The sequence below is a fragment of the Protopterus annectens genome, chromosome 17.part0, assembly GCF_019279795.1.
Source record: "Protopterus annectens isolate FY-2018-M chromosome 17.part0, PAN1.0, whole genome shotgun sequence".
Lineage (NCBI taxonomy): Eukaryota > Metazoa > Chordata > Ceratodontiformes > Protopteridae > Protopterus > Protopterus annectens.
In genome coordinates, this window is record NC_056751.1 from 198555053 (window position 1) to 198699231 (window position 144179).

The window sequence follows — 144179 nt, forward strand, 5'->3', positions numbered from 1 at the left end:
TGTGTGTGTGTGTGTGTGTGAGTATGTTTGCGTGTGTTTGTTTGTTTTCTGCAGTAAAGTGTTTTCATAATAAGTCCCATGCCTTACACATATTGATTCCCACATGAGGTTCTGGATATCTTGCTACCCTATACTGAAAGTCGATGAATAATTGAGTGCTCAAATGAATTGAAATGTTAAGATCTCTTTTCACTTTTTTTCTTTCCACCCTTGGATCTTGCTGACTGTGCTGTCATCCATATTTGAGAAATCAAAAAAAACAAATGTCTTTATCCTTTTTTCAAACTATCCTATTCATAATTTGAAACATATGGTTTCATTGTAAGAGTCAATGAGAGAATGCCAGTTTTCATCAGTGGTGAACAAGGGGCTGATGCTTGTTAATGTGAGTTTGAACATTTTACTTGACCTTGCTAATATTTAGCATTTTGCTCTTAATTTAGTGTATTGCTTAAGATTTAAATATGTGTGCTTTTTTAAAACATTATCTGTTTGATACTAGTGGTGTGAGTTGAGACACCATACCCCTAGTGGCCAAAAGATTTTTAGATGTTTAGATTAAAAGATTAAATGTAGTGATGGACAGTAAAGCAGACCCAGAAAATGATGACCTTTGTCCTCCATCTTACTTTCACTGTATGGTAGGGAGATTAAGCAGATTCAAGGATGATAGGATCATAGGAGATTTCCAGGCTATCAACCCAGAGTTCATTTGAAGGTTAGCTGTTTTAGCCCAATGTAATACCATAGAAATGCTTGCCAATACCCATGATTGCATTTAGTGATGACTGCCCATGTCCAGGAAGGTTGTGGGCTCTATCCTCAGTAAGAATTTACAGTGCCCCATCTACTCATCCAGGTTCCTGTTGAACAGTGTCATAAAGGTGCTCTGTTTCACATCAATTGATAGCCTGTTCCAAACATGCAGTAGTCACTGGGAGATAAATATGTCCCTCCAACATGTTCTCTTTAAGTCGTAGGCCATATTTAAGTGCCTGGAATGGGTAGCCCTAGTCCTGTTTGATTTACAGATATGCAGCAAGTTCATTAGGTTTAAGTCTTGGATTGCTGTTTAGGCCAGGCATAAGTCTCCCCTAAGAAGTTTATAAGATATGGAGTATAGTGACAGGGACTTTAGTCAGTCTATCTAAGGCACATGCTGTAGCCCCTTGATCTTCTATGTTAGAAACCACTGACGTCTCTCTAATTGCTGCAGGTGCTTAGTACGGTACATGCCAAAAGGGGCATTATACTCGATAATGGGCTGGATAAATGCCGAGTGTGGGCGGGTAATAACATCTTTTGCACTCAAGGCGATGCCTTTACTAATCAAATGTGCTATGTCGAAAGGTTTACTTAGTACAGTAGACACATGGTGGTTAAAGGTTAAGGTCACAGTCAACTTGTGATCCCAGGTCCCTTACCACTTCATGGGTACTTAGGGTATTGTTGTTGATTTAATAATGTGAGGGGACATTGTTTGTGCCAAAGGGAATGATGATGCATTTCTTTGCATTCAGTTTGCGACTGTGACTAATACACGAGTCCTCGGTCTGCATGAGACCCTTCTGGAGTATACTAACATCATTTGGGGATTCAATGATTGCACCTAGTTTACAGTCATCTGCAAACTTGGTCAGCCAAAACCCCTTAGTTTTGACCTGAACTTCTGAGGAATATATATCAAAGAGTAGGGGACCTAGCACTGAACCCTGTGATTCCCCACTGGTAACAGGTCTGCTGGTTGATGTAGAGTTGCCCACTTTGATAGTATTTGTCCGGTTTGTGAGATAGGTGACAACTGATCTTACAACGAAGGGGTTTACATTCTGTTTGCTAAGTTTATCGGTAATGCCTGAATATGGGATTTTGTCATAAGCCTTTGCCAGGTCGAGGTATACTGCATGCACAGATTTGCCATCATCAAAGGCCTTGGTCACATTTTCAAAGAAACCCTTCATGAAGCCGAATTGAGTAGGATCCAGGGTTTGGAGGTCACCTCTGTCTTTATTTATGAAGTCCATAATGATACATTCAATGGCCTTACAGATGAGGCTGGTCAGGATTATGGGTCTGTAATTCCCCTGGTCTGTTGCTAGGCCACCTTTGTGGAGAGGAATAACTGCTGCTGTTCTCCATTCTGCAGGAACAAAGCCTGTGGTTAGGTTATTATTGAAAAGGGTACTTAGTGGTGATGTTAGTTCATGTTTTAGCCTGTTTAGAAGACAGCTTGGGATGTCAACTGGTCCCATAGATGCTGTGTTTTTTGCCTTGAACAAGGCTTTGAGGACCTGCTCTTCAGATATGTAGGGTGTGGGGTGTGGGGTTGGTGAAAGTTTGTTGTAAGTTAGTAGGGTATAAGGGAGAGAAATTTTTGCCAAAACATTCTGCTAGCAGGTTTGCAAGCCACTATTCCTCATATTTTGCATATAAGACATTTACAAAGGCATGGTGGGGTATGCTTCATGGTCAAGGTACAATGCCTTTGGCACAATCAACATTGAAGATTATTATCACAGCATATCCCATTTTATGAAGCAGTGAAGCTGTGAGACTGCTAATCAATGCCTATACCTACTATGAGTTCTGTTGTTCATTATAGTCTTCCAGGTTTCTGAGGTGTTCTGCTTCTGGCACATCCCTATTTACCGGAATGTAGCCTGCATGTTTTTCATTGCATACATGCCACATGATGTTACACATTCTTATTTGTAGCTGAGTGCACAATATGTACTTACCTAAGGCAATCAGATATACGATCAGTGTGGTACTTACTGCTATTAGTGGCTATGTCATCTATGTTGTGGTAGCTGCACTTCTTGTTGCCATGTAGCTGCTGAATGTTGTGACATTAGTAATGCCATTGTAGTTTCTATTGTTTGAAGGGCCAAGTTAAAAGAAGTCAGTGTCAGATATCAAGGGTGTGAATAATTGTTATCAGTGTTGTATTACAATTTTCCATTAGAGTCATCCAGACACTAAATCACATCTTCAGGTGTTTGAAAACACACTTCTGTTATATTGTGCACTGAAGAGCACTAACGTAGGCATATTCCCTGTCTCGTAATCGTAGTGAGATTAATTACCATAGCTACTTTTAATATCTGGTGTCATAAGTGAGGTCTCATAAGCTTATTTTTCTAGTTCCAAATGCAAATAAATGCCAGATATGGGAGCCTTTACTGGTGTGCTGACGTGTTGCTCAGACATCCTGTGTTTACAAGTGTGATTGCACACTACTTGCACAGTCACAGAGTGATAGTCATGCATATACGGATAAATGCTAGCATCCTGTTAAACCTGCATACACAATGAGCTATATGTATGGCTTTAGTGGTAAATGTTTATATTGCTTGTCCATCCAAGTTGTGATGCATTGTAAGGGCACAAGCACACCATCAATTCTTGAAATCCCACAGAGGAGTGCTCTTGTTAATGGTAGGAAAACTCTGAAGTGCTTGGCTCTCAAACCTTTTTTTAGGCAGCTCAGTTAATTCGTGTAATGGTTTCAGTATGTGGAAGGTGCCATGAAGTTTTGGAAGCTGGTTCGCTGTTATGTTCTTGACAGGATATAACCCATATAGCTAAGACCACTGCAGCAGTGATCATTCAAACATATAATTTTAAGGTAGCTTTACTTACACAACTGCGCCTTCTTCCCCGCATTCTTATGTATTTATGATTATGCAGGCTTTGCTGTGTAGCTGGCTCAGGATCTGACAGACAGGTGCCTGCAATATATCATTGATGTGTCGCTGATGAGTCAAAGAAAAATCCCTATGCAAAGATCTTGTCAGTTGTGTTTATCCTTCTTTGTGGTGGGAATGATGGATTGTGTCTATCCTGTGCCATCATTCCTATATAGAATTTACACAGCTGGAGTACAGTGTGGGTATCTGTCTGGTAGTATTAGCTTTGATCCTTCCTTACTTTAGAGCCTGATTTGCAGTTATTCGTATGTTCATAGGTGTGTCCTTGGCTAATGATACTGGAGCCTTTTTAAGCCTAGCCATACATCCCAAATTTCTCACAAGTTCTGGTATCCTTGGTGGTATATGCAGGGGCTTGCGAGATGAAACATTTACAAGCAGGGGCAAAGAAAATGTCTGTGCCCATTGCAGACATAGCTGCCAAACCTGAGGGGAATTTCTGGTTCCGCACCCAGTTGTCCAAGTTGCATATGAATTGGGTTAGGGAGGAACTCTGATCCATATGGACAGGGAAAATGTTGCAGAGAAGCAGTAGTCTCTGGGATACATACCTGTCTCTCCAGCAGCTTCTATTTATATCACAAGAAGGTTTAAATATTTAGAATGGGTAATTCTCTTGATGCTTGTTTTAGGATATGCAGTAGGCCCATCAGAGTGGGGTCCAAAGATGCCTTGTATGCCAGTCATAAGTTATCCCTCAACAGCCGGTAGGAGATAGAATACAGAGATAGAGGTTTTCTCTAATCTGCAAAGGATATGCTATTTATGCTTTGCATTCATTTAGTGAGAAATCTCTGTGGACATTACAGTTGTTGTATTTGCTTGGTTAGGTACGTACCAAAAGGAGAATTTGTACTCAATGACAGGTCTGATGAGTGCCGAATAGAGTGGAACAATGACTTCCTTGGACCTTGATGCCATACCCTTTATTTATAACGTGTGCAGTATAGAATTAATTCCTCACTGCCATAGACACATGATGGTCAAAGGCTAGATTACTGTCTGAGTGTGTGAGACCAAGTACCTGACTACTGAGATGACTTTTAGAGGTGTGTTGTCAGTATTGTAGTTATTAGGGGTGGCCGACTTCCTGAAGATACTTTTATGCATTTATTGGCATTTACTTTTAGTCCATGGCTCTGACACCAGTTATTCTTCTGTGTCATCCCTTCTTGGAGAACATTAGTATCAATGGAAGATTCTGTGACTGCACTTAATTAGCAATTGGCTGCAAATTTGGGCAGCCACAGACCTTTGACGTGGTTATCACTGGTACACTGTCACCACTGGTGAAGGGTATTAAGCTGTTGTTGCAATGAGCATGTTGACAATAATGGTTGGCTTGCAGTTCATGACTGCCATTAGCTGATGTCTTTATTACATTGTCTGTAACGTCTCTTGTACTGTAGATGACAATGCGATGATTCACATAATATATTGTTCCTGGCTCACATTCCTGAAATTTATGTGTGCATTTTCTGGGTTTCATTAGCATATTTCATATGCAGACTAGTGTGAACTATACAAATGCATTTCATCCAAGTGCATATTTGTGTTTTGAGTCAACATTAAATTGCTGAGATCTATTCAACATTAAAATTTTCAGAACCTGAGTACAATTAGAATTGAATAAACCCTGTATTCATCAAATATCACATTTATTTGCAGTTCTCTGAGCTTGACTCAAAATCTTTTTAGGTGGAATATTTACCCTAACAGAAACTATCCTCTAATCAGCATCTTTCTAAAATGCTAGTATTTTTATTGTATTTGTGTCAGATGCATATGACATATTCAGACCTTCAGGGGCTAATCCATGAGCATTATCATTCACTATTAATCTGTAGGAAGAAGGCTTGTGTTATACTTTAAAATGGAAATAGGTAATAGCTAACATCTGAACATCATGATAAAATATCAAAGCATAAATCAAGAGTCTTTATGCTTTGACTGTTGACATAAAAATGAAATTCTTGCATTCCATTTCCATTTCTGAACGATGGGATTTTCTACAGCTGGTTCATGCATCATATCTTGTGTAATGCAGCATTGTAATACAGGCTGTTCAATTCAGTGATTATCCTTTACAAGGCAGGTTAATTCAAATATCTTACAACTAATGACATGGCTCAGGGCAAAAGTAACTTAGCCTTCTAGATGAAAAGAAGCAAATAGCTACATGCTCATAAAATCTGTCACATGCTGCCTGGTAAAACTTTTAAAACCACATTATCAGGAGAATTACCTTCCTGATATCCAGCAGATGAATATACAGCAGAATCCACAGTTAGTCTCCTGTAAAAAAAAAAAACGATAATCAATAAAATGAATTATTTGTGACAAATATACCTGTAGGTTTTACCATTAGTTTTTTTCTTATCACAATTATCATTACCTTTTTTTATTTCTTATACTGTAATGAATTCAGTTTAGTTCATTTGTAAATAAATAATGTATTACTTCGCACTGTAGATTATTTGCTGCACTTTCAACCCAAACAGTTGCCTGTCAATGAATGGCTCACAAACCATTATACAGATGTGAAAATGCACGTAAAACATAATGACAAAAATATTTAAATGGTAATTATGGCAAAAAAATGAATACATGTAAAGATATGAATATTTATATGCAATATATTGTACATTGGTGCACATTTGTTCAGTGGCTATCATTGTTATATTGTAGCACTTTGCTTTCAAGCTGGAGAAGCTTCTCTACAGTGTTTTTTTTCCTCCCTTTGGCTTTTTTTCTTTTTTTTTTAAACCTAGGGTATCTTTCCTTCTACTTTGCAAGTCAAGTGTGTAGGTGAAATGGCAATACTCTAAATCCTCCTCAGTATACATTTAGGTTTGTGCTGCTGGTGTGTGTGTGTGTGTGTGTGTGTGTGTGTGTGTGTGTGTGTGTGTGTGTGTGTGTGTGTGTGTGTGTGTGTGTGTGTCTGTCTGTCTGCGTGCGTGCGTGTGTCTGCATCTTTGCTTGTGCATTTGTGTGTATCCTGCGATCAATTACTGTCTCATCCAGGGCTGTTTCCTACCTTATTCTAAATGCTTGCCTGGATTACTTTTGAATATTCAAGACTCTAAAGCTGATAAAGCTGTGATTGAAAATGAACAATTGAATGAAAGCTTTCTGCTACTAAGAATTTTTTTTTTGCTTATATGTAATTGTAGGTTTCCAGAATGAACTGAGATAGTCCTTGGGGTTCAATAACAATTGTGTAGGCTTTGAACTAATTCTGCAAGATTTAAGAGTATTACTGCAATGAGCAGCAACACTAATCGAATATACATGCTCCTCATCTCACCTACACATTTGCGAGCACCTTTTTACGGCCAGCAAAAGTGCTCATGACCATGGAAAGATGCTTGCAAACACAAGTACAGAATGTAAACAAAATGGTTGCCTGTAAGTAAACATAAGTGCTGTAACCCTGAAATATTATAGGCAAGGGCAGTGAAAACATTCTGAAGGAGGAGAAGTGAAATGGGAGACTTGCACACAAATAATAATGGTTTATACTACAAAAATAAATCATAGGGAGAAGGAAATGGGTAAAGTGTAATCATATAACTGCAGTGAAACATTTCTATAATAAAATCTTGCAATGTTGCTGTAATGATAATTAATGTCAATGGAAATACTGAAGTTATGCACATAAATAAAAACAGACATGCTAATAAAGGATGTGATAGGGGTATAAAGCTGCAGTCTAACAAAGGGTAGTTAAAACATGATATACATGTTAACAGTTAGCAAAGACAGGAGATACACTACTGGACGAATGCATCGACTGCAGCTATTACATATGAGATGTACATACAGGGAATTTATGTATGCAAGCTAGCACCACTGCTGTATTCTCCACTTCAGCCTGTATACAGAAGAAACAAATGAGCTTTACAACTGCAGTGCCATACATATCAGAAAGGGACATGTTTTAGCAAATAACTGTTATTTGCACCAATAGAAAAGGGTTTATCACCTGTAAAAATGTAATTAACAAGCAAGTGTTGTACAGTCATGTAAATGTTAAATGGTAATATAATAGCACACAACACATATACATGACAAATGACAACACAGATCAGATGGCATTACATGATTTCTAGTTTCCATTAGTAAACTTGCAAACATCCCAGACATCATTCTGGGTACACTGACATGGATGCATAGGGGACAGTAACATAACATTGGATGGCACAATGGTGCTGCGGTGGCATTGTCGCCTCGTAGCAAGAGGCTCTCTGGTTTTATTCTCGGCTGGGGTGCTTTCTGTATGGAATCTGCATGTCCTCCCTGTGTTTGTTTGGGTTTCCTTTGGGTGCTCTGGTTTCCTCCCATATCAAAAAGGCATACATCTGGAGCATTTCTCCCCAGGACTCCACTGAAAATTGGCTTTGTTCCAAGTTGGACTTTCCTGGAAAACAGATGTTTAAATAAAAAAAAGAAATAACAGCACCAACACAGAAGAAATGTTATAACAGAGGTTCAGTCATAGTTTCTGATGGTCTGGCAGTATGTCATACAGGAAGACACATTTATGGAAGTGGCCATCTGCAATTAAACTGAAGAGTGTGATTAAAAATGAAAGAAGACATGCAATACAGAGTGTAATTATTTTGGAAATAGATAATGCCTGTGAACAATGAATGATATCATAAACATTTGCATCATGTATTTTTTAACACATGCCAGGACAGCTATCAGAGTGATGCATACCATTCAATGACACAACAGAAATACATATACCAGCTATGTCATGAAGAAGACCATTGAAGGGCTTACAGCACTTTCCTAACATAAGGGGTATGGACAAGGCTTGAAAAGGTGGCCCTCTGACTGTGTTATAACAATTGTCTGTGTGTAAACCACTGCTGTCTGACAGAGAGATGTTACCAGATTCAAAACCCTGCCTATACCTACAGACTCTATATTGACTAAATGTGCCACAGCAGATATCAAAGAAAGCTGTCAAAAATAACTGAAATCAATGTGTGCAGTAAGAAAAGCATTATAAATATAACAGGAACAATTGGCTTAAAAAGAGCTACACATGTTACTGTCCACACGACACTGAGCAGTACAATATTAATGCTTCTTTGTCAAGGAAGCTGCTTCCATTGTGTAGTACACAAGCTGCTCAGGTCTGAACCAAATTCTATCTTTGTAGGTATGCTATACAAGCTAGTAATCAATGCATGTGCCACAGGAGCACTCACAACATTACATGCCCTCAATAACCATTTCCCTGCCATGAAATCACAACCTGTGATGATATATCATTGCCCAACAGTAAAATGGATAAGAATAACTATATACAATGATGTTTGTGTAACATCAGTACATTTGTATAATGTTGATGTTTCAGGAGTTGAGCAGCAAGCTCTGTAACTCTACTGACTAATGACACATGGAAGAACCACAAGTGCCACAGTGGATGTTTTAACACAAGTGTGACACTCCACCCATGCTAGCTTATTACATGAGATGTATGAATCGTAAACAATCTCTCTGAGATAAAAGGGACAGTGGAGGCCTCTCCCACTGTAAATGTACTCATTATAAACTGTGGTGGAGGCCATTCGTGCATTACACCATAGGCCACACAATGCTAACAGTCACTGAATGTAGATTTTGAACACCTGAACATTTGACTATAGAAAATACATGATGTTGTACACAGTGAATGTACCACAATTGTAAGATATGTTGATTTGTCAAGACCTTACATCATGTTATTGCTGCAAAGGATATGTGTGCCTTTAATAGCTTACTAAGGCAACAACAAACGGGATGTTGTCTCTTTCTCTCCTGACAAAGGATAATGCTTATTTATTTATTTCTGGATACATGTCCATTCTCCACTATAAAACTATACTTATACAATTTAAAATGATACAATAGTACAAATAACAATAGCAATCAATCAAACAGATGTTATGTAAGAAAATGTAATAACACATCATCATTACTTTGAATAAAAGCATTGATATGTGAGAAATCATCACACCTTTTTGTAAGAGGAATCATCATATATGTGTATACATCCCACATGTTTTGACAACAGTGCTAGTGACATGTACCGTCAAAATAAGACTGTTACAACGTAGTCTGGGCAGTAATGGCTAGATTTGAACTAACTACCTAAGGTCACATGCTGCAGATTAGTAACTGAATCACAAGCACTGCGCAACATGTTGTGGTACAACTGGGACAGTGCATAGTTGAATGGGTGATATTAAAAATGTTTATTAGCTGGATATTTTTGCTAAAAAGTGGCAGAAATCTACAATAACATTGTACAGCTACACAGCATATATATATTTGAAGAGTAATCTTCACAGTATGAGAGTGAAGAATACAGTCAAAGCTGGCCTCAAACATCCTACATTTGGAGTTATACAATGTAAACAGCTTAGTATAACATTAAAGTCATGCAACACAGGAAAATTTGCACTCCAGCTGTGAGATACTGCAATTATAATTGCATTATGTCATTATTATGTGGCCAAAAAGTTATTTTCCCTGCAATGTCAGACTTTGCTGGTGCACCACTGTAAATCTGTATCTTAAGTGGAAGTATATATAAAGTGACTTCCGCGGTGGTGAAGCGGTAGCATTGCTGCCTCACAGCAAGAGGTTTTCCTGTTCGATTCTCGGCCTGGGTGGGGAGTGCCTTCTGTGTGGAGTCTGCATGTCCTCCCCGTGGTTGAGTGGGCGTTCGAAAGACATGTGTTGAATGGGCATGCCTTCGGTGAAGGTTGGGTGTCAGGCTGGCAATTTGACACCATAAAAAAAAAAAACAACTGCCAATCATTAGTGGACCAGAGTTCCGCTGTGGCAACCCCTAACCGGGAAAAGCCAAAAGAGAAACAAAGTGGAAGTATATATAAAGGTGGTTGCAATGTTGCCAGTGGTATATGACAATAATCATAGTCACACTATTTAAACAGGGATAGACTCAAACCACATACTTCTCTAAATACACAATCTGTACAACACATTATTAGCAACCAGTGCACAGGGAAATACTGAGCACAATTAAGGCATACAGATCTATGAAGGTGTGATATTAGCGGTGCATTCCCAAGGAGATGTTTCTGGTAAAATTACTTTTATAGCCAGATGGATTTGTAAACGTTGCCACTGCAAATGGTGTAGACCAGTCCTGAATTCATTTACAGTCATACACGTGCACTTGAACCTCATACCTATCTATTTACACATTCTGGAGACTAGTGTAAGAAATGTAAGCACAAAAGGAGAACCCTGACATTTAAAGTGCAAGAGTGTACTTTAGAAAGAATGACCTCATTAGTGTGTTGCACCAGGTGTGTAGCCACGGAATATAATTTCACAGTCATGTGCTCTTTATTGCTGTCCCCAACCCACCTGCCATTTAAAAATCTGAAAAGCTCCTCCAATACTTAACAAATGGTTGCATCACTTAAATAAATATTTTTTTAATTTATGAAACTCTTAGATGCATTCACATAGACAGTTGTGGACATAGTATGGCCTAGAAAAGCCATGGCTTCTCTAAGTAGTAGATAGACAGTTGTACTCAGTAGAGTGTAAAGGGTATGCGTAGCAACACCCTTAAGTTGCAAAGAAGTTGTGGTTGTGAATGGTGTAATAAAGGGGATGGTGGAGTCATCTAGCAGTTACAAATTAGTCAACTGACTGAAAGTTGATTGAGCACAGCTTTGTTGGAAGACATGTTCACCTAACCCTAATCCCCCGCCACACACACACACACACACACACACACACACACACACACACACACACACACACACACACACACACACACACACACACACACACACGAGCTCCTCATATTTAGCCTTGGACCTCCAACCTAATTTACGCAATCTAGAAAATGCAATAAATGTCACAAATGTCACATGAGAAGCTTCACACTTAAGAGGAGAAAGGGTACTTTTGTCAGGATACCCTCATCAGTGTGTTGCAGAGAGGATGTTTCTGTAAAAAGTGGGATAAGGAAATTGTGTGAAAATTTAAATGCATTCTCCTAAGGGGAAGAGTATGTGGCACCAAGTTTTACACACACACATACACACAAGTTTTCCATGTTGAGTATCAAACCACCTATCTAATTACACAATATATAGAGAACAGCATTAGTTATAAGCATCACAGGAGATGTCCAAGTCCTAAAGGGAGAGACCACACTTTGTCAGGATGACCTCATCAGTGTGTTGAAGAAATAATGTTCCTGTAGAAAGTGAGATAAGGGAGCTGTGTGCATTCTGCTCTAGGGAACTGGATAAAGCACCAATCCTTACACACACGCACACGCTCACACACACACACACACACACACACACACACACACACACACACACACACACACACACACATTTCCCACGTTAAGCATTAGACTACCTATCTAGTTACATAATCTACAGAGTACAGTATTAGTCATAAGCCACACAGGAGAAGACTTACTTTAAGGATGTGAAAAAGCACATTTTTACTTCTTGAAAACATAGTGTTTGAAACAGATGGTACTGTACATGACAAGTTGTGCAGCAAATGCATATGTGTGCACAGGACAATATAACATCACTAGTATTGTCCCATCTAATTACACACATGTATACTACATGAAGGACATTGACATGTTTCACAGTATGGGATGTCAAAGAAATTCAGAGTTGTACACCAATGGGTTATCAATCAAACATTCCGGCTACTTTATGGTGGGATGATTGCACATTTTTATTGTCTCATACTTGCACTATGTGCACTGACAAGACAAACATGTAACTCATACATAGGACCATACACTGCAGAATAACATTGATAAATTATGTGACAACATGTTAACCAAACTTGAAACACAGTTGCAAGTATAAACATTGTAGAGCAGATGTATATTAACCATCTGAATTACTTGAGTCAACATCAGTCTGAAATCAAGACAACCTGTTTACAAAATTAATACAGACATACAAACATTGTGCAACCTAAAACAATTATTTTCTTTTCTTTTTTATTTAACTCTCTGAACACAGTACTGCCATGCAGTGCTGATGTCAAAGTATTACAGCCTGCATAATTATATTTTAAAGTGTTGAAGTTAGAATGTGAAATAGAATGGGAAATAGATGTACTCTGTGCTGACTTTCACAAAGATCAATATAAGACAGACTTCACAACAGGAAGCAGGTACATTAATATCGCAGTAGGATTGTTATTTTTTTAAGGAAATGTATAGCCAACATTTTCCACCACAGGTGTCAGGCAAAACATTCTGAAACATTTTTTCACCCATCTAGATTCACACTTTTAGAGCATTCCAAAAAAAATTTATACCTGAGTATTATCTAAGTATACAATGTAGGAAGTCATACTTCTGATAGTTAATATTTGACAGCAGATTTCAAGACTGTGAATGTACGTATCCATCTTCATTATTTTAAAGACCTCTGTAATCTGTACATCCAACTCTTCAGCTTGATGAAAAGTACATTAAACTGAATAAACTTAGCTAAGCACAGCAGCACAAATCACAACAGAGTAATGTGGCAGAAGGCAATAAATTCACAAGCTACTGCTATAGTCTGTGTACTTCCATTAAGTTAATTTCTATTGCCAGGTATGTTTGCACTACATAAGACATTACAAAATAAAATTTCCATTTTTTGTTTAGGTAGTGAGCTATGTTTTCACATTACGAAGCAAAGGGCATATGCAGATTAAAAAATAATTAAAAAATAAAATTACATGTTGAGAATAATTAAAATGTGATCTCTAAACAGGACTGACACAATGCATCATGTGCCTTATTTTTCACAATTCACTTAATTTATACCTTGTTCCACAGGGAAAATTACATGACAAGTGTATTTTCTTCATGGACTACTTTCCAGAGTCCTGCCAACTGTGCAGTGCAGCAAGGGATATTTGAGCTACATAAGGTAGCCTAAACTAAAATATTCACTTTTTCAATAGGTAGGGAATGCGTTTGTGTGCTGCCATGCAATTAAAAAATATATATATATATATTTATTTATATTACTTATTGTGAATAGTTGCAATGTGATCTCTAAACAAGATTCAGGAAAGGCATCATGTGGCATATTTCACTCATTTCACTTCATTTGCACCTTATGCCACAGATACAGATATTTGTCAAGTCTGTTCTTTGCAATCATTACTATCCTTGGTGCTAAGGAATGTGCACCATTGAGAAAACAAAATTGCAAGCTTGTAGTTACGAACCCAAACTGAGTGATATAAAATCCGTTTTATTAGCAAACGCTTTCGAAGAAACCAATGCCCCTCCTTCCTCAGACAAAAAAATTACAACATTTCTTGCTATCCTTATATAGGGTAGCAATCAAACAATTACTGTATGCTTAATTAACCAATTATGACAAAATTATTGTAAAATGTCCTCAAACATGCTAAATCTGTCCGTTATTAAAATACAAAAGCCAAGTGTAACTACAAGCTTGCAATTTTGTTTTCTCAGTTTGTTCAGTCCTTGCTCATGGTATTTGGAATGTGCATCATTGCCAGCCATATTTGCACTCCATAAGACAGCCTAAAGTAAATTTTTACTTTTTTCCTACCTAGTGAATTGTTTTTACATGCCACTAAGTGGAAAGCAAAGAGAAAAGGTATCAGAAAAATATATGGCAGAGAAATAAACTGATAGTAAATTAAATGCAATCAATTGGTATGTGTAGCAATGATCAGATCAAGAAGTGCATTCAAATTAACCATTCTTCCTTCATACACCTCATTGCAACATCAGAAATGTGCTTTGTGGAGAACATTATCAGACTTGCAGTTAATGACAAATAATGTCAAAGTGGATACACAACAGCTCATATGTTTCTTTACAGTAATGACAATATTTATTTTTTAAACAACACAATGGTATCACAAAAGGTAATTAAATATGTATTCAGGCCACCTAATGTAAAATTATCATTTAAGTGGAATAAAACTTTGCATCAACTTGTCATTTTTCTCTAAGCTCATTGCACTTATGCCTTGTGCCCTGGAGAAAGTTACATAAAAGATATTTTTCTTCACTGAATTTTATCCACAGTGCTGACAGCTGCACAATGCCACTTCACTGATCTGTGCTTCAAAAGGCAGCCTAAACTAAGGGCTGGATTCACAAAGGCTTGCACGGAGTCTAAGAGTACAGTAAGACTCCAGCAAGCCAACATGTCTGCCGAGCGATCCAGGAACAGCCAGCAGGTGCGTGCAACTGAGCTCCCTAAACTAGTCCTACATGGACAGGGCTGGGATATGCAAATTACCTCAATTGCAGGTGAAAGCCATGCAAATGAGGTAAATTTGTGATCCAGGAAACCCGAACCTGTCTGAGTAGGAGTAGTGTTATCTGCCGAAATGTACTCAGTTGATAACTGAGTACGGTTCTTCAAATAGCAAAATAAAGCCATGTCAGCAGTAAAAAAAGCATGCATTCACAGGAGGAAGCATGCCAATGGACAAAAATACATCCATTGCCAATGGGAAGTGATGCAAAATAAAAAAAAAAACTTTTTTTTTAATCCCAATCTCCTGGGTTTAACTGTAGCGCAGCACTGCGCAAATGCGCATTTACCCTAAAAAGCAGAAAATGAATACTTAAGATCCACAAATGTGGATTTCATAACTAAAATGAATTTACAATGCAAGTGAATGGCAGGCTGAAGACAACATGGCCACCGAGTAGAGGCTGCTAAGGGGGGACGCTCAGTCTAAGAGATGTAACTAAGCAGTAGTAGGCAATCCCATGCAAATGAGAGTTATGATAGTGAATCGCAAGTTCACATAGCAAATGAGCACAGTCAGTGGAGTGTAGGAGTAGTATAAGGGGAGTAACAGAGTAGAAGATAGATGACATTACCAAGGGGGTATGTATGAAAGGAGTGCATCTCATTGGAGCAGAGTGACATGTGGCAGCTTACATTTACATAATAGTGAAAGAGGTGTGTCAACAGGTCGGCCAGGTAAAGTTAAGAAACTGAAGGTGTATGCTGTGGATAACACCAAAGTTTCCTGCTGAGCGTGCATGCGTGTACCAGTAAACCAGAGAAAGACAGTGTGCATGCGTGTAAGCGTGTGTGCGTGCGTGTAGTCCTGAGTAAGCATATGTAAGGCTGTGTAAACAGTTGTAAGCGTGTTTGCACCAGTGTGCATGCGTTGTAACAAGAATAAGCAAGTTTTAGTCCATGTAAGCAAGTATGCACGTGTGTGAGCTGGTGTGCGCGTGTTTGCGCTTGTTTGCACGGAACTGCCCCCTGAGGAAACAGAAAGGGAAAAGGAAGCACAACAAATAGTAGGAAGTTAACTAGGGATTTCTAGCAGAGCTAGCAGGTGAAAACAATCAGAATCAGCCAATTACACAGGCATTACACTAGCCCAGCCCTTAAAACTCAGCAAAAAACATTCCAGTATGTTTTTCTCAGACACACTGCAACACTGCAGTAAGCTAATAGAAGTGAAAACTGAAAAAGCTTTACTGAGACAAAGAAATGTTAGGGGCTGCCATTGCTGTCATAAGGCGACATATGCAACATGCTGAGGGTGGTGACAATGCAAATGCTGCTGAGCAACACACAGTGAGGAGACGGAGAAGAGTGTACAGACCCAGGGTAACCTACCAGGGGCTACATGAGCTGGAGATAGTGGAGTGCTATAGAGTGGACAGAGAGCTCCTGCAGCAAATTGTTGAGCTGTGCAGGCCATGCCTCACACACAGAACCAACGGAGGGGAACCCATCCCAGTGGAAACCAAGGTATGTGTTGGCCAAAGAATATTAGCAACAGGTACCTTCCAGAGACCAACTGGCGATATGATGGGGATTTCACAGGCATCAGCATCTAGGGTACTGCACCAGTTCCTGAATGCCATGTCAGCACATGTTGGTGATCGTGTATATTTCCCCAATTCCCATGAGGTATTGGCCAGCAATATGCGTCTCTTCCAGCAAATAGTGGAATACCCTGAGGTAGTGGGTACAATAGACTGCACGCACATTCACATCAAAGCACCAGCTGTTGAGCGAGGCAGGGTCTACTATAACCACAAGGGTTACCCCTCCATCAACTGCCAGGTCGTGTGTGATGCCCAAGGCATAATAATGAATCTGTGTGCAGGCTGCCCTGGAAGCTACCATGACTTCCATATCTGGCATTTGACACAGCTGTACCAGACATTTGCCAATGGGGACATCTCTCATGGTCACCTAGTGGGGGATGCTGGATATGCACTCGAGCCGTGGCTGATGACATCCATCAGAAATGCACACACACCTGAACAGGAATGCCATAATGAGGCACGCGCACAAACACAAAATGTAATCGAGCGTGTGTTTGGGCTGCTCAAGTCACGGTTCCTGTGCCTGGACACATCTGGTGGAGCCTTGCAGTACTCACCAACTACATGTATCCAAATAGTCATGGTATGTGCTATGCTACACAATATGATCCTGCAAAAACAGCTGCAGCAGGAGCAGCATAGGGCCGGGCACAACAGCCCACCACCATTGCCAAGGCCATCACAGGCAGAGCATGACTTGGAGGTGGAACAACCTGAGCCTGCCCCAGTAGGCAGAAGGAGGCATGCCCAGTATGCTTTGGCCTTGGCAAAGAGGCAACGCATAGCATATACACTGGCTCAGTAGGAACCCTGGAAATGATAACTCTCTCTGACTCGCACATACAGTAGAAGCGATGCCTAACTTAACACTACCTGTTAACAAACATGTATAGGGAGTGTAAAATGTGCATCTGACATAGGCAGCCCTGCAGCACCACCTGAGGCATGAATGCTATGTGTTAAGCAATATAAAGCGCTGCTAAACAGCTCTCACCACTATTTAGTATATGTGATCAAAATTGCACACACTAAGTAGAACAACTACAGGCAATGTTCAGCAATATTGTGCACTGTCCAGCAATGTTGGGCAACATTGAGCAGTGTTGTGCAAGTCTGGTCAAATGTGGATATAGTTCATCAAAAGTAGGTTAACAAGTTCATATTTGCTTCACTTTTGTTGAAGCAGTGTGTTCTGCCTTGTATGAAAATATGAAGCAGTGACAGTCCTCGAACCCAGGATATAATGCACTATAGTCAGAGTACAGAACCACTAAACCATGACATTATGTCAATGGTCACCTTGCATGAAAACATGTTGATAAGTCAATGCTAAGTATCTAATGGACACCTTGCATGCATTGCATAATCCCTGTCGAGTCAAGACACAAAGGTGAGGTCTGCAGTAATAATAGAACCTGATATTCAACACACATATAGTATAAATGTTAATATTGGTAATGTTCACATACATCATCAAACATAGTGGACCACAGACAGCAACATACTGCAAGGTCACACTGGGCATGCTCACACACTTGAAACTATGAGACAAATGTCAGGCAACAAAACACTGAAAGTCTGAACTGGGCATGCTCACACACTTAGGTAAAGTTTTAGTACAGCAGTGGGCCACACATATCCCACAGTTGCAAGTGTCAACCCAGGAACCTCGCACTATTCACCAATCCACCATGTGCACACAGTGATATGACAACAGACACAATATAAAATAGTGAAACACTGTCACAATCAAATATGCAGAAACCAGGGCTGTTCATAATTTAAAAATAAAATTACATGTTGAGAATAATTTAAATGTGATCTCTAAACAGGACTGACACAATGCATCATGTGCCTTATTTTTCACAATTCACTTAATTTATACCTTGTGCCACAGGGAAAATTACATGACAAGTGTATTTTCTTCATGGACTACTTTCCAGAGTCCTGCCAACTGTGCAGTGCAGCAAGGGATATTTGAGCTACATAAGGTAGCCTAAACTAAAATATTCACTTTTTCAATAGGTAGGGAATGCGTTTGTGTGCTGCCATGCAATTAAAAAAAAAAATAAATATATATATATATATATATATATATATATATATATATTACATATTGTGAATAGTTGCAATGTGATCTCTAAACAAGATTCAGGAAAGGCATTATGTGGCATATTTCACTCATTTCACTTCATTTGCACCTTATGCCACAGATACAGATATTTTTCAAGTCTGTTCTTTGCAATCATTACTATCCTTGGTGCTAAGGAATGTGCACCATTGAGAAAACAAAATTGCAAGCTTGTGATTCACGAACCCAAACTGAGTGATATAAAATCCGTTTTATTAGCAAACGCTTTCGGAGAAACCAATGCCCCTCCTTCCTCAGACAAAAAATGACAACATTTCTTGCTATCCTTATATAGGATAGCAATCAAACAATTACTGTATGCTTAATTAACCAATTATGACAAAATTATTGTAAAATGTCCTCAAACATGCTAAATCTGTCCGTTATTAAAATACAAAAGCCAAGTGTAACTACAAGCTTGCAATTTTGTTTTCTCAGTTTGTTCAGTCCTTGCTCATAGTATTTGGAATGTGCACCATTGCCAGCCATATTTGCACTCCATAAGACAGCCTAAAGTAAATTTTTACTTTTTTCCTACCTAGTGAATTGTTTTTACATGCCACCAAGTGGAAAGCAAAGGGAAAAGGTATCAGAAAAATATATGGCAGAGAAATAAACTGATAGTAAATTAAATGCAATCAATTGGTATGTGTAGCTATCTGCCCTAGGGTATGTAGAAGCCTAGCCACAGTGTGTTTGTAGTCTGCAATCACACTAGATCAGTAGACTGTGCCTGTCAATAGTAGGTCACACAAGATATCTCACATATGTTCATGTCATTCTGCCTCTGTCTAGCAAGGACCCATAACATATCCCAGGGCTAAACATACGATCGCCCGTCCACCTGTGAAGATGTTACCTGTAGGTGTTCAGTGTGGGTCTGTGCATGTGTGGTACTGTGATCACATTCCCGAGTGAGTGGAGCCTCTGTGATGGTAATATGCCCCCCCAGCATGTCCTATTAATATCATTGCTCATATACCTGTCCCTGGAGCATGTAGCTGTAAGGGACTGTGATATCCTCACGTGGAGCCTATCCATCAATTCTGTGATGGATATGGCATCAAAGAAAAGTCACAGACTGCATCCAAGTAGGCAGTAAGCAACTGGGGATATCTGGGGCCAGCATAGCCAAGCTGTGCATACCATCAGTGTGAGTCCCCAAATCCACTTGGTATGTAAATCAGTGTACATTCCAGTTGCTGCAGGTGTTGGGTAAGGTACATCTGAAATGGGCCATTGTATCCAAGCATGTGCCAGATAACCACAGGGTCACAATGACCCCAGCTGATCTGGATGTAAAACTGTATGGGATAAGGTTGCCTAAATAAAAGGTGTGTCCAACAACATTGGCAACGTGAATGTCAAGGCCAAGAGTACTAAGTATTCATGTCCACAAATCACAAACCACACACACTGTACATGATGTATCATCACCTATGTGGTAATGTGTGTGCACGATGTTACTACCAAAAGTGATGACTATGCATCTAAAGTAAGGTAGCTGCAGGCCATGGCTCTGGCACCAGTCTGTGAGACCCTTTCTGAGGATGCCTGTGCCAGCTGTGTAGTCGAATATGGCACACAGTTTGCAGCCATCTGCAAACATGGTCATCCATATTCCCCCTGTGTTAGCCAGTATGTATCAGAAATATATACAGAACAAGAAAGGTCCCAGGACTGAGCCCTGTGGGATGCCACGTGTAACTGGTGTATAGTCAGACATGGCACCTGCAATACTGACCATGTGTGTGCTATCCATAGAAATCCAGATTGTGACATATGTGTAGATATTGAATCCAGTGGTCTAATGTGTAAAGGCCAAGTGGGGTATTGTGTAGAAGTGGTGTGTGGACAACCCTGTGTATGTCTATGGACCTGTGAACTGTTTAAAGACATCAAACATCTGTAAGAGGCAAGATATGCCCACAACAACACCAAATTGTGTAGGATCCAGTGTCTTTAGGTTCACAATGTGAATGTGTATGTGTTCCATGATGATACACTCCATAGCATAGCAGACCAGGATAGTTAGGCATATATTGTGATAATGTGCAGGGTCCCTTGTGGCACCAGCAGTGTGGAGTGGGTACACCGTAGCTGTATGCCATTCCATGGGTACACATCCTGTGGTAATTGTGATATTGAACAATGACATAATTTGAGTGTGACATTTGTCATGAATCTCGTGTATGCCACAGTCTGGGACACTATCTGGTCCCACCGATGCTGTGTTGTCTGCTATGGAGAGGGCAGCACACACATGTTCATCTGTGATGTTAGGGAGGCTACACCCTGTTGTGATGGACATGTGCACGGCAGGGGGGATGTTGGGGAAACATTCCCACTCAACCTGTTGTCCAGGATGTTCGCAATGTCAGTGGGTTCTCTGTATCATTTGTAATTATGCAGTAACTTACAGCATATCTGTGAGTACCCACACAGGTCCCTGACATAACTAAATAAGGCCTTGTGATTGTCCACAGTGTCTGTTGCAAGTGTCTGTTAGAAGTGGGCCTTAGATGAATCAACAACTGATCGTGGCTATACCATAGTACTGATCAGAGATGCCTTCCAGATTGTGATTGTGCTCCATAATGTAGTGGCCTCCTCCTGTCCATGTACAGCTCAGTAATGGCCGTGGTCCAGTAGACTGGTTCCCTGCCTTTGGAGGAGTGAGTCTTGTAGTTATCTGGGATAGCATGATCCATGAATTCCAGTAGTTGTCCATAGAATGTGCTTGTAAAGTATGTAGTTGTCTGAGCCGTAATTAACACTGTCCCAGGGTCATTGAGGGATACCACCTCAGTTTGTACATGTGTGATGTTTCCCCATGAGAAGTATGTCACTGAGATCACATAGGATGTGTGTCTGTATGGGATATGTATGTCTAGTGAGATGAATGTATGTTCCGACCTTAACAATTACAGGTATACCTCTGTTGTGGAACATAGTCCCCATGTTTGCGATGATCAGGTACCACATGTATAACCCCCTGTGGGTGTGGTGACCAGGTTTGCCCTAGCATTTGAGTGTAACAATCTTAGCAACTGTTGTGCGAGGGTGTCACTGCTTGAGTAGTATACCCAGTCAATGTGTGTGTATTTGAAGTCACACAATATAATGGTGTTTGGTGAGACCTTCACATTCCCCAGTGTTCCCAGGAATAACAACTGTTGTGCCCATGTTTGGGAGTATGGTCTGTAACAGTCTACAAACTGAAATGCAGTTTTGACCACTCTCAGTTGCACATGTACGTTCCCCAATGCTTTGTGTACTGCTACCAACCTGGAGGTGTGTGTATGAATGATGTATATGGAATCCCCCCTATTGTTGTTGTCCAGACAGAGTCCTGTGTCCGAAAACCATGGTATGACATAAAACATGTTAGTGCTGCTGTGCTTTTGTGAGCCTGAACCAGGTGTTTGTTACTGCACATATATCGACAGATTCCATACTGATGTGAGTTCTGAGTGCATGCATTCTGAGAGTTTGACATTAGTTGTTGAGCACCATCACTTTCCATTTCCTGTAGACTGTAATGTCTATGGCTGTGGTTATGTCATCTGACCCTTGCTTCAAACAGCCACTATGTGCGTGTCAAGAGCCTAAGGCAGTCTGTGAAAGCCTAGGAGGGACAGCTGCATGGCATCCATAGTGAATGTACACGGCATGTTGAGCACGTAATCCCAGGCTGACAGACACTGGATCCCCTGTGAATGACAATATGTTAGGCAATTGTTAAAACTGAGCATGTCATCTGTATACTGTGACATAGTACTTGTTGAGGGTAAGATGCTACACAAGGTCAGGGTCAAACTGTCCTGGCCTACATGATCAGAGAGACCCTCTATGTCTCTTGTCATGTAGTCCAGGGAGGAACGTCTGAGGGTCTACACACTGGAATGCACAATGATGGAGCCATAGTTGTACTTGCAGTGGACTGACAACAGTGCATATGTCATGTGGTATATCCTGGCACCCGATACACATCACAAAGTGACCTTCACCTTGTGCAGCCTGGTGAGTGGGATGTCAGTGTGACCGACAATTACACTCACCTAATACAGTTGTATGAGGTGTGTTGTGTAGGCCTAAGGGCAGTGACTGTGTGGCACAATGACTTTGTGAACTATGTGATGATATGTGTGTATGGTTGTGCGTTAGCAGTTGTTTGTGTGTCTGCTTAGTATGTCTTGGCTGCTTAGGCAGAGTACATTTAGATGCTCCAAATATGTCATTGTGTGTCAATGTATATGGTTTGCTGTTGTCATAGGTGCAATGTGTGACTGTATTTATGGTGTGTGTGGTTACCTTCACCACCCGATAGAATGCCAGTCATGGCTAGGGAGAGCTCAGCCTCCTGTCCTTCTATACAGTTGCACCTCTCACAGATATCTGAGTTAGTTGGTAGGAGGACAGTGTTACCTGTGTACATAAGGCAGTTGTAACAATGCGTCAGAATTCCAATATGCACTAGCTGGACTGGAGAGTACACATAAAACCGACCTTTGTACATGCCAGGATATGATGATGACATACACTGTTGACTGATCACAAAGGATCAGTAGTGTGTCAAGTGTGTAAAAGAGTATAACAGGGTTTTAGTGTTCAGGTTTGCTGTTGCTGTGGAAAGATAATCTGCAAAGGAGTACAGACAGAAACATTACACCTCCTTTAGCTAGGTGAGAAATATCGATGTACAGTCATATATGTCCTGAGTCAGGGTCAACCGTACCTGACTGACAATGTCAACATCCTGTCAGACAGGCCCATACATACATACCCAGCTCCCAGTGACAAAAAGTCCTAACATCATACCAGGAGATATCACATGTAGAATGTGTAAACTGGTCCCCAGAATGCCAAATGAATCCCATCACGTGGATAACAATGTTTCCCCAATGTGTCATAAGTGAACGACAGGACAAACAGACACTGCACCCGAACAGTCTGTTGAGCCTCACACTCTCTACAGGATCTTCCACCATTGAATGTGTTACAGCAACATGTGGCACACCCCACAGGTGTTGGTGCACAACACATCATGGGAACTATATTCCTATAAGCCTCCGAAGTCCAAAATGCTAGTCCATGGAGTCCATCATGACTGCAGTCAGGAACAGAGATATTGTAAATGGACAAACACACAACACAAACGTCTGTGGTATGTTCATGAGCACATCATGTTCCCCCAACCTGCTAGATATCTTGCAAGGCAGCCACCCAGGACAAATATCACTGACAGGAGCAACACAGGTCCCACATAGAGCTTGAATAGCCCTGTACCAACATCACAGACACATGTGGTATCCACAAAACCTACAATCCGTACATGAATATGTATTGTCATATGAATGATGGTAATATGTCCACAGATAGATCACACCAGGTATGAATTGTGTATTCCTGTTCAAGATGTTCACACCTGCTGACCCACAAGGTTCATTTGTGGGATTGCATAACACTTACGTGCACACACACAACCATGTCCAGTCTGATGTCAGCAACCTACAAACAGCATGTGAATAGAGACCACACAGTAAAGCATGTAGCGTGTCGTGTTAATGCGTATCTCACTAGTGTCATAACATAGTCAGGTAGGGGTTTTGACTCCTGCAAACGCCAAGTGTGTGTGTGTGATTTCCTTTGAAAGGAGTGGCTTTTATGGAGACTGTGGAAATACATTAGGAGTGGTGAATCTCTCTTTGCCAAGTGTGATGATGTCAGCATCCTACAAATAGAGCTTTTGAAGTGAATTCACCCAGTAAAGCAAATAGCGTGCATGTTAATGCGTATCTCACTAGTGTCATAACGTAGTCAGGTAGGGGTTTGAGTCCTGCAAACGCCAAGTGTGTGTGTGCGGGGGGGGTATGTGTGTTATTTCCTTTGAGAGGAGTGGCCTTTTTGGAGACTGTGGAAACACATTTTAAAAGAGGTACATCCCTCTTTGGAAAGTCTGATGATGTTAGCATCCTATAAATAGTCAAGGAGAACAGAAACCACCCAGTAATGCATAAAGCATGCCGTGTTAATGCGTATCTCTCCAGTAACATAACATAGTTAGGTAGGGGTTTGAATCCTGCAAATGCTGAGTGAAAATGTATGTGTGTGAGACTGCCTTTGCGAGTAGTGGCCTTTTTGGAGACTTTGGAAATACATTAGGAGTGGTGAATCCCTCTTTGCCAAGTGTGATGATGTCAGCATCCTACAAATAGAGCTTTGGAAAAGAAAGCTCACAGTAAAGCAAATAGCGTGTCGTGTTAATGCATATTTCACTAGTGTCATAACATAGTCAGTAGGGTTTGAGTACTGCAAACGCTGAGTGTGTGTGTATGCCACAGATGGTCAATGCCGTGTGGGTTTTGCTTTTACTACGGTATGACACATGTTTCAAACAGTATGTGCATTGCACATATCGGGTATCTGCATGTCAAATAGATTTGTGTACATGTGACCTCAATCAGTACATAGGTGTGAAGCCTGCATACTAAATGAATACATCTGTAACCTTTGACAGATTGTGCTGCTGCTTCACAGATCATAGGCCACATATGTATGTCTGCATCAAGACCAGCCAATATAGTGACCCGTGGCCAAGGACACCCCTGCCACACACATACATGACACGTACTGTAGAGTACTTTGAGTGAGGGTAATTGCTGGGGTATATGTTAGACATGTTCATACACAACAACGACTGGCAATAATGGACAGTCATGATAGATGTGCACCAGCCCTGTGGATATGCATGCAGGCCCCTAATGTGTTATGTGAAACACCGAGGGACCTCACAATACCTATGGATATGTGGATACCAAGGGACAGATTACACAACACATGTCTGTCTGTACACATTGGTACCCAACATACGTGTTCAGGGCTACCACCTATGTGGTACTGTTGGGATAGTATGTATAGTAAATGTGGATGACCATGCCATAGACGGCGTACTGCTATACAGCATGTATTGGACAACAGGTATCTGTCTGTATGATACCCTTGTGTAAGATATGCATCCCATCCGGGGAATGCAGTGTAGGCCAATGCATGCATTACCAGATGTGGATGGACATATCCCTAGTATGTTTGCATGTACTGAACAGGGCTTTATGCCATACAGGTTTGGTCCCAGGAATGTGTGGCGGACAATATCACTGGTTACTGTCATAGTATAGTACTGGAAGGAACCAACTGTTACTGAGTTCCCTACAACTGTGAGTCATGTGTCAGGACATCATGCAATGACTGGTCATAGTCATGCTGTTGAGGTGGTGTATACTGCCAGACTGCAGATCATTGACAGATATCAATGGTATCACCCACAGCATAGTGCCAACCCATGTCACACACACCTGTACCCATGTTAGTACATATCTGTAGTAGAATGCATACTGGCCATCGAAAGATACCATGAGATGTTAACAATGTGTAGAACAGGGTATGTCGCACATCCCATGTGTCCACTATGCACGTACATGCAGACAGTGCACACACACCATGTTCACAGATGTACATCTGCTAATTTGTAATGCACACATCATACACGTACTGTCCACTGACTAACACATGCTGTCAACACTGTACACTTCATTCAAGTGGCACAAAGGTGGGCAATACATACTTAGACCTAACACTGGTGTAAACAATGCTACAATGACTATCAGAGCTGTGATGCATAAAGGCTGCTCAGACATACCTACAAGGATATCAGTACACCTTCCTGTTGGCAACTTGCTACTATTGCTACACTGATATTATGTCACCCTGTGTATCAGAACCATGTTAGCCTATTCCTGCATCAATGTGACAGATGACAGGAGGTGGCACAGGTGTCATCATATGCACAGGGTATGTTGTAGGTTTGCCAGAGTCCGACACTGACCCATCCAATCGGCATGTCTGTGTGTGTGTGTGTGTGTGTGTGTGTGTGTGTGTGTGTGTGTGTGTGTGTGTGTGTGTGTGTGTGTGTGTGAGGGACAACATTACTACATGGCCCAATGTTGATGTAATGTGTGCGTGTATGTGTGAGCCCTAGTTGTCTGGTAAATGTGTGTGTGTCTGCATGCACACAACTCCACCGTATGGCTGCCATATATGAGTGGTTGTGGGACAGCCACAGACTGTACCTGCTAGGCCATACAGATCACTGTCTCCGGCCAAGGACACCTGTGCCTAGCAGGGGTGCTATGGGCAGTATCGGGTACCGACCCTGACTGGGTGCTATCATCAGAGGCAGAGGCTTGATGTCTGGACCCATGTCCCTGTTGGGACTGGCCAGCGCCACATGCACGTGGTCTAGTAGGATGGTCAATGGACAGGCCTGCCACTATGGGAGCGGCTGTGATCTGGGGTCCGTCCGCGACGAACGGCAGCTGATGCTGTTGCTGGCATGCGTCCGCGTCAGCCTCTCATCCTTCCTGCATGGTCCTGGCTCATGGCTAACACACTGTGGAGGACATCTAATGTCTCCCTCCAATGGCTATCAATGACCTTGGTGTAATTCCGGATGGCATCGGCAAGGTCACGGATGCTGTCATTGATAGCAGTGTAATGGGCCCTCTGTGCCCTTACTCCCTGTCAGGTGTACCGTTCCATACGTGCCTGTGCCTGCATTACAACCCGGAACATACTTGAGGTTGTAATACCTCCGGGGGCAAGTCTGCCAGGGGCAGTACGACCGGTGGTGCTCACCCGAGAACACCTGGACATCTGCCTATGTGGTACCATTCCAGTAATCCAGCTAGGGCTGCTGTGAGGGGATGCACGTGAAATAGGTACCACACTCTCCTGGTCAATGCCAACTGTATGCTGTCCGTCAGCTACGGCCATTGGTGACAGGGGATGTATTGGCAGAATGACTGTGCATATAGATGGGGTTGACTGCTGTGTACTGTTGATTGGTGGACCAACGACAGACTCTGTCAGACCTTCCTGTGCCACAATACATGTCTCATCATCTCCACTATTAGTGCCGGTGACATCAGGTTCCCTGCTACACTCATCCACGCCTAACACAGCACCTGTGGAAGGAAGACAGGAAATGCACTTTACAATCTGTACATGATGTTAGCACACATGAACACATAAACACATAAACACATGCACAGAAATACACTGCTCACCACAGCACATGCACACACACACACCAGCAATCCAACACATACACAATAGTGGTTGATGGTGGGTGACAGTATCTCAAGGCAAACAGTCACCACACACGTGTCAGCAGGCAGACCATGTGTTGCTCAACACCATGCAGTGCAAGTGTAGACAGCCCTTTCTAATGACATTATACATGGCTTTGATGCATGTGTGTAGTTGTGCAGTGATTGACTACACCCTGGAACACAATGTGTACATGGACACTACATTGCTGTGCAAGTATAATCTGCTCTGCTATGTCATGTGCACCATCACTCAATGGTATACATACCATGGCTACATGTGTCATCTGTGTGACACATAGATTGACATGTGTGATGACAGTGTCTGTGTCCATATCACATAATAGTGGGCACAGGTGTAGCAAATGCATGCAATGTACAGACATGGGATGAGTGGTGCATGTAGACGTGAAGGAATCCCAATGCACAACATGGACATTGCAGAGTAGTTATGGTGCATGTGGGTCATCATGCAGATATGTTGTTTCCAGCCTTGACATGGCATGCTACACGACTTCAAAATTTAACACCACACATACCCAATGTTTCTCATGTGACCTATACACCCAATAGCATTCCAGGACATATATGTGACACTTTGTACAGATGGTGTCTGTTGTGCAAAATGTGTATACTACCATATGTAAGCACACACACAACATGCTATGCATGGTGTGTATAGGTGCATATGTTTGCACACACAGAACAATGAGGTGCACAGCAATGACTGCTATGTGTAGTACTGTGGTCACTGTAACTGAATGGGGAGTAGTACCATGTGCCATCATCATCATCATCATGCATCCTGTGGTCACTCATGGCTACTACTGTGTGACAGACCACCGCCTAGCATGCTGTACCTGAACTGCAGTGCCATGGATACGTTCACTATTACACAGCCACTTTGTACATGAGTGTATGAGGTGCCCAGTAGGGAGCATTGCCTACCATGACTGTGTTATGTATTGAAGACTGTTGCACAACCCCATGATAGGCCTCTACCCCTGAGGTACATCACGTGTGTGTGGATGACATGTGAGATACTGACATGTGACCTTACAGCAGGTGTGTGGTGATGCCATATGTAGCATGACTTTGAGTACTGCATGTGATAAATGTCTTCTGTTGTGTACAGGTGTTACAACTATGCCTATCCAATGTGCACTACGGGGTTGCCACAACTGTGTGTCATGCTCTGTGTATTGCATGTCATTGAGGAAGCTACTGACATTACTGAGCTGTGCAACGTCTCACAGCAAACATGCAAGGCATGCATTATGCGTAGGTGTGTTACGTGTACATGGCCTACACCTCACCTATGACATGCATATTTCATTACCAACATTGCAGGTATAACACACTCACCAGCATGAATTGGCTGCCCTGCCGTCACACCAGAGTGACCTACGAGAATATGAGAGGGTTCATCCGTGGCCACAACTGTGGCATTGCTACAGTGGGTATGCTAAACTGCAGTACAACAACAGTCAACAGTCACAGGTGTAGGGATATTATACAAACTATACGTATTGCACAACAGTAGGCAGCGGAACTGCTAAACACACAGTACACATCTCACGTATTCTAACAATACAGTTAACTGTAGTCTACAGATGGAGCGTATTACCTGCTTGCTCCAGGTGGATGTGCTGGGTGGCTCCGGCCTCCATTACAACACATGTCAGAGGTTGCCGTAGCTGTTGTCCAGGAGCCACCATGCTTAGGAACAGCTCCTCTCCTCTGGTGAGGGGGGGGATGTATGGCCACCCCACCACCTGTGGCAAGCTGCTGTCTTTGGATATGAGACGCACGCCGCCAGACTTGTCTAATTACATCACTGCAGTGATGGCGTACCTGCTCATATGTCCAGTTATGCATGCCTATGTCATTTACCCAACTAACAAACTCCTGCCACACTGGAGTCCGCTCCTGCTGGCTGGTTCTGGAGAACAGCATGATGTACTACTGCAAAAGGCTGTTGACTATCACCTCTTCCTCTTCTGCAGTGTAAGCTGGATTATGTTGGTGGGCCATCTGGCTGAAAAAGATATGAACAATTTGTGTGAGAGTGTCCTGTGGCACACTTTACACCTTTACCCACAGATATCCCTTTACTGACATATATACCATCCTATTGTCTGTCAGTGGTTACACACATTCACTAACACTTATTGGTTCTCAGGCCGCAACTAACGTACACTGCCTGACAGACTCTATATATCACACCACTATACAACAGTACCCGACACGCTGTTTGTGACACATTGCACATCCTCAAGACAGGGGTGTATATCACACCAATGCACAAACAGAGATGTCATCCATTGCAATGGATGTGAAGTACAGGTACAGTAGTACCACTCAAATACCCTATTCATTGATGCCATAGCCCTGCCTAACAGATGTGTCCATTTGTTACTATAGGTGGTATACTGCTGTAACAGACTATAGATGGTGGTGGATACACTCATCAACCCTGTAACACACATATGATTGCAGCCATTGTACAGGCATAATCACACACACATCAGGCAAACATACAACGCACCACTGTATGCCAACACAGATGAGCATTACCTGTGTACCATACAGTGCTGTATACCACTACCTACAAACCCTTATGCCTGCAGTCTGTCCTCTGTGCAGACTACAGGAAACACACATGACAGTGTTTCCAAGCAATGTGAATGCACACCATACTGTGCTGTTTAGGTCTACAGCTTCAGGTAGTACTATTGTTCATTCTGGTGATGGATTCACCTGCAGTACCAGTCACTAAGCATACATGTATTGCTTTAGCCTACAATGAGACACCACATTCATCAACGGAGAACTACATCACATCATATGCCGTACTACTATGTCTGCCTAACAGTACATTACACATCAGTTGCTGTCCTCACAGCTAGGTTAGGCACTACCATGTCAGATACAACATCACAATAAGCTATCACACATTTACACACCTTGCACACGTTCAGCTTTACACTCATTCAACCTCACATAGCAGCTATTGCATTAAGTACATGTGTGAGTGCATAGTTTCATAGGTAGGTGATATGCTATTGGCCCTAGGGCCTACGGCAGCCTAGCCATATGCCACCCTGGCCTCTGACACACATGTACTTTGATTTCACTTGCCCCTGCCAACCTGAACTACAGAGGTGTTTCCTGGGGTGTATAAACAATCTCCCACACAATCTTCAGGGGTATTTATAACAACTGCTAAGCAGGAGCCTTGTTTGCTATTGCTATGTGGTCTATTCAGGTGTATGGCATATGTCTGGATGGGAACCTATCCCTCCAACATGTGCTGTTTAGTGTGCTGACAAGGTTTAGGGCCCTAGAGCGTGTAACCCCGAGGGGTTGTGATATGTTGCCATGGTGGTTGTCACCCAGCTATGGGTGTGACATACCTCTGTATGTCCGGCAGAGGTCACCTCTGTGTGACCAGTATGCAATACAGTGTAGTTGTGGTTTTGTGAGTCAGTCTGCATAGGGCATCTGTTTGCAGACAGTATTACTCATTGGGAGGTCTGTCTGTGGCCTGTTCACCTGGTGTAGTTGTCATGTGAAGTACATACCACACAGGGCATTGTGACGAGTAGAGGGGAACCGTGCCCTATACTTCCATAGATGACACACCTATTGTCATGACACATACCACACAGACAGATTACAGGTGTAGTGTGGCACTGTCTTCATCACAGTGGAGTCTACTGTCCACCTGTGTCCCATGTTCCCTTATCACACCTTCACTGTTAGGTAGATCTCTGCCTATGTGTTAGTTGATGGGTACACTGTTTTGGGAAGGTGGAATGGCACTGCAGTAGCAACACTTGTCTACAGTCGATGCCTTGTTCACCACACACCTGTTGCGGTACATATGACCCCATGTCTCTGTGTGTCTCTCTCTCTCACTCAATATATATATATATATATATATATATATATATATATATATATATATATATATATATATATATATACATATATATATCTGTATATCTATATATATATATATATATATATATATATATATATATATATATATATATATGTATATATATATGCCTATCTATACACATACATGTACACATCCATTGCTGTACACATGGATGTACATATAGGCACATGTGCAGTCCACATTTCATAGTGGGGATCTCACTTATGCGACAGTTGTGGGATGTACAGGTATGTGATTTCATTGCACAGTGTTGTGCAGAATGCATGTGGGTGTCCTCAGCCCTTGTAGCATTAGCAGGCCTCACTGTCTGTAACACATCAGATCTGATGAATCTGTCCCACAGCATTTAACCACCACATGACATATATCAACACTAACATAGCTGGCCTGAGGTATAGGCCGACTGGGAAGCCACCTAGGTCACCACTCTAGCAGGGGTGCTTTTCCACTATTTATGTGTACACAAGGATGGGGGCACCAGGAAGTGTGGTGGGGGGTGTCATGGGGCCCTTTTGCCTAGGGCACCAGTTGACCTAAGGCCACTCCACCGCACTGCATGCTGTCTTCTAGGCCACAAACCGCAACCTACATGGATATATGCACATATCAACAGTCACTGACAGATAGCTGTCCACCCTTCACTAACAGTTGCAGTATGTCCCTTGCCCTATGCACATTTGCAGATACAGATAGATACAGACTGCTGCCACACATGGATGATTTGCAGTGTGTGGAGTACTCTTCGGGAACATCTATGACATGCCAACACATACATTTGAGTTACATACCTTACATTTGTATTTACCTGCTCCGTGTGTTACGGTTTTGAATTTTATTTGTCTGGTTTCTTTTGGGTATTTGCCCTCTATTTCACCTTCGGTCTTCTTTCTTTTTTGGCTGGTTTGATTTGGGTATTTGCCCCCTATTTCACCTTCAGTTCTTTTTTTTTTTTGGCTGGTTTGATTTGGGTATTTGCCCTCTTATTTCACCTTCGGTTTATTTTTTTTTTGCTGGTTTGATTTGGGTTTTTGCCCTCTATTTCAGCTTCGGTCTCTGTTTCTGTCTATCTTTCTCTCTCACTCTCTGTCTCACGACACCTGCAATGATATGATTACATGTGTGGACTGCAGGTACAGCCTGCTTTTCTAGGTATCTGCACTTGTGCATGTGACAGCCTCTGCACCAATTGCTGTCCACCATTCTGTAATTGCATGCAGCCTGCTATTTGGTGATTGCATTACTCACTGTGATTGCAGCCCACTGCTATATAATGCTAGGTTAGGTAGGCGTAGCCCTTTCAGATTTCAAAGGTGGGGCCCATTATTGTTTGCTCTGGACACCGTTGTGTCAGTCTGAAGGTTGGTATATGTCTCTTATCTGTTGCTAGGGTTGTAGCCAGTTATGTGCATGTTGTACTCATACCTGCATATTGCTGCTTCCAGTACACACATCTCAGTATAGACATGTACGCACCCCTCCAAATGCTAACACAGGATACATGGGAGTATGTACATTTTTCTCACTTACACAATTAACTGCCATACAAATGTGGTTATTGCACTGCATTCCTGTGGCCAGTGTTTATCCTGGTCTGATACTGTGTGGGGGTTGTAAAGTGCCTCTGCAACATTATTTTCTGCTTGGTTGGCTGCTTCTCACATCACACTCATGTAATGCAATCCCACAACAATTGCTGGTAAAGATCCACAGAACAGGCTTTGTGTTATGGCCTTACTATTTTTCCTTTACATTCACTCATTGTAATGCATGATATATTTTTTGCAGCACCAAGTTATTATATATTTGCTGTGGCTTAGTGGTACTTCATGCAGTCTTATGTGTCCAAGGTCTGGGGTTCGAGACTGACAAAGGTATTTTATTTTGCTGCTGAGCAGAACAAGGTTATAGGTTCATAGGTTCATAGGTTTATACTAGGCTATCTGCCCTAAGGCATTTATAAGCCTAGCCCAAATTTTTGTGGCTTACGCCACCCCTTATATGAAAAAATACTGTGCCCATTAGTTTGTTGTGCCTCTGTCCAGCAGTGACACAGAGATGATTCCCGGGGTAAACCTACGATCTCCCATCCACAGGTCTAGATTTCTCTTGAACAGAGTCAGCGAGGTGCTCTGCCTCACATGAACTGGGATTTTATTCCACAGCATAGGAGTCTCTGGTGATAAATCTATCCCTCCAGCACGTCCTATTTATATCCGTGCTAAGGTTTAAGTCGCTTGCTCTAGTGGTTTTGGTGGATTTGGATTTTTGAGGTGGAGCATGTCCATTAATTCCGGGTTGGACATGGCCTTGTATGTCAGGCACATGTCACCTCTGAGCAGACGGTATGCAACTGAATAGAGCTGGAGTTTCTTCAATCTGGCAGCATATGACAGATTTTGGAGTCCCTTTATCCTTTTGGTGAGGAACTTTTGGGGTCTCTCCAATTGCTGCAGATGTCTGGTGAGATACATCCCGAATGGGGCATTGTACTCGATCATTGGTCTGATAAGTGAAGAGTACAGGGAACAATGACCTCACTAGATCTGGATGTGAATCCCTTCATGATCAGGTGGGCAATGTAGAAGGTCTTTCTAACCACTTTAGCAATGTGAGTGTGAAAAGAAAGGCCACTGTCAACCTGGGTCCCTAGGTCCCTGATAACCTCTTCTGTGCTTAGTGGATTGCCACCTATATGGTAGCTTGGGGTTACCTTGTTTTCGAAGGGTATGACTATACATTTTTGGCGTTTAACTTCAGGCCATGGCTCTGGCACCAGCTATCTGTTTCCGTGAGTCCCTTCTGAAGGATATCCGTGTCCGATGCTCTTTCCTCTATGGCCCAGTTTGCAGTCGTCTGCAAACTTTGTCAGCCAAAGTCCTCCCATGCTGGCCTGTACTTCTGAGAAGTAGATGCCAAACAATAGGGGCCAAGGACCGAGCCCTGTGGGACACCACTTGTAGGCTTGGAGTCTGACACAGCGCCAGCAACTCTAACCCTGTGGGTTGTGTCGTTAAGCCAGTTTGCAACCGAACTTGTGACATATGGGTTTACATGTAAGCAGGTAAGTTTTTCTACAATACCCAGTGTGGTATTGTGTCGAAGCCTTTGCAAGGTCAAGGTAGGCTGTATGGACTGCCTTTCCTCATCAATGGCCTTGGTGACTGTTTGAAGAAGTCGACCAAGTTCAAAAGGCATGATCTTCCCTTGACAAAGCCAAACTGGGTCGGGTCCAATGTCTGCAAGTCCCTATATCTTTGTTTATGAGCTCCATTATGATCCTCTCCATAGCTTTGCAGACTAGACTTGTTAAGCTTATGGGGTAATTACCAGGGTCCGTGGGCGCCTTTGTGGAGTGGGACCACAGTTGCCGTCGCCACTTGGGCACGTATCCTGTGGTAAGGCTGAGATTAAACAGCTGCCTTATGTGCGGCGTTAATTCCTCATTTAGCTCGTGTAGCACACAGCCGGGGACACCATCCAGTCCCATTGATGCTGTGTTTTAGCTTTAGAGAGAGCAGCTTTCACCTCGCATTTGAGATGTCCGGAGGCTACACTCGGCTGGGATAGTTATCTCTCCTTTAGGGGAAAGGGGTGAAGTTTGCACTGAACCTGTCTGCCAGTATGTTGGCAATGTCTGTGGGTTCAGTGATTTTGTATCATTTTGGACTAATTCTGAGCATATCTGGGAGTTTCCACCCAGGTTCCTAACATAGCTGAAAAAGGCCTTATGATTGTCCTTTGAATCCATGGCAATTTTTCTCTCAAAATTGCCCTTAGTTGATTTTATGAGTGCTCGTATTTTTTTACTAATAATGATCAGGGGTGACTTCCCTTTTATGGATTTTGTTCTATCATGTAATAGCTTTCTCCTCTTATTGTAAAGTTTGTTAATGGCTGGGGTCCACCAGACTGGACGTTTGCCCTTTGTGGAAAGAGTCTTGGTTTTATTTGGGATTGCCTGATCCATACAGTCCTGGAGGTGTTCATAGAAGGCATTTGTAAGGGCTTCCGCACCTTGGGTTGTGGTTTCCTCTGGCTCAGGGGCCTTGAAGGATACTATACCAGTCTTGAGTAGTGTGAAGTTTGCTTTACAGAAGTTCTTCACTATGGTCTTTTTTGTTTGGGGTCAGCGCGGGCTGTGGATTTCCAGTGAGATTAGTTTATGATCAGATCTCACCAATGAGGGATATACTTCCGGTGTGGAGCATTTTGTCCCCATGTTTGTGACAATGAGATTTAGTATATTTTCTCCTCTCGTGGGAACAGTGACTAGCTGTTCCATGGCATTTGAATTTATGAACTCCAGGAACCGTTGGGCTAGAAAGTTAGGGCTTGAGTAATGTTCCCAGTCTATATTCGGGTAGTTGAAGTCACCCAATATGATGGTGTTTGGAGATACATTTATACCCTCCAGTGTCTTCAGGAAGGCTGTGTGGGGTTCCTGAGTTTGAGAGGGTGGCCTGTAGCATGCTACAATTTGTAGAGCAGTTTTGCCTATGGTTAGTTGCACCTGGATGGTTTCGAGCTTAGGTGTTGCCACCAACCTGGAGGTGTGGGTATCCTTTATGAATATGGATACACCCCTCCTTTTGTGGTGTGGTCCGGGTTTTGGGGCGGGCATGATATGAGGTAAAACCTAATAGTGCGGGTGCTCTCAGGAGCCTTGAACCAGGTTTCAGTTACAGCACAGACATCGATGTTCTCCTTACTGAGAAGGGCCTCGAGTGCATGCATTTTGAGATTTAGACTTCTGGCATTGAGCAGCATTACCCTCAGTTTCTTCCCATTTTGTTTTCTAGGGTGGTAGGTTTAGAATTTGAGCCTTGCCTAAAAAGGCACTATGGGGGTGGCAAGAGCCTTAGCCAATATCCGAATCCCAGGGTGACAGGTGCAAGCCGTCCCTTGCGAGCAGCGTGGCTTGTTAAGCATGTCATCCCAGGCAGACAGACACTGGATCCCCTTTGAATGACACCAGACATTAAGCCAATTGTTAAAGCTGATCATCTTGTCTCTATATTGTGGCATCATTCTTGGTGAAGGAAGGATACTGCTCAGGGTTAGGGTCATACCTGCCTGGGCTACATAATCAGAGAGCTCCTCTATGTCTCTTTTCATGTAGTCCAGGGAGGTACGTCTCAGGTCGTTCACACCAGCATGGACAATGACTGTGTCATATTTGTACTTGCCATGGAGTGACCCGAGTGCTTGTGTTATGTGGCGGATTCTAGCGCCCGATAGGCAGCTTACTGTGACCCTCTCCTTGTTCAGCTTGGTGAGTGGGATGTCAGTGTGTCTGACTATGGAGTCACCTATGGCAAGTATGTTTGGTGTTGTATTTGGCCTTAAGGGCTGTGACTGCTTTGCACACTGCTTTTGTGGTTTATTTGTTGCTTGTGGGGTGTCTTGAGGTAGCAGTTGTTTGGGTGTCTGCTTTGGAGGCCTCTGCTGTTTAGGTAAATTTTTACTCAGAGCCTCCGAGTATGTCTTTGTGTATTTATGTGTTTGATTCAGTGGAGTGGTAGCATTATGTGAGGCTGGTTTTGTGGTGTGTGTAGTTGCCTTCTCCTCCTGTCTGGTCTTGCCAGTCCTGAGTTGAGAGAGCTCAGCCTCCAGTTTGGCTAAATAGCTGCATCTCTCGCAAGTATTTGTGTTATGTGGGAGGAGGAGAGGGTTGTCTGTGTACATGAGGCAGTTATAACATTGCCTCAAGATTCCCAGATTCACCAGCTGGACCGGAGGAGATTGACAACTGACCTTTGGACATGCTAGAATAATATTGGGAAATCCTTAATTGAAAACAAGGGCCAGTGGGGAGTGAGGGTGTAGTGCTTTTAATTTTTAGTGCTGACTTATATAATTGCTTTAGTGAGCAAGTGCCAGGTAACTTGAGTGCAATGTGTTACAAGTAACTAAATGCAAAAATGACAAACAGTAACTTTCTTTCAAGTGAAACAAGGAAATAAGTACAGTAAGCAATGCAGATATCACTAGTGATCCACAGAAGCGCTGAGAAGTTGCGTATTAGGTGGAATTAGCTTCCAGGGAAATAACAAGCAAACAAACAACAAGCATATAAACAAAGCTAGATTCAGCAGGCCTGGATCTAGTCTATGCTAGAGCAAACAAGGTGAACCAATTTCAGTAAGATACAGTTCAAATATTCAGGCACTAAGGGCCCTGACTTAGAGTGACTAAGGCACTTTTAAGCAGTTGTAAGCGGGTTTGCGCAGGTTTGCGCGACGCTTAGTGATGCTAAGCTGAGCACACACATGCGCCCACTTGCTTAAACCCGCTTACTACTGCTTAAAAGTGCTTAATCCCGCTAACTCCCGTGCTAATTTCTTTGAAAGAAAAGAAAATGAGGAGATAGAAAAGTGGTGAAAAAGGGGGCACAAAGAGGGAAAAACAGTAGGAAAACAAGCTCGGGATGTGCAGGACGGGTGTAGGGAAGGTCCATAGCTGCCCATTTCTTTAACAGCAACAGCTGTGCATATGCTATGCATTTTGACTTAATTTTGGATACTTCCACCCCTGGGAGTGGGGTGGCAACAACAAAGTATGTTGTACTGCCAATTGTAATTATCAGTTTACATGTCCAGCGGACATGTGCGTGAGACGGGCAGCTATGTATGGGGCGTAATTTTTTTGTGGGTACAGATTGCCCTTTTTTTTTTTTTTTCAGGTGAGAGTGGAAAGTGAGGTAGGGGAAGCAGGTATATTTGGGGAGGTGGGTTGTGGAGGTAAACAGACAAGACAAACAAGACGCATACAGAAGCGGAGTATGACACATAGGGTGGGTGAACACAATTGACGGGGACGGATGTTTGGAAATCGTAAGCCCATGAGCCCACAGATGGTAACAGTAGGACTGAGATCCCCACCCATGGGCAGTCACCACTGAACCTTCACAGACCCAAGAGTCGCTGTGCCGGGGGCTGCGTAGGAGGGGCAGGCTCACCCGTGAGTTGTGCCACACTCGCCTCGAGCTGGCGTAGGGATCAGTGACTAAACGCTGGATCTCCCTATGCACCACAACCTGGACCCTTCGGAGGGTGACAGGTGGCCCTTCTCCGCCCACGCTTGCAAGGGGGGGTGAGCCCCATCCCCTGCAGTGCTTCCACCCGAAGGTGGCACAGGACCAATGGAGGAGGGTAGCCCGGGCTGGGCACCAGACATGCTGGTGCCAGGTGCAATAGCCAGTTGAGGAGGGTCAGGTGGATCCGCTGGGACCAGCCTTCCCATACGTTCTGTGATTAGGTGTGTTTAATTACAACATTGACAGCAGCATTCAAAATGAGTTGTAACAGCATGCAGTAATATTCCCATTAACCCAATGCACCAGGGTTACAACAGTTGAACAGCAAGCATAACACATGCATATATTGAACAACAGTGGACATTACAACAGCATGCAGGGATGATTGGTGGCAACAGGCCACCAATAATGTGGTGTTTGAACACGGCACATGCATCAAAGCAAAAACAGATTTTTATTGAACAATAGGACAAATGTCCCAACAAATGTTATGAGATTACACATACCCATTGAAGTGTGGAATTGCATTGTTTATGCACATGGAGTAGGGGGGGAAAAGAAACATCCATTAACATATTATTAGCAATTTTACTCTACACTACATTACTATTGACTGCAGGTGTATATCCCCTAAATGTATTATTTCTAAGTAACTGACACTGACACACTCCAAGTATTAGACCTTTATTATTCACATTAAACACTCTTTTCTACAGGCTCTCCCCTTAATTTGATATTACAGTGCATACAGGAGACATATTCAGGACATATTATACCTTTATTGATAGGTTCCAAAACTCTTTTTCAGGCTCGCTCACTTATTTTATCTGACAGTACATGCAGAGATTGTATTCCAGACTTATTTTACCTTGTTTAATGGGTTACTACACTCTATTCATGGCTCTCTGACATTTGTTGTATAACAGTACTTGCAGAGGATTTATTCAGGGAATTAACGTTATATGCTTCCCAGCTACTGACACTTCATTCATCCACTTCATATGGGACTGCAGAAATGTGGGTTGACAGCAACTAATACTACAGTACTGTTTATTGAATGCAAGGGTACAACATTTCAAAGTAAGTGACACAGGCTCTCTCCTTTATTTCATATTACAGTGCATACGGGAGACCTATTCAGGACATCTTATACCTTTATTGATAGGTTCCAACACTCTTTTTCAGGCTCGCTCACTTATTTTATCTGACAGTACATGCAGAGATTGTATTCCAGACTTATTTTACCTTTATTAATGGGTTACTACACTCTATTCATGGCTCTCTGACATTTGTTGTATAACAGTACATGCAGAGAAATTATTCAGGGAATTAATGTTATATGCTTCCCAGCTACTGGCACTTCATTCATCCACTTCATATGGGACTGCACAAATGTGGGTTGACAATAAATAATACTACAGTACTGTTTATTGAATGCAAGGGTACAACAACATTTCAAAGTAAGTGACACAGACACACTCCAAGTATTATATCTTTATTAATTACATTGAACACTCTTTTCTGCAGGATCTCTCCTTTATTTCATATTACAGTGCATACGGGAGACCTATTCAGGACATATTATACCTTTATTGATAGGTTACAACACCCTTTTTCAGGCTTGCTCACTTATATTATATGACAGTACACGCAGAGATAGTATTCCACACTTATTTTACCTAGATTGCTGGATTAGTACACTCTATTTCTGGCTCAGTGACGTTTGTTATATAACAGTGCATGCAGTGGATTTATTCAGGTCATTTGCTAGCTGTATTATTGGGTTAGGACACTTTTTTCATGCTCTCTCACATATATTATATAACAAAACATGCAGAATATTTACTAACCTGCCTGGTGGCGCAGCCTTAGCAGCCTATCTGCATAGGCTTGCTGATTCATAGCATGAACAACTGCAGCTGTGGAGTAAATGAAAGCATATTTAGACATACCTATGCATTATTTAGAGTATATTAGCTTGTCTTACATACTGAATTTCATGGCTACCTAGTTAGTAGTGGGGCATCATGCATATGACGGGCCTCCTGGATCCACTGGTTCAGAAGGTCCTGCTTCCATCTCTTTAGGTCTGCATGGTGGTGACGGACCTGCTCACCAGTCCGAGGGACACCTGTGGCACTGGTGAGTTCATGAGACAACCGGTTCCAAGCCTCTGCATCTCCGTTCTTTGGAACTGGCCCTGCAGGAGTCGAGTCTCATGCCGATGGACTAGGAGCCAAACCATGTATCTTGACTCCTCGATGCACCAGCGTTGCACTCTAAAGCATGTTCCCTCTCCAGCACCAGACATTCTAACTGCAGATGGAAGCTACAGTCAGTTATGGCGAGTATTCCCGCCTATGCAGCTTAAATATGCCGCATTTCCCGCACTTTTCTGTGATTGGCCATTTTTAACTATTCTCGGCTGACTGCACACCTGCTTAGCAATGGTTAATCCATTTATTACTATATATATGTTAAGAGTGGATGTTTTTCCTAAGCTGCCGTGGCTTAGTGGTTCAGTACATTGATTATGGTGCACAGTGTCCTGGGTTCAAACATTATCATCGTATTTTATTTTACTACTGTCCAGACAAGTTAGATGATGTGGCTGTGTGTAAGCAATTTTGCTCTACGTTGCTGCACGTTGCCCGATGGGGCACTGGTTGGCGTGGCGCGCACCTCCGTGCAAACCGATTGCGCTGGGTAAAGCACTATTTAGCTATGGGCAACTATTTTCCGCTGGGTAAAGTGCTATTTAGCTATGGGCAACTATTTTGTCCTGGGTAAAGTGCTATTTAGCTATGGGCAACTATTTTGCGCTGGGTAAAACGTGAGTTGCCTAGGGGCAACTATATTGAGTTGGGTGAAGTGCTGCTTAACTGCAGGCAATTTTATATTGGGATCCTTTAAAACATTTATTTTATTCACTGATATATTGGCCATTTCATTGCTTTTTAGTTATGTTTAAACATATATGTTTGGTATTATTCCATATACTGATTTAAAAAATAAATATGAAAGGGAGTGGTGGGACTCAAACCGTGAATGCCTCCTCTTTGTGCGAACGCTCTACCATTACGCTATTGCTATTTGGTGTGATTTGCATAAACATTCTTTCTTATGCTCTTCCATGTCAGAATTGCTAACTGTAGTTAAGCAATGGGCACACCTGCGCACACACGCGCAAATACGGGCAGCTATTTTGGGAATTTAAAAAAGATTTTAATGTTATGCGTTTTAGAACTGTGATGGGGCTTTACAATATCAGACAGTGAGGTGTTGGGTGCAGGGACATTTGAGCGGACACGCTCTTGTTTATTTGCTTTTATTTTCAACACTTGCAGGGGCGTGGACATTTAGACTGGTCGGCAGTTGGACACGCCCCCTGCTTTCTTACACGGTCCGTGTAAGACTTACGGTTGTGTCAACGTGCCCTCATGCATATTCATGGCACGCTGACATCATACCGTTCAACTGTAGCCTCCGAGTAAGACTTATTAAGTCTTACACGGAGGATTCGTGAATCCGGGTGGTACATTTTTCACTTTTTTCCTTAAGCTGTGAAATCACACTTCACTCTGCCAAGCAGCTTGGAAATGCAGAAGGCACTATTTATCAGAAGGATTCGCAAAAATTTTTGGATAACAATATGAAGGAACATTAAATGAATCACAGTGCATGCAGTGAGAAACACTGGAAACATGAGCGACAAAGAAATATAGAAAATGATCAAGTATATATCACATGAGATCATCCAATACCAACAGTTCAAAAGACAGATGCTAGAAAACCAGATGTAGTGGTCCAAGAAAAGAAGACAAAAGTAGCATCGATCATTGAAATCGCCGCACCTAGTGACTACAGTGTCTTGCGTACAGAGAGACATAAAGTCATAAAATACCTTGATCTGCAGGCAGAAATCAGAGCCATGTGGAGGAAAGATACCCAGACAGTTCCAATAGTAGTAGGAACAACTGGTCTTATAAAAAAGAATTTACAATTGTATTTAGATATGTTACCAATTCATGTAACACTATACAAATTGCAGAAGGAGTCATTACTGGACACATTGCAGGTGCTGTAAAGAGCACTTTTGGCTAACATCAAAGAGTGAAACAATACTAATTTCATGAACTTTAATTGTACTTTGACTTAGGAATGGCGTCCATTCCTGTCATGGTATTAGAGACCCAAAAGACTTGGAGAAATTAAAAATGGTGAAAAAACACATCTAGCAATGAGCAGAAGTACTATCAAATTACACAGATACATTCAACCTTCTTATATCTATTTGGCACATCAGTACTATCATGTATGTCTCACATTATCAGGACTTTCAGCTAATTCTACAGGAATGAAAAAGGGTAGAGAGAACAACATTCATACTCTCATTCTTCACACAGCACACACAACTAGTTTTGACAGCATAGCAAATGACTTACTTGTTTGCCACTTTTAGTCAATACTGACATTACTTGGGTTTCCTATATCAACATATTCAGGCATCAAAATGAGTCTCAAGATTTAGTATAATCCCCCTCACCAAAATGATCTGGGAAGCAGTTTTGAACACTACATCAACTCTACCGTCTCTCTAAGATGAATACATTTATACATTGCACCACAAAGATATGTGTTTGATAGCTTGAATTTCTTTACACAGTACTATCTAGACTGCTCTGGAAAGTGCAACAATACTGGTCTTAATTAAGCTACTGATGACAGTCCAAATAAATTTGCCAGTTTTTACCTTGGGCAGTGAAATGTTGTTCACTGCTACTGAACACTGCCAGTCAATGGTGCACAATGCTAAATGGCATGCAAATTATAAAGGGAAAAAAACTTTTGGAAACAAGTACTTTAAATGTACATTTCTGATGTTTAATCAGCTTTGCTATCTTTCAACAGGAACCTGAATGGATTTAAACCATCAAACCAATATATTAAGAACAAGCATTGAAGAATATTTCACACATTTGTCATGGACAAAGACATATATTAGTATGGATAAAAAGTGGGTAGATACACCGAAAAGGTGAAACTGCATTAACTCACACTGAAAGCCAAACAGCAACAAGTTATGAAAGTTGTCCTTTCTCATTCGACAGTAAATGTTTGGATGATAGGGATATTGCCCATCTACTCATATAATATTAAACAAAGACTGAAAGCACTGCAGGTGTATTCCTCTTTTTCTCCTTTATATTGCCTCATTCCCTTATCTATGCTTTCTTAATAGCAATTCTAGCTCATTTTACTGAATATGTTATCTGTATAAATGCTTAATGTACTCCCTTGAATATGAACAACATTATTTAGTAAGGGTCAGTAACTGTGGTCATTAAAGCTAGCATTTGAATGTTAGGAATGTTGCTTTCCTAACCCAGTCAATGTACCTTCAGATGTTTGGTAAGATTCTTCTTCCAGACATACCCTCATTAAGTGTATATCAAAGAGAGGAGACTGTGAAACCCTGATTGTCCCTGCAGCCAGACTAATCATAGACACTTGCAAGCCATTAGTAGGTAACATTTCTCAGTGCTTGTCCTTGCGTCCTCCTTCCACCATATTTACATTCCCTATACTTTAATGCAAATAGTGGTATTCAGGAATGTTAATCATTTGCATACACACAGTGCTCACAAGACTAACTATGCAACATATAAGGGTAATTATATTGCCAAAACACTTGTATCATTGTATGGAGTCTGTTTGGATCCAGTGAGCTTGACATTGCTAAATAAACACAACTTTTGGAGACACTGCTTTATTGTCAAGGTAAGTTGCTATTTCTTACATAATGCTTGTATTCTTACATTAAAGGATAAAGCACAAGGCTTACTCAAAAGCATTTTTAATCTTAATGATTTTTCTTTATCCCTTTCTTTTGGCATGTCCAGGTACATCAGTCATTTCTTCATTACAAAATGTATGCTATAGAGCACTACCTGGCCTATATTTTGCAGCTTGTATTTAGCTATTATTTGCACAGTTAATGCAGATGATTATATTCTAACTTTGTAACAATGTCTGGCATTTTTGCATGTATTAGGACATTGAAAAATGTGTTAAGTTTGTAATTTCTACCTGACTGCCCTCCGCAGCAGTAGAGATGGGACTTAACAGTTATTGACTTACTTTTCTACTTCCACAGTGTAATTTGTTATTGTTAATTTTGCAATTAATTACACAATTTCACAAAACTGTGTTATCTGCATTGCAGACCTGCTGATATTTAATTTAGAGTATATTTCTTTTGGGTGGGGAGCTTTTGTGACTTGTGTGTGTAGTCATAAGCAGCATTACCTTTTAAAGTGTTGTGGGCATTATGGATGTATATATAGATACATAACTAAGCTCACAGCCATTCTGTCTTTGTATTATATCAGTAATTATGTGTTGTTTTCTGTTTCATCTCATACAGGAAAAGGGAACCCAAGAAGAAATCGGTACCCTGCAAGCCACTGTTCACTGATGCAGAAAATGAGGTCATATCCAGCTTTCCATCGTCATGGAGCTGGTTTTCTAGCGAGAGGTAGAAGTGACCAATCTGCCAAGGAAGATCATGAAAGTAGGTGGCTAATGACATCAGTGCGGTTGGAGGGCATGGAAGACGTTACTCACAGATATAACAATGGACAAGTGATACGATAACCATTGCCCACCATAGTGTGTCTGCAGTTTTCCGGGAACAGGTGGCTAACAGGAGGTGGTCCTACTACTGAACTACTACTAAATGAAACAGACGAGCACCTGTCCACTGTCAGAGATCCAGATAGTTTGGCAGAGGGTTCACACAGAATCCTGGATGTTGGTGCTGATGGGGATGACATACCCAGAGTGCCTAAAGAAGACCTTCCAGGCATTCAAAATGTAGGTGTCACTGTTATATCTTCATATGCATATATCTCAGATGTCTGATATTTACAGATCCTGCAATAAGTGTTAGTCAGACAACATATTAATGGTGATATAGAGGAGGATGTTGAGGGGAATCCATTACATTTTTGTATAAGAAAGTTCTTAATCTGCACACTTAAATGGGATTGTCCTCTATTTTGGTTCAGTTGCAATTCAACACTTATCAGACTTCTTTCCTTTCTTTTTCTCACATACAGGGACATTTGGATTGCAGGCTGCCAGACCAGATGCACATGATAAGCACACATTTGAGTATTGTTATTACTGTATATAAGTTAGAGTCAGGTCTAAATTAGAGTGAAATTTGTGTTGCTTTAGCATCTCTTAGAGTTTAACATACCTTTCATATAAAAAATATATGTACTCAATTTCATTCTTTAGTTCTATGTTTGATGTGTTTATTGCTTTTCATAGTTGATGCTGAGACTGTTACCATGGAAATCTTTCCACCTGATGTCAGAGTATTGGTAGCCTGTGATGATATTGATGGTGATAAGAGATGCAGTCTGGGAGTGCAGAGGGTCAGTGTGACACTGAGGTTGTGGATCCCACATGCTGTGCTCATATTTAAGACACAGTTGTTATGCCTACTCCTTCCCATTACTTGGAGACCTCTGATATAGGACAGGCTGACAATGACATGGTTAATCAGGGCAGTGTGGTTACTCCTGTTGCAAAGCTGATAACTTCTCCCCATAGTCATCATGATGGTGAGCTGCTACTGAGGAGGGTAGATAGAGGTACTTGGAGGAGGTCTGCTTTCTACCCTCCTTCTGTTGCTAGTATGTCATTAGTTGCTACCAGAGGTGTGTGTAGGGCCATAGTGGAGACACATGCATGCTCCACAAGGGACTCAGAAGACATATTTTAGTACAAAACACTGTGTGTTTTGACATGCATGACTCCCTGAACCTTATGGGTGACTTCTTGGACAGGATGAATGATACACTGTATCAGGCAGAGTAGAGTCTATGATGGAATGTCTGTTGGGGAGGGTTGGGTATCCACCTGGCTAAAGGGCTGCTGCATATTCTTGTGTTGGCAGATATGGCATTTCAAAATCCTGTTCTTACAGTGACACTATTTCCACTGGTCCTTCAGTGAGTGTAGTGTTCACATCTAGACATGGTAGGCCATGGAATCATGGTCAAGGACATTGTCATGAGGAGATCTTTTCCAGAAGACACCACTCACTTTCAGGTAGCACCCTATCTTCTGTGTATGTAGCAGTATAACTCCTGGCAGAAGTGGTACTTGTGGTAGGGGGTGATGATGCTGAACTGGCTACTATACTATGCAGAGCTGGTACCTGTCTGAGATGCCAAGACATAGTGCTAGCACAATGCTTGATTGTGTTCATGCAGACTCACATATGCATTGAGAAAAAAAAATAATTTGCCCATACCACCTCACATACCTGCAAGCTATCTAAACAATGCTATTGAGTGGTATTATATCTATTGTTACTGGCCCTGAACACTGTAAACTTTGATAAATGCATGTATTTCTTACTCGCACACACTAACTTCTTTGTTGTCAGACTTGACCTCCTACCACACCTACCACCCTTACCATGTGCAAATGAAGATGACTGTGCCCAGCCCTTTGCACATGTCTTTATGACTTATGGTTATATACATGTCTGATGCACAAAGTGTATAGCTAATGCTTGCTTACTCACAAGCTTGCATTTATCAATAATGTGTTGTAAAAGAGGTTTTTGATTTATTGTTCCTACTCATTTGTGAATGAGTACTTACATAATTATTAAACCTCACTGTATTTTAATTAGTATTGTAAGTAAAGCAGTGAAAGCATTAGGTACTTCAGTCTAGCTTCTTGGTATAGTTGTGGAAATTAGGGTATAATCGACCTGATCCATGTTTTATAGATAGTGGTCAACTGAAATTCCTGATGCACAGTATTAGTTCTAATATGTAACTGTATATTGCAAAAAGCTGGCAGAGAAGATAATACTGACATAACTGTACACCTCAGATAAAAGTTCTGCTTAGTGGCATATATTTATTTTATTATTATTTATTTTTATTTATTTTATTTACATTTGTTGACCAGGAGTGTCCGACTGGACATAGGTCCATTTTCAGCGGAGGCCCGGGAAAAAAGCTCCACAGTTAAAATAAATAGACAGTAGTTACATTGGATTACATAGTGATTAACAATTTGATTAACATAGCAATTAATTACAAAACATATTTACAGATAAAGAACATAGTACATCAGTAGACAGCTAGAATCTTTATCTGTGAAGTACATAACAGACATTAACAAATGTTACAATAAGAAGTTCCTGCTGTATAATAAGTACTACGCTTATAAGCATCTGAGCTTGCTATAATCAAGGTAGTTAGTGGGGTGGAAAGAAAGGTAGTGGTTGGATGGGGTGGGTGATATTAGAGTGGGAGTTGCAAGGGCATAGCCAGCATGTTATTAAGTGTGCTTTTAGTAAAGTTTTGAAGTGGGTGCATGATGGTACAGAGGTAATTGTGGGTGGGAGGGAGTTCCATAATTTGGCTATGGTGCAAGAGAATAGTGCTTCACCAGCAGAGTTATTGGCTTTAGTGATCTGCAAGTGATTTTTGTTGCTGGATCTTAGTGGTCTGGTGGTGTGATAGGGTTGGAGTGGATTCTGGAGGTATGGGACATTTAGTGGATGGTTTACTAGTTTGTGGGTGAGTGAGAGTTGATATCATTGAAGGAGGTGAGGGAGTTCAAGCAAGCCCAGTTTAGCAAGTGAGAGACAGTGGTGACTATGGTGGGATGCCCCTGTGACGAATTTGACGATTTTGTTGTAGCAGGTCTCTAGCTTGTTTAGATCGCATTATTTCTGTATAACGCTCCTAGTTTTTTGTGGACTTTTTTATGGTCATAGATATGTGAATGTCAAATTTTAGTTTATTGTTTATTTCCACTCCTAGCAATTTGGTGTATTCAGTTGGGTATATAGTGGTGTTGTCTTTTGCTGTGATGTTGAAGTGAGAGTTGTTTTGAGTATGTTTGGTGGGTTGGAAGATGAGTAGTTTAGTTTTTTTTTTGGGTTGAGTATTAATTGGGTATCAGATAACCAAGTTTAAACAGTGGAAAAGGCTTCCTGTGTGACTTTTTGCAGTTTGTGTAGGGACTGGGCTGAGCAGATGATGGTTGAGTCATCTGCGTATTGTATGAGTGTGCCATGTTTGGTGGCAGAGGCTAGATTATTGGTGAAAACAGAGAAGAGTAGGGGTCCAAGCATGGATACTTGGGAAACTCCTATGGAGACAGATAGTTGGGGAGATATGTCATTTTGCCATACAACAGCTTGTTGGCAGTCAGACAGGTAACTCTTTGCTGGTTAGAGGTTCAGACCTTTAGACAACATCTCATTGATAAAATAGATCTAATGTCTATAACAGTTAAAGAATCTATTCTAACACTGATTGATTACTTGATATTAAATTTACAACATAAAGTTTCTGATAAATTATTTCACTTCTATTAATGGGGACCCACCAAATCAACAAGATAAACAATATATGAACTCGTCTTCCATTGTCTGGAGACTTTAGTCAATTAATGAATTTTTGCAGGCTCTTTTACAGATAATTTCATTATTTCTAAATCTCTTATATTCATCTTATTACATTGTATGGGATAATTTACAAAATTTGTTAAAAAAATCCTAATTTCAATAGCATGGTATTTTAGTTTAATTAATTGATCTGATTGTAGTGGATGTCTTTGTAAATACTTTAGTTGTTTTGTTGAATGTTATAATCATATTAAAACAATAAACCTGTTTTGAAAAAAAAAAAGACAGGTAACTCTGAAACCAGTTGGTGACTGATTGAGAGAATGATAGGTTATTGAGGACAGAGATGAGTTATTTGTGTGGGACCATGTCAAATGCTTTAGATAGGTCTAGGAAAGTAGCAGAGGAGAGATAGACATTGTTTTTATGCTGAAGGATAGTGTTAGTAAAGGAGAGTAAGGTAGTGGTGGTGCTATGGTTTGGTCGGAAACCATGCTGAGCATTGGAAAGGAGGTTGTTAGTAAGGAGGTAGTCTGAGATCTGAGAGTGTATGCATCTCTCTAGCATTTTGGAAAGTGGAGAGAGAATAGCTATGGGGTGGTAATTGGTTAGTTTTGTGGAGGGGCCGCCTTTGTGGAGGGGAATTATATGTGATACTTTCGACAGTGTGGGAACGTAATTTTCTGACAGAGATCGGTTAATCAAGATGGATACTGGGTAGGCCAGAGCATCAGCTGTGATTTGTAGGTATTCACTTGGGAGGCTGTCTCCCAATATATATTTATATATATATATATATATATATATATATATATATATATATATATATATATGTATATATATATATATATATATATATATATATATATTTATATTTCCATGTGAAAGTAATCAGTTGTATATTTATTTCTTTGCAGGTTCCACACTTATCCTGTCATTACTGTACTTAACAATTGTCTCCTTGGGGACTGTCCCTATCTGATGCTATCAGAACACAGCCATTACATGGTTAAGTAGGAGTTGTGGAGTTTGGCAGGCATCACTTTTCCTAATTGTTTGTACTTGGTATCTTAGGCTTTGACCTAGGCAGTGATTGTGTTCAGTCCTTTGCCTTTTAGCCAGAGCTAGGATATACTGTGCATGCATCTGCCTGTCAGCACTATCTGCAGCTGGTGGCTCTCCCTCAGACTCCTCATCTACATCTGCTGTTGTTGCTGCTGGGCCTGCTTGCGGTCCATGAAACTGTGATCCTGCTAATTGCTATCCTGGTTGAAGCAGTTTCCTGAAAATTATATTGTGCTACATGGCACAGGCTGTAGGTATTTTTACAAAGGTGCCTCTGTCATACTGCAGTGTAGCTCCTGATGTGTCTAAACACTGAAACCTTAATTTAAGCAATCTAACCACATTCCATGGTATTCATTGTTTCAGTCTGGGCATAACTACATCCTTGCTCAGTGGGGTTGTGCAGGTTTCTCATGGGTGTCATGAGCCAAGACACAAGTGAATAACCTGCACTTGAAGAATGCCAGTTAGCAGGTGTACCATATGTGTGATTCATGGAAACCGCATGGGTTACTTTTGCAGACACTGTAGATGAGTCCTTGGGCATTACAGACAATGTGACAGTTTATTGAAAGGAAACCTTTTTTGTTCATGTACCTCCTTCCATTTTCTCCAGATGGGACTTTTATTTATATCTGTGTGCAATATATGACCCCCAACACTTCAGGGAACTGTGCTACTGCATAACATCACCACCTGGTTCTTGTTCTCTCCTGTGGTGTGTGTGAGAAACAAATGTGATCCTTTGCATGCAGTAACATTACATTTAAAAATTGATGTAATATTCTTGAGGCTGATGCCTGTGTCACCCCAATATATCCCCTGTGGGTCTCTGGCAAGTATCAGTAGCTAGTATGCATAATGATAAACATAGCTTTGTTTCCGCTGGAATGGGTTATCCATGATTACCCTGGGGCCTGAGGTGGGGGCAGCAGAGGATGCATACTTCCTCCATCATTTCCCTCTCCACTCTGTTTTTCTCAGCAATTTCTGTTTCATCCATTGCATTGGTTAATTATCATGTATTTAGGCTCTTGATGATGCCATTAGCATAATCTGCTGTTTCCCTTTGTTTGGCAGCTCTACACATTGTGTAGAGCCTTTTAATGAATATCAAATAGTGCACTCCTGCCAAAGAAAGGGAAACAGCAGATTATGCCAATGACATCATCAAGAGCCTATGGCTTGTGGTTGATCATGTTTGTGGTTGGCTGCAAACTGTTGTTTCTATTGGTTCCTCACAGACCTATATACCCCAAGGGAGGATAGATAAAGTAAGCACCTTGTGTACTGAACATGACCTTAGACATAAAGTAAAAACATAGTGCAGTCATATTTAGGAAAAAGTTTACAAAGTTATTTGTGCTGCATCCATAAGTTTGGGGTGTCCAGGATATTTAAACCTAGTCAAGTGGGAAGTTCATCACATTTCGGTCAAGTGGATAACAGTTGTGTTGCTTACTAGGGAAAACTCTTTGTATATTAACAACAAAAAAGTAGAAAGTAAAGCAGGGTTTTCCATAGAGGTGAGATTATCTCTGTTTTTATATAAATGAATTGCTGTAGTTTTGTGGTGGCTTGCTGCTGCTGCTCATCACTGGCTAGTGATTTGTGACCTAGGTTCTATACATTGTTTGCCTTTTATTTATTTTTTTTACTTCTTTCCTCCTTCTGTACTTTATGTTTTTGGTTGGCTTTGTATCGGAGTCTGGAGGATTTGTTTTTTTTCATCTGATATATGGTTCAGGGGGTTTTCCTCATGGGCAGAATGGTGTCCGGAGTTTTTGCTTTTCCTTGTGTCAATGTTGTTAGTTGTTTCCCCCCACACCCATTCTTGTTTTTGCAGTTGTTGTTTGTTTTTGTCATTCCCTCTAATGTTGGGTTTCTTGTAAGAAAAAAAAAATGCCTAAATGTTCTGTAGTGCCATAGGCAGTTTAATAAATGTATGTGGAATGCTGTACTTCATGACTCATGCCCTTTAGTATTCCTGTTGGATGGAATCATAAGCTCAAGGGTGGGTGTTTTGTGTTTTTTTTAAAGAAGAAAAAGAAGAAGAGATAGAAAACACAAAGGTTGTCTGTTGTCTGTAGGACTTTCATTTAAGAATGACCTGTTCTTTTAAATATACATTGCAGTTAAGAGCATTTTTCTCACTTTTAATTGTAAAGCATATCCAGAGTTATAGGCTTTTACTTCAGGACTTCAAGCATTAAGTGATATTCTTTTAGCCTCAATAATCTAAGCATAACCCTCAATTGCTACTATTCTCAGGGTCATCCCTGATTTGATTCAAAATTTTAGAACTGTCCCTCTTATTTCCTCAAAACTGGAATCATTTGGATTAAAAGTGGTGAATTTAATTTAGTAAATGATGATAATTTGGGTTATACATTTTTTTATTTCCAAAAATGGAAATCATATTACATTTTTATATTCTGCCGGTGTCGCAAGTTAATAACATTTATATTTAAAAGGTGTCCCTGATTGCCCCTTATTATGTCTGGATTGGTCTGTGATTTTGCTGAAGAATGTCTATGATTCATTGACAGCAATGCAAGCCTGTGTTATTATTATGTTAAGCACAATTTTGTTTGTGTGTGGGGGGGTTGTAGGGAGTTTTACACAGACATGTATAGTATAGTATATGTGCAGACATGTATTTTATTAGGTTCTTTGTTTAGATGTCTGCTATCACTAAGGGACCCTCAGACTGGGCCTTTCCTAGTTTGCCTTCTCTCATCCCCATTGTAACGGTTTACCTATAGTAGTTTCATATAGTTCATTACGGAAACGTGCAACTGTATATTTTGCCCCTAATTTATTTTAAAACATGTTACTTCTCATCAGTTAATCTTCCTATTTCTTATGGAATATTTGAATATATATACTGTATCAATTAAAAAAGGAAGAAAAAGGTAAGGAGTGATTTGTTACTGGGTTTGGTTACATTGCACTAGTTTTAGGATTAAGCTTACAACTTTTTGTATTAGGAAGACCCTTTTACCAAATTTTAGTAGCTCTTTGTTCATAGGTAAACACTAGGCTATCTGCCCGAGGGTATTTATAAGCCTAGCCAGAGTGTGTCGGCTTTTGCCACCCCATTGATTAATTAACTGAGCCTCTGTCAAGCAGAGCCAATGAAGTGATCCCAGAGGTGTATTTTCTGTTACCCATCCACTCATCAAGGCTTCTCTTGAAGAGTGTTAGTGAGGGGCTCGGCCTGATGTAATTTGGAATTTTGTTCCAAAGCATAGGGAGTCTCTGTGACAGGAATCTATCCCTCCAGCATGTTCTATTTATTGTTGTGGCGAGGTTTAGCTCACTAGAGCACATGGCTCGCAGTGACTTGGATTTCTTTAGGTGGAGCATGTCCATCAATTCTGAGTTGGACACTGCTTTGTAAGTCAGACAGAGATCACCTGTGATTAAGCGATATGCCACTGAGTACAGCCAGAGTTTTTTTAGTCAGGCTGCATAGGACATATGTTTGAGGCCAGTAATCCTCTTGGTGAAGTGCTTTTGTGGTCTTTCCAGCTGTTAGAAGTGTCTTGTAAGGTACATCCCAAATGGGGCATTGTACTCTATGATGGGTCTGATGAGTGACGAGTATAGGGGCACTATAACCTCTTTATTTCTAGATGTGAACCCCTTAGTAATTAGATGGGCCACATAGAAGATTTCCTAATTACTTTAGCAATATGATTTTCAGTAGAGAGATTACTTTCTACCTGGGTCCCCAGATCTCTTATTACATGTTCTGTATTAAGGGGGCTGCCGCCTATGTGGTAATTCATGGATGTTTTGTTTTTCCCAATCGGGATGACTATGCATTTTTTGGCATTTAGCTTGAGGCCATGACTTTGACATCAGGTGTTTGTCTCAGTATGCCTTTTTGAAGGATGTCCATGTCAGCCGGAGAGTGAATTATGGCTCCCAGTTTGCAGTCATTGGTGAACTTGGTTAGCCATAGTCCTCCTGTGTTTGCCTGTACTTCTGAGATATATATGTCGAACAGTAGGGGTCCCAGAACTGAGCCTTGTGGGACACCATTTGTGACTGGTTTAGAGTTGGACCTGGAGCCTGCTATTCTTACTGTGTGAGATCTGTCTGTAAGCCAGTTGGCAACACATCTTGTGAGTTTTTCTAAATTACCTGAGTGAGGAATGGTGTTGAACGCCTTGGCGAGATCAAGGTAGGCTGTGTGAACCATCTTTCCTTCATCTATGGCCTTGGTGACTGTCTCGAAGAAGTCAACCAGGTATAATAGGCATGATCTGCCCTTAACAAAGCCAAACTGGGTCGGGTGAAGTGTTTGGAGGTTACCAATGTCTTTGTTAATGAGTTCCATGATGATGCGCTCCATAGCCTTGCAGACCAGGCTAGTCAGGCTTAAGGGGCGATAGTTACCAGGGTCAGTTGTGGCCCCTCCTTTGTGGAGTGGAATAACCATTGCTGTGCACCATTCTATGGGCAGGTAGCCTGTGGAGAGGCTGAGGTTGAACAGCATGTGTAGGTGGGGGGGTTAGTTTGTTCTGTAGTTCATGCAAGGCGCAGCCTGGGACACCATCTGGCCCCAGTGATGCTGTGTTTTTGGCTTTCGAAAGGTCTGTTTTCACCTGTGCTTCTGTGATTTCCGTGACACTACACTTTTTTGGTATTGTTGTGGGCCTTTTTGAAGGTGAGAGGGAGGTGAAGTTTGCACTGAATCTATCTGCCAGGATGTTGGCAATATCAGTAGGTTCAGTATATTTTGTGCTATTTTGCACTAGCTCAGAGCATATCTGTGAGTTGCCACTTAGATTCTTGACATAGCTAAAGAAGGCTTTGTGGTTATCTTTCAAATTCTTGGCTATTTTTCTTTCGAAGTTAGTCTTGGATGATTTTATGAGGGACCTTAGTTTCTTACTAATACTGATCAAGGATGTCTTTCCTTCTCGGAATTTTCTTTTTTTCTGAACTAGTTTCCTCCTTTTGTTATATAACCTGTTTATGGCAGGGGTCCATCAGACTGGTTTCCTTCTCTTAGGAGAGTAAGTCTTGGTTTTGCTAGGGGATGGCATGATCCATGCATCCTTGTAGGTGCTCAGAGTGCAATTGTAAAGAATTCTGCATCTTGGGCAGTGTTATCCTTTAGCGTGGGGGCTGCAAAACTTACCATCTCTGCATTAAGTAAGGTGAGGTTTGCTTTAGAAAAGTTTTAAACTGTGGTTTCCTTGGTTGAGGATGGTGGTGAGGTGTGGACATCCAGGGTGATTAGTTTATGGTCTGATCTAACCAATGACAGGTTGACCTCCAGTATGGAACACCTGTCGCCCATGTTGGTGATGACCAGGTCCAATATGTTGTGGCCTCTGGTAGGGGAGTTTACCAGCTGATCCAAGGCATTTGAGTTGATAAATTCCAGGAAACGCTGAGCCTGGGAGTTTGTACTTAAGTAGTTTTCCCAGTTAATGGTAGGGTAAATGAAATTGCCCAATATCAGGGTGTTTGGTAGGACCTTCATGTTTTCCAGTGTCTCCAGAAAGGCGGAGTGGTGGTCCAGGGTCATGGAAGGTGATCTGTAGCAGGACACAATTTGCAATACAGATTTGCCTGATGTTAGTTGCACACGGATGATCTCAGAGGTATCACACTGTGCCACTAACCTGGAGGTGTAGGTATCCTTGAAGAATATGTATACACCCCCTCCTTTTGTGTTTTGGTCAGTGTTCTGTGGCCGAAATGTGTGGTATGAGTTGTAGCCCAGTAGTGTTGGAGTGCTTTCTGGAACCTTGAACCAGGTTTCAGTTACTGCACAGATGTTGACATTCTCCATACTTAGGAGTGCTTCAAGCGCATGCAGTTTGAGATTTAAACTTCTGGCGCTGAGTAGCATAACCCTCATTTTTTTACTTGTGCTGTTTACAGAGGTGGGTTTGAATTTTGAGCCTTTCCTAAAATAGGCACTATGGGGGAGCAAGATCCTTGGCCAGTATTCGAAAGCCAAGGGCTGACAGGTGCAAGCCGTCTCTTGTGAAGCTCTTCCATGTCTCTTTTCATGTAGTCTAGGGAGGTACATCTCAGGTCATTTACACCAACATGAACAATGACAGAGTCATATTTCTATTTGTTCTGGAGTGACCTGAGTGCTTGTGCTATGTGGCGGATTCTGGCTCCTGACAGGCAGCTAACAGTAACCTTCTCCTTGTCCAGCCAAGTGAGTGGGGCGTCAGTGTGTCTGACTATTGAGTCATCTATTACTAGTGTGTTAGGTATGTTATTTCGCCTTAAGGGCTGTGATTGTGTGGCACATTGATTTTGTGTTTTATGTGTTGTCTGGTTTGTGACGGGAGGTGCAAGTTTTGTGGGTGTCTGCTTTGGAGCTCTCTGATGTTTTTGCAGGTTTTTATTTAGAGCCTCTGAGTATGATTTTGTGTATTTATGTGTACTTTTTGCCAGTGCTGGTTTAGTAGGTCTATGTGAGGCTGGAAGTGTGGTGCAAGTGTTAACCTTATTCTCATGACTGTCTGTTTCATTTCTGGGTGGAGAGACCTTAGCCTCCAGTTTGGCTGTATAATTGCATCTCTCGCATAAGTTAGTGTTTTATGGTAGGAGGAGAGGGCTGTCTGTGTACATGAGGCAGCTGTAACATTGCCTCAGGATACCCAGATTCATCAGCTGGACTGGAGAGTACACCCAAAGTTGCCCTTTGGTCATGCCTGAATAGTAGGGTGAGCTGCTTAGTCGCTTGGTTGGTGAGGGGTGGATAAAGAGCCTTGCCCTGCTGGGCAGTCAAGTGTTGGGGTATATTAGTGCTTGCTGTTAGGTCTGAGCAAGTGCTGGACTGTAGGATGCTTTTTGAGTGCTTAAATTGAGAGTTAGACAGACTAGTTTCAAGTGAAAAACTGAAGAGGAGACTTAGTGGAGCTGGGAATAATTTAACCCTACCTAACCGGTGCTGCCCGGCGCACAAAACTGTGCAAACCCGGTTTTTAAACTTCTAACTTTCGGGCTGGAATCACTCCTCCAGGGACAGATGGCTGCTCAAAGTTCCCCTCTCTCACAGGTGAACCGAGAAACTTCCCTCTATCCATTTAAGGTATGGGCAACTCAAACTTGTAACACGGCCCTGAATTCAGCACTAGCATGAAAACTGGACTATACTAGCTTAGAAAGGGGGGAAACAAGACATTTTTTTTTTTTGAAAAGATAAGGCAAAAACAGTAAAAAGTACACTTAAAACAGCTTTAAACGACTATAAGCGATCAGAAAAGGCTATTGCACTTTAGTGTGTAGCCTACAACAGTTAAACAATTTTTAAAAGTGCAGGCAGTCAAATAAGTACAATGTGTGAAAAAAACAAGCTTTTAAATTACAATAAGTGCTGGAAAATCAGCCTTTAGATGGAAAACAGTTAAGTACAGCAAGAAAATAGAGAAAACTGATACTCAATTACTTCAAAGTCTTTCTTTTAAGCTAGAAGGCTTGTATCAGTTTAAGGCTTTCTAGTGCTTTCCAGTAGGTTAGTTACAGGAAAGATGGGAAACAAGCGCGGATGTGGTCTTTTAAACCAGAAAGTTGAAAGAGATGGACAACTTCCCGAATGATCAATACACTGCAATTCCTGGGCAAGAACCACTCCTCTTGTAGAAGACAGGCTACCTAGTACGTACCACTCCCACTGATAAGCTAGAAGGCTGCACTCCAACACAAAGGCTTGGAGGACTCAGAAGCTTACAGACAGTTCTGGATACAGCAAATCTGTACCTGGGACTAGACTAGTTACGGGAAAGGTGGGGATCAAGGTTTTAGGCAAACAGGTTTTTACAAACAGTCCTGGATACAGCAAATCTGTACCTGGATTAGATTAGTTACGGGAAAGGTGGGGATCAAGGTTTTAGGCTTCACCTTTGGAGTCACCTAGTGCTGAGTTCTTTTTCAGATTTCACCGTGACTTAACAAGATTTGTTATGTCACTAAGGGGAGCTGTTTTTGTTTTATGGTTTTTAATGGCAAGTAACAACAGTTATGAGTTTCCAGGCTGGTCATCTGCTCACACTGAGTATACTAACATTACTTATTTTAGCTGTTTGCAGGTCTATTCTTGGCTTAGGTTAAGCTGCTAACAAGGTTTTGCTTTATAACTGTAGTATTGAATGTTGCTTAGGTTTATTATTTTCTTTCATTTCTAGTGTTCACAAGTTAGTACAATTGGATTGCAGTAAATTCAGTAAGTTTTAAGGATAAGTCCTTACTTTCTTTATAGGCGAGTTGTGTGCCAGGATCTTTATTAGGTGACTTACTAACTTCAGTTTTATAATGCATATAAGCAGATTCTGAAGGGTTTTGTTAAGATGATGAAAATTATGTGTTTTTTTTCTGCAAGGGAGAAAAAAAGAGGTGGTATGGTGGACTTCTAGGCAAGAAGGGAGGTCATTTCAGCTCCAAATAAAGCACTGATTGATGAGGTGGTGGCAGTTCAGAATGGCAACAGGACTTCTGCAGAAAAATATTACATTTGGACAGGAGCGGCCTTAGGTCAACTGGTGCCCTAGGCAAAAGGGCTCCACAACGCCCCCCACCCTAGTCTACTTACACCAAATAAATACTGGAAAAACGCCCCTACTAGAGCAGTGCCCTAGGCGGCCGCCTAGTTAGCCTATGCCTAAGGCCGGCCATGCATTTGAAACAATCAGCAGTGGAGCAACTTGAAGCAGCACCACCAGTGAAGTGACTCAGATCACATAGATGGAAAAGAGGAAGAGAACCAATGATGGATGAACTTTTGGTGCCAGCATCAGTACCCGAAGAGCACCTTGTCCATTAGGTAATTCCTCTTATTTGATTATTGGTGAGAAAATGTATTTGAGACAGCTGAGGAATATCTAGGGTGCTTTCTGGATATTTTAACCGAAGGAGATGGGGATAAATTGTTTGATTTGTTTATTGAAAAAGGTTTTCAAGGGGCAGATGGATGGAAGGATAGCAAAGTGACTGATGAGTTAGATGTTTTACAGATATTTCCATGTGGACTACTTATTACCTAGGGCATTCAAGGGAATAACAGTTTTAAAGCACTTACTAGTTAACTCACCCCGGGGTCTGCAGTCATATTGCATAACCCTTTGCCATTAAGGAGCAAGGTTTTAAAAGGTGAATATTTAGATATTTTTTACCTGTTAGACAGTGAAGGTGTTCAGAGGTGTCTAGATATGCAGGTAACAAGGAGAAAAGCCTTTGTGATGGATCTGCCAGTTTTATGTAAGAATCAACTGGGCAAGGGTCAGGTTCACAACTGACATAACTGAATTTCTGGATTTATTTGTTTTATGGGCATGATTGTAGAAACATTTCCTAGACAAGTGCTTCCTTTTAACTTGTTTTAAATCCATATATGATTCTCAATGGTTTGTGGTTTGTGTGGGCTTGGCTATGGTATGACCAAAATTTTAGGAAATTGAGGCAGTGGATCCCTCCCTCAGATGGGAAGAAAAACACCATAGACACTTGTTTAATAAGAATGTCTGTGCAGTAACAGAAACCTGGTTCAAGGCTCCCGAGAGCACCCCAGCACTACCAGGTTATACCACACACCATGCTTTTTGATCCCAAAACTTGGACCGAACCACAAAAGGAGGGGGAGTATCAATATTCGTCAAAGATACTCACACCTCCAGGTTGGTGGCACAGCAGGAAGCATCAGAGACTATCCATGTGCAACTAATAGTGGGTAAAACTGCCTTCCAGTTTATAGCCTGCTACAGACCACCCTCCCAAACCCAGAAACCCCACTCGGCCTTCCTGAGAACACTGGAAAATATGAAGGTCTCTCCAAACACCATTATATTGGGTGACTTCAACTACCCAAACATAGACTGGGAGCATTACTCTAGCTCCAACACCCTAGCCCAAAGGTTCCTAGAATTTATAAACTCAAATACTATGGAACAACTTGTTACCACTCCCACAAGAGGGGAAAACATACTGGACCTGATCATCACCAACATGGGGACTCTATGCTCCAGACCAGAAGTGTATCCCTCACTGGTAAGATCAGACCATAAACTAATATCACTGGATATTCACATCCCGACCCCACCCCCTGCCCAGAAAACTACAGTGAAAAACTTCTCTACAGCAAATTTCGCACTCCTCAAAACCGAGGTGGAATCCTTCAAAGCCCCCGGGCCTGTGGAAAATACGGCCCAGACTGCAGAATCCTTTATAAATGCATTCTATGAACACCTTCAGGAATGCATGGATGTTCCAATCCCAAATAAAAGCAAGACCCAATCCTCCAATGGCAGACATCCTGTCTGGTGGACCCCAGCCATAAACAAACTATACAATAGAAGGAGGAAGCTACTACATGATAAAGCAAAATCCCAAAAAGGGAAGGCATCTTTGATCAGTATTCGCAAAAAACTACGGGCACTCATAAAATCATCTAAGGCCAGCTTCGAGAGAAAAATTGCACAGGACACTAAGGATAATCACAAGGCTTTCTTTAGTTATGTTAGGAACCTGGGTGGGAATTCCCAGATATGCTCAGAATTAGTCCAAAATGACAAAAAATACATCAAACCCACAGACATTGCCAACATCCTAGCTGACAGGTTCAGTGCAAACTCCCCCCCCCTCCCCACCAAAAGGGCAATAATCTATCCCAGCAGAGTGCTGCCCCCCTGACATCTCAGATGCTCAGGTAAGAGCTGCCCTCTCCAAAGCAAAAAACACAGCATCAATGGGACCAGACAGTGTCCCGGGCTGCATCCTACATGAACTCCAAGAAGAGCTAAACCCAAACATAAAACTACTGTTCAATCTCAGCCTTACTACAGGATATGTACCCAAAGAGTGGTGTACAGCAACAGTGGTCCCTCTCCACAAAGGTGGTGCCTCAACGGATCCTGGAAACTATCGCCCCATAAGCCTGACTAGCTTGATCTGCAAAGCTATGGAAAGGATCATCATGGACCTCATAAATAAAGATATTGGGGACCTACAGACACTGGATCCTACCCAGTTCGGCTTTGTTAAGGGCAGATCCTGCCTCTTAAACCTGGTCGATTTCTTTGAAACAGTCACCAAGGCCATTGTGAGGGAAGGTGGTCCACACAGCCTACCTGGACCTCGCAAAAGCCTTTGATACAATACCCCACTCGGGCATTATAGATAAGCTCACCAGCTTAAATATAAACCTCTATGTCACTAGCTGGGTTGCAAACTGGCTCAAGGACAGAACCCACATGGTTAGAATTGCTGGAGCCATGTAGACTCCAAACCAGTTACAAGTGACGTCCCAGAAGGCACAGTCCTGGGACCTCTCTTGTTCGGTATATATTTCTTGGAGGTACAGGCCAACATGGAAGGACTGTGGCTGACCAAGTTCGCAGATGACGGCAAACTGGGCGCCATAATCGACTCTCCAGCCGACACAAGCATCCTCCAAAAAGGCCTCATATAAACAGACAAGTGGTGCCAGAGCCATGGCCTCAAGCTAAACGCCAAAAAGTGCATAGTCATCCCCTTTGGCAAAAACAAAGTGCCCACAAATTACCACATAGGTGGTAATCCTTTAAGTACAGAAGAAGTAATTAGGGACATGGGGACCCAAGTTGATAGCAATCTCTCATTTGACAACCACGTTGCTAAAGTGGTTAGAAGAACATTTTATATAGCCCACCTAATCATGAAGGGATTCATATCTAGATCAGGGGAGATCATCGTGCCTATTTACTCATCCCTCATCAGGCCCATAATTGAGTACAATGCCCCTTTTGGGATGTACCTTACCAGACACCTGCAGCAACTTGAAAGACCCCAAAAGTACCTCACCAAGAGGATCAAAGGGCTCAAACAGATGCCATATGCTGCCCGGTTAAAGAAACTCCAGCTCTACTCAGTGGCATACTGCCTGCTCAGAGGCGATCTGTGCCTGACATATAAAGCCATGTCCAACCCAGAATTAATGGACATGCTGCACCTCAGAAAATCCAAATCCCATTGAGCTACACACTGAGAGACTTGATCCTCAGCACTGAAATAAATAGGACATGCTGGAGGGACAGATTCATAACCCAGAGGCTCCCTTCACTCTGGAATAAAATCCCAGTCCAGGTTAGGCAGAGTCCCTCATTGACTCTCTTCAAGAGGAATCTTGATGAGTGGATGGGAGATCGTAGGTTTACCCTGGGTATCACTTCTGTGTCACTGTTAGACAGAGGCACAGTATACTAACCTCGAAAAAGGGCATAGCAAAATTAATTTAAAATGGGTGGTGAAAGCCAAACACACTCTGGCAAGGCTTATAAATGCCCTAGGGCAGATAGCCTAGTATGAACCTATGAACCTATGGTTGACAAGCCCAGATTTCCTGCAGTTAGGCAATTTGAGGAAAACTGCAGAAAGTTAAAAGCCAGGGCATGTAACATTTCTTTTGTGCTCTAAAATCTTGCCCCTTGCAGCATTCCTGCTCTAATTATGGAAAAGGTTACCTAGTCCTTAGGAGCTGGGTTAAGCAGGGTCAGGCATCACCACAATTAGCACATATGACTGATGGGCCAGCTCGTGGTGGATCCTCAGGCAAAGGTACAGCAATTTACTTGCCTTTTTTGTGGTGTCAGAAGAGTAATTTCCTTTCATTTTCTGTGGAGGAGATAATAAGACTCAATTTCCAGTTAAGCTACAAGTTTTAGATTGGGTGCTGGCTGGTTAGCCCAATATTTCAGTTAAGCAGGAACTACTTGATGGATTTTCTGTTTGTTTCTCATTGAAAATAAAGGTAGCTCTTCAGTTTCATACTTTCTCTAATTTGAGTACAGTTTTAGGTAACAAAAATGTTTTTCCTGGGCTCATTATGAAAAAAGTTGCTGAAGGCAGAGTTTTAGGTCCTTTTACCTCTTTCCACTTGTCAACTTCTGCCACAAGGTTTAGTTCCAAAACTTTTGTTGGGATAGCATAAGGTCATTCATCACCTGTGGTTCTGGACAGTACTTCATTCAAAGATAGTATCAGTAGGTTGGATGCCAGGGCAAGTATTCAACTCTGGGGGATGCCATTGACATCATCAGAAGTTTTTCTCACCTTTGGCTTGCAAAGGCAGATAATGCATCAGTTTTCAGCTTCTTCCTATTCATTTTGTATAGTGGCAGGACTTAGGTATGTGCATTAGTAAGGAGTTTTTCATGGATACAACAATACCCAAGGGGTGCTTGCTAGCTTACTCCACTTTTGAGAAATTTATCTTAGCCATTCACTGTGTTTGCCAGCAAAGGGTAGCAAAGCATTAGACTTTCCATTACTTGGATGATTTCTTGTTTGTTGGGGAAGACATTTTAGGAGTCACTGAAGTGCTAAGGAAATTCACAAGGTTTTGCTCTGAAGCTGGGGTACTGCTGTCAAAAGTGAAACTTGAGCCGCCAAAATAATCCTTAGGGTTTTTGGACTGGGGATTGATGCTTCTAATTCTACTTTTAGACTTTGCCTTGGAAAATATAAAGACTGAGGCCATATATATACCAATTTCTAAGTTTTAAGGAAGTCAGAGTCTGACAAGTGACAGAACTTGTGGGTTTGCTTAACTTTGCATGCAGAGCAATTTCATTTTGTAGACCATTTATTTGAGGGATGGCTAATCTTTAAAATGATATAAGCTTAAACATCATTGGCTAAGAATGCCTGAAAGAGTCAGGGAAGATTTATGCATCTTTAGGTTGTTTGTATTATACTATAATGGTATTGTGTATTGACAGAGGAATTAGATTTCTTCAACCAAGAAACAATTGTTTACAGTTGCAGCAGGATGTTTGGACATTGAAGCTTATTTCTACAACAGGTGGTGTTCTCCCCCCTTGGCCAAATTCCTTGAGTGCACAGGTAAGAAAGGCTATTACATGCCTTTAGCTTATGCCCATTTTGACAGTGGCTATTTGGAGTGACCTACTAGACCATTGAATGGTGGTTTTCATTGTGACAACATGGCTGCAGCACAAATTTTGACCAAAAGACCACCTAAGTCTATGATGGCACAATTGTATAAATAGAAGATGATTGACTTTAACAATTGGCTTAGCTATTGGTGTCATTCTAACGAGGTCCAATATTTGTCAGCTTGGGAGGATATGATAAACAGACCACATTGCTTTGCCAGAGATGGTCTGTACCTGTCCCCACTAGGATTTTAGATATTGATCAGATTATCCACTCCTATAGTGCCTTTTTTTCTGATAAACAAATTCACATGGAATCTTCTAACACTGGATCATTCCCAGTTCAGTTTCATCAAGGACAGATCATGCCTACTAATTATGGTGGGCTTCACTGAGAAGGTCACTTGTACCATGGACTAAGGCAAGATGAGGCACACTGCCTCAACCTGGCAAAGGCATTTGGCACAATACATCACTCAGGTATCATAGACAAACTCACAAACTTAGACATAAATTCCTCTGTCACCCAATGGATAACCAAATGGTTCATGAAAAGGACACATAAAGTCTGGGTGTAGGAATGCACTTCCACCAAGAGCATGTTACAAGTGGTGTCCCATAGGGCTTAAATACAACACTCCTGTTCAGAATATACTTTTCTGAAGTCAAGACAAATCTAAGGAACCTTTGCCTGACCAGATTTACTAATGACTGCAACCTGGGTGAAATCACTGAATCCATCAAAGATGCAGATATCCTCCAGAAGGGTCTGTCACAGTCAAATAATTGGTTATAGAACCATGGCCTAAAACTCAATGCAAAAGGATGCCTAATTATGGCCTTTGAGTAAACAACTCCAGAAAACTGCAGCATTGATAACATTCCCCTAAGAGTAGATGCAGTGGTAAGGGACTTGGGAACTGAGATTGACAGTAACCTGAACTTTAATGCTCTATCCCTACTACACATCTCCTCCCCTTTTCCTATTTATCCTATTCTTTACACTAACAACAGTATGTAAACCCTTGGTCGACTCTCTTTACATTTCCTCAATACATTTCCTCTCATTAATCCTCCCTGCCCTCATAATGCTGTTACCTTCTCTGGTCACCCTCCCTCTTCTGCCTTTCTCTTACCTCTCCTCTTATCACACACAAATAAATCCAATTCATCCCCATACAACATCACTTCGCTGCATCATACACCTTGAAACACAGCGCTATTCTAAGATATTCCCCACATTCCTCCTAACAAATCCCCTTAGTATTCCAAAAATCAAACTCCCACCACTCCACTCAAACATCCTAAAACTAAATTTAAACAACACATATTACACTTATTCAAAAATAGTTTTCTCTACCCCTGCAATACCCTACGTCTGTCTGGTGACATTCATCCAAATCCTGGATCCCACTGCACTTCCCATTTATGTTTACCATACCCTCTATATCCCAAAACTCTGACTGCACCACAAAGCATCTGTCCTTATATTCCATCAGTCTTCATAGTATTGTTAATAAAGCTAGTGAATTAACTCAACACTCACCTAATATAATAACTATCTCTGAAACTTGGCTTAAACCACACATTTCAGACAAGGCATTTCTGCCCCCGGGCTATAACATCCTTTGTCTTGACAGAACAACCAAAATAGAGGAGGTGTTGCAATAGTCTGCTCTAACAATCTCACCCTATCTCACTTGTCTGATCCTCCTCCTCCTTCCTTCCACTCTTCTGAACTGTTAACTGATAACTGTAAACTCAATAAACATAAAACCTTAACTACTGCTGCTATATACATACCACCAGGAGATAATATACCCATACAGAACAAATCCTCTCCTGGTTTTCCAACAACATACCTAATGAGAGTGCCCTACTGGGCAATGTAAATATCAGTTGGCTGTCTCTAAATTCTTCCTTTCCAAGCTCCAGTATTAACTTGTATGGCTTCACCCAGCTCATCTCTACTCCCACCCACTTTATTAAAAAAACAACTCCTCATCTATAATCATCTGGATTCTAGTCTCCAACCCTAATCTCTTTCACAACCCTCAATCCCTACCTGATGCCATCAGTGATCACTCTCTTGCCTGTGTTAAAAGATTTACTCCTCATCTTCCCCGACCTCATAAACTCATAGATTGCTGAAAACTTTTCAACTTTCATCCTGACTCCTTAAACAACATTCTTTCATCTGTTAACTGGTCCTTCCTTTTTAATTGTTCTGTAGATGAAGCTGTCCAAGAATTTAAACATATATTTATTAAGACTCTCAACTCTCTTGCCCCTCTTCAGACTAAAAGGGTCAAATCTAGATGCTTCTCTCAGCTTATACAGGCTGCAGTCTCCCTAATAAAGAGAAGAGATAATGTCTGTAAACTATGGACAAAGACTAAACTGCCCACTGATTACCAACCTTATAAGGAGTTACATAACCTAAATAAAATACAACTTACATAGACAAGAAAAACTTCTATCAGAAACCCCAAACCACACAAAACAAAAATCCTAAACAATGTTGGCAGTGTCAACCAAATCCTATACCCTGGAAACTTCTCTACTTCCAACCCCTGCCCTAATAATTCCTCATAAGAGACTGCATCCACCTTCAACTCTTACTTCATTGACTCAGTTAGCAAACTTATCCAAACCTCTAGCTCCACTGATCCCTCTAATACCTTAATTCCTTCTCAGCTTAGTGACTACTTCTCACTAAAACCATTTCCTACAAACTACATTAAAATCTTCTCCTCAAACTAAAACCTTGTTCTCCATCAGCAGACAACCTACCTCCACTCTACCTTAAGGCTGATGCTCACTCTATCACTTATCCCATTTCCATATTCATTAACCACTCAATAAGGGAATCCACTGTTCCCTCACAATTCCATGCTATACACCTTCATAAGGGTGGAAACTCTACTGTCCCAGCCAACTATCAGCCTATAGCATTACTGTCTCCTCTATCCAAAACCCTTGAAAACAAATACTTCACTATCTTATCAACCAAAATTTACTCTCACTTACACAAAATAGTTTCTGACCACACCATAGCACCACAACAAACTTTCTTTCCTTCTCAAACTCAGTTTCCCAGGCCAGAGGAAATAACAAGCTGGTCTCCTGTCTCTTTCTTGATCTCGCCAAATCTTTCGCTATTGTCTCTAACCCTATTCTTAAATCTAAACTCTCTCAACTTCTCCTTATCATTTCCTGGTTTCAAAGCTACATCTCTAATAGACAACAAGCTGTTAAATGACTCTCCTCCGTCTCTTCCTTTCTCCCCATTAAGATGGGTGTCCCACAAGGACCAATACTTGGTCCCTTATTTTTCAATATTTTCATAAATCACCTCTACAATTCCTGCCCACAATCATCCCTAATACAATACGTACATGAGTCCATAATCACCACCTCTGATACATACCATCCCCGACCTATATACTCTTACACAAAAGTATTTCAACCTCATTGAAACATGGTTCACAAATAACCAACTTTTACTCAATCCCAAAAAGACTAAACTTCTACTTTCCCTCTCCAAATCACTGTATCAGCACAAACCTACATTCACCAATACATCCTTAAACAATAGAGTCATTAAGGCTGAAACCCATACCAAGCTTCTGGGTGCCATTATAGATGACCAACTAAAGTTTGACTTACAAATATTCCACTGTATCAAAAAAAACATCAAAAATTGTGTCTATTGTACAGAAACAAAAAGTTCCTAACTATTGAGTCACTTGAGACACTTTCCCATGCTTACTTCTTGCCTCACTTTCTCTACAGTTCTCAAATGCTAACTAACATACACTCGAATCCCCTTACAAAACTTGAATCCACCTACAATAAAGTAGCTAGTTTTGCATATAACAACCCACCAAAGTCACATCACTTTCTTGCTCTTAAGTCTTTAAACTGGTTAGAATTCACTCTTCATCTTCATCTTTCACAACTTACCTTCATTCCATCATGCACTAAGCCACTTCCTGCCCTAACATTTCCACTTTAGTCTCCCTGTACACTTCCCCCAACTCTTAGAAGCTCTGATCAATATTACTTAGAAATCTACAAACCCAAGAGCTCTTTCGGATGAAAAGTGTATAGCTATTTTCCAGCCCTCTCATGGAACAAACTTCCCTTGTCACTTTGACAAGTAAACCAGATGTACGTCTTCAAAAATGTTCTAAAAAATTACCTAAATAATTCCTGGACATGTCATTGTAAATATGCTACATGAACTCTCTACCCTTTTTCATACTCCGACTGTCACTCTCTTCTTACCATGCCTTTGTAAATTCTCTTTCATTTCATCTTATTTGCTTCTTCTTAGCCCAGCTCTCACTATATTCTTTTCTACTATGCTCCTCACCAAATCTCTCCACTACCTGTTTCATGGTATCTTTTCTTCCCCTTAACTTTCCTTTTATTCTGATTCCCCTAACTTACCTTCCTGCAAACCTTACATACATGCCTTTATCCAATTCTTATAGCTCCCTCCTTCCCTAAATACCTTTCTGCAAACAGGACTCATTCCCAGCTCACTATCTAACAAATACTGGTAATATCTCTTCTTGAACCTCTGGTTAAACCAACAATCACTGTAAGATTGATGTGTGCATTACTAGGTTATTTCTGTAAGTCCGCATACAATTTTAATGCTTTCTACTATAGCATCCTACTAGCCATTGTGTTCTCTGTATTGTTGTGTTATATATAATTTGCTGGCATATAGTTTTGATGTATTCTTGTATTGTACCTTACTGATGTAATTGTTTTTCTGTGGAGCTTTTCTCATTGGGCCTCCACTGAAAAAGGGCTTTGGCTTAGTTGGATTATCCCAGTTAACAAATGTCAAATAAATAAAATAAAAAATGTGTCCATGGTGGTGACAAATTCCTTCTATGTGGCATAAGTAAGGACATGGCATCCAAATCTAAGGAGACAATGGTTCCACTATACTCAGCCTTCATTAGACCATTATTTAAATACAGTCCACCCTTTGGTATGTACCTGACCAGGCATTTGCAGAATACATGGTATAAATAAAATGTCCTATGCAGCGGAGTACATCAAGGACCTATCCCTGTACTTGGTCTCCTACAGGCTACTGAGGGCAATCTTTGCCTAAACAACAAGGCATTCTCCAATCAAGCCCTGATGGATCTGTGACACATTTAAGAAACAAACAACAGTAGAATTACCTGATCTGAGGATCTAAACCTCATCAGTGACATAAACAAAACTCAATAGAAGGACTAATATGTGTCTCAGAGATTACCCCTTCTCTGGAATATATCCCCATTCATGTGAAGCAGAGCTCTTGCCAAAGTCTATTCAAATGTAGTTTGGAACAATATATGGGAAATCACAAACTCACCCCTAGCTTGGCATCTGCATCCCTTATGGAACAGGGCAGCTTGGCACAACCATATATCAAACCCATTCTAGTCTGTGGGCATTGATAGTTGGGAAATTTGGGGCATGGATGGCTAAGCTTAAAAAGGCTTTGGGGCTGTTAGACTTGTAACCTCCTATAAGTCAGTTCATTTTGCAAAGTTTGAGGCTAAATTTGTAATTTAGAGCTCTGCATGTCTGACAGAATAAATATTTTACCAGATTGTCTCCCTCAGTTACAGGTCATGAGACACAGACAGCTGGCCCCAAAAGCACAAAAAAAATTGGTGACAGTTCTGGATGGTTGCTGAAGAGTAGCCGCTAATCTGATTTCACTTTCCTGGTCAGCTAGTATCAAAAGGGCTTATGGTTTTTCTAATGTCATGTTTCATTCATTTTTAGAAGATTGCTGTTCGAGGCATATACTAGAAAAAGGCTACAAACCTACAGACCTTTGCATAATTTGGGACAAGACTGTGGATCATCAAACAGGCTGTGTCCTGCTTCTCTTCTTGGGACTGGTGCTAATATTTTGCTTCTGGTGAGTGAAGAAGCAAAGGAGTATTGTATCCTAACAGAGTGAAGCTGTGGTGAGACCAGCATTAGTAGTAGCCAGGCAGTAGACATTCATGCGACTTCCCTCTTTTCATCATTCTTGACAAGCTAATTCTCCGTTTTCAGTAAGTGCTGCACAATTTGTTTCTAACTTCAGAATATCTGCCTAAATACTTCATCCTTAAATTCTCAGAGTCTATGTATTAGTTTCCCCTCAAGTGTTTGGCAGTGCCCTGTACAGTTCAGACATCTTGAGTGACATTTTTCCTGTAAAAGCACAATTGAAATTTCTCCAATACCTAGTTGCACACAAGACAACTAGAACTGGTTTTCAATGACAAGCACTGTCCACAGAGTTGCAAACCAGATACTCCTGTCAGTGATTGATATTCTTACTCCAACTGTCTAATCAATAAAAAAGGGGTCTGTTGCCATGGATGTGAACTTTCCTATTGTTTCTATTACTGGCTTAGTGGATATGGGCATCCTAAGACAATGCATAAATTGTCTCATGTTTACTGACAACCAGTTAATTCTCAAACAAACTGATATGGTACGTGAGAGATGTATTTATACAATGTCACTGGAGGCAAAGTTCTCACATAAAAGTACTCCTAATGTCAATAAGGTTGTCAGTAGTACACACACTGCACCTGTCAAACACAATTCAAAGCAGACATATTGACCCGCATATGCTGAGGTACTTACATATAACCTTCCTAAACCACAAAGACCTCCTAGATGAAGTACATTTAACAAATCCCCTCAACAGCAACAAATGCGCCCTTTCAAAACAACACCCACGTCAACACATAGAGCTACATCTCATGGAGCCTCTACCTCTAAGCCCATAAGGCAAGCTACCACACAATCCAACATTATAGTCATTGGTGATTCCATCATGAGACACACTGATGTCCCTCTCACCAGGGTGAGTAAGGAGAAAGTTACTGTCAGTTGCTTGTCAAGGGCTAGGATCTGCCACATTATGTATGCACTCAGGTCATTGGACCACAATTACCAAGATGACCCAGTCATAGTCCATGTGGGAGTAAATGACTTGAGACGTACCTTCCTTAACTATATGAAGATAGGCATCATGGAGCTCTTGGAATGTGTATCACAGGCTGGTATGAGCCTAGCATTGAGCAGCATTTTACTTTCTCCAAGGATTATGCCACAATACCAACAAAATATGATTGAGTTTAATAATTGGCTTAATTTCTGGTGTTGTTCTAAGGGGGTGCAATATTTGTCAGTATGGAAGGAGATGGTCAACAGACGATGCTGCTTTGCCAGGGATGGTTTGCACCTCTCCCCTCTAAGTTTTTGAATATTAGCTCTAAAACATTGTTTTCCCCCATAGTGCCTTTTTTAGGCAATGCCAAACTAAAGGTACTTCCAACATTGCAAATCAAAACCAAGAAAATCTAAAGGTATTACTGGTCAATGCTAGGAGTCTAAAAAAACACTCTCTAGAAGCTCTCTTTTCCCAAGAGAATTCTGACATCTGTGTGGTCACTGAGACATGGTTTAAAGCTGTGGAGAGCACACTAACACTGCAAGGTTTAGGCCAGCTACTTCATAGGCAGGGACTAAAGGTGGAGGTGTCTCTATTTACATCAAAAATAAATATACTTCAAGCCTGGTCAAACCGGACAATGCACTTGAGTTGCTCCATGTTCAATTCACTACAGGTAAAATCCAGTACCACTTACCTGCAATATAGGTCTCCCTCTATGACCCAGGAAACCCATACCATGTATCTAAATGTATTAGAAACACTAACCATCCAACCCAATACCATATTTATGGGTGACATTAATTACCCCACTATTAAGTGGGAATCCTATATGGCACCAAACATACATGCACAGAGATTCCTGGAATTTGTAAACACAACCTCCCTGGACCAGATTGTCAATACACCAATGAGGTGGTACAACCGTACTGGATCTGGTCCTCACTAATATGGGAGACTGCTGCACATATATTACTGTAATGCCTTCCCTGGTAAGGTCAGACTTCAAAATGGTCTCCTTTTAAGTAAAAATAAAACCTGAACTCCCAGCTTAACCTGGAATATTCATGAACTATTCTAAGGCTAACCTCCTGCTATTAAGTGAGAACCTGACAAAATTTCAAGCCCCATAAACCCTGAGAACACTTCTGTCTATGCAGAGCTGTTCACAGAATCTCTGTACAAGCATGTTAATAGCTATATAGAGGTAGCTGTACCCACCAGGAAGAAGTACAGCACTAACTCAAAAACAAGCTACCCTAGTAGAATCACAAAATCAATCAGTTGTATAACAGGAAGAAGAAAATCATGACAAAACCTAGGAGGTGCATTATCCAGCAGGAGAAAAGCCCTCTCATCAAGCTAAACAAACAACTCAGAGGACAAATAAAGTCTGCCAAAGCCAAATTTGAGGTAAGTTTGGCCTCCCAGGCCAAGGACAATCACGAAGCATTCTTTAGTTACATCCACAACCTCAAAGGCAATGCACACTTGTTTGTGGAGCTCACTGTAAATGGAGCCACCTATACTGAGCCAGAAGATATATCAAACATCCTGGCTAATAAATTCAGCTCCACCTTTACCCCCTTCTCTCCCTCAACCTTCCCTTAAGAAATACCATCAAATATAACTCCCTCTACTATCAATAGGGAACAGGTCCTTAATGCTCTCTCTAAGACCAAGACTGCATCAGTATCCCAGGATGCCTTCTAAATAGCATGAAACATGACCTATCAGGGCCTCTGGAATTAGTATTTAACTGTAGCTTCCAAACAGACTTCATGTCTCATGAATGGAGAAAGTCAACATTCATCTTTCTGCACAAAGGTGTGCCATCTACAGACCCAGGAAACTACAAACCCGTAAGTCTCACTAGGCTTGTATGTAAAGCCATGGAAAGAATTATCATGAAGATGATCAATAGAGACATAATAAACCTCCAGTCACTGGACCCAACCCAGTTTGGTTTCGCCAAGGGAGATCATGCCTACTCAATCTGGTGGACTTCTTTGAGATGTTCACCAAAGCAATGGATGAGGACAAAATCATTCTCACTGCCTACCTTGACCCGGCCAAGGCATTTGACACAATACCCCACTCAGTCATTGTTGACAAACTCAAGAGGTTAGGTACAAACCTGTATGTCATCCAGTAGATAGCAAACTGGTTCACAGAGAGGACCCAGAAAGTTAGAATTGGGGAGTCCACCTTTACAAAGAGGCCAGTCACAAGTGCAGTCCCTCAGGGATCAGTCCTTGGACCACTCCTTTTCGGCATTTACTTCTCAGAAGTCAAGGCCAATGTCAGTGATCTCTGGCTATCTAAATTTGCAAATGATTGCAAATTAGGAGCTGTCATTGAATCTCACATTGACACAAATGTTCTCCAGGAGGGGCTGACACAGACAAACAACTGGTGTCAGAGCCATGGACTAAAACTACATGCCAAGAAATGCATAATAGTATCCTTTGCAAAGTCATTCATCCCTGGTAACTATCATATTGACAACATACCCCAGCTGACCCGGTAGACTAGGACTTAAGGACACATATAGATAGTAATCTAGCCGTTGATCATCACATGTCTACAGTGATGACGAAATCAGTCTATGTTGCCCAACTTATAAACAAAGTTATGGCATCTAAGTCCAAGGAAGTCATTGCTCCACTGTATTTGGCATTCATCAGACCTGTCAATGAGTACAATGACCCCTTTGGTATGTACCTAACCAGGCATATCCAACAACTGGAACATCCACAGAGGTCTCTCACTAAAAGAATACAGAGCATAAGTAAAATGTCCTACACAGACTGCCTCAAGGCTCTATCCTTGTATTCTGCCTCCTGGAGGCTTTTGAAAGGAGATCTATGCCTGGCATACAGGGCGTTGTCAGACCCCACTCTGATGGACCGCCTGAATATCCACAAAACAAACAGCACCAGAATTACCCATTCTAAAGACTTAAATCTTGCCAGTGATATAAATAGGACCTGCTGGAGAGATAAGTATGTATCCCAAAGACTACCCCATCTATGGAACAGGCTCCCCATCCATGTGAAGCAGAGTTCCTCTCTAACCCAATTCAAGTGCAACTTGGATAATTGGATTGGAAACTGGAAATTCATCCCTGGTTCGGCACCTATGTCTCTAATGAACACAGGTAACCTGTAAATGGTTCATCTCCTGAGTTCATGCGTACACTAATAAGGATATCAAAACTTGTCAGAGGTTTGGGATGCATGGCTAGGCTTAAAAAGGCCCTTGTGGTCATTAGCCTAGTAAACACATATGAACCTATAAGTATCAGAACTTAGTATCTTGTCATATTCTTTCATTTTTCATATACTAGGTGTATTCATAATAAAGGGGTTATGACATTTCAGATTCTCTTATTGGTTCTTAGTTTTTGGGCAAAAATTTTAGGTTTGCCTGATTTTTCCAAAGTTATTGGCGTCTAGAATGGTATTAGGCTGGGGAAGATTCTGTAACTTGTGGTGAATCACCTTTGATCTATTGACAAAAACTTGTTATGGGTCATATGTATAGTATTTACAAATGAATGCCTAACTATTTCTTCCAAGCCCTATATCCTACATTAGCTACTTGGTTGTACTGGGGGTCTTTCAGAGTAGGTGAGTTTCTACTTCATTTAACTTAGAGAGATGTCTATCTTCTCAGCACCTTCATCTGTAGTTTGTTATGTACATTTTAAAACAGATAAATAGTCTTGGAGTCACTTATGTAAATTGTTTTTGTGTCTCTCTTTATCACTGTCCATTCTGGTGGGGCAAGACTCTTTCTCACTTGCATTCTCCTATTTTGCACTTGGATTTAGTTTTCCCTGAGCACCAGAAGTGAATTATTACCTCCAGCAAGTTTTATGTTGTCCTTGATAAAGCATTAGAGGTCCAGAATTTGCCTAGTCTGGGTATATCTTTTAAATCCTTCCATATTGGCAGAGATACTGATGTGGTCAGGAAAAGTAAACCTACCGAGGGTACAAAGACTGTGGGGCACTGCCCTTCTAATGCTTTTTTGAAATGCATTAGACTGATGCTCTTATATGTAAATAACTACTTCTTTTTCATATGCAGTATGTGTGGTTGTATTTGGTCATCCCTACATTTTAATAGCAGCTAAGAGAGCATCACTTCAGTTAAATCTTCTCAATTTAGGCTTAGATCCAGCCTCAGTTGAAGTGGTCTGGAGGGTCTATCCTGGTTTGCATTATTTTCTGTTTTTACCTAAATTTCAAGAGCTGATTTATCATATTGAGACTGCATTTCACATTGTTTCATTTAGGATGCACCAGCATTGAACTTTTGCCTAAGCAGCATCTTCTGTCTGAAGCTTTTAAGATGTTGTTCTTGGCACAAACTACTTCTCCAGGATTCATCATTTGTTGGTCATCCATCATACAAAAGCTTTTTTGGGCTAATGTGACATCTACTTGAGTGGCAGAGATAGTATGAAATTTGTGAACCATAATGTCGGTCATGTAATGCAAGCTTTAGGATTTCATGTACTTGATTCTTGGGACTTACAGGTTAGAGATCCACTTTGGTCCCAGCTGGTGGTGTGCATTTATCTGACATTGGGTGGGTATGATTTGTTGAACTTGAATTTTGCCTTGTTTATTAAAAAGCTGTTGTAATTCAGGTTAATGTATAAAAAAAGGGGGAATTAAATTTAAATTTTGATTTTCTTAATGTTACATGTTGGGTCAAGAAAGGGGAGGAACAGGTGAGATGCCTGGTAGGCCAATGGGTGGAAATTTCCACCTTTTTGCTTCCTCCCTGCTTCCTGGCCTTCAGGGCAATTATTTTTGAAGTGTGTGAGTAAAAGCTGGTGGTGGATGGGCATTATTACCTAGAATATTCAACATTCATAACTAGAACACAAGTCAGCATTGTAGACTACCCACAGAGATTAGTGTGTTAACTTTTCTAATATCATAACTGGAGGATTTGCATTTTTGACAGCAATTGTTTGGCACACTGAACATGTGCTCACCAGAATAGCTGTCACACTGCCCATTTTAAGGACCATAACATTTTTTTCTTTGCATGCATTTCAGTTTTTCAATAAAATAATGAACCTCATGTGCTATCCCTATGGCTCTCCTGTCAAAAGTAGCATAAATTAGTAGCCATGTACCCTTATCGACCCAGTAGTAAAGGATCAGGGAACATATGTAAGCAGCAGTCTGGTCTTTGACCAACATATAGCTAAAATAATAAGACAATATAGCTAAAATAATAAGACAATCATCTTGTATCCCCCAACTTGTATGTAAGCCTATGGCATTCAGGTCCAGGGAAGTCATAATACCATGCTACTCAGCCTTCATTAGACCTTTAAAAAATAAATCCAAGGTGGAAAACCAAACCAAGACAGACTGCTGCTCAAAAAGTCTAATTCTTTAATACGAAACCATGAAAAACAATGAAAAGCAAGGCTTTATATATCAATTAAAAATTAATCAATTAAAATGCTGGAGTTGATAACTTGTTAAAAATGCTTCTTTGTTAAAAGTTAAACTTGGTGCATTATAATAAATGTATATAGTAAATATTAAAGAAACTGTAGTAAATCATTTATCATATTTCAAGCAATAAATGAGCTTCTAGCCTTTCTTAGCTTAAGGACAGATGTTGTCATTTAATCCAGGGTGTCTGCCTGCAGTTGCCATATAAGTTCCTTGTTATAAATTTAGGATCTATCCCAGGGCAAGTGAGTGAATGCTTATAGAATAGACTCCCTTTGTTTACTTAGATCGTAAAATGTTCATAGAGTCTTTTCCTAAATGGCCTCTCAGTTTTGCCAACATAGAAGTGGCATGGCATTGATTACAGGACCCACATTTGATAGAGTTATTAGCCTGAAATTAGGTTTTCTTTCAAATAGTTCCTGAAAAATGAATCTCCCTCTCTTACAAATTTAGGTGTGGTGGGAGGGCATCTTTTGGAATTCTTCATGAAAGGTCAGTACAGGCCAGTGCCTCCTGATGATCTCCTCAATATCGAAGGTTGTGTTAGTTGTGACAGAAGGTTGCCCTGTACCAAGAAGTTGTGGAAATGTTGTTTCTCTGTTATCAATCACTTCCTTAGCTAAAGAGGTGATAAGGAGAGGGGTATCCCCTGTCTACAAACATGGACTGCAAAAATGTATTTCATCCAAAAATCAACAGTGGAGCTGCACATCCTAGAGGCTCTAAAAAGTTTAGAAAGGAATGTTGAATTGTTGTAATCTTTATATAAACTGATTGAGGGTCCCATTCCATAAAATACAGATGTTGTCTAGGTATCTTCTATAATGAGTTAAATATTGAGTTTCAGTGGAAACAGGTCTTTGATGTCTATAGTTATCATAAGGAGTTCAGATGAGAAAAGGAAGGTTGAATGTCTCTGAGAAAATGAGTTGCTTAGTAACATGGTCAATGAATTTACCTAAGGGTTTGAAACAATAGGCCTAAATCTCAAGGATGTAAATGTCATAGCTGGAATTATACATCAGGAACCCCCACGCCTTTGTCTGGTTTCATGTAAAGTTCTAAAATATTTCTCAACTAGTTCTTCAAAAGTTTAATTAAGGAAATCAGTATAATTGTATATAATGAAGTTGTCTTTTTACTGAATACAGTGCTGCCTTTGGTATGTATCTAACCAGACACTTGCAAGAGCTGTAATACCCGCAAAGCTTTCACACCAAGAGAATTTAGGGGATAAGCACCCTGTCCTACACTAATTCCCTAAAGGATCTGTCTCTATATTCTGTCTTCTAGAGGCCGCTGAGAGGGGATCTTTGACTAATTACAGGACTTCCTCAGACCCAGAGCTGATGGATCTGCTACACATGCACAAATCAAACAGCAACCAGAAGCACTAAAACCAGGGGTTTAAACTTAATTTGTGGCATAAACCGAATGTGCTGAAGAGACAGAGGTGTGTCCCAATAGATCTCTGCACTATGGAACTGGATGACATACCATGTAAAACAGAGTTCATACCTGACCCTATCAAACAAAACCTTGACAATTGTATTGGAAATCATAAATTTTACCCCAGTCTGGCCACCTTGTCCCTTATGGGCAGTGGTCTTCAATAAGAAAAATTTTATCCTAACACCCCCACCCATGAATCCTTAGCTACCTGCCTGCTAACATGCCCCTGTATGATACTTGGGACTAAAATCATTTGGGGTGCATGACTGGTCTTGTAAGTGCCCTAGTAGTCAATAGCTTGGTAGTAACCTATGACCCTATGAACAATGTATTCTCCTGATGATGGCAGGCTAATGTCATCTTTGCAGCATTCATAGGTCTTATATGTTCATAGGTTCATAAGTGTGTACTAGGCTAATAAACACTAGGGTCTTTTTAAACCTACCCATGCATTCCAAATCTCTGACAAGTTCTGCTACCCTTGATAAATGTAAGCAGTGGCTTGGGAGATGAAAGATTTGCAAGCAAGGGCCTGGGGATGAACCACGTACAGACTGCCTGTGTCCATCAGAGACACAGGTGTCAGGAAAGGAATTAATTGCTTGTTCCTAATACAATTGCTCAAGTTACAGTTGAATTGGGTTGGGGAACTCTGCTTTACATAGATTGGAAGCCTTTTCCGGAGAAGGGGTAGTGTACAGGATGCATACCTGTCTCTCCAGTAGGTCCTATTTATATCTTAGGCAAAATTTAAATCTTTAGAACAGGTAATTCTAGTGCTGTTTTACAGATATACAGGATGTCCATCAGGGTGGAGTCTGACAATGCCTTGTATGCCAGGGATGAATCTTCCCTCAACAGCCTGTAGGAGTCAGAAAACAGGGATATGGCCTTGAGGTGGCCTGGATAGGGCATGTTACATATGCCCTACATTTTTTACTGAGAAACCTCTTTGGACGATACATTTATTGGATGTGCCTGGACAGGTTAATACCAAAGGGGACATTGTATGAAATGATAGAACTGATGAATGCCAAATGCAGTGGAACAATGACCTCCTTGAACCTAGATACCATACCTTTGTTTATAAGTTGTACAACATAGAATGATTGCCTCAATACTGTAGACATGTGATGATCAAAGGCTAAATTACTGCTGATGTGTGTCCCCAAGTTCCTGACAGTTGGGCCATGTCTTAAGGGTATGTTGTCAATATGATAGTTATCAGGATGGATGACTTTCTGAAATATACTATTAGGCATTTCTTGGGATTTAGTTTTAGTCCATGGCTCTGCACCAGTTCTTTGTCTGTGTCAGCCTCTGCTGGAGAATATTTGTGTCAGTGGTCTATTCTATGACTGATCCTAATTTGCAATCATCTGCAAACTTAGTCAGTCAGAGGCCACTGACATTGGTCTTGAGTTCAGAGAAGTAAATTCCAAAAAGGAGTGGCCCTAGAGCCTCCACTTGTGACTGGCCTCTTTCTAGAGATAGACTCCCCAATTCTAACATCACGAGTCCTGTCTTTGGGCCAGCTAGCTATCCATTGGGTGACATACGGATTTATGCCTAACCTCTTGAGTTTGTCAACAATGCCCAAATGAGGTATTGTGTGAAATGCCTTGGTCAGGTCAATGTAGGCAGTGTGAACAATTTTGTCCTCGTCCATTTCTTTGATGACCTTCTCAAAGAAGCCCACAAAGCCAAGCAGCATGACCTGTCATTGACAAAACCAAACTGGATTTAGTCCAGCATCTGGACTTTTCTTATGTCATTCTTCATCATTTCCATGATAATTCTTTCCCGGACTTTGCATATGAGACTAGTGAGACATATGGATATGTAGTTTTTAGTGTTTGTAGATGGCCCACCTTTGTGCAGAGGGATGACAGTTGCTGGCCCTGATTCATGAGGCACAAAGCCTGTTTAGAGGCTATAGTTAAATAGCAATTCCAGGAGATCTGAAAGGTCATGTTTCATGTTATTTAGAAGGCATCCTAGGATATTATCTGGGCCCATTGATGCAGTGTTCTTGGCCTTAGACACAGCATTAATTACCTGTTTCCTAGTGATAGTAGGGGGAGTTAAATTTGATGGTATTTTCTGAGGGTAGGTTCAGGGTGAGAGAGCGGTAAAGTTGAAAGTGAATTTGCTGCCCAGTAGGTTTGCTATATCTTCCAAATCAATATAGGCAACTCCATTAACAATGAGCTCCACAAACAATTTAAATCTGGCTTTGGTACACTTTATTTATCCTCTGAGCTCTTTCTTTACTGGGTGAGAGCGCTTTTATCCTGCTGGCTGCTGCACCTCCTAATTTTGCCATGATTTCCTTCCTTCTGTTATACAGCCTATTGATGTTATGATTCCACCAGGGTGATTTGTTTTTTGAGTTAGTTCTGTACTTCTTCCTGGTGGGTATCACTGCCTCTGTGCAGCTATTAACATGCTTGCATAGCATTTCTGTGAACAGTTCTGCAGAGGCAGCAGTGTTCTCAGGGTTTAAAGCAGCATGAAAGTTTGCCAGGTTCTCACTTAATAGTAGGAAGTTAGCCTCAGAGTAGTCCCTGAACTCTCTAGAGTTAGCTAGGGCTCCAGGTTTTATTTTTACTTCATTTTGTAGTCAACCTTACCAGAGAAGGCACTACACTAGTGTTTGTGCAGCACTCTCCCGTATTAGTGAGGACCAGATCCAGTATATTTGTAGTCCTGGTCAGTCTTTTGACAATCATATCCTGGGAGTTTGTGTTAACAAAATCCAGGAATCTCTGTGCCTGCACGTTTGGTGTCATATATGATTCCCAGTTAACAGTGGGGTAAGTAAAGTCACCCATTAATATGGTATTGGGTTGGGTGGTGAGTGTTTCCAAGAAGTTTTAATACATGTTATGGGTTTCCTGGGTCACAGAGGGAAGGGAGACCTACAGCTTGCAATCAAGTGATATGGGATTTTGCCTATGGTGATTTGAATATAGAGAAGCTCGAGTGCATTGCCCTGTTTGACCAGCCTTGAGGCATATTTATTTTTGATGTAAATCAAGACATCTCCACTTTCAGTCCCTTTTTGTGTAGTAGATGGTCTAAATGTGTGGAAGGCATTATAGCTCTGCATTGCTGGTGTGCTTTCCATGGCTTTAAACCATGTCTCACTGACCATACAGACATCAACATTGTGTCGAGTGAGGAGAGCTTTTAGGAAGTGGAGTTTTTGTTGAGACTCCTAGCATTGAGCAATAACATCTTTAGATTTCCTTGTTTTTTTATTTGCTATCAAAGATTAAACATAGTAGCATCCGAATCTATTTCTTTCCATAGCATATAAGATGGACATAAATTATATTAATAGAATGCAATAGGAAATTATTTTTCATTTTCTCTTTCTTTTTCGGCCAATTTTAATATACTGGGGACTGCATATTCTGTTACCATATGTGCACATTAATCAGCTACTCATCACACTTTCCCTGTTTCCTGCCTTTTGAGAAGAATAGTTAGAGATGTAATCTGAAATGCTGCCTTTTGCTTGAAATAAGTAGCATGCTGCAAATAAGTTATCTGGTCTGTAATTTTCTAGACATGGTGCTTGTACTGCATTTAGGATTTGAAAAATACCTTTTGTTTTTGCTGTTAGGTAGTTAAATAGAAATAACCTTTAACTTGCATGACAATGATTTTTGTTGATGGTATTTTAATGTATAATGATATCTCTGCACTGGTTTATAGGACTGTATGCATCCACTTTATAATCATTAGTTCTAGCCATGTTATTGTTTCAACTGATTATAAACTCCTTAATTCAATATGCTAACTGACATTTTGAATCTACTCAGAGGTGATCTCTGCCTAACATATAAAGCTATGTCAAACTCAGAGCTGTTGGACATGCTACACCTAAAGAAACCCCAATCCCTCCAAGCTACACGCTCTAAGGACCTAAACCTTGTCACCACAATAAACAGAACACGCTGGAGGGATAGATTCCTGTCCCAGAGACTTCCTATATCTGGAACAAGCTACCCATCTATGTCAAGCAAAGTTCTTCATTAGCACTCTTCAAGAAAAATCTTGATGAGTGGATGGGAAATACAAAATACACCCCGGGGATCACTTCTGTGTCTCTGCTGGACAGTGGCACAGGAAAATAACTTTCTTGGGTGGCGTAAGCTATGGTAACTTGCTGGCTAGGCTTACGTAGGCCCTTTGGCCGATAGCCTAGTACCTACCTATGAACCTCTGAACCTATAAACCCTATCTTTATGTTTCTGATAGTCTTTTTCTCATGGTTCTATTGGATTACGGCATTGTCTATCTTGTGCACATACATTCTCTCTTTCTGAATTTTCACTTTGAGTAACATTGGGTGGTATCCATAGCCCAACACTTTACTAATAATAGTAATCTGTAAATAGCACTGTTGCACCTATATTTAAATGACCAAAGTAAGAACAAGTGGCACTGGTTTCTGAACTGCACAGTACAGCGATGTGAAAATGTCCACAGCGGTTTTCCAGTTTTGTAGTGATATGAAATGAGTACAAAACAGTGTAGTTATATATGGAGCAATTCATTTGCATGTAAAGTCACAAGTAGTATTGGGCATTTCTATCAGGAGGCTCTGGGCATGAGCCTGAGTGGACCTCTTGTCAAGAACCTGCACTGAGTGCAGCAGGCCTGAACTTACCTAAAATGTTTCAAGGTTTCCTATATTCACTATAAAGGAGACCCTTATATAAACATCCTGCTTGGGCTTTTATAAGGTTGGAAAGAAGAAAGATAGAGAAGCTGGAAATAGGGGAAAGAGAAGACAAAGGAACACTGAAGGAACACACTAAGAGAATTTGTGCTAGAGGAGGTGGAATGGGGGTACTCTGTGTTTTGTGGGTGATAGACCCACATTTTTAACATTTTAAGAGGGAATTTGGGGGAGTAGTAAGGGTAGGGGTATAGGAGAAGAATTAGAACAAATCTGAGGGACACAAAAACATAAATGACAAACAATATGGACAAGAAAACTACAGTGAGCTAATGTTGGGTGATAGCAAGACATATAGATGGCAGACAGACAAAGGGCAGACAACAAGATATATAATGCAGCTACCAGCCTAGTATGGTAAACTTCAATTACTATTTTCTGTAATGGGCCTGGAGGGGGACCCTGATGGTGTGTGGGTAAAGTTTGCCAGTGGCTCAGTGAGCAGAGATGATTGAGTGATTGTAGGTCAGTCTCTACAGCCTTCTCAACTGCTGTCTCAACCAGACCCTGAATCTCATTGTTTTCCTGGCTTGCAAGGCTGCTTCATGCCATGGTGCCCACAGGGGTGGAGTCACTTCCCCCAACTCAGTGAAGATATCAACTGGTGGGCAGGAAATCTGGTGAGCATTCCCTCACCTGTGAGGCCTGTGGCTGAGTTATCCTGGGTACATTTGGACCTGTAGAAAAGAATAACATAAAATGTTAAGAAAAAAATAAAGAAGGATAAAGTAAGAGAAAAAGAGAGACTGAGACAGAGCAATGAACTCTGCAGCAATTGTATTTTATTTAATAAGAGAAAAGTAGCCATTTATTTAACTGGAATTAATCAACATTACATATTTTTCCTGTACTAATGGAATGTCTGAATCTGAGATCTACTTATTGATGGTTCTTGTTGGTACTCCGTCTGTCATATATACTAACTACTTTAATTTGTGAAATGATATATTATTAGTAATATGCAGTGAAGTACTGCTGCAGTGAATAGTAACAAGTACTGCTTCACTGACATGTAATACTTTCACTAGCAAAATAGTTATTATAGATGTGCTACAGTTCCTTCTACAGCACTGCTTCACTGCAATACATTTTAGGTTTTATGTACTGAGTATTGACTGATGATGTGACTATGATTTTCTATCAAAATGAAATGTATTATTGCATTAATGAATGATATGGTTTTCAAAAAGATATATACAGTGGATTCAATAAAGCCTACACAGTCATTCTTCACTGTGTGCACATCACAGCTGGAACATTTAGATTCAGTAAACATTGTGTAGAGCATGCACCCCTACGCAAACAAGGTAAAACACCATGGTATGCATAAACAGCTGAATTACATGCTAATCAACCAATCTAACATGGTGGAGCTATTCAATAACCTATAAAGCATCTGTGAAGACTCTACACTGGTTTGTCTTGCATATTCCAAAATTTTTGGAGTACAGCCATATAAAGGAGTCTACATAGACAGAACCATGTCAACTGCTGCATTTACAAGGTAAGTCTTGAAACTAGAGTGTATTGTGTAATGACAGGAATGAGTGGCATAACCTTGTATCACACTAATAGAGCAACGCATTCTTGTCTGTGCCATAACAGTAACTCACCTTTGTCCCACCCCCCCAAAAAAAACAGTCTATCCTTGTTTATGGCATAACAATGACTCACCTATACTCTCTCTCCAAAAAAAGAACAGGAAAGTGACACAAATTAAATGTTAAAAGTTCTATCAAAGGAACTGTCCCTGCCACATTTGTACATATTTATCACAAATATTCCATTCTCCTGTATTGGCAGTCATGTATACCTCTGAAATGACTTGGCAAACATGTCCATGCCATCAGTACACTTTTAACTAATGCATTCAAATAAAAGTGTAAAAGCCCCTCCTTAAGATATTTCCTAAATACATTCCAGCATATGCAGAAGGTAGCTGATCAAATGGAAGCATAATTTCTGAAGTGCAGTACTTCTCAGTACAGATATATCCTGAAGAAACAGCATTATGTGCAGTTTTTCCAACATAAACAAGTGTCATTGCCATCAGTCTGCTTAATTACACAGTTACATTTTGGTGCAGATTCTGGGCTGTCAGCATGGTGAAGATGCAAATGAGGTGTGAAGTCATTTTAATTGCTAAATCCCAAAAACATGGATCCATGTAGGGATGTAAACATAATGCATGCACTCCCTCAGTGTTTTGTTGTAATGGATTGTAACTGCGACTGATTAGTGTTTGGGGTAGTGGAACCACAATGACACTTCAGGCTGTTTTACTTCAAGTGGGTGTGTCCAGGTCAGATCTACAAAGTGTTAGATGTAAGGCTGGAAATGTAAGTAAGCAGCACACAAGTCACAGGTTGTGTTCCTTTACATCCATTCTGCCCTTTATTCTTTGGCAACTGCATATAGTATTATTTCCACTTAATAACCTCACACATTTTAAGGCCAATGATACAGAATAGCTTACACACTGCATGTTTCAGATTACTGCTCAGACCCATTAAGAATGGATGATACAAAAATGTAATACAGAGCTGTATATTTGCAAGCAATAACCATGAGAGGTTGTGTGATCACAAGATGCACTACATCCAAAACTACTAAATATACAAAAATACTTGTATGTTTTGATATCTGTGTAGATGCTGTTGCCATTGGTTATGTGCATATTGAGTTAAATTCTTTGCTGCAATGCTGTTTGTGTGGCCAGGAGGGATAAGGCACCCATCCTGTGTTCTGAAGGTGCATTGGAGGGAGAGTTCAAATCCAGGTCTATGCAGTAATATCTCATGTATGCTAAAATTCTCTAGTCTGTATGTCATAGGTTGTTTTTTCTCATTTCAACTACATCACCCTTTTCTCTCTCTCTGTTTTTTTTTTCATTTGCCACTGCTTGATGTGCAGCTTAGTGCAGACAAAAGAAATTAAGAAAATGAATGTCAGGTTTGGCTGTGCATATCTGGTTGGCTTGAAGCACAGCAGTGCAAAAACTGGCCCACCCAATAAGCAGACAAGAACCAGGCAGCCAAAACAGAAACTGGATGCATTCAATTAATATTACTGGGACTCACATAAGCCCACTAAGCGACACTGCACTGTGGTTAACAGCGAGACCTTTAGAATGATTAGTAAAATGGGGAATGTCATGTTACTAATCCTTTGGCAGCAGATGTAAGTGTAGGGCTGGCGTACAGATGGTCTTGAGTTCTAGTACAATGAGTGCAACTTTTGTTTTACTGTTATGACATTACAGTTTATAACAATGAACTGCAATATAGACAAGTGGTTTTTCAACCTTTTTGTGGCAACAGGTATAAGCGTAGGACTGCCATAGACATTGACCTGAGTTTGAATACAGCATATTCCATACACTTCTACTTTTGTTCCACTTCCCATTAAGTATTATCACATTATTATCAAATGTATGACTGTGGGTATACTGTGTACTATATTCCTGTAAGTATATTTCTGCTATCTGCACTGGCATGACTTTCACATTTGCCTAACACACATACACAACTGCCTGTACGTCCAATATCCCAAATAACTGCAACTGCAATTATGTAATTTCTCACTGGTTGCCATTGTTGCACACCACTTACCATTGCAGAAATGAGGGGCTCAGAAGTATGCACTGCCGAGCACTGTGTTTGCACAATGATAAGCATTGTGCAACATTTTCAAACAGTGTGCACACTCACAGTAAATGCAATAATTGGAATTAGTGGGAAACCATCATTCTCCATTGCTCTTGATCTGTGGTAGACATGGCAGGTGTTTCTGGAGAGGGTATGATATTTAGGGTAAAGAGATGGGGTGTCCAGGAGTCCAATATTTGTATTCAACTCCTAGTGGAACACCAGAGTGCCAGGATGCTGCAGGTGGACTATTCTGGCTCCCAGTATAAGTTGAAAGCTTGGAATAGTTTGGCTCGGGCTGTATCCAGTGCCACCAGTATCTCACTCACTAGTGACCAATGTGAGCACCACTTTAGTGACCTAAGTCAGAGGAAGAGGGATACCATCAATGCTTGGATCAAGGAATATAGGACTGGGAACATCCCACATATGTGTAAGTATCAACTACAGAAAGTACTTGTAAGGCTTAAAAGTTGAATATAGGCAAAACTGGTATTCATAATGGTATTCTGTTCTGTTTTTTCCACAGATTCCAAGGAAAAGGAGATCAATGTTTTGACCTGGCTCTAGATTGGTGAGGATGAGGGAAGCAGGTGGTATGTATGCAGCAGAAGAGTAGTGTTATTGTAGCATTAAAAGTTAAAGACATCTTTTTTGGTATTTTATAGTTGTATCAAATTGAGCACGCATATCTTAACTGTAAAAGCAAGTATGTATGCATTAGTCTGTAGCACAAACCAAGAGTGCAGTATTAGACTTTAGTCAGAGGTGGTGGGTTCAAATACCACACTTCTCAACTATACAGTATTAAGTCTTCAATTATGTGTAACTTAAATGTTTAAAGTAAAAGCTCTGTACCAGTGGCACACATGTCTTGCTGTAAACTGTAATCTGTATAATTGGAACATGCAATGTGCAAAATATGCTCATGTAAAGGAGTACTTGCTGCAATCTGTAGTGTAGTGTGCATCTGTTAGGAGCTGGTAGTCTTAAAAGTAAAAGTTATCTGTTAGGGAGTGGTAGTCTTAAGAATAAAGGTTAAAATAATAGAGTCAAATAATTGTAGTAATGCATTGCATGTTACATATGAAGGTACTAATCTTATCTCTTTTTTTTCTCTCAAACCAACTCCTCTCTCTCTCTCTCTCTCTTTTCGTTTTATTTTAGGAGTTATCAAAATGTGTTCATATCATCCATATGTACCACATCATGAAATTATCAACAGCACAGCAGGGAAGGTGTGACCAACAGGATCCACCTGCCCCCACTGCACCAGCCCCAGCACCATTGTCCAGCATCTCTGGAAGACAACCTGACAGCACTACTTCTACTGCCCCTGCAGTAACTGCCATTTTAGACAGTTCTGCCCCAGCAGATAGTCCAGTGGTTCCCTCCAGGAGCAGTGGCAGAGGTTGTGAGTTTATCACCTGCACCAAGTTGCCAGGGATGGTGTGTAGGGTTGTGCACCAAACTATTGTTGCACACTTATGCTGGCTGGAGAAGCTGCTATCCCTCATTTTATGTAGAATCAGAAAGATGAGAAGTAGATGTCAAGTGCTGCAGCCAGTGGTGGAATGAGGTGACAGTGATGACAGTCCTGTGGGTGAGGACTTGATTCTCACTGTCACCTAATGTGATGACCATGGGTCAGCCCCCATCCATGGTGTCCACTGACTTCTTGTGTATATCACTGTTCCTGTGTCTTGTCTTGTTTGTCTTGTCTGTCTGCAATTGCTTCCTCACTTACCCAACTTATCAGACCCAGACATACCTATGTTCCTTCCGCAACATTCCCTTCTCTCTCCAAAAAAAAAAAAAAATTAGGGGCACCTGCCCCACAAAAAAAAATCCCATATACAGCTCTCCATTTTTGATTGCGTTTAGGTCACCCCTCTCTCTGGAGGTGATAGTCCAAATTCAGCTAATATTCTGCATATATTATCAGTTTTTAATGTTGAAGAAATGGATTGCTATGGTACTTTCCTACCTCCCTCCCGCACATTCCTGTATTGTTTTCCAATTGTTCTTCTCCCTGCTTGCTCCTTATTTCACCACTGTTCTATCTTTCCCATTTCCTTTCTTTAATGTATTATTGTACAATGGAGCACATCACAAACCAGTGTGAAATAACAGTTATTTATTTATTTATTTATATTTATTTGCAGTTGGTTTACCAGGATAGTCCATTGGGCCTAGAAGAACCCATTTTCAATGGGGTCCTGGGGAGAAAAGCTCCAAAAACAAAACAATGATTACAAACAAAACAGTAATTACAAACAAAATTACAATCAAAGCTCTTGTTACAGTATGTACAAAAGTACTAGTAGAAACACTGCATTTAAACATACAGTTTCTAAAGCAAAAATGACAATAAAAGTTTTGGTTATACTAATTATAGACAAAATATTTCATTTAACAGAGATAATTTCTGCGATAAACAGTGTGATCATTGTAAATCTAGAGTGGTTGTTTACACATGGATTGATTCCTGCCAAAACCATATATGGTTAGTATGTTGATGTTCATGGATGCACTGCAACAACTTTCATATGTCTGATAAATGAGTACGCAGAGTAGGTAGAAGTAGGATGGGAGTTGAGCAGTTGGGATTCAGATCAGGATGTATCACAACTTACCCAATGTTTGCAGTTAGACAGATAGTTAAAAGGAATCTAGAGATGAGAAGAGTGCAAGTGACTGTTCTTATATTTGAAGAAATCTTATGACAAGGTTCCAAGGACATGATTTGGGCAGTCCTGCGGTGGTTTGAAGTCCAAAAAACAGAAGATAAGATTAGTGCAAACTATATACAGGGGACCCAAATACTGAAGTATGAACAGTGTTCAGTCTAAGTAAGGGGTTCCCTGTGGGATTGGGTGTGCTTCGTACTAGTGATGGGCTACATTAGTAGACTGGTTGATGGGGATAGATCAACAAAGTTGTTGCATTTATTTATTGACAAAAGGGGGAGAATGGAAGTTTAAAGTGTAAACTATATAGTTATGAGAGAAAGAAGGTTAGCAGTGCAAGTTATGTAGGGTGGCATCTAGAGCATTTCCACTGGGAGGCTAGGTATGAATGAAGAGTTTTTTTGACGGTAGAATTAGTAGGGGTAACACAAATGGGTGAAGGTAGGGAGTTCCAGAGTCATGCCAGACTAAAGGATAGAAGGTATTTGCCTGGTGGACGAGCTGGTTTGTGTATTTCAAGAAGATTTTGGTTGTTAGACCTTAGTACTCTGTTGGGTAGATACATTTTAAAGGCAGAGGAGAGGGAGGGACAGATTGAGGGGTTGAAAATAAGCTTGTGGACTAGAGTGAGTTGGGTATAGATAAGGTGGTTGGGTAGTTCTAGCCAATTTAATTTGTGAAGAGAGGAACAATGGTGAGTATAGGACCTCTGACTAGTGGCGAACTTGGCAATTTTGTTATAACAACATGAGAGTTGATTTTTCAGAGATGATTGTAGATTAGTTAGGAGTGGAGATCCATAGAAAAGGAAGGGGATGAGAAAGGATGTAGAGAGGGTGAGTTTAGTGGAGGGTGTAAGATAATGGTATTGACGGTAGAGCATACCTAATTTTTGATGGGTTTTTTTTGATGTTTAGTTGTATGTGGGAATTAAATTTGAGCTGATTGTCAATTTGGACACCAAGTAGCTTGGTCTCTGATACTAGTTCCAGAGTTGTGTTGTTTTGACTAGAAATACAGAAGGTGTTTGTGTTGAGAGGGGTTGCTTTTGAGGGAGTGAATACCATTAATTTGGTTTAGAAGCATTGAGTGCTAAGTGATTATTTTTCATCCATTGTTCAGTGGTTGAAAAAGCGTCTTGAGTTAGCTTTAGAAGTAAAGGGGCTGAAGTGGCAGAGCAAATAATAGTTGAGTCGTCTGCATATTGAATGATGTTTGAGAATGGAATGGAGTTGCGGAAGTCATTAATAAAGATGTTGAAGAGGAGGGGGCCTAATATTGAACCTTGTGGAACACCATTTGGGGTATTAAGGAATGAGGAGGTGGCCTTTTTCCATTTTACTGCTTGATGTCTGTTGGATAAGTAACTGGAGAACCAGTTCAGAGAGGAAAGAGATAGGTTAAGCTTAGAGAGTTTAGCTAAAAGAAGGTTATGGGAGATGGTGTCAAAGGCCTTGGAAAGATCCAGTAGAAGGATAGAAACAATATGACCAGAGTCTCGGGCTTTATTTACTGTTTCCAGGAAGGAGAGGAGGGCTGTCATAGTGCTGTGGCCTGGTCTGAAGCCATGTTGTGTGGGAGTTAGTAGGTTGTTATCAATGAGGTATGGTAGGAGTTGTAGTTGGATACACTTTTCAAGGAGTTTGGAGATGGGAGACAGGATAGCGATGGGACGAAAGTTAGAGACATTGTTATTGTTACCTCCTTTATGTAAAGGTATGATATAGCCCTTTTTCCAGATATGGGGAACTGTGCTTTCTTGGATAGAGCGGTTGATTAAAATACTAATGGGGTAGGCAATGGCTTCAGCAGCTATGCTGAGGAATTGTGAAGGAATATTATCGGGAGCATTTGAACCAGACTTCAGTTTTAGAAGGAGTTTTTTTATGGTAGAAGTGGGTATGGGTTTTAGTGAGAAGTGTGGAGAGTGGGGGGAGGGGATATTTGGAGGTGGGAGAGATGAGGAGGGGGGAAGAGTGGAGTGGGTGGTGAAGGTTGTAGAACTGGAAGATGGGATAGGTAGTGAACTAGTGTTTGAGGGTGGAAGGTAAGAAGATGAGAGTGGGGGTGGTTTAGAGGGAGTGGAGATGTTGGAGAAAGATGAGGTTAGTTTGGAAATAGAATCAATGAAGAAGGAGTTAAATTGAATAGCCAGGTCTATGTCGAGAGCGTTTGGATCAGGAGTGGGGGTGTCTGGTTTACTGGGATTAAGGAGAGTGGAGATACCTTTCCAGAATTTTTGAGGGTTTGTTTTATTGTTGTTTTGGAGTAAGGAGAAGTAGTTTTGTCTGTCAGTGGTGATGAGTTTCTTTACTTTATTTCGAAGTGTTTTGTATCCGTTGTAGATGAGGAGGGGTTTATTTTTATATTTATATGAAAGTAGTTAAAAGTATTAGATACAGTTCTACTTGAACCCAGTACCATATGGCTCCAAAAAGAAATGTACAGTGCATTAGCTACAGTAACATGTTGCTGTAGAGTCATTTAAGTAACACGTGTATTCCAGACAGTCAATACTAACTGTCAGACTTTAGCAATGTGACTTACATTTGTGCAGTGCTTAGCTATGCGCAAACATTTGTATCACACATGCATATGCACTTTGCTAACTATCTCATAAACCTGCTGCTCACCGTGCTATGGAAATGTATATATTATGCTGTATGACTGCTGCTTACTGTCAATTTTCCTTTGTACAACATGAAAGTACATGTAGAAACATTAAAACTGAGGGCTCTATCTAACTATATGTCACATATTTAAAATACATCCATGTGTTGGCATCCCCCCCCAGCACTGCAACCCTGGGGTTTCAGTCCTTTTTTCAGACATATATTTACCACACTACAAAATGCAATAGAAAATGTGTGCTATGAAATGCACATAAATCTAGTTACATGCAGAACTACAACTAGCACATAAATCTAGTTACATGCAGAACTACAACTAATGACCCATACACCTAAAATGCCTTGTCTGCAAGGCTAGTGCAGGAATCAGTATGGGCCATATCCACAGGGACATAGGTGACTTTCAAAACACTTGACCCTACCCATTTTGGTTTTGTAAAGGGTAGAGTTTGCTTATATATCCTTGTGGACTTCTTGAAATCTGGCCCCAAAAACCTGGATGAGGGATAACAGGACATACCTGATTCAGTTATAAACCTGATACAGGTTACAACATCTTAAGACTTAGTAGAACCCATAAAAAGGTGGAGGAATTACTATCATGTTCTCCAACCACCTCATAGTTTACCCCCCCCCACCTATCCCTACCCCCTGTGTCACACCAGCTGAACTCCTAATTGCTAACTGCAAAACTGATGCTCAGAATGTCTTCACCATAATTGCAGTTTACATACTCCCTGGTGACAATATCCCTGTACTAGAAAATAATCTCTCCTGGCTCACTCAATACTTACCAAATGATACTATCATTCTGGGTGACATCAACATTAATTGGCTATCTCTCTCCTCAGATGCTACCAACTCCTATATTTATTTAGATGACTTCTCCCAATTAATTTCCACTCATACCCGCACCAACAAATCACCACATTCTACCTCTCTTCTTGACTGGATTCTAGTCTCACATCCCCTTAAATATCACTTCCCAGAAACACTGCCTTATGCTCTGAGTGACTACTGTCCAGTCAAAATCCTCAAATTCTCTCCACACTATACTAGATCAGACAAGTTCATAGTCTGTCACAAATTGTCCAACTTTGACTCTGATGCACCTAACAACCATCTCTCTGCTATCAGCTGGAGCTTTCTTAAACACCTACCCCTGGATGATGCCATTCAAAAATTCAATTCCATATTCCTTAACATTCTCAACTCCCTTGCCCCATTGAGTACAGTTAGAGTAAAATCTATTGTATCCCCTTGGCTTACACTCACCACCCACTCCTTAATGCAAAAAAGAGACAAAGCTTGGAAGATATGGTCCAAAACTAAACTCCCTTCCCACCTCCAACACTATAAAGAACTTTGTAGCCTTACAATAAATAGATATCCATCTATAATGACAGGAAGAACATCTATAATAATCTTCCCACCCCAAACTTTACTAAACCAAAGAAATTCTGGCACACCTTCAACCAAATTCTTCATCCTGGAAACCCCTCATCCCTCCAATCATGTCCCAATAACACCTCACTAGAAACTGCCACTAACTTCAATTTTTATTTCATAGATACTATCAGCAAATTGACACTTCAACTCCAACCCAAATTCTAATATCCCTCCACCCCTCTCACCTCCTCTGACTCCTCTCTGGCCTTCTCTCTGAAAACAGTATCCATCAACTACATTAGATCCTTACTTCTAAAGCTTAAAAACCTTGTCCCCCCTCCATTGATAATCTACCGCCTCTATTTCTCCAGAAAGCTGATGATTCTTTTGCCCTCCCCATCTCCATTCTCAGTAACTGGTCCACTACTGAATCCAAAGTACCTATTATCTGGAAACCATTCTATACCTTGTCCATCCACAAGGGAGGCAACTCCTCTGAACTTGCTAACTTCATGCCCATTGTAATTCTATCTCCCTCTCTAAAGTTGTTAAGAAATGTGTACAGAAACAAATCATTCCCTTCCTCCCACAAGAGAACCTACTTACTTCCACTCAACATGGCTTTCAACCTAAACCTATCACCTCCACCACCTTCATTTCCTTCATAAACACCATATCTCAAGCCAAAGACCATAACAAACTTGTCTCAATCCTATCGCTTAATCTTTCAAAAGCATTTGACACTGTCTCTCACCCTCTCCTCCTGCACAAACTCTCAGAACTATATCTCTTCACTTCTACTAAATTCTGATTTACTAGTTGCCTTAATGACGGACTCCAATCTGATGAATGGCTCTATGCAACTTCTGCTCCTCTGTCTCTCAATATGGGTGTATGTCAAGGATCAATCCTTGGCCCATTACTGTTTAACATCTTTACCAATCTATTATATACATCATGTCCCCAATCATCACTGGTGCAATATGCAGATGACTCCACAGTTATCACCATAGCTAATTCCCTCTCTGCCATAAATTCAATGATGCAGAAATCCTTCTTATCCATCAAAATTGTCTCTCTAACAACCACCTTATTCTAAATCCAAAAATGACTAATCTCCTACTTTTCACCCCCAAACTATGAACCATCTTAAATCCTCTTTTTCTATTTCGTCTGTCAATAAGATCCCTATCACTGTCAAATCACACATCAAGACCATCTCAGATTTGATCTGTATATTCTCAACAACATTAAGGAAACCCACCAAAAACTTGGACTCCTTTACAGGAACAAAAATATTTATCCAATAAAGCTAAAATTTTATTATCCTATGCCTACCTCCTACAGACCTTATTCTATGGCTCACAAATCCTTACTAACTTTCAAACCACTCTTCTAACAAAACCTGAATCCACCTACAATAAAGTTGCAAGATTTGCAGCAGATGATTCTTACCAATCACACCACCGCCTTGCTTCTAAAAAGTTAAACTGGCTTGAATTTTCCTACCAGCTGCTTTTTTCTCAACATCAAATAATTCATTCTGTTTTGTATTTGCTCTCTTTCTATCCCAACATTGCCTCAGTTGTCTCCTTCTACTCCCCTCCTAGGCCCTACGAAGCTCTGAACAAAACCTTCTCCAAATCTACCAGCCTAAAACAAAAATAGGACAAAACCTGTACAGTAACTCTCCAGCCCAGTCTTTGAACAAACTTCCCTTGGATGTTAGAAATATCAATCATCCACTTAAATTCAAAACTGCTTCTAAAAACTATCTAAACAAGATATTGATCTGTCACTGTAACTGCCCTCATTGAATGATCACCCAATACTCATTACCTCACTCTCACCTAACTCCCTATCTTTCTTCTATTTCAATAATATTCTAATATCTTATCTCTTTATTTACATAATTTATTGAAGTCCTCAAGACTTACTCTCTGAAAGGACTGTACAGCTTGATTTTATTGATGTAAAAATGTATATACTCTCTGGAATTAATCATGTACTTTATATTATGTTTATTCACTTTTATTTTTGATGTTTCTGAGATTTTGTTTTTCTACATGATTTTTGTAATTGTGAAGCTTTTCTCCCCAGGCCTTTGCTGAAAAGGGCTTCAGCTCAGTCAGACTCGCCCGGTAAACAAATGTAAAAAAAAATAAAATAAAATAAAATAAATACCACCTATGTTAAGTTACCCAAGGCCTTTGACATTATTCCCTACTCATGTCTCATAGCGAAGATCTCCCATCTGGGAATTAGGCCATACAGTACTAGCTGGATAGCCAGCTGGATCAACGACAGAACACACACTCTCAAAGTTGGGAACTGCACTTCCACTATTACCCCACTCACCAATGGAATACCACAAGGATTTGTGCTGGGCCCGCAACTGTTTGGGAAATACTTCTCTGAAGCATAGGGAACAGTAGATGGCCTGTGACTTACCAAGTTTGCAGATGACTGCTAACTGGACACACTCATATAGAGTCTGGCAATGATGGTAACAAAGACAAAGACTGATGACTGATGTCAAACTCACAGACTGAACTTTGAGCATACAATGACTCTTTGTCACCTTTGTTAATGAAGTACCCCTGCTAATCATGATATACATAGCACAGCCCTAAGCTCAAACACAGTGTTGTGAGACTTTGGAACACATGTTGATAGCAATCTACACTTTCATCACTATGTGCGTACAGTGGTGACACATACAATCGGCATTGCACACATCATACATATGGATATCACATCCAAGACTGGGGTAGTCATTCCTCTGCTATACTCTACCCTTATCACACCAATAATGGAGTACAATGCTCACATCTCTCTCTGTTCCTCACCAGACACCTGTACAATTGGAGAGAACACAGGGTTGTGACTGGGAGACTCTCAGACCTCCAAAGACTGACATACCTGTCACTGTACTCTGCATCATGCAAGCTGCTGAGAGGTGACCTTTGGCTGCCCTGTAGAGCAGTTCTCAGACCCTGCCATTCTGGAAATGATGGAAATTTGCAATTCAAATAGGACAACAATAATTTATCCCAGGGTTCTCAACCTAGCCTGTGACATAAACAAAACATGCTGGGGAGACACATATATTCCACAACGATTTACAGTCCTCTGTAATTGGCTCCCACTGCATGTGAAGCAGTGCTCCTCAATGCTTCATGCACTAAAATTAAGTATATGCATCCAGACAGACATATATAAACACACACACACACGCGAGCGTGTGCACACCCACATGCAAACACACACACACACACATACACAGCTTGGAGAATAGATTTCTAAATAATGGAGAAACAGTGTCAAAGTGTTTGAACTCAGATATCAGGGGCTGCTGTGCTTATGTGGGTGTCTGAATTTAGCTACTAATGAACACTATCTTTTTATCACAGTTGCTGCATTTTCAGATAATTCTATAGCACAACACCTGAAATTATTGCAGCTGTTTACATTTTTATTTCTGATTAACTCTGTATTATGTTAAAACTGATGAAAACACTTTTGACAAAGTGAAGTTTTTACTTTCAAAATGTATAAATCAACTAGTGAACTATCATCACGTTAAAGAATTACTCAAGTTTCATATAACATTCTATTATACAAGTTTTCATCTTGGTACATCTCAGGATAAACAAATTAAATTTCCAAAAAATAATTTGACAATCATAGCCATCTAAACTACAATGCCTGCTAAAACAGCTAGTAACATTTAATAGCCAGATAGTGCAGTTGGCTATTTAATCCAATGACCAGTCAAAAGTTCAATGAAGGCAGTTTGCAAGCATATCATATCAATTTAGTATGCAGTTTATAAATGTCAACAAACTCTGCTACCTCAAAGAATATATACCATTTCTGAATTTTGCTGAAGTTGTACTTTTGACTTCTTTTGCATGCATCAGCAATATATAAAGCATTATTATCAAATGCAAAGCATATATAAATATGCAATTATTCAGTTGTAAAATATAAAAATACTGTATTCTGTGCAATCACCATGACAGACCCTAGCATCATTGCATTAACTGTTATTTCATCTCTCTTTAAACATGCTTTGATTGCAATAAAAGCCATCTCTCTGCCACACATTTCAAAGCATGTAAATAATAAATATTACAATTTCTACTAAACATCACCGTCACCATTTTCTGATCAATGGAGTAAAGCAGCACAAGTTTTCTTTAGCTCATTGAGTCTCTTTGTTCTTTTCTCTACAATGTCTATAAAGATCTGAAAACCTTAATTTTCTTACATTCCAAATCTTTTTATATTTTGGAATTTGGAAACTCTGAGATAGTTTCCATAAAATTCAATACATACAAAAAAGACAACTAGTTTTATTTAACATTCTTTTACTGTTTCCTTTTGATTAATCCCAACAGGTGGACCCACTTTTTTGGCTCCCAATTGCACTCACCTCTTACTCATGCCCATAATTTTCCCTTATTTTAAGACTAAGGTTCCAGCCACCTTAGACTGCTTATCAATCCTCCTCATTCATGTGATTATAATAGTCTTTTTCTGCAGGCCCAAATTCACATAAGCAATAAGAGAAAAGACATCTTCAAGTTATCGCCTGCAGCCTGGAATCCCCTAGCACAAAATGCTAGAAAATTAAGGAAACTTGATATATTCAAGAAAAATGTCATTCATCTACTTCAGGTGGATTACAAAACCCCTGCTTTGACAAGGGCTAGGGTGGTAACCTAGGAAATAAGCACATTTCTTTGTTTTGCTACCTTTATGTCATATAGTTATTATTATATGTTACTGTTTTTTGCATTTTTTTTGCATTGTATATCAATTAATACTCTTTTCTTGGTGCTGTTACTCTAGGAGAAACTGAATCAATGTAAACGTTTGTAAAATTCTAATGTGTATAAAAGTATATACCATTAATGTTTTAATCATTATTGTCTAGACTGTCCAGTTTCTGGATGAAAATTGTCTGTACATCAGCCCACACACCTGGTTAATAAATAAGTAAACAAATCCTGTTGTAACCCTGCAGGTGTGCCCTCTGTCTCCAGAGAGTGAATTATCTTATGGTCTACTATCCTGTGACTGCTGAACTTCCTTTCCTTTGCTTTCTGGCAGGTGGGCCCTCACTTTTTAGGTAATGAACGTCTATATATCTTTCTACTAAGACTAGTCACTAGTGAAGAGATCTCAGAGTTGTGGGGTGAGCATTAAATGTGTGAGATTGGGAATTTTGTGATGTAGGTTATGCTAATCTTTAACTAAACCTAGCAGGTATCATGTCACAAGTGTCACCACTCATGATGTCCACTTACTCAGGTTCACATCCAGCACTGGAATTGTCACCTGCCAGCAGCTTGCGTGACATGCCCCAGCTTCCTGTGCAGCATGTTTGAGATACCAATAGATAATCTGATCCCTCCACTTTGGATGGATGACCCAACACAAGCTACTTATCACCCCCTTCCTTGAAGTGGTCCCTCCAGTACTCGATCTGATAATTGAACTTGCATACGCTGGGTCATAGTCAGATCTTCATCCATCTGCACCACAGAGCCAAAATTCTATTGGATCCATTTTGGTAATAACTGTCACAGTTCTAGTTACAGATATCCCTGCCACAGACATTATGCTTTAGTGATTACTATTTGCAATATGACTTCAGTCACCTGAGCTAGAAATTTGGACCTAAATTGGAACAGTAAGGCACAGGGTAGGGGAAATTCCAAACATACTTTTTTATATAATACAATACTGGGAAGAAATTTTCCTCATTTATTAGATGTGTAGTCATGGCTGGAGGAAGAAACCCAAGAAAATACAGGGGATGGGACACAATTGAAGAAAGCATGGACTATTAGGAAATCAATGTCAGAGAAATGTAAGAGCACAAAAGCCCAGAACCTACCTTACCTGTTCCAGTATGAGGGAATACTGACTCAAAGAAGTTCAGTTCAAAGGGCTCTGGATCAAGCAAGGAGTTTATAGATTTAAATTTGTGTTGACTTAGTTTTAAAAAGGCACTGTAATAGGGTTATATCCTAAAGGAGGCCAGACATAATATCCATGTAGTGAAGAAAAACTCTGTCTACACAGGTTATTTATGTAAATACTGGCTCACCTGCTGCAGTAGTAAATTAAGGTTTCCCATAATTGTTGTCTCTAGAGGTACCTGGAGAAGAAGACATACTGGTAAAATTAAAATACTCCACAGACACACACCAAACACAAATTGATAAATTCTGTGGTACCAAGAAGGAGGCAACAGTATTCCAAACTTAAAATTTATTAAAACAAGTTTAGCACTTTTGTTCCGTATATCCCATAGAACTTCCTCAGAACTAAATCTGCTGTTAACGACAGTTCTTTTATGCATAATTAAAATCACATGACACATTGTTAGATCCAGCCTACCAATTAAAACTGATTGCAAGGTGAAACCATACAGAAGGACAAAAATAGAAATAACAGAAGGACAAAAATAGAAATAACAATGAACTATGTAGTGTCATAATATTTCAATTTTAAAACAGAATTAATAGCCATTGAATCATTCACACCTGGAAAACACTTTACATTAACTAAAATCTACCATTTTAATTTTACATTTATTAAGCTGTTCTTCTATAATAAAAAACATTTTATCTTTTGTTAGTTGCTCCATAGCTACAAAGGCAAAATTGTGGTTCTTATTTTCATGTATGTGTCTGAAAAGGGCATTTATGGTCTTTGATTGTTCTATATCTTGCATGTGTTCATTAAATCAATTCTTAAGCATCCTCTTGGTTTTTCCTATATAAAAAGCAGGACTCTTAAAACACAAAGCTCCATGCACCACATTTTTTGTCTCACAACAATAATGCCCTGTGACAAAATATTCTTTATTTCAAATTATGAAATTACTGGTTATCAGAATGTTTTTGCATTGTGTTCAGTGGCCACAATTAAACATTCCTAGGAGTCTGTTACTAGCTGGTTGATTTTTCCTAGAACTCTCCAATAATGTTTTGAATGACCTACCTTTCTTATAAACCAACATGGGCTTATTACCTACTTTCTTAAGAATCATATTATCTACTTGAAAGATCTCTCAGTTCTTTATCAATCACCTATGGCTTTACTATCCAAGTTGAATGCCCAACTAAATGCTCTGTTACAATTAACCTTTAAAGTTCTAGTGTTGTTTTTGTCCATATCATGTACATTATTGTTTGCACTCAGTATAGGACAATAAATACCATGCACTCTCTTGAACACTGCTTCGTCCCTAATTTCCAATATGAACACTACTGATAAATTAAGTCAATGTTTGGAATTCATCAGTAACACTGTGGAATTTTTTAAGTTTCATTATTTAATTCAAACTGAAAGTGTCAACTGCTTAGATGTGGAAATAAGGAAAGATAGAACAAATGCTAGATTTGCTTCTACTATTTACAGAAAATCTACTTTCTCTAACAATTACCTTCAGTTTCATAGTTGGCATACTACGTACCAGAAAAAGTCTGTAATAAAAGGGCAGTTAATAAGGTTGGCAAGAATGGTGTCAGATTTGGATACCTTTCTTGTAGGGGGTTTGCTATCAAAATGCTGTTTGGACAATGTGCGGATAGTAAAACTCGAATGGCTACATTCAACATTTCAAATATGCAAAACAAACGTTGAAGCTACAACAGCAAATGCACACTAGCATTCGCTGTCGTGAATTCAACATTTTTAATGCAGATCACACTATAGTGGGGATCGAAAGATGTACCCTTTCCCTCAATGTCGTGTGATCATAGAGTTGGTAAATATAAGTAGCAGGGGCTGCATGGGGGCTTGCCCCCCTGCAAAACATTCTTAGTTCATGACCGGAAGTGTGGTATTTTTGGTAAAGTAGACATTCCTGAGATGACAACTTTACTTAAATACCTCATTCGGTCATGTTCCTGCTCATTTATTTGTTTTCCGACATTTCAAGTCAGAACCATGAACACTCGCACATTGTAGGTACACGATTTTGATAATAAACCCTTGCAGAGTGTGAGGTATTGTTGGATATGTTTTCTAGGAGAGGGTACCCTCCAAGAATTTTTAACAGAAATTAGGGACGAAGTATTGTTCAAGAGGACACATGATATTTATTGAGTACAAACAGTAATATACATAATATGGATGAAAACAACCCTAGAACTTTAAAGGTTAATCATAATAGAGTATTTATTTCGACATTGTGTTGCCTCCTTCTTGGTACCACAGAATTTATCAGTTTGATTACCTCACTACTGCAGACACGTGATGGTCATCGGCTAGATTACTGCCTATGTGTGTCCTTAAGTCCCTGACAACTGGATCAACTCTAAGGGATGTGTTGTCAATGTGATAGTTACCAGGAGTAGATGATTTCCTGAAGGATACTATTATACATTTCTTAGCATTTAGTTTTAGTCAGCCCTTCCTGGAGAACATTTGTGTCAGTGTGGGATTCAATGACAGCTCTTAATTTGCAATTATCTACAAATTTAGTCATGACCTTGAGTTCAGAGAAGTGGTCCAACATGTATTTTATATATACATATTATATATATATATATATATATATATATATATATATATATATATATATATATATATATATATATATATATATATGCAGAAAGCAAACTTTTCTACATGGCATAAAAAGGAGGGGGAAGGGGAAATATTATCGAGCAGCTCATGATACCTCAGCCTTTCTGAGAGAAAATCTTGAAGATTGTGCATTGCCATGTCTAGGGGATACTTAGAATTAGATTAAACTAAGCAAAAGGTTCCAAAGGTTTCTTCTGAACATATATCTTTCTAATCATTTAATAATATGGCACCTGTTGCTTTGAATGCTGGAAAATGTCTCCATGCATAGCAGTTTTGTTGACCTGTAGTAGGCTAACCTTTGGAAACAACAGCAATGAGGACCAGGTGGTGCTTCTAGTTGAAAACATCTGAGGGCCGTAAGTACATTATAGTAGTTGTTGATTACGCCATATACTTCCCTGAGGATATACCACTATGGAGATCCCCGAGAAAGGCAATTGCCAAGAAATTAGTGTTCATATGGACAAAGGATGGAATATCCAATCAAATCTTGACACAAGAGGGAATGTTCTTCATGTCTAGATTTAGCAGTTTAAAACTGTGCAGCTTAGGAATTCTGTATACTATTACATCTCAAAAGTAATGAGTTTCTAGAATGCTTTGAAAGGACCCTTTTCACTCTATTATCACATGTAGTTAAGTAAGACATATATTGGGACATCCTGTTTACCCTTGTTCCATATCATAAAGTTACACTAGATGTCCACATGGTTTGGCCATCTTGACCTTCTCTATATGAGACAGCATAGCACTATTCTAGATAGAGTTAAGGAAACATAGAAACAAGTATCTATTTCATTAAAAAAGTGTTCTTGAGCATGCTTCAGAGATGGAAGAACAGACAGAATCACAACCCCAAAAGGTACAAGGGTACAAGGATCTGTGATGATATTAACATAGCAGTAATAACAATAGTAATAATAATAATAATAATACTTATTATAATAATATAAATAGTAACAGTAAGAACTGTAAACCTTGGAGGCAATATGTCATACTGGCATGTATCTAAATGTCATTTTATGTATTCTTATCTGTACTTTATTTTGTTCATCAAATTCAACCTCAAGCTACTTGATTTGATTTTATTGTTGATCTACTATGTCTATACAGTGCATAGATATAAGCACTTAGATAATGCTGAAGTTGAAGCTGTTTAAAGGTTAAGTCCTAGTTTCTGTACCTGTGGTCTGAAACAAATTTCTGTCAAAATGGCCCGGGCTCTACAAAGTAACTGAATAGAACATGGGATAAAATATGAGAAAAAACAGCCTTATATGTAAAAGACTGAATGAGTCATTTAGGCAGCTCCTAAATGTTTTATCCCATGCATGAATCCCCTCAAATTATCTATGGTATGATCCCAGTTATTCTCATTGGGGTAATATATAATTATTTACCATAGGATGGGTAAGGCCAATCTATAACCAAATGGGATAGATTATTTTCGGCACATAAAGTGAAACTGGCTAGGCTTGAAATGGTCCGCATGTGCAACTAGCTTAGTACTTACATATGTGCCTAAGTGAATGACATAAATTTATTGAAGTCTTGAAGAGACTGATATGTGCTGGCAGCAAGCTTGACCCCCACACAGCCTTCAATCAAACCCATGGTTCAGACCCCTGGATATCTGACAATCAATGCACCTCAAACAAAAGGGGAACAATTATATAAAGGTATAAGGATGGGTTTTCTTTTGTTCCAAGCAGAACCAGTTTATTTCAAAATTACATAATTGCATTACCAGGAGAATGGGTAAGAGTCAAAACATGCAGAATTGCAGAAGCCCAAAGGAAGGCTATTAGCCAAGACATGCAAAAGATGCTTAAATTATAACTTATTGAAGAACTCCTAAGCAACTTGAACAGCCAATAGTCTTAGATGCAAATGCTGATGGCATCATCTGATCCTGTAACGAAGTCTATAAACTGAATGAAGTGCATAACGTCATAAATTCCCCATGATCCCAGTAGATAAGTTAAATGCAAGGTTGGGGAAAGCAAGTATAGCTCAACACTGGACATCAGAATGGTGTATTAACATTTCCCCTTCACAAAGTATGACTAAAAATATTTTTTTTTCCCACTCTTGATAGAGTATTCTAAGACAAGTACATCTGCTAATTTACAGTTATTTATTTATTTGTCTTTGTTTAATGGGAAAATCCGACTGGGTAATACCCATTTTCAGTGGAGGCCCAGGGAGAAAAGCTCCATTTGCTTACATTGCATTATTATACTAAGTTCCAGTTAAACTATTTGTATTTATACACAAACAGTAGTTACTTTTATATCATCTAAGATTTTACAGAGGTGGAAGTTAATAAAGAGAAAGCCCACATGCAACTTAGTGGATTGTACAGGCAGTATTTATGTATAAAAATTATTTTGTCATTTCAGGGAGAGGTTGAGAGTATTTAGTTTTAAGGACAGTACTTGGATAGTATTGTATGGTGAACACAAAGTCTTAACCTTGTGATGAGCATTTCCATGACCAGGATTGGTTAACATGTTGTTTAAGCCATGGTTTAAACTACTGAGTTTGTTAGAGAGTTTTATTTGTGTGGGGATACTATTCCAGAGTTTAGCAAGGTACTAGGAGTAGAGTGAGTCTTCTACAACATTATTTGATTTACTTAAATAAGAATTTGTTAATAGACCAGAGTTCCCTTGCTGGACAGTGGAACAAGGGTTGCCAGCTGTCTGATTTTTGACCGGACTGTTCAGTTTTCTGAGAAATTGTCCTGTTACAAATATCATTCAAAACCAGACACGTGAAGTCAGGGTTTTGTGCCACCATGAGCGAGCGCCATGCCCGCCCTCCCACTACAGCTGCAGGCAGCAGGTACCTTTGATTGCGGTATTAGCACCGTCTTCTCCTTTAAGGAGAATCATGCATGTGCATGCTTACACCACCAGGGTGAAACTAAATCTAATTTGCAGTCACGCCAAATTTTAAGCTAGCAGTTCTGAAGAGGGGGCTAAGTCCATGAGGTCTATATTATAACATCGAAGTCTTACAACTTTGAATGTTATAATATCGAACCCAGTAGAGTGAAACACCAGAAGACTGAACAGTCAGAATAGCAAATTTTTTCCCAGGGAAAAAATTTGCTGTTCCGACAAACATACACACAGCACAAGCACACCAAAATAAATAATCCACACACACACACACACACACACACACACACACACACACACACACACACACACACACACACACACACACACACACACACACACACACACACACACACTTCACAAAACCCTACACTAAACCATACATACACCACTAGCTATCCACTTACCTTAACCCAACCCTAACCCTATGGTCCGTCACTATCACACACTCACCTTATTCGCTGCCTAACCCTAACTCACCTACCCCACCCTAACCCTCACGTCCACAGAATCGCACAATTACCTGACCCGCGCCCTAACCCTAACTAACCTAACCCACACCCAATCACACACTCACCTTCGTTCGCACACTTAGCTTAACCCGGTCCGTAACCTTTGCTCCACAGTCAAGGAAATAGCGAAGCTGCAGAAATGGCCCACTGAATACTTTCCCTAGGAAAGTATTCGGTGTTCTTCAGCTTAGCTATTTCCAGCATTTGCTGTACTGGGTTCGATATTATAACATTCAAAGTTGTAAGACTTCTATGTTATAATATAGACCCAAGTCCATGTGGCAGGTAGAGGATGTTGTCCAGCATACGAGAGCTCTGGAGCTGAGCACAGAGAACAATTTGTAGGTAGAAGGAGCAAAGGTAAGCACCGACAGTACTTCACAGTCCAGTGGGTCCACAGATACATTTTTCATTTTTTTTTCAGTAGGTAATTCAGGTAAATAGATTATACAGGAGATTTGATGTATTGCATAGTGAGGACTCTTTCTTGCAATTTTTAATGAATGGCTTGTGACTTTTTTTATATTTTGGTTTAAATAATAACAATTCACAGGGTTATTCTCTGACAAGGGAAGAAGGAAAATGACACGTCTGAGATGCTGCTTGGGGGGGGGTGTTGGTATATTGGACAGTTTTTGCAACTGTGACTTGAAATCTTTGATTTGCAGCTGGGATTCGGGTGTTGCTTAGAATATTTTGTGCACTTGCTTATTTTCTCATTAGCATGTCCACAATCTGAACTATAGTTATGGACATTGTTTTACATTATTATTTTCAATGCATTTTGTAAATATTAGTTAATGAAGTAAAACATATGTAATTCTTGGCTATTCAAATGAGTATTCCTGAAAAGAGATGACATTCCAAAGTATGTTGTTACTTCCTTAAATGTAGAGTAAATTGTTAAATGCAAAGCTACTGCTTTGTTATGAGTTCCTGAACACCAGTCTCATAATGGCTCTTACCTTGTTTACACAATGAGTAGTGTGGAGCTTGGGGAGGATGATTATATGGAATTAGTGGCTCTCTTGGAAGAGCCGAGGTACAATGATCATTTTTTGAAGTGATAATTGGGTGTCAGAATTTTGTGCAACACTGTTACAGAAAATGAATTTAAGAAGTGTAAAAGCAAATGGGCAATATGTTCCAGAAAAGCTGTAGTTTGACCTTCTCATCTTACATTCTTTGAGGTGGTCAGTGGTACCAATGGATTATCACATCTTCACTGTCAGCAAGATTTCAAGGAACAGCCATGATCAGGAGGGTGGCCATTTTGCATATGTAAGGAATGCATATATGTTTCTATGTGACTTTGTAGGGGAGAAGGTATTTAACATGAAGGAAGGAGAATCATGGCACCATGGATCAGAAGTGAACATAGTGGCAATCTGGAGGCTGACCTGTGAGTGGCTGCCATCACAAGTTTTAGCAAGGGTGAGGTAAAAGAGGCAGCCACCTGGTGTGCAACATAAGGAGGGTGATGGGGCTAATCAACAACTACAGTTTCTGCAGTCTTTTTTTTTCTCTACTGGCATTTCTGATGATGGTGCCAAAAGGCACATCAGAGCTTCATATGTGTTAAGTTGTATCAAGAAAGTCACTTGGCTGTAGGAAGTCAGTTTGTATAAAGATGGTGTAAGTGTACAAACCTGTTTGTTACAGGAAAAGTCAAAGGATTCTTTTGCCTTTTGCCTGTACTGAAGGGGATGTGAATCCAGGTTTACGTAATGGATTTTCTTTCTTCTTCGGATGACTAGCTGAGGGGATGGGTGCTCTATCAGGTGCAGACACTGGTTTGGCGGTGTTGACTGTGGTCTTATCCATTTTTTTCTGGACTATTCACAAATCAAATCAATTCTCTGGTAGTCAGGAAAACACTGTACAAACTCCAGTATTCTGTTTCACAAAAGGAAACAAACTATCAGTGTTTGTTAAATTGGCTGATTTACTATGCTTTTTTACAGAAAAGCATAGCAAATTAGCTGAAAGCAGGCATCTGGAACAGAAAAAGAGGGCATTCCCATTAGCTGATGCCACAGTGATGAAACAAAATGGGCAGAGCATGGATGGGAGAGGGGGTGGAAATGGGTGGAGTTATGGGTGATGCGAGAGGCATGACCTTAGTCCGGTTTTAGCCACAAAGAAAAATGGCAACCCTAAGTGGAGCAGTAATAAGTTTTGTAGGCCACAGCATTTTTCTGGATGATGAAAGACTTTGTGTGCTCTGGCTACTTGTGTGAATATGTTAGGAGTTGTGTAATTCAAGACAGTTTAATTGCTTTAAGCTATGAGAATGCTGGGTCCTATGAGGTAGAATGGTGGGAATTTTACATATTTTATTGTAGCAGGAAATTAATTTCTGGTGTGTAGATTTAAGTGTGTGCAATATATGCTGGTCATACTTTAAATTTTTATCTATTGTAATGCCTAGAAGTTTACTGTAAGTTGCAGTTGCAATGACAGTATTATTATTTCCCACATTGTGTGGTGGGAAAATGCTGCCTTATACCCACTATACTGCTGCCTATTAAGATAATGTAGTCATCTTTAATATGTACTGGGAAATTCATCTGCCAGAATACAGGAGTCTTAGATTCTGTCAGGACAGCAGGGCATACAACTAATACCTCCAAGTGAAAACTAGACATGGAAGAGGTCAGATATTTGGAGCATATCATGGCAACGTGAAAGGTAAAACCTTATATTTACTCCTCTCTTCTTTTAAACCAAAACGTACAACTTATTCTACTTTTTTAACATTCTCCATTTTGTTTATAGTGCTGTTTTATATGTCAACAATATACATGTATGTAGCTAACGTATATTAACTACCAAAATTCTCTACTGCTATTTTTATTGAAATGTATCTGTATTGATATTTTGATTGCATTGTATATCTTTGCCGCTTTTTTCCTCGGGCCTCCGCTGAAAAAGGGGAATAGCTTAGCCATACACTCCTGCTCAACAAATGTAAAATAAATAAATAAAATGTGGTAAAATAATGTGAAAAAAAGCAAAGACCTTGAAGATCTGACCCTGACCAATGGTAAAAGTCTTATGGCATTTTTTATTCTAGCCAGATATTACTAAGATTATTCCAGTTTTTGTCTTCTTAGCATGTCCTATAACTGGAATTAGATTGCTATCCCGGGTTTTGTAAATTAATTCAATATAGTACTGATCTAAAAAGTTTTTCTGGCCATTTTGGCTTTAATGAAGACCTGAAATACTGTGGACTGCAAGCTCTGATGTCTGATTTGTCTGGCTTCTTGCATCAGCTTGAATTTTTCCGTAATGCTCCCACCCTTTTTCTGTTAAGGTTTTAGCAGACAGTGTCTCTGGCTTCAGCCCCTTATGGTAATCTGACTACCAAAGTTCCTCATTCCCCTATGATTGCTATTGTTAGTTACAGAAAATAGTTAAGTACTCACCTCACCCATTGTTTTACATAGATCCATAATACTGAGAGCCTACTCAGCAAACTAGCATTGCTCTTGAGTTAACTTCCCTTAAGACAAATCATCATTTATACAAAAGTACCATCTGCTTGATGTACTTGCAATACTCTGAGAGGATCCTGAATTAATCCTGTGCCATCCTTAGCAGATAAAAGATTTATTTTACTGCTTTACACTTCATTAACTGCTTTATCTGCCAACGTTTGCATTTTAAATAATTTTGAGTGCCCTGATATTGTACTGTTTGCCGATTCCTGAGGACTGTACTTTGGAGAAGCTTTAATGGGAATGTTACTGTGTACTTTGCTACTTTGTACTTGCTGTTAGTACTTAATTGTTGCCTTCTTGCAGTTTTAACCATGCTAATGGGATTATACAGTTTCCTGTGTTTTAAATGCTGAATAAATCTGCCATGTTTCCAAAGCTCTTGTCTCATTCCCTCAGTGAACAGCAACACTTGGTGTCCTTACCTGTGCTTCTGAAGTGATTTACTTGCATCAGTCCATGTAAAAGCTAAGTAATTGCATTTAGAAATCACACTTCTAGAAGCTATTTCATTACTCAACTGCTGCTTTTTCTTTTTTTTTGTGCATTTATTTGCATTAAAATAATAGCATTTGCTCAAACTGCCTTGTTGTTGTCTGATTGAGGTGAAATTGCCATGTTTAGCTTGTTTGTTAAAGTTGATATGTGGTAGCACATACTCACAAGCATTCTTTTTCTGTTTTTACATTAAGAGGACTAGAATATTCCATCTAGGAGCAGGAAGTGGTGACCTGGTCTATTTGCATTGGGAAATACATAAAAATACATAAAAAAAGCTGTAAATGTTTTTGTTCTATTGGCCAGACAGCTTAGAAGCCAGCTTCCTGTGTTTTAAGTGCCCGTATACATTTGGAGTGTTTGAGTGCTGCTGCTCATTGCACTGTGGTGGTTAGTTGTGCCCAATAGAGCCGCAGACACCTAGAAATCAAATTTTCTGTATACAACTATCTCTGAAACAGTACAAGTAACATAGTGCTTGTAGTGAAACTACTTTGCACAATGGGTAGGCTAGAGCAGCTAGACTGCTTGCTGAGAAACACTGCCCCATTGTATTTATTATTATGTAGCCTAGCCTAGTCTCTAGCTCCAAAAGCGCTCTTGGTCAGCTCACTATTAACCCTTTATATTCTGTACTGTTGTAGCTCACCCAGTAAAGTACCTGACATCATGGATGTGCACTCTCCCAATTTCTTTACAGACAGTTTGGTGGATATGGGTATCTTGAGACAATGTAATAATTGTTTAGTGTTAACTGACAACCATTCAATGCTCAGTGAAACAAATTATGCTAGAGTTGTTTGTGTGTGTGTGTGTGTATATATATATATATATATATGTGTGTATATATATATATATATATATATATATATATATATATATATATATATATATATATATATATATATATATATATATATATATATATATATATATATATATATATATATTTATATAGTTTACTATCATTTATTTGAAGTAAAGTCGGTCGACGCCACTTCGTTCAAAAATCTGAATGTCGACCATAGGCAATGTCGAACAGTGATTTTGCTGAAATACACATCTGCCCCTATCTCGACCCATGTTAAAACCTGTCCCTTGGCAGCAGTCGACATGTATTTCGGCAATTCCGGTGTTCGACACTAAACCTATAAATATATATATATATATATATATATATATATATATATATATATATATATACTGTTCAATCTCAGTCTTACTACAGGATATGTACCCAAAGAGTGGCGTACAGCAACAGTGGTCCCTCTCCACAAAGGTGGTGCCTCAACGTATCCTGGAAACTATCGCTCCATAAGCCTGACTAGCTTGGCCTGCAAAGCTATGGAAAGGATCATCATGGACCTCATAAATAAAAATATTGGGGACCTACAGACACTGGATCCTACCCAGTTTGGCTTTGTTAAGGGCAGATCCTGCCTCTTAAACCTGGTTGATTTCTTTGAAACAGTCACCAAGGCCATTGATGAGGGGAAGGTGGTCCACACAGCCTACCTGGACCTCGCAAAAGCCTTTGATACAATACCCCACTCGGGCATTATAGATAAGCTCACCAGCTTAAATATAAACCCCTATGTCACTAGATGGGTTGCAAACTGGCTCAAGGACAGAACCCACATGATTAGAATTGCTGGAGCCATGTCAGACTCCAAACCAGTTACAAGTGGCATCCCACAAGGCTCAGTCCTGGGACCTCTCTTGTTCGGCATATATTTCTCGGAGGAATAGGCCAACACAGAAGGAATGTGGCTGACCAAGTTCGCAGATGACTGCAAACTGGGTGCCATAATCAACTCTCCAGCCGACACAAGCATCCTCCAAAAGGGCCTCACAGAAACAGACAACTGGTGCCAGAGCCATGGCCTCAAGCTAAACACCAAAAAGTGTATAGTCATCCCCTTTGGCAAAAACAAAGTGCTCACAAATTACCACATAGGTGGTAATCCATTAAGTACAGAAGAAGTAATTAGGGACCTGGGGACCCAAGTTGATAGCAATCTCTCATTTGACAACCACGTGGCCAAAGTGGTTAGAAAAACATTTTATATAGCCCACCTAATCATGAAGGGATTCACATCTAGATCAGGGGAGGTCATCGTGCCTCTTTACTCATCCCTCATCAGGCCCATAATTGAGTACAATGCCCCTTTTGGGATGTACCTTACCAGACACCTGCAGCAACTGGAAAGACCCCAAAAGTACCTCACCAAGAGGATCAAAGGGCTCAAACAGATGCCATATGCTGCCCGGTTAAAGAAACTCCAGCTCTACTCAGTGGCATACTGCCTGCTCAGAGGCGATCTGTGCCTGACGTATAAAGCCATGTCCAACCTGGAATTAATGGACATGCTGCACCTCAGAAAATCCAAATCCCATCGAGCTACATGCTCGAGAGACTTGAACCTCAGCACTGAAATAAATAGGACATGCTGGAGGGACAGATTCATAACCCAGAGGCTCCCTTCACTCTGGAATAAAATCCCAGTCCAGGTTAGGCAGAGTCCCTCATTGACTCTCTTCAAGAGGAATCTTGATGAGTGGATGGGAGATTGTAGGTTTACCCCGGGTATCACTTCTGTGTCACTGTTAGACAGAGGCACAGTTTACTAGCCTTGAAAAAGGGCATAGCAGAATTAATTTAAAATGGGTGGCGAAAGCCAAACACACTCTGGCTAGGCTTATAAATGCCCTAGGGCAGATAGCCTAGTATATATATATATATATATATATATATATATATATATATATATATATATATATATATATATATATATATATACACATAATATCTCTGGAGGGGAAACTCATGTACAAGCATTCAGAATAACAATTGAGTTGTCAGAAGCACACATGCTACATGTAATCACACACACTCACTCATAGCCATACTTATGCTGAGTCACTTAAATGTAATTTTCCCAAACCGCAAAGACCTCCCAGGCATTCCACCTGCAAAAATTATCCTCAGCAAACCTGGAAACACTTAACAGAAACATCACCTAATGCTGCACATACAGCCATACCCAATGGAGCCTTAAACACCAACCACATAAAGCAAGCCAATATACTACCCTCTAATTGTACAGGGTTTCATTGTATGACTAACTGATGCCCACACACCAGGCAGAACAAGGAGAAAATATTGTTTAGTTGTCTGTTGTCTATCAGGGGCCAGGATTCACCAAATTATGCATGCAGTCATTGCACCACAGGTACCAGTATGATTCATTCATAGTATACTTAGGTGTAAATGACCTGAGACATCACTAGATTATATGAAGAGAGCCATTATGGAGCTCTTGGACCATGTGTCAAAGACTTATACATGCATAGCATTGAACAGCATTCTACTTTCAGCAAGGATGATGCCAGAATATGAACGGAAGATGACTGACTTTAATAATTGGTTAGTTTCTGTTGTTATTATAGGAGGATACAGTATATGTCAGCATTGGCATGCATAGTTAACAAACCATGTTGTTCTGCAAAGGATAGTCTACAGCTGTCCCCTCTAGAATTTCAAAGATTGGCTAAAACATTATCTGCCCCCATAGGGTCTTTTTCAGGCAAAACTTTCAACATAGCAAAATCTATCCAAGGAGCTCTAAAACTGTTACTGCTCAGTGACTGCAGTCTAAACAAGAAACTCCATTCCCTCCAAGCTCTCCTGACCCTGGAGAATGCAGGCATCTGTGCAGTTACAGTGACACTCTTTGAAGCCACAGAGACTACTACAGCAATGCAAGACTTCAGTGTCTTCCAGAGATTCAGAACAGCAACTGCAAAGGGACTAAAGGTGGAAGTGTCCCAATATCTGTCAACAACAAGTATACCTCCAGGTTGTTTAGACAAGATGACATACTGGAGCTCTTCCACATCTAGAGTACCATGGATGAAGTCCCATACCATATCCTAGCAATCTACAGATCCCCCTGTATATCCTGTGAAACCCATTGCTCATACTTAGACCTATTGGAGACACTCACCATTCAACCAAATAACATACTCATGGGGAACTTTAATAATCCCTACATAAACTGCAAATCCTACATGACCCCAGATTTGCAGGCACAGAGATTCCAAGACTCTATAACCACAAATATTCTAGAACAGATAGTGCACATGCCTACCAGAGGTATAAACATATTGGACCCGGTACTGACAAACATAAGAAAACACTGCACCATCCCTATAAGTAGACATAGTAGTCAGGGATTTAGGGACTCATGTAGGTAGTGACCTGACTTTTGGCCAACTTGTGTCTACAATGATAAGAAAATCTTCCTATGCTACTCCGCTTATACATAAAGGTATGGTAATTATGTCCAAAGATATCACTACACCACTGTACTTAGCACTTAGCAGACCCATCACTGAGTATAACACTCCATTCTATATGTACCTGACCAGGCACATGCATCAACTGGTATGATCCACACAAAAATAATACAGTGCATAAAAGCAAAGCCTTAGGCAGACTGTCTCAAAGCCTATCCCTATACTCTATTTTCCACAGACTGCTGAGAGGTAATTTATGCCTGGCTTAAAAGTCATCCATGGATATTGCCCTGATGGACCTTTTACATACCCACAAAATGAGCAGCATCTGAACTACTAGATCCAAGGATTTAAACTTTTCTCATGATTTAAATTGGGCATGTTTGAAGGACAGGTATGTGTCTCAGAGAATGCTCATTCTCTGGAAGAGGCTTCCCATCCATGTAAGGCAAAAAAAGCATAACTTGGAAGGCCACTGAAGCATAACTTGGACCAGTGGATGAGAAATCAGAAATTTACCCTGATTTGACACTTATACCTCTGACGGACAGAGGGACCAGTTTAATCATGCCCTTACTAACTTACACCCCTTAAAAGAACCTCCAAGACAAAATATCCTTTATCACATTTGGTTTGGATGGCTAGGCTTACAAAGGCCCCAGTAGTCATTACCCTAGTATCTACCTATGAACCTGTGAAATAGAAGCTAAGAATTCCAGAAAGCTTAATGGACAGATGATGCTGAGTTGGAATTTATGTCTCTAAAACATGACACACACACACACACACACACACACACACACACACACACACACACACACACACACACACACACACACACACACACAGACACACACGCACACACACACACTTCTCATTATGCCTGATTTCTAACATGAGTTTGTGGTTCAAGCAAATACATTAAATGCGGGTATTTGGGCAGTCCCACCCAAGTGATGAATGGAGAGGCACTTATGATCTTTTACCTCATTAGTAAAATAAATTGCAAGAATTCAGGTATTAGACAGTGAAGTTTCTATTTATCAAAGGAGCATTCATTATTTTATTTCATTATCTGATGGACAGGATAATTATACTAATGGCTAAACATGCTCTCCCTCACTTGGATCAAACAACATAATGATAAAAATGTTTTGATGACCCACTTATTAAAATAAGCAGAGCTCTGTAGTTGTAGTACAGAATATCAGTCAGGCTTTTGCAATGGTATTGTGATACCTTGCCTCAAACCAAGACTCTACCTGCTGATGTCTTGCAGTCATTTGACCCCTAGTGTCTGAGTTGGGAGATTGGGTCTATATCACGTTGTTGAACTCTTAAAAGTTCGAACGTCATAGGGTCAACTCCATATGATCAAACTTTTAAAAGTTTGAACGTTTCAATGGAGATTTCCGTACAGTGCAGAATAGGAAGATTTCCCTTTTCTGCACTGAAGTGCGATCTCGGAGTTGGTATAGTTAAAGAGCGGGAGGTTTGGTGGGTGCAGCCCCCCCACTTGGGGGGTGCAGGGGGGATTTCCCCCTTGCTTAAACTATTCAGGTAGATTTTTTCTTTGGTTTATTATTTTTATTACATTTTCGAACTTTTGAAAGTTCAATCATATGGTGTCAACCATATGAAGTTCGAACTTTTAAAAGTTCGATTATGTAATATAGACGCCGGAGATTAGGCTATCTGATAGATCAAGATGCCTGGTGGCAGGGAATTAATATCTTATCCCTACTTTGCTAGATTTTATGTGGCCTGAAAGTCCTGAATGAGAATGCTTCAGGTCTGGAAAGGAAATATGGAGAATATAATGTGGGCTCAACGTATGAGATCAGTGGTAGGGGTAAGTCTTTCATTTAAAACTAGGTAAGCAGGACACTTAAAGAACTGATCGGAAAGACTGTGAAGAACTATGAAGCAGCGGATGTCTGCATGAAACTAACAACTATGGAAAGTTGGCTGGAAATTGCTTTGGTCTTGGTAGAAATCACTAGAGTATTTTACATTTATGCAAAACTTGTTTATCAGTGGTTGAGATTTTGTATTTGCAGTATTGTTTGTTAACCAAATGATGTTCTGGAGGAAAAGATGAAGCTGGAGTTACTTGCCAATCATAACTACCATAAAAGAAAGGTAAAGTGACTTGAATTTTTTTGTCTGAGACTGAACTGTATTGTAGCAGCCTGCCATTAAACTCTGGGGTGCTTTATTTTCCCTCTGTCTTCTTCTTCCTTTAAAGAAGAGTGAACTTTACTAGCACGAAGAGAGGTAATTTGAAATAACTGTTCAATTGCTTTTAAAACAATGATATTCCACAAAAATCTCTCTGCTACTAAACCAAAAAATTGCTGGTGTGTTCTAATGCAATGTAGGCCACTTGACTATAGAGTAGGAATAGTTCCAGTTTATTATAATAAAAAAACATAATTCCAGTGGTGTAATTACCTTTGTATCACATAAGACATATTCTGGTGATCTTTATAGAAAAAGTATTTATTTCTACTGAATAAATTCCTGATTCATCATGCATATTGTCTAGATGTCAATAAACATATCCTTTGCTGATATATATTTAAATGTTCCATACTAGCAGGTTTAGTGTGACTATACCATATTGCAAATACTGATGAAGGACAGTAGTTGATTTTGGCATGTCAAATGATTTGGCATGATTATGACAAAGCCTAGGTTCATAGGAACTTACTAAGCTAACAACTCTATAACCCTTACAAGCCTAGCCATATTTATCCTGACTTGTCCCAATTGTCAGTTGATAGCTGAGTAAAATTTGCAGAGGTAAGGGTCTATGGTAGTTACTACAGATGTCCTCTATCCTGGACGGACATGGGCATCACCCCAGGAGTGAATCTGCGGTTATCCATCCATTGATCTAGGCTGTGTTTGAAGAAGGTTAGGGAGTGGCTCTGTTTCACATGAATTGGAAGCTTGTTCCAGGGAAGTAGCACTCTCTGGGAGGTATATCTACCTCTCCAGCATGACCTGTTCATGTCAGAAGCTAGGTTAAGATCCCTGGAATGAGTGATCCTACTGCAATTTGATTTACAAATGTGCAGCATTTCCATCAGGGCTGAGTCAGAGACTGCCCTGTAAGCCAGGCACAGATCTTTCCTTAGCAACCTATAGGAAACAGAACACATAATACTTGTTTTGTGTACCCTGTGATGTTGTTAAAAAATGTGGTTTTATGATTGTAAGGTGTAATAAGTTCACTTTCAATTATTCATTAGGTATAGATGGCATGTATGATACTTCAGTAACTGTAAATTCAATTAAAATATAATGATTTTGTGAAATTGTACACAGACAGCAAAGAAACCATATTTTGTATAATGTAACTTCCACCAGCATGCGGTACCATGTGTTAGTTAAATTTCAGTGAAGGCAGTGTTGGTGCCATTTAATTTTAGAATGAAAGTTTGACCTAATGATTAAGCTTGCAGTAAAGCAGAAAGAAATGCAAGTTTGAAGTAATTACAATCATTTTGCTGTTGCACAGCTCTAGCAGTATCTTAATATGGAAAACCATCAGCTTTTCTGCTAGCTGGCTTTCCCCAGAGAGCACACTGTGTAACTATTTTGTTTTTTATTTGCCAATCCTCACCACCAGCATACATAAACAAAATGTCATTTTTTCATGGCGTGCAACTGTGACAAGGCAATTAAATTACCCCCATTTCCCCTATTTGTTTCATATGGTCTCTGCATCTAAAATATCAACAGTCAGGCATCTGTGCTTTTGTTCATCTAGAAATAAAATCCTTTGTTTTGTTTTGCTCTTCATTTAGAGATTGCAGTGAGATGGGAATGACTAATGTATTATATAAACGGAGAGGAAAAACACTGCCATAGTTTAGAAAATCAGTTACAGTGACAGTCTGTTTCTTTTTCAGTAATAATCCTTTCCTCGGTACTGCCATCTATATATTTTATCTTTGCTTTATATGATGATGCACATAAACTGAAACTTCAAGGGAGATAAAGAAAGTTAAACAATTCCTTTACAAACAGTCCCATATATCTATATATATATATATATATATATATATATATATATATATATATATATATATATATATATAAAACAGCTCAGTTTTCTACTAAGCTACTTGAAAACAAAGATGTGTCATATACAGCAAATGTGGCTCAGCTGATGAGGAGTACCACACTGTGATTTGCAGTACCTTTCTTGCCTGGTGGGTGTCCAAGACTGGAGTTTGTTATATTTTACGGGTCTGGTAGGTGACCTAGACTGGAGTTTGCTGAACTTTTCTGGTCTGGTGGGTGACGCAGAATGGAATTTATAGTACATCCCTGCCTTGGTAGAGATTTGCATGAACATTTTAGGGGGAATGTAATGGCCTTAGAAGCAGAAATTAAAAAAAAAACAAATTGTACATTATTCATGAGTCAAAAATACAGTGTAGATTCACAGTTCAATTATGGACCAAGAGAGACAGATCTCACTTCCTCCACACACAGCAATTCCTGTGCACTCAACTTCTTTAAGCCTTCCTTTCATTACATCTTAATTACATTTTTGGCCATTGTCAATACCAGACTCATAATTCTTGTTGTATACAGTTAAAGTCAGTTGAAGTAAATGCTTCACAAAAGACCAATAAAAACGAAATAGTTTCAAAACCTAACTCAGCAATGGTTGGTTAACCTCCAGGTACAGTCATTTTTGTTAATCACATTAAAATTTACTATTTACTGCTGTGTTTTATTTACTAAATGGTTGACATACATACATGTGCAAATATATATATATATATATATATATATATATATATATATATATATATATATATATATAAATTTATTTATTTGTTTTACATTTTTTTCACCGGGTCTGTACGACTGAACTGACAGCCCTTTTTCAGCAGAGGCCTGGGGAGAAAAGCTCCACAAGCTTACAATAAAATTTACAATAAAAATTACAATAAAATACAATTGTAGATGGTAATAGTATTAAAAAAATAAATTTTCCATTTGGAAAAGTGAAAGCATCAACATTATCTACAGAGGTTAAGTTACTAATAAACTTAAAGATATGTGCAGAAACAATATGGAAACTTTGCAAATACAGCCACGGTAGATACAATAGTGGAGTTAATACAGGTGGTAAACAGTAGAGAATATTTTAAGACTGAGTGACATGTAATTACCTAGACAAAATAGGTAAGAGACCATACACATAATAGAGATAAAAGCAATAAGGACAGACAGCAAACTACATAGGAGAGGAAGGCATTTTATGCAGGGTGAGCACAGTAGCAGGACCAGCAACTTTTTAGATATTCTTTGATGGCTGATTTAAATTCTTTGGGTTTTTTGAGCGATCTAGTTACCAATAGGAGTTTATTCCAATAAATGGTAGGGTAGTAGCAGTAGAGGTTTGACCCAGTTTTGCTCTTAGGTTTATAAATTAGTAATACGTCTTGATCTGAGCTTCATAGAGTCCTAGAAGGAGATTAGAGCAGATAGGTTAGGACATAAATATGTTTGGTACAAGATAGAGTGAATAACCTGAAGCTGGGAGAGAAGAAACTGGGGCAATTCAAGCCGGTTTAAGTTTAATGAGAAACAGTGATAAGATCTATAGATTTGGTTTGCAATAAGTCTGCCCACTTTGTTATAGGTAGTTTCTAGCTTCGTAAGGAGAGAAGTTTGGAAGCTGGTGAGGATTTGAGAGCTATACAATAGGCTAGATAGCAGATAGGCATGAGAGAGGGAGACTTCAGCTTTGTTAGTCAGGAACTTTTACTTCTGTACATGAGACCAAATTCTGATAATCTATCTATATTTATATGTAACCCTCTCCTTCTCAGTATATAAAAATATATATGTAAATATAGATAGATATAGATATAGATAGATAGATATAAATATAGCTGTATCTAGATAGATAGATATAAATATAGCTGTATCTAGATAGATAGATATAAATATAGCTGTATCTAACTACACACACACACACACACACACACACACACACACACACACACACACACACACACACACACATGTATATGTAATCCAGAATATAAATGAACCACCAAAGAATATATGTGTGTGTGTGTGTGTGTGTGTGTGTGTGTGTGTGTGTGTGTATGACTATCTAATTTTGAAGACAAACCTAAATGTTAATGTTCACATCAAACACAAAGCATCGAATACATGAATGTCTACACACTACTTTGCATGTACTGAGCAATAACATAGACGCATGCAAAACCTAAAGCTAATAAAACATTAAAGCATTGCTTTTTGCAGGGGAGGCAAACCCTTCTGCTCCTCCAACACCCCTGCTAATTACATATACTAATTCCAAGATTGCACAATGTCATGGAAAGGGCATTTTTCTAACACCGAAAATTCTGCTATCTCACAGATGTTAACCATAGATGGATTTGACTTAATTCAGTTCCCCTATACATATATATATATATATATATATATATATATATATATATATATATATATATATATATCTGTTGTGAACTGAGCTCTACCAGTGCAAAAGTGGTCATTGAGCTCTGTTGCAGTGAAATGAGTTTACATAATTCTTATGCTTATTAGTCATTTTATTCTCTTAGTGTGTTTGCGTAACAGTAATTAACATTCCTTATGATACAGTAGTCATGGAATTTTTTATTTAGTCTGCAGGTGTGAGACAGTGAGCTCTCCACATAGATGCTGTATACATGCCCTTCCCTCAAGCAAATGGCACAATTCAGTTTTCAACACAAATAGTTCTGATTTTCTGTGCTTCACTGAGCATGAATGGATGGATTTAACTTTGATGAGTAGTGTCAGACACCTTCAAAACTTCTTCCATTTTTTTCTCCATGCTTAGTTGTAGCATTTCATCTGATGGCTTTTAAAACACCTATCTGTTATGCAACATGCAATGCATGGATGTATTTTTATTTTTGTGTATCGAAAAAAGTTAGAGAATGTTCATCTTGTTAAACTGATACAGTGTAGTCTGTTCACTATAACATATATGTTTGTTCAAAACTAATAGTGAATATGCCCCATCAAGTGAGTAATAACCAGATATTTTCCAATGTTGATTTTCCCTGGTTCTGTTGGATATCTGCATATGTTTTGAGTATACATGAATGCTGTTGAGATTCTTAAACTTTGATTTACTGTAATTTTTTTTAGCTTTTGAATGACTTGAGAAGGCTAGTTATTAATAATGAGGATTTTGTTGTGACATTTATTTTGGTTTAGTTTCACTATTTAACAGTTATGGACTTTTATAAATAGATTGAACCTTTGAATATTGTTAATAAAAAACGACATCGGCAGCAAACAACTCTCGGCTTTTTCCTGGAGAGGACCAGCAGACACAACTTTATGGTTAGGCTTCAGAAAACCATAATTCACTGTGCAATCCATTTTCTATCTGGATTGCTCAGTACTTTATAAGGAAATGAATGGAAGACTGCTGTAGTACTGGACCTCTATCATGGATCCAGCATGCAGCACTACAGCAATTTTGCTGGCGAAAGCAGCAAGCAAATGAAGCTGTCTGGGGCTATGGATAAAACAAATCGACCACTTGGACCTCAGGGCCACTTGCTGCTATTGGGATAGTGCACTATAAAAATTCTAATACAAGCTCTGCCGTGCTATGTGTGAGTGAAGCAAAAAAATGTATATCCTTTTTTGACAGTATATCCCAACTGTTGACTATGTCAGCAGCGGGGCCATTAGTGTTACAGCAAATAAGTACTGTGGAGTTGTGTGTGTGTGTGTGTGTGTGTGTGTGTGTGTGTGTGTGTGTGTGTGTGTGTGTGTGCGTGTGGATGTGTATTTGTGCGCATGCACGTATGTGTGTGTGTGTGTGTGTATTTGTCTGTGTGTGTATTTGTGCGTGTGTGTGTGTGTATATTTGTAGGTGTGTCTGTACGTGTGTGTGTGTGTGTGTGTGTGTGTGTGTGTGTGTGTGTGTCTGTACGTGTGTGTGTGTGTGCATGTGTGTCAGCATTTGTGTGTGTGCCTACATGTTTGCAGGTGTATGTTCACACCTCTGTGTAAGTTATTGGTGTTGAGCCATCCCTAGCATGGTTATTTCTAACTATGCTATGGTCAGTTCAGTGACATGATAATGAGCTGATCATGAGCTTTTCCTTTATGTGACACTTGTATGTCTGTGAATCATGTTTTATCAAGATAATGTTAGATCTCCAGCAGACAAGCCCTAATAGAACTATGTATATAATTTGTCTCAATGCTATCCGATGTCATTAACAGTTCTTATTGCATTAAATCATTTTTGTATTACTTCTCCATGTCCTGTTGTCTAAGAAACATGTACTTCAAGATTTTCTTTATATATTCTTAGATACCTTAATGTGCACAAGGTTTCAAGTGAATTCAAGGAAATATATTTGAACAGAAGACTGCATGAAATCTATTATTTCAGATACTGATGAGCTAGCTTCATTGTAGATCTTATTTCCTGTATTTCATATTTTTGATGTGTCAAATAGATTTGCCCCATCATTGCTTGAAATTCCCACTAAAATGCTGTAGCTGATGATTGCCTATTTATCTTGATATCTTTTGGCTGGTTATTAAGATCACTGGCTACATTTATAATTATTTAGAAATCTGAAATTACTTGGCTGTTAAAAAATATTTTATTACTTGCTTCCCATAATTGATCCAAGAAAATTGCATTGATTTTGTTGTGTGTTTATAGGGCATTTGTTATTTTTATAATAAAAATACTTTTGGGAAGAAATGGAACTGTCGTACTGCCAAAAACACTTCCTAGTCTAGAAAGATATAAGGTGGGATTCAATAAACTCCATGTAGGCACCACACAGAGCCTACATGGAGTGTTATCATTTATGTGATACTGCTCATCATGCAGCATCGTGCCATGAATATTAATGATGCGTGGCATGTGCTGCTCATCATGCAGTATCATGCCATGAATATTAATGATGCGTGGCATCTGCTGCTCATCATGCAGCATCGTGCCATGAATATTAATGATGCGTGGCATGTGCTGCTCATCATGCAGCATCGTGCCATGAATATTAATGATGCGTGGCATGTGCTGCTCATCATGCAGCATCGTGCCATGAATATTAATGATGCGTGGCATGTGTAAGAAAGATTTTTTAGACCGCACCATTGTTGCTGACCATGAAACCTGTACACTGAATGCGGATTATTCCACACAACCTTTTAGTGCAAGAAATGTGATCAAACACTAAAATAATGGGGGAGAAAGGGGCAAAAATAGGGCCAGTTTACTTTGTGTTAGCATGCATTTTTGGAAGGATATTAAGTATGAAACAGAAATGTATGTCATTATATACTGACTTCGGTCTTCATTGATTTCCCAAGAAACCACACATTTTGCAAGGAACAGCCCCAAAATATAATGCAAACATCTTGGACATTCTGCAAAACTATGGACAATCTTGTTTTTGTGTTTTAATTTTCATTTTTTTTAGGTCAGTGTTTTGTGTGATGTGCTGCTTGGGATAAACATGGCTGGTTGTGCTCACCTGGTTTGCAAGAAGTGGAGCAGTGCACAAACTGGAGGAATGGACCACCCAGATTGTAGAAAGGACCCAGATAGCCACAGACATAAACCGGATGCAATTAATAAAAGTGGCTATCGCGCAAACACAGTAAGAGGTGTTGCACTGCAATTAAAAGTGAGGACTTTACAATAACTATTAAGATAGGGTATATCATGTCATTAATCCTGTGGCAGCAGGTGTGGAGTGCAGATGGTCTGGGGTTCTAGTACAGGGTGTACAAATTTTGTTTTACTGTTGTGAGATTGCAGATTATAGCAAATGAAGTGCAACATATAGAACTGTTTTCTCAACCTCCTTAGGAGAACTATAGACATGGTTCATTTGACTAGCACATTTACACAAGTGCCTGTATACATAATAATCTAGAAAATGCATTGTTTGCCACTGTTGCTCATTGCTTACCATCATGCAAACACGGTGTCTGGCAGTGTGCACCCTCACATACCATGTTTGTGTGATGGTAAGTGATCAGTAACATGTTCAAATGCTGCAAAACCAAAATGTGCACATTCTCAATAAACACAAGACTTGCAATAGGTGGGAAAACATCAGCATATAACATGCAATTGTCAGGAAATGCTCATACATTGAGCTTGATCTATGGCAGGCATGTCAGGAGTTGCTGGAGAGAGGGTGTGCACTTTGAGACACAGAGGTGTGGTGCCTAAGTGTTCAAAGTGCTTGTTGGACTCCTAGTTATGGAGCATGGGCCCTGGCTGCTGCAGTGGGGCTATATGTGCTCAGAATACAAGTCTGAAGCCTGGAATAAATTGCCAGGGCTTCAGCCAGTGCTACATGTATGCACATGCACTGGTGACCAATGCAGACATCACTTTGATGACCTCCAGATGAGGAAGCAGGATACCATCAACCTTTGGATCATGGAATTTAGTGCAGGTGACACCCCTTAGTATCAATTTCACTGAGTAATTGTAAGAGTTAAAAGCTGAACTTAGTCAAGACTGGTACTCATAATGGTGTCCTTTTCTGTTCTGTTGTTTCCACAGTTGTTGCAGAGTGAACCTTGAATGTCAGGTCCCATCCTGCACATTTGTTAAGGATGCAAAAAGCATGTGGTATGTATGCATTAGAACAGTACTGTCTAAATAGTATTTTAATAATAATAATCATTTGTATAGTAATTTTGTAGCATTAAACGTTAAGGGCTGTTTAGCTGGTATTTAATAGAGTTGCATCCAGTTGAGCATGCATATCCCATCTGTAAAAGAAACCATGCATGCCTTAAACTGTATCAAAATGCAATGGTTCCATATTCTCAAATAACAGTGAACATGCGTCTCTAAACTGTAAAAAGAAAGTATGCATACTGTAGTCTGTAGGACAAAAGAACTGTACAGTATGTGAGAGTGGCGATTGGTTGTATGTTCAAAAAACACACTTCCCAAATATACAATACTGGTAAGTTTTCATCATTATTGGAATGTAAATTCATACCTCTTTACCAGTGGCACAAATGGCCTTCTGTAAACTGTAATAAGTTTAACTGGAACATGTATATGTGCAATATATGAACATATCAAGGATTGCTGGCTGCAATCAGTACTATAGTGTGCCTCTGTTATCAACTGAGTAGACTTAAAAGTAAGGAAGAAGCTTGTTAGGAGTTTGTAGTGTTAAAAGTAAAGGCAATAGAATAGAGAGTCAAATAATTGTGCCAGTGTCACATATGAAGTTACTAATCTTCTCCCTTTTTTCTTTCTGTCACCCCAAGCCTTTTCTCTCTCTCTGTCTTCCTCTCTTCTTTTTCTTTATTTTTTTTTATTTTTTGTTTTTCCCATGGCACAGTGGGGTAGGCCTATCCACAGGATCCACCTATCCCCACTGCAGTGGTTATAGCACTGCCCCCCAGCACATTTGGTGCACGACTTGGTAATAACCCCTCGGCTGCCACTGCATTACCTGGCCCCTAAGGTAGTTCTGCCCCAGATGGTAGGTCTGTGGTTCTCTGGAAACAGTGGCAGAGGTGGTGAGTTTATCACTTGGCAGGAACTGCCAGGGATGGTGCACAGGATTATGTCCCACTTTATGTCCGCATGCCTACTGTGGATGGAGTGCTTGCTGTCCATCCTCATGCAAAGCATTCATAGGAGATGCAAACACTGGGCACTGCAGCCAGCAGAGTAGTGAGGTGATAGTGACAGTTCACTAGGTGATGACTAGATTCTCTCAGTCAACCACCTCAGCATGCATGGGACTTGGATTTCCCATCCCCTCACAAACCATGCTGTTCACCCACGTCATATGTCATTTACCATTCCTGTCTCTTGTCATGTTTCTCTTGTCTGTCTCCAATTGCTTTCTCACCTGCCCAACTTACTTCACTTGGGCATCTCTATAGCCCTTCTATGTGGTGCATCTCATAACCAAAGGTTTTGCATCAAGGAAGAAAGAGGTCATCCCTCTCTACTCATCCCTCATTAGACCAATTATTGAATATAATGCCCCATTTGGCGTATACCTGACCAGACACCTACAACAGCTGGAGAGGCCACAAAAGTACTTCACAAAAAGGATCCTAGGCCTTAAACACATGTCATACATGGACAGACTTAAGAAACTTCAGTTCTCTCCTATCACCTACTTAGAGGTGATCTCTGCTTGACTTATAAAGCCATATCCAACCCAGCCCTACTTGAAATGCTACAAGTAAAAAAATCATAATCCCCCCATGCCACATGTTCCAGAGATCACAACCTCATTATCACAATCAACATTGCATACTGTAGGGACAGGGTCATCACCCAGAGACTGCCCATGCTCTGGAATAAGCTTTCCATTCTTGTCAAGCCGAGAACCTCACTGGCTCTCTTTAAGAGAAATCTTGACAAGTGGATGGGTAACAGAAAGTCCACTCCAGGGATCACTCCAGTTGCCCTACTAGATAGAGGCACTGTGAACTAACATCAGCTGGAACTGCACCAGGGCAATTTGTTCGGCTAGGCTTGTAAAGCCTCCAGGGCCATTAGCCTAGTACATGGGTCTATATCATTTCAATGAAAGAGCACATCATCGAATACAACAACCTCGAATGTCTAACCACAAAATCTAAGAACATCGAAAGCTCAGAACAGCAAATTTTTTCCCCTAGGAAAAAATTCACTTTTCCGAGAAACACACACACACAACACAAGCACACCAGAAAAACAGCAATCCACACACATACACTTAAAATCCTACATCTAACCATACACTAAACTGTACATACAGTACTATCTATCCCCTATTCTTAACTCAAACCCTAACCCTAAGGTCCGTCACTATCGCACATTCACCTCACCCACGCCCTAACCCTAACTCACATACCCCACCCTTACCCTAAAGTCTATCACTATCACACACTCATCCATGCCCTAACCCTAACTCACATAGCCTGCCCTAACCCTAACGTCCACACAATCGCACTCTTACCGGAACTCAACCAGTAACTTTCCACCACAGTGCTGAAAATAGTGAAGCCACAGAAATGGACAACCAAATTCTTTCCCTAGGAAAAAATCTGGTTATCTGCAGCTTTGATATTTTCAGCGTTCACTGTTTTCGGTTCTATATTAGACCATTCAAAGTATTAGCACTTTGATGATCTAATATACAACCTAGTACACACCTATGAACCTATAATACAAGTCCCTGAAGACTGACAGGGCAAAATCTTGCCCTTACACAGGGCACAGTATCCAGTAACCTTTTTCCACAAAAACTACTGAATATATTCTAGGCTGTTTCACCCTTTAGTCATCCAATAGAATAATGTCATGAGGAAGAAAGGAGTATAGCTGCAAAGCTATTAAAACAAAACAGGACGTAAATACAGGGCTTGTGCTGGCATCCACCCATAGTTATTTATCAAGAATAAGGAACCTACTGCAGAAGTAATCCTCAAGCTTGAACATCAACTGTAATGGTAAGTATACTCATACAAATGTACCTTTCTCCTTATTTTTACTTTTACTTTTATTTCAGTTCCCAAACCAACTAGAGCAACTCAAAAGTCTAGTCTTACTTTTGTTTGCATTAGTACCATGAAGGAATACTGTGAAATTATGGTCTGGAAGCACAGTTGCATGCAAACTTCGGGTAAAATTAATACAGACTACATTGTCTGATGGATAGTCATTATTTATTTATTTAGTGATTGATATATATATATATAATATTTACAATGAAAGGAAGCCAGTCCAAATTTAAACAACAGTATTTAACAGAAGTACCAATCTATGACAACTACGTTATGACAAATATATATCGAACTTAGTTTTCCTGATATTTCAGTAATATTTTTAAATTATCACAGCAACTAATAATTATTATTATTATTTGCAGATTACAACCTTAACACATACTTTTCAATGTTACATAAAATTGTGGTTTAAGAACATAAATAAAGGTATTAAAATCAGACTTCCATTTCTTCATGATAACTTTCCTTGCAAATGCTAGAAGACTCCAAAACATTGTGAATTGTTTGCTATTCACACTGATTGGGAAAGGAACATTTATTAAGATTATTATTCTTATTAACATGCAGATATCTGATTGCAATCTTTTTTTTTTTTCAAAAAGTGACTAACATCTTTCCAATAGCTATTTCTTGTCATTGTTCATAAATACATGTGTCCAGTCAACTTTAATATCCTTAATACGTCTCATACAAATTGAAGTGGCTGCATAAATTGAATTAAAAGTTTTATGAGGGGTAATAAATACTATTTACATGTATTATCAAACAAATATATTCAAGTCTGCCCAGTGACTTGAGTAATAATATATTGTTATTGTCCATTAAAACTTGCAGTCCACTAGTTTCAGGAAATGTCCAGTGATGTCTTTCAAAATTATTATTTTTATTTAAGATCAACTTATACAGTTTAGAAAATCATATTTTACATGACATTTTAACTTTAATAAAAAAAAAAACATATATTTATATAACCTTGCAACATTTCATGTTCAATCTCACTTAAAAAATTGTATGATTGTTTAATTTCTCCCTGACAGAGTGCATTAGTAATCAATGGATTACTTCTAAACAGTGTTACTCGTTTTTTTTTTCTGTTGGCATTACTAATTCGCTTGCCTAAGCAATCAGATCATAAGAATATATTGTTATTCTTTAGTAAATAAATTTCTGCAATGCTGTGACTTTCTATGACCCCTGATGTGAATGGCATTAAGAAGAACAAGGTATTTCCATGTTTTAATTAAAAGGGTACTGCTAATGACATTTCCAAACATTTGCAAAGTTGTTTTATATATGGAGAGCACAACTATTTTAAACAAAGTTCCATCTACAGAATTTTCTAGTAGCCATATAAAAACTTTATTAATTTTCTCCAGTTTATTAAAATGAAAGGGTTAATACAAATGTAAAACTATCGCTTTATGAATGTTTTCCCATTCACTGGTGTAAGTAGGGCCTAAAAAAAGTGTAATCATATTAAAGGTTGTTGCAAATAAACATGACTTCAGGTCTGGTAAACTTATTCTACTATATTCCCAAAGTCTAATATGATTTTTAAGTTCAGTTTTGGGCTGCAAGGCTGTCATAAGAATGAACCAAAACCAACTTGGTTTTGGGGTGTGCAATATTTTGGTCTGAGGAAGCTAACTGTGAAAGTGCTTACCTGTTCCTGTGTACTGGGTTTGTTTTAATAAACGTGCTTGAAGTTTATTTTTATGGTCCTTCTATGTGTTTGCTTCATTGTATACACTGTTGGATTATTTTATTTATGTCATAAGAATGACTTTAGTACTTTCTTCATTATTTTAATTGAAGATTTCACCTAGTACTAATAGTTTTGAATGTTACACAAATGTAATTCTTCATAATATGATCATTTTAATTAGTATTAATCTTTCTTCAAAAATAAAAAAAAAGTTTTAAATCCATTGCTTGGTTAATAGAAGCACGTTTTCAATGTTTGTTTTTATTGTTAATAATTTGGTTAATATCTTGTTGAGTCATTACTCCCAAATATTTAATCTCTCATCTTTCCCAATTATATTTATAGTTATCCTTTACTAAATGATTTAGTTACTGGGTTACCAAAATAATTTCAAATTTACTGGTATTAAATATTGTTGATTTTACTTTTTGGAATAATTCAATTTACTTATTTATTTCATCAGCTGAAGCATTTATAGTTCCTACTGTCAGCATGATACCATCTGTAAAAAGTTCTATTTTTGTTTGGAAATATGCAATTATATTATAACCTTTAGTTTCCCTTTTTGGTCTAATGCTATTAGTTAAATGTTTGCTAACTAAAGCAGACATCAAAGGAGAAAAAGGCACAACTGTTTTCTTCCTTTACTTAGTTTAAATGCACGAGAAATGTATGTTCCAATTTTAATATATGCTTTGGAATCTGTATATAATTTTCTATAAATCCAGATGTCTTTAGAGTTTTTAATAGATAATTTAATTAAGCTGAATCACATGCCCTTTCAATATCTAAGCTACCTAATGCTAGTTTTATTTAGATGACCAGCTATAGCTAAGCTAGTCTAGTAATGAAAAATCAATTCTGACTTTAAATGCCAATGGCATCTACAGTAGCTCTTAACTTTATTGAAAAATGGAAGAAAATATCTTATAATTCACACTGACTCATGAGACTGGTATGCAAGATGAGACTAGGGTTCTTGTCTTTCGCTTGATAAACAATAGGGAATATCAAATGAAAATGTCTATCATAGTGAAATTAATTTAGAGTTTTGAATCAATCATTCGTTTAACAAGATAATTATATTGGAAGGCAAAACCTTACTTAACTCATTCAAGCCTGAAAAGCCTTATTTTTTGTATATTTCCAGTTAACACCGACAGATATTTATGGCGGCATCCAGATCTTTTTGTGTTCAGCTTCTTTACCAAAACAATTTATCAGTTAATAATAGACAGTATTAGAAAGGGGAAGGGTGTATTAACAAAATGGCAAGGAGATTATCAATGTACAATGTACAGCAGTACACAACTTAATCAGTACCATGTATTATTCATATTTTCATATTTATGTTCAAAATTTTAAAAATAAGAGACCTACATACTGAGGGCTATGGTGTGAAATGTTGTGTTGGTTGATAGGAAGATTTATGGTTAATGTATTACTATTTATTTGTTAGAATTTATGCTAATAAACAATATTTGCATATGTACTTAATATTTCAAAAGCCAAAGTGACTTTCACATAATTATACATGGCATCAGGTGAAATCTTAGATGTTGGTAAAGAAAACTGTCATTGATATTTCCACTGTGAATTGTACATCTTCAGTGTTATTTATATCAATAATCATATAATTATGCATATGTTTTCATATTTCTGAAAATATCTCAATAAACATGCACTCTGAGAGGAAGTTTTAGCTGTCATGTGATTTGTTTTATGTCTGGTTATCAAAAGTGCTCTAACAATATCTGTGGGTGTTGAAAGTTTCCAAGAAATGATCATTTATTTTTGAAAGCTTAGCAAAAAATCTAATTCTGGGTTTGTCTGCATTATATTACAATAGTTTTATTTATTTATTTAACATTTGTTAACTGGGAAAGTCTGGCTAGGACAGAGCCTATTTTCAGTGGAGTCTTGGGGACAAATGCTCCAGATGCATGTCTTTGGCATGTGAGAGGAAAGCAGAGTACCTGAAGGAAGCCCACACACATTCAGCGTGGACATGCAGACTCTACACAGAAGGCACCCCAGCTGAGAATCAAACTGGAGAACCTCTTTCTGGGAGGCAAAAACATGAACCACTGCACCACTGCACCACCCAAATTATGGTTATGAAAAGACTATGAATGAGTGAAACGACTGTTACTTAACAATCCCAACCCTAATTTGTTATTATTTGTACTGGGAGCGCCCTGCTAGAGATACTGGTGGCTACCTGCAATCATACTTTTAGTAATTCATCCCCCTACCCATCCCTGCTGTGAATTACTTAGCCTTTTCTCCATTTTCCTTCTCATTTTCTTTTTCACCTCCTTTCCTCAACAACTACTGCTGCTAACTTGATGTAGCCCTCTCCTACAATATTCCTTTCACCTTCTCTAGACCTCGCTCTTTCCTTTCTGAATTGGTTTTCTCCCTAGACCTAGTTTCACCATCTTAGTCACTATTGCTCCTCTCTAGGCTACATATAATACCCCCACTTCTTATCTCCCCCCAGTTTACTCTGTAGTCACCCCTGGCCATCTTGTACTCTTTCTTTTCCAATTTACCTTTCACCAAATGTTTTGGAGATTGTTTTTCTTTCAGCAACTTTCTCCGCCATTATTTTGGGACTGGGTGCTGCCTGCTGCATTCACCCTCAGCTTTCACTCTGGGCAAACTTCTCTCCCCTATCCTACCCCATTCCCACCCAACCCCCACTTCAATTACATTTATCTTTTTAGCTAGCCCCTCCCTTAGCCTTTACACCAGCCAATAATATCCCTTGATCTTTCACCGCTTCCCTCCTACTATCTTCTTTCCTATCACTACCGCAACCAAACCTTTCTACTTTTTTCCCTCCTATTTAACTACTCCCCTCACCAAACCCCCATCATCAGCACCCCCTCTACTCTACAATCTACCTATTCATTTCTAATATGTGCTTTTACTTAAAATATTTCTTAACATTAATCACCCTCTCCACCACCCTTTTTCTATCACACATCACCTCTTTCCCTGTTATACTCTTCTCCCCACCCACAATATCTCCCACACTCACCAAAACTTCATCTTCTTTTACTAGCAGTTACTCCAGCATCTCACCTTTTTTTTCACTTATAGTATGTCTTACCCAACAAAGGTAAAGTGCTCTGTAATCAGCATAAAACTGAAGTTAATAAACTACCGAACTCTTAGACCATTCTCCTTAAAGTGACACGTGTTTTTCTTTACTCATCACTATCTAGCCCTCCAACAATGTGGTGACATTCACTCTAATCCTGGTCTCACAAACTGCACATCCTATAACCCATCCCCTAATAACAAAAACCTATGCATACTAGCAATCAACATACATAGCAGCTGCAACAAAACCACATACATGCCTAACTAACTCAATACTCCCCAGATATTGTAGCATTCACATATGCCTGGTAAGAACCACACATATCCGACACAGAAATACCTCCGCCTGGATATAACATTCTTAGAAATGACAGAACACACAAAAAAGGTAGAGGTGTTGCATTAATATTCCAAGACTCTCTATTACTCCTTTCACCAAACCCATTCCCAACTTTGAAACATGGAACTACTACTAGCAAATCTTCACTTAAATAGCAGTAAAAAGTTATGTATTGTCACACTCTACATTCCACCAGGGCAAAATATATCTACTATAGAAGACTTTATATCCTGGTCAACCTTAAACATATGTAATGAAACCATTATTCTGGGTGATATCAACATAAATTGGCAGTCTCTCTTCTCCAATACCCCCTCCTACAGCATTAACTTGCACAGGTTTACTCAACTCATCTCAGACCACACACACAATGGAAATAACCATACCATTTCAACCTTAGACTGGATACTCATCTCTCATCCCCACAAATGTACCAAGGCCAGTACCCTTCTTAATACCCTTAGTGATCATCGCCCAGCGTACACTCATAGATCCCAACTGCATGCAGCCAAATCACATTATCTAAACAAACTACAGCTCTCACTCACCTCAAAAAACAGATATTTCTAGATACCCTAAAAACCCACAACTGGCAACCAATCAAAATACTCCACTTAGATGATGCATTTAACTACTTCAATACAATCTTTCTTGACATTCTAAATAGTTTTGCCCCCACTTGCATTAAAAGAACTAAAATTAACCATGCTCCTTGGCTTACTAAACAAACTAAACAGCTCTTTACTTCCAGGGGCAAAGCCTGGAAGGAATGGCAGCAAAACAAACCCCATAAAATGAACTCAAATATTAACAACGTCGTTATACTGCCAAAAAACTTGTTGTATATGTCAAAATACATTACTTTTCCTCCAAGCTGTCTATGCAACAAAACAACCCAAAACTTTTCTGGAAATCAGTCTACTCTCTCCTAACCCAGGAACCCAGCAAAACCCTAACCCCTCTCCTGACAAAGACCCTCAAGATATTGCCCAAGCTTTAAACTATCACTTTATTGATAGTATCCAAAACCTTGTTAACACACTAACTCAACAAACCTGTAAATTTAACAACTATCATACAAATACTATTTATAGACACGCATGTAAATCCCAACTCCTCCCCTCACAACTGCAATGATAACAAGAACCCACCCATCCACCCTTTTACCATTGAACCTGTACCTACCTCTCTCATAAGCAAACTGCTCTCCTAACTAAAGCCGTGCTCCCTCTCCACCGATGGCCTTCCTGCTGAATATCTAAAACCTGCTGTTCATTCCATAGTTATCCCTGTCATTATTTTCATACATTGTTCCATCTCAGAAGCATATATCCCTCAACTCTAGAAAAACTCCATAGTTATCCCCCTGCACAAAAGTGGCAATACCAATGACTTCTCCAACCATTGGCATATCTCTGTACTGTCACCCCTTATCTTAAACTCTAGATAAATGCATCCATTCACAGCTACTTAAACATCTGACGAACAATAATTTGCTAGCACCTACCCAACATGGTTTTTGGCCAGCTTACAGCACTACTACAACCTTATTGTCCTTTACCACCACTGTATACAAAGCTCTTGATAATGGTCTACCAACTTCAGTCATACTACTAGATCAGTCAAAAGCTTTTGATGCAGTGTCATACCCAAAACTACTATCACAACTCAAATCCATATACTGCTCCCCTCTTACTCTAACCTGGTTCCAAAACTACCCCCACAACAGAAAACAATCAGTTGGGTGGAAAAATGGACAATACGATTACTTTATCAACAATACAGGAGTCCCTCAAGGGTCTATTCTTGGGCGCTTACTCTTTAATATATTTATCAATAATTTCCATAAGGCCTCCCAGCAAAGTATGCTCATTCAATATGCAGATGATTCGAAAATTATTACCTCTTCTAACAATTTCTCAGATCTCCTAGAACTAACACAAAGAGCTTTTACATCCAAAGAATCCTGGATTTCTGAAGCCCAGTTGTCACTTAATCCCAAAAAGTCAAAACTGTTACTATTCACACCCAAACTCAATACTTTAGACTCTAAAAAATACTGAAATTGAAATCATTAAAATATCTAAGCTTCTTTGCATTACCATTGATGAGAAACTCACATTTGAAAACCACATACTTAGCACAATCAAAAAGTCCCATTTTAAACTTGGTAAGCTATATAGACAGAAATGTTACCTGGACATGTCTACCAAGTTACAACTAGCAAACAGTCTTCTTCTCCCCTCCCTACTTTATGGTAGCCCCATTTTCACCAACCTACAATCATATCTCTTAAATAAGTTACAATCTTGTTATTATAAAATAGCAGCATGTTTCCAGTTTGCCATCTCAAACACACCACTGCCTGGCCATTAAACCTTTAAATTGGTTTGAATTCCCTCATTACCTACAATGCAACAAACTAACTCTTTCCCATAAATTACTTAACAACCCGAATTACTGCCCCTGTCTACAATCTATAGTACAAATACACACCCAAACTCAGACTCTAAGGTCCTCCAATAAACAACTCCTGACTAGTACCAAACCCAACAAAAGAGTTGGACAATGCCCATATTCCCGTATTATAGACAAATTATGTAATGCTCTTCCAGCATCAATCACCCAATCAGACTCTGTAAGAACTTTCAAAGTCGCTCTCAAAGACCACTTTATTAATATCAATATATGCTCCTGTAATCACATGACTAAACCACCATAACCCAATTACCTGAACCTACACTCTTCTTTTCCCCTTTATTTTTAGTTTTGTTTATTATTTAACTATTTTTGTTAACCACTATCTTACTACTGTTATAGTCTGATCATGAGAATTGCATGATTTTTTTTATGATTGCTTTTATCTACCAGTTCCATACATCTGTAATTTTCTCTTTTTCACTCAGAGTTTAAATTTTCTGATAATGTATTACTACCTTTTTAATAATTCACAATATCTACTCTCATTTTTTGCTGTTCAAGCTTTTTTTTCTGTAACTCATTTTGAATTGTTAACATTTCATTATCCCATTCCCTAACAGTGCTGAGAACCTCTTTTCAGTCTCACTGATATGCAAAGTCAAGGATTCACACAAAGTAACTTTAAGTGAAAGATGTTCTTCAGTTTGCTCATTGAGATAGTTTTTGAACCCTTTTAACATTGTCATATATGTTGGGAATCTGTAAGCAAGTTGAAATTTCCTTAGATACTTTATTAGATTTAATGATATAATGTTATGATCTCATACAAGACAGGGAAGAGTTATAAAATACTTAACTTTATTTGATAAGTCTAAGGAGACATAAACTCTGTCAGTTGAAGTCTGTGTCCTATGCACATAACAATAATATTTAAAAAGGTAAATTACTGTTTGCAGTTCCTACTAAATTTTTTAAAATGTTATTATCCATGTGTTTAATGCTTTGTCAAAAGCAGCTCTTCACATATTTTTACTGACACCTGCGTCCATTTTGTCAATTATGCAATTAAAGTGTCCAGCTAGAATAAGACTGCACTTCCAACAGCTTTGTAAAATTTCTAGAAGATTCCTTGCTAAATATACAACAATTCTGGAACTCCAATAAAAGTTAGGTAGTGTATAGATGCAGCTGTATAACCCCAATCAAATGCATTCTTTTACAATCACTGAAAGTATGTTAGGCATAAAGTGGGATTGTTTTCTATAGAATAACAATGGTTTGTTTTTGCTTCATAATGAAGTTGAAGCAATAATCTAATAACTGGCATTTTTCAATAAATTAATGTATTTTTTATTATTTGGGTTTCCTGAAAACATATATCTCATGTGCTTAGTTTACATATCTCACAATGCCATACTTTTATTACTCCTGTTTAATCTATTAACATTAATGGATTTAAATCTAAATGTTTTCATATTTTATAAAAATATTGACATTATTTAATGAGGTTTGTTGAAGACATTGTTTTCTTGACAGCTTACTGTTGTTTGATTTAGTGTCTGTTGAGCTTTCATTTGTTTACTCGTTCGTTTATACTGAACATCAAGTGCAAATACAAATCCTTCCTTTCTTTATACTACTATACCTAATCTACCTAACAATAATAGCAAATGTAAACTTCTCAATAAATTCAGTTTATCTACCAACCTGCTACTCATGGATTCTACTATTCTCAGTTCACCTAACCAAGTAGATAAACTACCAAGTGTATATATGTTCATATTCAAACCTGAGTAAGTCATTAAAATGACTAGTGCAATGTAAAATTAATGAACATTATTATTTCTTCTTATTTTAGAGACTGAGAACTTAAAATAATTGTTCCACTAGATAATACAGAACTACAGACTATGTAGATAAATGGCTCACTTGGTAGAGCATTATCCTCTTAAATCAAAGGTTCTGGGTTTGAGCCTTGGCTTGGATGCTATATTTATGTCAAGGACAGTTCCTCATTAGCACTCTTCAAGAAAAATCTTGATGAGTGGATGGGAAATAGGAAATACACCCTGTGGAACACTCCTATGGCTCTGCTCGAAAGGGGCACAGGAAATTAAGTTTCTTGGGTGGCGTAAGCCAGGGATCCTTGTTGGCTAGGCTTACATAGGCCCTTGGGCTGATAGCCTAGTACCTACCTATGAAAGAAAACTAATTTAACAAATATTTACATATTTTCTCAAATTACACATTTTAATACTATCCAAATAAAACACTTGCCTTCAGTAACTTATATCTCAATTACAGACTGAAAAGCTACAAGACATTGCCTATGTAAAATGTCACTCTCTCCTATGTAATATTATTACCAGTTGAACTTAATCTTTTACTAGGACCTTAAGATTCATCTTAGGCACTAATGTGATACATTAATTAAAGTTAATGATTATACAATTATGTAAAATCATTAAAGAGAAGGGTGAGAACTTCTCTTAATTTTAAAAATATGTTCATAATTACAAACACATTAATAAAGTTTCATATACATTCATATTAATAATGCTGTTATGAAACTGATTATAAATGATGTTCAAAATTCAAATATTTGCAATTCAGTGTGACACAAGCTTCTTCAAAAATAAGCATTAAGTATATTGTTAAACAATTCATCTCATATTTTCATGAAAGATTCAGTTACACAAAGGAAGCATATATAAAATCAATAGTGTGAAGTTAATTAACCAGCAAAATTCTAATGCTGTCCACTCTGTATGCTAATGAGCACAGCAAAGCCTCAATTCACAGAGGCCACGGCCATGAACAAATGAGCAAATGAAGTTTTAATGAGATGCAAATGAGAAATGATGTAAAATGATATTTGCAAATGAAGCCTTCTGCTGCCTACTTGTGATTCATAGTCAAATGTTCACGCTTGTCTGCACCATTCCCCGATTATAAAAAGCTAAATTGCACCTTTTTCAATCTGCTTTGCCACCCATGATAATGCTGTCTCTTGCTGCTAGCCTTGCTATTTCTTAATGTGAGCTGCTTGTCTTGGCTGAACCAAAACTGCTTGTTGACATGTAAATAGAGAATTATACACTATAATTTTGATAATCAGGAGATACTTAGTATGTTAAGAGTAGACATTTATATTGTAAGGTTCTTAGTATGTATGCCCCTACACACAGGGGCAATGGAGGTATGTGTGGACTTCCTATCCATGTGGATACTAATCTGTGTATAACCCTTACTATAAATTCTACAGCTTACATCCAGGATGTTTACTGAATACTGCATTCTGCATTGCATGCTTATGCAGTAGTCTGGGAGTGAAGTGACCTATGCTGTCACTGCATCTCCCAGTTCCAGTGCTACAATGGCTAATGTTGACTAGATGGCAGCAGTACTAAGGTACCCCATGCAACAGGCATGTGTATGGCATACAGCTGCACTGGTAAAGAGGTGATGTCTAATCCAGAACCATCAACCACAACATTCATGTTAGTGTTTCATTTTGTAAAAACAAACACCTAGAGTATGATGCATGCTGTGATATCAGTGGGCTATGCTGTGTGGTACATAGTCTGTGTTCACTGTTAATCTGACATTCCTTCTCATCTTAAATTACATTTTTTTATTTCAAAAAAGATACTTATATTTTCTTGGTTAACACTGTGTCAAGTGTTCATTAGCTCCTTTTTGGTGATGCCATAAGGCATAGTATAATGAATAATCACATTTTTAAATGTTTTGTACAATAAAATCTGTTGAGGTAGTGCCTAAATATGAATGTACTTAATGCCCTGAAGTGGAACAATTATTAAAAAGTGTTGCTTCAGTATTTACATGAGTTAATACCTTGCATTTGAATGAAAAACTATTATATATATATATATATATATATATATATATATATATATATATATATTTATATTGCAATATTTCTTCAGTTTGAACTATGTTGTCTGTTGAGATACTGCACATCAGATTATTTCCTATTTCCTTTGGTCACACACAGTAGTTTGTAGACTCAGGGACAAAACCATCATCATTTTTGCAGTTGTGAGGGTGAGATGGCAGCAGTGTTTGTGTACGTGGCAAGATACTCATTTTAATCTTAATTTTCTTATTAGACTTTCAGGGAATACTTGTAAATTACTACTTTTAAGTTGCAGACAGTAAGTGGCAATTGTTACAATGGTAATGCATAGAGCATTAATGTTGTTAATCACTACAAGTTTATGTTATGACATACAGCTTTTTTTCCACAGTTCCATGAGGTTTTAAGTAGTGCCATTACAAGAACGAAATGCATACAGTTGAAGTGTCCTAAGCCACCCTGCTTGTTTTTTACTTTCTCTAATATCGCATTTCCCTACAAGTTAAATATTGGCATGTATGTTGAAGGTCAAAATATAAGTAACAGAAGTGTCACACTTGAATTACAGCAGGTCAATGTCAAAGGTGTCATACACAACTCCTAAATATATGCTAGGTGTTTATGCAAGTGATTTTGAATATTTGCTGTCATGAAAGATATATGGTGAGTTAGTCTGATATCATGACCTACTTGATGAAGGTGATCCTACAGACACTGAAATGACAGCACTGTGGGACCAAGACCAGGACCTCAAATGAAAGTTTTTGTTAGGTGTACATGAATGCTGATGTGGCCTGCATGAAATCTGTTGTGTTTGTTCCCCTACCAACTAATTGCAGTATCTTGTTGAGAAGCACTTGTAGTCTCAAGTGATCATCCTCTATGTGTCTGAAAAGCACCTTGCCCTCTTCCCCTTCGAAGACTGACCTGTACTTGTGTCTTCGAAGACTGACCTGTACTTTTGTCTTGTAAGGACTAACTTGTGTACAAATGGAGGTGGCCATGGTTGCTTCATGTGCCAAAATGCTATGCATCAGCATGTTCATGGCATTAACTCTACTCTGACATTTCCATGTAGTGTCATGCAGGACTCGGACCATTTTCAGCTGACTCTCTCTGGCACTGCTCTGAGTCTGAACAATGTCACGGCACATTTGTTGCTAGGCAGCCAATGTTTTACATGTTGCCTGCATAGGTATAAGAAGTGAACACCGTTACTTCTGAATATCTGCTAGGATCATGCAAGTGTTCATCTGGGTTTAGAGATACTAGTATAGAAGAAATTATTCTCCCTATACAAGCTGGAGTGTGATGTCAGCATGTGCTTGATTTTGTGATGCACTGTCACTTTCTGCAGAGTTACTAAAATGTTGTGAGGTGTGAGATCCTGCCATTAATCTTGGGAGACCGTGTGCCACTTTCCCCAGGCTGCTTCATATACATAAATATGTCATCATCATCATCATCATCTTCTTCTTCTTCTTCAACACCCATTCTGCTGATGATATTTTCCAAATGTGTTGGTATAGTGGAACTGCTTGTTTCCACTGTTGACCCTATAAAAAGCATTTTGAAAGCATTACCAATAAAAAGTAGCATATACTGCTGTATGCTGAATAAGGAGGTGTGGAGGACACATACCATGTACACTGCCTTCATTGTTATTCTGTGAAGATGTGGAAGGTTTATTTGTAATAGTAATTATTGTGAGTTTAATGTAGTCATTGAATTTTCTATATAAGTATATGTTACTTTTTTAAAACCATCCTTCCTGATTAGACATGTGTTGCTGCAGATGTCGTAATAGTGCCCACACCACGTCTAATTTTTCCAGAGCCATCATATTCTGTCACAGTCATCCTCATGGATGGAGAGGACGTATTCCTCATCTGGTGTTGGTGGCCCCACTCAGTATTGGCATGGGTAAATGCAGTCTGCCTCACTTTGGTTCTAGCATATTATTAGATATTATTTGCCCTTTTCTTGCACTGCTTTAATGTGCATTTTCTTCCAACAACTACATTAGTGTCCATTACAATTTGATTCCAGGCATTTGTTCTCTCACCCCCCCTGGCTTTGTGATATATACTTTGCCATATTTCCTTAAGGCTGTCACAAGGATATGGTTTTCCCTATAGCTGAAGCTGTCCTGCGGAAAGGCTGCAGAAATGGGTCTATATCACTTTGTCGAAATGGCAGAAGTTCGAACACCATATGTTCGAACTTCTACCCTCAAAGTGTAAAACCAAAGGCTTAGAATAGCGATTTTTTTTACCAGGAAAAAAAAATTGCTGTTCCAAGAAACACACACACAACACAAGCACACCAAAAACAGCAATCCACACATATACACTTAAAATCCTACATCTAACCCTACACTAAACTGTACATACGCTGCTATCTATCCACTTACCTTAACCCAAACCCTAACCCTAAGGTCCATCACTATCGCACACTCACCTGACCCACACCCTAACCCTAACTCACCTATCCCGCCCTAACACTAAAGTCTGTTACTATTGCACACCCACCTCACCCGCGCATTAACCCTAACTCACCTAATCCGTGCACTAACCTATGAACCTTTCTCTGCCTTGATCTCTTGCTTTGCATCATTGCTTCTCATAAAACATATGCCACAATCAAACAATACAACAATGAAATCATGTCTGCCATCCTTAGAAAAAAAATGTTAGGTGACACGAACCTCATAATTATATACACACGAAAAGTGTCAGTCCAGCCAACTAAAGTTGACGGGAGTAATATTTGGACTAACATGAATACATTCACAATAATAAGGAAAACAGTTTGTTAACAAATCCATCCTTTCCCTAGCCCCTTCCACTTTCTTGTTTTCATAATATTGTCATTTTTCATTCATTAATGGCACTCAGAAATCTTGTAGTAGACACACATGTATGTTTAGCCACACTTTCTTGTATTCATAATACTGTCATTTTTCATTCATTAATGGCACTCATAAATCTTGTAGTAGACACACATGTATGTTTAGCCACACTTTTTTGTTTTCATAATACCGTCATTTTTCATTCATTAATGGCACTCAGAAATCTTGTAGTAGACACACATGTATGTTTAGCCACACTTTCTTGTATTCATAATACTGTCATTTTTCATTCATTAATGGCACTCATAAATCTTGTAGTAGACACACATGTATGTTTAGATAACAAAACATCTTTTCCATTTCATTACTTCAATATCAAATTGCTGCATGTCTACCATGTATGCACAGTCACTAAATGACACCAAAGTAAATGATTTTTTCAATGATCAGTAATTATTTCCATGGCTGATGACTTGATTTCCACTTATAAATTACAGCTTTACAGTATTCACTAATGCCATTGTACTAGGTCCATCATATGAGTAAAACTAAATATTTATTGATGTGAGCTGAAATTTTAGGGTGGGAAGCTAGCGTAAGGGTTGGGAGGTCAGCATAACAGTTAAAGTGTTTACCTTATAAACAAAAGGTGCAGGGTTTGATTCTCACATGAGGGAAATGGCTAGACTTGCAGTGTTTCTATTATTTTTTTTCTTACTTTAAAAAGTCTGTGGTTTCCTAAGTCATTTGGTTCCTAACTCAAGTAGCTTTAAGTTAACATGGTTGGGATAACTTAGTCATGTAAATTCAGTGTCATTTACACACTTGTATGTAAATTAGGTCCTTTTATGTTTACCTCTTTGAACTGTAGTCATATGCAAATGCATATGGCAACATATACTTGTAATTAGGTCTTGGCTTCTCACGAACGTGGCCTTGGGTTCAAAAGAATGTACTGGGGATAGTAGCAGAGTACACAACACTACTCAGCAGTCACCCGAATGCCATGGGAATGCACATATAGCCTCATTTATTCTGTAAGCTAAATTTAGAAATCGAGTCATATGCATGTGGGTTTGCACATCCGTGATTTATAATCCCTGCCAATCTAACATCATCAGGCACATGTTATCACCCAAAAGCTCTCAGTATTTACTAAAAGTTGATGCTCCCACACATAGGAATATTTATGTCTGCAAAAAGTACCCATCTCAGTAAAAAATAAATAAACAATATAAATACTGCTTCTGAACTGCACAAGGAATGCATAAATGACACTTAGGTGTAATACTCCAAAAAAGCACAACAGTAGTAGTGATTATAAGATAACAAAAAAAAAAAAACAGTGATTTCATTAATGACTTTTTATCCACCATATAAATGGAATGTGAATGGATTTCTTTTTAAAAAGATGCTTGTAACAAAGCATTTTTGACAAATTAAACTTCCCAATAATAGCAGTGCCTGGTGTAATGCTCCTGCCAGTTAAGTGGGTTTGTTAGAGTGATGTCACATGCCCGAAGGAGTGGTTCTAAACCTGCAAAGTACAGATCTGCTCATAGTTTCTTCATTCAAGTACTAACACTTCATATAATGGCAGCACCTGCGAAGGCACAATGGACAGATAATGTGATCAAAATAATGCACTACCTTCTGAGTGGTTCATACCTAAAAAAGATCCAGGTGTGTATAAGGTTATCTGAGTAGAAAAAATAAACATCATCCAGTAGTTGTGTGAGCACCTGTCATCCCTGATAGGGATCACCTGATCTGGCCACCAATGTCATTGCAGCTAAAATGCTCTACAGAAGCATAAGTCCAACCAGATGTCTGGGTGGGTTAACTAGGTAGTGGTGAGAAGGACAACAGTTTTATAGTAAGTATTATTTATGTATTTTGGTCAGGTCTATATCACGCAACTGAACTTCCAAAATGTCGAACACCATAAGTTCGAACTTGGAAGATCGAATTCGGACAACATCGAACCTTTAAAACAGCAAAAATTTTCCCAGTGAAAAAATTTGCTGTTCTGAAAAACACACATATAACACAATCACACCAAACACCTTCAAAACCTACACTAAACCTAACATACACCACTATCTATGCACTATCCTTAACCCAGCCCTAACCCTAAAGTCCTTCACTACCGCACACTTACCTGACCCGCGCCCTAACCCTAACGTTCGTCACTATCGCACACTTACCTGACCCGCACCCTAACCCTAAAGTCCGTCACTACCACACACTTACCTGACCCATGCCCTAACCCTAAAGTCTGTCACTACCCGTTCGTACACTTACCTTGACCTGGTCAGAAAATTCCGAAGCCGCAGAAACGGCCAACCAAATTCTTTCCCTGGGAAAGAATTTGGGTTTCTGTGGCTTCAACATTCTCACCCTTTGAACTACCAAGTTCAGCCTTCCGGTATTTGGCGTTCTCAATGTTCGATTTCGTGATAAGAACCCTTTTGGTCATATTAAATATAGGATTAGAAAAATAAATTATAATGAGTCTTCATAATTGAAAGTATTTGGTGGGGTTGGCCTAATGGTTAAAATGTTTACCTAGCAGACATAAAGTGCAAGTTTTGGTTCTCACC